The sequence below is a fragment of the Callithrix jacchus genome, chromosome 13, assembly GCF_049354715.1.
Source record: "Callithrix jacchus isolate 240 chromosome 13, calJac240_pri, whole genome shotgun sequence".
NCBI classification, from domain to species: domain Eukaryota; kingdom Metazoa; phylum Chordata; class Mammalia; order Primates; family Cebidae; genus Callithrix; species Callithrix jacchus.
The window spans coordinates 23,339,223-23,461,118 of record NC_133514.1 but is presented as its reverse complement, the minus strand read 5'-3'; the positions used below and the strand labels follow the sequence as shown (position 1 = coordinate 23,461,118).

General features: G+C 40.3%; 1 protein-coding gene and 3 pseudogenes across 2 annotated transcripts; 2 read left to right on the top strand and 2 right to left on the bottom strand.

The window, feature by feature from the left end:
• Positions 1-1,051: 1,051 nt before the first annotated feature.
• ASAH1 (N-acylsphingosine amidohydrolase 1) lies at positions 1,052-32,186 on the bottom strand. The gene is made up of 14 exons (XM_017963727.5): positions 32,058-32,186; positions 21,804-21,850; positions 17,095-17,185; positions 15,797-15,883; positions 13,231-13,309; positions 9,453-9,527; positions 7,959-8,004; positions 7,366-7,510; positions 6,774-6,828; positions 6,287-6,368; positions 4,481-4,612; positions 4,253-4,376; positions 3,753-3,809; positions 1,052-2,509 (listed from the first exon to the last, which is right to left on the bottom strand). Exons 1-14 carry the CDS (start codon positions 32,133-32,135, stop codon positions 2,420-2,422), a joined length of 1,188 nt encoding a protein of 395 aa, XP_017819216.2. The 5' UTR covers positions 32,136-32,186; the 3' UTR covers positions 1,052-2,419.
• LOC100409547 (ribosomal protein S8 pseudogene) lies at positions 23,450-24,120 on the top strand (annotated as a pseudogene).
• Positions 32,187-34,876: 2,690 nt separating the features above from the next.
• LOC100411226 (leucine-rich repeat-containing protein 37A pseudogene) lies at positions 34,877-107,850 on the bottom strand (annotated as a pseudogene). Its single transcript, XR_013525263.1, has 5 exons — positions 107,814-107,850; positions 104,338-106,982; positions 63,411-63,573; positions 62,773-62,854; positions 34,877-34,998 (listed from the first exon to the last, which is right to left on the bottom strand). The product of XR_013525263.1 is annotated as a leucine-rich repeat-containing protein 37A pseudogene (transcript).
• Positions 107,851-110,846: 2,996 nt separating this feature from the next.
• On the top strand, positions 110,847-111,391 carry LOC144578947 (small integral membrane protein 15-like; annotated as a pseudogene).
• Positions 111,392-121,896: the final 10,505 nt, after the last annotated feature.

Here is a 121,896-nt window from a genome sequence, read left to right as displayed (position 1 = left end):
AATCCTGGGTCTAAGCCCTTCTGGTAACACAACCTTCAACAGTTGTCCTTTCTTCCATTGTTGGCAGGTGAAACAGCGGTTGACTGAGGAGGTAATCTAGGTCAAGCACATTAACTATTATGAGGCCAGGTACATAAATTGATAAGTAGTAGCTATAATTAAGATGAGTGATTGTGGAGCTAATGTGTGAAGGAATACAGATATGATTCAGACTTCCATTTTAAATCAAACTCCCTAACACTAGGCAGCAAAATCAGATACAGCCCATGATTTGGATCCAACCTGGACCTTATTTTTTTATAGTATTTGTAAAAACAGGGTCTCTTTAATGTCCCACAGGTACTAAGTTTTGTCCTCTCAAAATTAAAACGGCCTTGCCATTATCCAGTGGGAACTATATTCAGCGTTTTGGTTAATATTCTCCCAATCATCATATTCTAGATATATATCTGGTTATGCGTCAGTACATGTATAAAGTGTAATATAAATAGGCTTGTCATGTACATCCTATTTTAAAACTGCTTTACCACTAAACAATGCTTCCTAAAATCTTAATACCTGCTATTTCTTCTAAACTTTGATTTATTCCCGAGATCTCAGTCTGAAACAATTAGCATCTCACCTCCTTATTATCAGGCATATCAAAGGTTACAACATCAACAAAAAATACACCCAGTTTACCTCTCTTTTTTATAAGAGGTACAAAATCTGAGTAAAGTTTCTTTTTGCATTAATGGAGCCCTATTTTAATGTAAATGCTCTGGCTTCACTAAAGTAACCTTGGGATCACTAAAGTTTTGTGGAAGCACCTCCTCTCTGGGGGAAAAACTGCCTTTGAACAGCTGAAAATTGGGTTGATCCCATCTGGTTAAGAGGTGGTATTAGTCATGTCAGATTGTGACCATTTAGTCATATTTAATAACCCACTTACATAACCCTTATTTAATTCAGATACGAGGTTCAGCTTGTATTTCTCGATAATGATCCCCCACCTTCAAACCAGCACAGATGTACACACCCAATCAGCGTGCATGACTGTTGACTGACACTCTTTCCAGTGACTGTTTATTGCGTGCTATGAACACAAATGTGATTATACAAAATGAAGTGGACACAGTCTTGTACAAATACCGATGGCGTACATTTCACAGTTAATCGTGAAGGTTACACAGGTTAACAAGTTCTATTAGTACTTTTCATAAGTAGTTTGATTTCTGAAAAACATTTTTAGTAACTACTAAAAATTCCTTAAAAATACATGTTGATTTGAAGAACTAAAAACTTGTTTATTACATGAATGCTACTTATGAGAATTTAAAATAATGGATTCACTTCCTATTTTCCACAAGTCTTTGACTTGTTTATTTACTAAATTCACAGAACTTGGGATGTGGTTTTTTAAGTTAGCAACTTCCTCAGGGTTAGTGGGAGGTAGACTAATTATGAAAAAGGGAACACTTCCATTATTGTATAAAAGACTTCCTTGCGTACTGATTACTTCTTGAACCCCCAAAAATGCTATTAAGAGTCAAAGACCCATTTTTTGCCCTTTAAAGAAATACAAGGTGAATGAATGTCTGTTTCACTGCCCTAATCACATTAAATAAAATTATATTGCTGTCACTAACAGCAAAGACAATGGTATATTAATTTTTTTTAGAGACAGAGTCTCACTCTGTTGCCCAGGCTGGAGTGCAGTGGTGTGATCTCGGTTCACTGTAACCTCTGCCGCCTGGGTTCAAGCCATTCTCCTGCCTCAACCTCCCAAGTAACTGGGATTATAGGCACCTGCCAGTGTACTCTGCTACTTTTTATAGATTTTAGTAGAGATGGGGTTTCACTCTCTTAGCCAGGCTGGTGTTTCACTCCTGACCCTGTGATCCGTCCACCTTGGCCTCCCAAAGTGCGGGGATTACAGGCGTTAGCCACCGCACCTGGCTGGTATATTAGTTTGAATAATAGTTAGAACCAGAAGGAAAAGGCTGCTATATAGAAAAACATACAAATATGTAGATAAAAGTAAAAAACTGAAGAATATGGACTGTTTACTGTTATGTTACTCACACAGATGTGCTGCATTAAACACTCACGCTGACTCATTTATTCCAGGGAGGTGGAGCTCACCATGGTTCCACTGCCCACCGGATCCCCAAATGTCAAAGTGAAACAAAAGTCAATGAATTCTAGATGATTGTTTTACTTCACCTAAAGAATTATCTGCCAATAATAAAAATCAACTGATAGGGCAAAAAGAATAGTCTGTGAATTGTAAACATATGCGGGAAGGCAAGCTCCTGACTCAAAGACAACCTGCCCCAAGTCTTAGTCTGCGGAAGGTCAGAAGGCTGCAGTATTGGGCCACGTGGAGATGTTGTCTTCACGTCTCAGAGGCTGCATTCCGTAGGCCAGACGTGTGTGCTTACCAACCTATGCAAGGGTCAGGGCAGTCCCGCAGGTACGTCTCATATCGACCTTTGGTAATATCTATCAACGTTGTGAATACGGTTAGCTGAAAGAAAAGTTGTTTTTACTTTAAGGATGTCTTCAATTCCGAGATGTTCTGATATATATGAGCATTTCTATACCTGTAGAACTTGCTTTATCAAGTTATTTAATATTAAATAATATAGTTATGTTAATATATGGAAAGCATGTTATAAAATGTATATACTTAATACAGTATAATCATTTTATATAGTATTAGCTAATCATTATATAGTATCATCAAATAACTAAAGCAACCAGCTTCAATAGGACCATGTTTCAGGTCATGAACATAAACAGGCTCAGCAAAGAATCTCCAGCTTTTACAAGAGCTTATTCCTAACAGCACATTGCTTCACCACCAATGCTTTAAGACTGCCTTAACCCTCCTCGACGCACAGCTGACCGTCCTGCAGGGCCTCACGGTGTACTATGGAGGAAAAAACATGGAACTTGGGCTCTCCCTGTCCTTAAAGCATTTCTAACACAGTGGGGGAAACTGCAGGCACCCAGCTCACAAGGTGCACACCCAAACTCATGGATCACACACACCACAGTCATGGGACTGTGACGTGCTCATAGATGGTGTAAGCGAAATGAAAGTTGGCAGGGTCCAGGAACTGAAGGGAGGCTTCCTGGGAGAGCCAGGATGACCTGAATGCTACAGGCTAGGAGCCGTTTGTCCTGGCAGGGGTAAAGGAGGCATGTTCACTTTAGGGAGAGTTGGGGAAAAGGACCAGGAAGAGAAGGAACAATGGGATAGTTAGAGCGGCATATTCAGAATGTTCCAGCAATGACTGGGAGCAAATGGTGGGATGATTAGGAAACTTTTTGCATTTTTAAAATCTATAGTGGCGGGGAAAAGAGAAAAAGATGCAGTGAAGTTTAAGGGAAACCCTAACCTACCAAGACACAGAGCTCTGTCTGAAAATGGACTTCAGACTTCGTTCCGTTGACTTTTAGGTGTTAGTTGTATAGTGAGATTTTTAATAGACACGGATAAAAGTAAAATGCTAGACTTAATTCAAATGCCATGTAAATAAAGCTATAAACAATACTCTGACCTATCAAGACTCAATGATCAATTTCCTTGTTGTATTCCAAAAGTAACAGTTTTAGCCACACAAAAACATTAAAAAAAAAAAAAAATCAGCCCTAAGGTGAACATAACTTCTGTGCTCAAACTGATCGAAGATAACAGAGAAAGAGAAAACATAGGGCCAGATTCTTTCCCTAAAAGGCAAGTATACACATCATATTGAAAATACCTTGTTGAGGACAGGTTTTGTTGACAGGATATCATACATACTTTCCAGCGAGATACTCTAAAACACACAAAAATAGTTTTGTTCAGTAAGTTAAATACAGAAGCCGACAGCTTATCTACACAAATAGGTCCTTAGAAACCAAGATACTCTTTAATCAACCTCCCTGCAGTCCTCCCGCGGATGTTCCGTGGCAGTCACTGTTAGCAACACAGGTAACAGTTTTCACGGATTACTTTCCTCTCTCTCCTTCCCCCTTTTAAATTCTTGCCTGTTTGTTATTCAATTTCAGAGTGGCATCCAGCATTAGAACAACAAAGGGAAAAGTACAGCACAATTTTGCCTTTGAGTTAAAAAAACAAACCAAAAACTCAATGGAGATTGGCTAGAGATACTGAATAATAGGAGGTTTATAAATTATTTGAAGGCTGAAGAAAAATGCCAGAACTAAGAGAATCTTTCATGGCAACAGTTTCTTTCTAAATAAGACACCGCAAAGGTACCTCCTGGGTGGTGCGGTTCAGGCACATCTTAGCAGGCATTCTGCGATCATCAAGGAAGAAGGGATTTTTCCAACGGTCATAATTTGTTTGTACCACATACCATCTACCCTGCTTGGAATCGAGTCTAGATACAAAAAGAGAGATTCCCTCTTAGGCTACATGCCTTAAAACTCGAAGTACATCAGTGTATGCATCCGTTTCTACTTCTGCTTGAACACACATACTTACTCATATACATCCAACGATTCCTTTCTGTCTCGTGTAATCACACAGCCCTCCCCAGACTGGTTGCCTCCCAGGATAAAGTACGCTGGGGCCAGTACCTTGGTTTTGATCAGTATATTCTTGGCTTCTTCATAACTACATAGAAACATTTAAAAAGAAAAGGAAAACTTTTTAATTTCATTTTAGTAAATAATTTTACTTATTTTAAAATTTTACTTTAAGTTGTGGGATACAAGTGCTGAACGTGCAGGTCTGTTACACAGGTATACATATGCCACGGTGGTTAGCTGCACCCATTAACCCGTCATCTAGATTTTAAGCCCCACATGCATTAGGTATTATCCTAATGTCCTCCCCTTCCCCTTTCCCCCATCCCCTTGACAGGCCCTGCATGATGTTCCCCTCCCTGTGTCCATGTGTTCTCACTGTTCAACTTCCACTTATGATTGAAAACATGCAGTGTTTGGTTTTCTGTTCCTGTGTTAGTTTGCTGAGGATGGTGATGGGAAACATTTTTAGTTGACTTAGAATGGAAATGTTTAGCTCTCTGGAAACTAAAGGAAAACAAGTATCTGAGGACTGTGTTCTTTATTTATTTTTATTTTTAGAGATGGAGGTCTCACTATGTTTCCCAGGCTGGTCTCAAACTCCTGGGTGTGAGCGATATGCCTGCCTTGGCCTCCCAAAGGGCTGGGATTATAGGCATGAGCCACCATGCCCAGACACAATGTGAGTTTTAAAAAGGGATGGTGAGCAATGACTCTGGGAGAAGCAATCCCTGCCTCTGTGTGGTGAACACTGAGACGGGAAGTGGGAATTTTAGGAGGTCCCTGTTATCTGAAAGAGAAACAAAATGGCCTCAAGTGATCATCTTCCACCCTTACTGTCCAGCTTTTCACTCAGCAAGTGAACAAAGGGAAATGATATTCATTACAGTACATAGGACTTAGGGAATACAAAGTAAACCGTCTTGAAAATTAGGACTATTAAAAATTGAAGTGGGTTATCAAAAAACACTACTAACATTCACTCTTATTCTCTGGGAAGTATTAAAAATAGGATTGATGCCCGTTTATTTCGACGCAGTGGAGGCTGAATGAAGGAAAGATAGTTTTGCTATTGTAAGATTTCTAAACCAAAGCAGAATATAACTTATAGGTTAATATGTGCTATATTTTATATCTATTTATTTTGTGTTTTTTTTGAGAGAGAGTCTCACTGTTACCCAGGGTGAACTGCAATGGATAGATTCTCAGCTTATGGCAGCCTCGACCTCCCTGGGCTCAGATGGTCCTCCCACCTCAGACTTCTGAGTAGCTAGGACTACAGGCAGGTGTCACCATGCCTGGCTAATTTTTGTATTTTCTGAAGAGACAGGGTTTCACCATGTTGCTCAGACTGGTCTCAAACCCCTGGGTTCAGGTGATCTGTCTGCCTCAGGCTCCCAAAGTGTTAGGATTACAGGCATGAGCCACTGTGCCTGGTCTGCACCACCACTTAAATGAAGACTTTACTGTAAAATTGTTCTTTTGTATGTGGGTAATTTTTTTTGGTATACCAAAAATGTTCATAGGTTCCTTTCAGAATGTCAGTATCTCTAGTGCTTTATAAGTAATTCATTTATTTGCTATAAAACACACAATATGCACAAAGAAAACATAAATAATTCCACATGAGTGTCAGAGGTTCACCTAAGAAATTCTGCAACAGTTCTTCAAAGGATTAAGCTGGAGCTGGAGAAATATTTTTATATTTTAATATGAGTAATTTAAAATAAATATTTGATAATACAGCAACAAAACTCTTTACCTTGTGCTATTTTCCAGAACTGTTCTAGTGATAAACCCTATCCACATGGCATCTTTCTTTCCCAAAATCCATTCTAGAACACCTGGAAGAAGAGATTGAACAAACTTCAGGAACAGGAAGAGGTTAGATGATGTAACCAGAAGGCACAGTTCAGTCTTCCTCATGAAAAAGCTCTGAGGATGGGTGCGGTGGCTCATGCCTGTAATCCCAGCACTTTGGAAGGATCACAAGGTCAGGAGATTGAGACCATCCTGGCCAATATGGTAAAATTCCATCTCTACTAAAATACAAAAAATTAGGTGGGCATGGAGGCAAACGCTTGTAATCCCAGCAGGATGAGGCAGCAGAATTGCGTGAGCCCCAGAGGCAGAGGGTGCAATGAGCCGAGATTGCACCACTACACTCCAGCCTGGCGACAGAGCAAGATTCCATCTGAAAAAAAAAAAAGCTCTGCAATTCCCATTTCACTTGAGAAGGCGCTACTTACCCAGATAACCGCCATTTATACTGAAACGTTCATTTAGTGTAAGACTAAACAGTCCCTGAGAAAAAGACAAAGCAACAAAGTCAGACACATCAAACATTCTCTTTAAGGCCCTGTCACTCACTCTACTTTAGGGTGGGATATAAATGCCTAGGTTGGGTAATGGAGAAGGCAAAAATAAATCAAAACCATGCAGGGCTTTTAAAATAGTTCAAAGCATTTTTGAATCTAGCATGTGAGGTAAGTAAGTGGGATATTACTGGCTACACTTTTTGAACAGGAAACTGAGAGCAGAGAATGAATGCCTGACCTGCCTAAGTGAGTGGCAGACCCAGGAGCAGATGCCAGGTGTGGACTCCCAGCCTTTGACACCTGGCCACATGCTCTTTATCCCAGAACAGGCTCAGAAACCTCCATTTCCTTTCTACTCTTCTCTACCACGGGATCTCATACCTATGAAGTGACAAGAAGTACAAGGGGATGAAATGGGGCTTCATATTCTTTTTAGGTCACCATATTCTTAGATTTCACCCTTTACATAACAGTAAAAGGACAAAAAGCTACCTGTAAAATCATGTAACAATAGACTCCTTACTGGTTTGAATCCTGTTAACATGCCCACATAGCCAGCAAAGCTTGAAGCCTTGAAGACAGTTTTGTTGTTTCTTTGGAAGTCCAAATTCACCGTTAAAGGTTTTAGTTCCTCGGTTATGACCCAGGTATTATTTTCTATGTTCCACCTACAAAAGACAAGTTTCAGTGACATTTAAGAAACACAGTGAAATAATGATGACTATGATGATGAGATCCAAGCGTTACACTAGGAGCTTCATCTAGCTAGTCGCTATGATCAATCCTAACAAGACCTTTACAATATGGTATCTTTATTCTGTTTCCCAAATAATAAAACTGAGGTTCAGAGAAGCTGAGTAATTCTCTCCATATCACAAAGCGTATAAGAAAATGAGCCTCAGAGTCAAACTTAGGATGCTAATTACAACACTCTTATTTTTTCAGAAAGGTCAAGATGGACACATAGAATAGCAGTGTGCCCATCCTGTCTCAACACTCAGGAATCCATTTATCTTCACTTATGATCCTATTTTGGCCGTGACTTGGGACTTACTTTTCATCACTGTAATACAACCTACTCTTCTTATAGAAAACAGATCTGTGTTCTTTACTTACCCAAGAAATATTCCAAAATCCATATTTCTCCCATGTACTAGATGACCTATTTGAAGGTACACAGAAGAGACATGTAATAGCAGTTCAGATTCTAAATCAAAGCTGGACAATTACTTTTGATTAATTGATTTTTGAGACAGAGTCTCGTTCTGTTGCCCAGATTGGAGTGCAGTGGTGCGATCTCAGCTCACTGCAACCTCTGCCTCCCAGGTTCAAGCAATTCTCACCTCTCAGCCTTCCACATAGCTGGGGTTATAGGCACGTGCCACCACACCTGGCTAGTTTCTTTCTTTTTTTTTTGTATTTTTTTTTTAGTAGAGATGGGATTTCACCATGTTAGCAAAGCTAGTCTCAAACTCCTGACCTCAGATGATTGGCCCACCTCAGCCTCCCAAAGTGCTGGGATTACAGGTGTAAGCCACTGCACCAGGCATCTAACTCTGATTAATTTATATTCACAATTGTTTCTTCAAACAGTAAGAAAGAAGAAACATCCTAATGTCCTAAGCCTTCACCAGATGGGACTGTTGTCACTGTCAATCTGCCACATAACCCCACAAAATCTGAGAGCACAGGTTTCCAGGTTAAGATGAGAATATGGGAAAAGGAATCAATGGTCATTTTTTGGCACTGTTACATGGTTCTATCAGAACACAAATATCTGAGACTCAACTAATGTGATTCATCAAATGTTTCCCTTCAGGCATTGTGTCCTAGAGCAGGACACCTCAAGGGTAAGTTGCAGGCAGATTTATATGCAGAGTATATAGGCTGAAGATCAGGGTGAGTCAGCAAAGTCGTTCTGTGCTTTGTACTCTGGGAACCAGTCAGGAAATATGGGAAAGTGAGGCTGGTATACACAGGGCCGCCTGGCTGGGAAAGGATGGGAGAATGTGTGTTCTGGGTCTTTAGAAAAGGACAGAAGATATATATCATGACATATATGAAGACAAGGAAGTACCTCCTGCGAGTGCTTCCATCAAATCATGTGGATGGGTATAAGTAGAATATGAGGAAGAGGAGAATGTTTCTACTCCTGAAACGTTTCTTCTGGGTTTTTTGCATGTTTGAATTCAACTTTAATAGGCAGTACAGTAGTCTTAAATAAGGAGAGTTTTCAGTGCACTCATAAAAATTTACGAAGATATAGAAAGCTCTATGCAACATACACAGAATTTACATAGCAAGCCTGGATTTTAAAAGTTCTAATTCCAGACCAGCCTGGCCAAGACTGTGAAACCCTGTCTCTACTAAAAATACAAAAATTAGCTGGGCATGGTGGTGGGCAACTGTAATCCCAGCTACTCGGAAGGCTGAGGCAGAGAACTGCTGGAACCTGGGAGGCAGAGGTTGCAGTGAGCCAAGATTACGACACTGCACTCCAGACTGGGCGATAGAGTGACACTCCATTAAAAAAAAAAGTTCTAATCCCTTTATTTAGAAGATTTTTCTTTATGTCATACTTCGTACCACCCTCCCTCAATGTACATTTACCTTCTTTGTTTTCTGCTACTATTGAAGTACACATGGTAAAAAATTCATAAAAAATATTGAATGAAATGATCTCGCCTATGAGAAAAGAAAGGAAAATTTTGTGTTAATATACAGAACCATGACAATGGGAGAAACATTTGTTTTAAGAAGATATTTAAGTGTTTTCATTGTGTGAGGGTATGCTTTGGCCAGTGGGGCAGTGCCGGAGCGGCTGGCTGGATGATGGTTTCTTCCCCAGCCTGGATGCCATAGACCCAAGATGAAACAAGTCACCGAGGAAGCCACCTTTGGGCAGCTGAACCTCTGGGCAAGTTGCAATTGTTCTGCAACATCACGTCCAAAATGTTTCTCAACATGCTTCACTTTACATTTTCTTTTGGGAGTGTAAATATGATCATTTAATACATCTGGCTCTTGGCCGTTTGCTGGAAATGTATTTTGCCCAGATTCTTAAAGTTTGACTAAAATTTCTAACGTAAAAGAAACTTCAATAACTATTAATAAAATTAGTACAGAGCTGCCAAGAAACTCCATTCGATGGCATTTCAGTTTTTGAATATTTTCCCAAAATGTGTAATACTGCTATTTAGCATTGAATTCAAAGGTAGGCAGTATACTTTATTTCTGTCCCATTTAACATTAACATGTTAAACTCAACATGTTTTTTTTCACCCCAATCCAATGTTTATTTTATTTTCATTAAAATTTTAATTTGGTGAACTTCTACTCTTTTTTAATAATTTAGAATAATACATTTATACTACTTACACATCATGTTATTTTTCTTAATCAATAAATATTTATATTTGGTATTGATTTGCTAGAGTTATTATACAATAAAGGAATTAGACTTGCTTTTCATAAAGGCAGCGAGTATATATGTCCAATATGTTGACTATCTTTTAAATCTTTTTTTTTAAAGCGGCAGCACACAAAACTAGTCACTTTTGTTGATATATACTACTGATGTTCACAAATTCTCAAACATCTCTCTTAGAAAACAAAGGTACTATTGGCTATTTAAAATAATGACACTACTGCTTTGGTAGCCAAAAGATAAAACTTTTGGGGTCATGGGGAAAATCTTTTTCATTAAATGCCATAAAGCTTAAATTGAAATGTTAAAAATAGCTTCTCAAAACATCAATATCTAAGAAAAATTTTAATGAATGACATGCAAGGCCTTCTCCCTGAAAAGAAAAGATACAGCTCAGAGAAATCGATAACCTAAATAAACGCTGAGATGTGTATTCACGGATTGGAAAACTCAGTATTACAATCCCTTCAAAATACCATTATGCTGTTTTTTCAAAGTTGACAGGCTGATTCTAAGATTTATATGAGAATGCAGACACCCTTAAATAGCCAAAAGACTTCTGAAGAAAAACAAAGTTGGAAGAATTACACTACCTAATTTTTAAGACTTACTATAAAGCTTTAGTAACTGAGGTAGAATAGTATTGATACAAAGAAAAATAGCTACATGAAACAACAGAAATTCTCCAAACAAAACCACATATACATAATCACCTGATTTTGTGTGCGTGTGTGTGTGTATATATATATGTATGTATATATATGTGTATGTATATATATATATACACACACACACAAACATACACACTGTATATATAGAGAGTATATATGTATTGTATATTTATATCAAAGGCACCACCGAAATTTGCTGAGGAAAGGATAGCCTTTTGAATAAATGGTTTTAAACTAACTGGATATACCATGTGAGAAAAACCTGAACCTTGACCCATAACTCATAGCATATACAAAAATAATTCAAAATAGATCACAGGTCTAAATGTAAAAAGTAAATATTAACATCTAGAAGAAAATATATAAGCATAGCCGAGTGTGGTGGCTCACGCCTGTAATCTCAGCACTTTCGGAGGCTGACGTGGGCGGATCATGATGTCAGGAATTCAACACCAACCTGGCCAACATGATGAAACCTTGTCTCTACTAAAAATACAAAAATTAGCTGGGCATGGTGGCTTGTGCCTATAGTCCCAGCTACTCAGGAGGCTGAGGCAGGAGAATCGCTTGAACTCAGGAGGTGGAGGTTGCACTGAGCAGAGATCACAACACTGCACTCCAGCCTGGGTGCCAGAGCGAGACTCCATCTCAAAAAAAAAAAAAAAGAAAAGATATAAGCACATATATGGCTTTGGGGTAGGCCAAGATTTTTTAAATGGATACAAAATGCACACTATTCAAAGAGAAGACTGAGATATTAGACTTCACTAAAATTAAAAATTTCTGTTCATCCAAAGACATCAGAAAGAAAATAAAAATGAAAGTCATAGACTGGGAGCAGATACTCAGAATCCAGGTATCCGACAAAGGACTTATACTCAAAGTATGCAAAGAATTCCTTCAATCCAATTTTTAAAAGGGCAAAAGACCTTAACAAGCCCTTCTCCAAAACAAACCAAAAAAAGATGAATCAACTTTCAATCTCATTAGTCATCAGGGAAATGCAAATTAAAACTAAAATGGGATACTTTGACACTCAATACAAATGCTCAAATAAAGACTGACACTATAAAAAAACAAAAAAAGAAAAAGAAAACACTGAACTATCAAGTGGAGAAAACCAAAACTCTCATACTATGCTGTCTACTGCTGTAATCACTTTGAAAAACTGTTGGCTGGGCGCGGTGGCTCACGCCTGTAATCCTAGCACTTTGGGAGGCCGAGGAAGGCGGATCACCTAGACCGGCCTGACCAATATGGAGAAACCCCATCTCTACTAACAATACAAAAAATTAGCTAGGCATGGTTGTGCATGCCTACAATCCCAGCTACTAGGGATGCTGAGGCAGGAGAATCGCATGAACCAGGGAGGCGGAGGTTGCAGTGAGCTGAGATTGCACCATTGCACTATAGCCTGAGCAACAAGAGTGCAACTCCATCTCCAAAAAAAAAAAAGAAAAAAACTGTTTGGCAGAATCTGTAAGACTAAACACACAATCACTCTAAAACCCAATGGTTAATTTCCTAGGCATATATCCAGAAAAATGAGTACATAGGCCCCCTTCAATGTGCTAGAATATTTATAACTCCTTTATTCTTTTTTTTTTTGAGATGGAGCTTTGCTCTTGTTACCCAGGCTGGAGTGCAATGGCGCAATCTCAGCTCACTGCAACCTCCGCCTCCTGGGTTCAAGCAATTCTCCCGCCTCAGCCTCCTGAGTAGCTGGGATTACAGGCATGCGCCACCATGCCCAGCTAATTTTTTGTATTTTTAGTAGAGACAGGGTTTCACCATGTTGACCAGGATGGTCTTGATCTCTTGACCTCGTGATCCACCCGCCTCAGCCTCCCAAAGTGCTGGGATTACAGGCTTGAGCCGCCATGCCCGGCCAACTCCTTTATTCTTAATATCGCAAATCTGAAAACAACCCAAATACCCTGTTCAAACAATAGCACACTACCTATAATTAAAGTACAAGAAATCACACACAACAGTTCATATTGTTCAGTTCTATTTACAGAAAGTTAAGGAAGAGGTAAAACTAATCTATAGTGACATCAAAATAGTGGTTACTTGAGGAGGCAGTATTTTCTGCAAAGGGGTATGATGGAGCATTCTGGAGAGCTGGACTCTTGATCTGAGTCATGGCTATATGCAGGTATGCATTTCGCAAGCTTCACTGAGCTGAATACCTAAGACCTGTGCACTTTGCTGTATGTATATCACACCTCAATGGAAATATGTAAAAGTGCTTCGTTACATTTTTTAAAAGCCTCCAAGTGAACTTTACCTAAAGGTATATCAGTAACAGCGGCAATACCCTTCATTTCCTCTTCAAAAGGGCCAGGAAAGTTGCCAAGTAGGCCAGGCTGGAAAACAAATAAATTAATAAGCATTTAACCTAAAAAGCAAGCTTTCAAATCTCATTCTTTGACATATAATTTGTTCTAGATGTTGCTATCACAGTAAGTGACAGGAGTTATTTTTAAAAGCATTTTTACATCATGTATTTATAAAAAGATTCTATGAAATACTTATTACTGGGCCCCTATAAGGAGACCTGATTCTCAGATTGTTTTTCCTGCCTTCTTTTTCCACCATTCTCAAGAGAAGGCAGGAACTATTGTAGTTTCACCTGGATGACCTAACATGACCCACAACACAAAAACATCATTACAAGCACTCCTTATCTCTGTGCGAATCCACCCTCTAGCCATTGGCATATACCCTTGTTACCATTTTCTTCCCACACGCACGGAGATAAACCTGAACTATTCACAACCTTGTGTCATGGTTAATGGCCGATCTTGGGCTAAGATGAATTAACTGCATTCTGTTAGCAAACCACAGACACTGAGCAAATTCAATGGTGGACATGCATTTATTCTCAATGGCAACTACTAATGTCTAGATACAACTTATTTAAGTTCATGGCCTTTTGCTGAGATAATGTGCTTAAAATTCATGAGTCTCATTTTTTTAACCAATTATTATTTTTCCCCCTAGGAACTCAAAGCATTGCCCAAGTGGATTGTTCCAGTCATTTAACAAACAAATACGACTTAATGGGTGTTTATTAAACACTCATTACATTCAGGCACTATGTTTAATAGATGGTGTGTCACCTAATCCTTACAACCACCATATGAAATATATATTAGTATTATTCTCTCTGATGAGAAAACTGAGGTTTCATAGGCTAAGAAACTTGTCCCAAGACACACAGCTAGTATATGACTGATCCAGCCTTAAACCCCAATATTGTCTGATTCCAAGGCGTGGCACAAAAACACTTTGCAATGCTGCCTTCCCTGATAACATTCAGAGTAGAGGGGAGACTAGGGCATGTGGGGTACATAGAGACCTCAACCTCTTTTGCTCCTGCCAGCATGTTTTTGTTTTGAGGAAGTCCAGTAAGTATGAACATCAAGGACAGCCTTAAACAATAGCTCCGAGAGCATAAACATGATGGATAATGGGTTTGGTTGCTGACAGGTACAAGTGCCATACAGACGATGTCCCCAGAGCACTCGGTTGCTAGGGCAATGATTCTCTCTACCAGGGGCAGTTTTTCCCCTCAGGGGAGATTTGGCAATGTCTAAGGACATTTTTGGTTGTCACAACTGAGGGGATGTTACCAGCATCCAGTGGGTAGGGGCCAGGGAGGCTGCTAACCATCCTGCAATGTAAAAGACAGCCCTGAGACAAAGAGATAACTGCCCCAGGCCAGGCATCCCACAATGTACAGGACAGCCCTGAGACAAAGAGATATCCATCCCACACCAGCCATCCTACAATGTACAGGATAGCCCCGAGACAAAGAGATACCCGCCCCAGGCCAGCAATCCTGCAATATACAGGACAGCCCTGAGACAAAGAGATATCTATCCCAGGCCGGGCATCCTGCAATGTACAGGACAGCCCTGAGACAAAGAGATATCCATTCCAGGCCAGGCATCCTACAATGTACAGGACAGCCCCTTTATAAAGAAATACCTACCCAGGCTGGGCATGGTGGTTCACAGCTATGATCCCAAGACTTTGGGAGGTAGAGTTAGGAGGACTGCTTGAGCCCAGGAGTTGGGAGAACAACCTGGGTGACGTAGTAAGCCTCCATCTCTACTAAAAATTCAAAAAATTAGCTGGGAGTGGTGGCACATGCCTGTAGTCCCAGCTCTAATCAGCGTGGCCTACAGAATGAGACAATGTCTCAAAAAAAAAAAAAAAAAAAAAAAGGCAGCCCAACCCCAAATGTCATTAGTGCCCAAAATCTGCCATAAAGAGTGATGAGGATCCCTTTAGCAGTTCTAGGGGCCAGGCCCTAGGTGTTTCATTAATTCTGCAAAAACAAAAACGGGCTGAGAAATGGAGTCTTCCTACATGGCCAGGATGAAAATCAAATGGTTTGGTGACTGCACAGAAACATTCAACCCAAATGAGTTTTGGGGTCAGAGCTACTGAGGAACTCTACAGAATATGGGGACAGGGTGAGTATGTCATGATAAAATCTCTGGATGACCCTGAGATACTTAAGAAAAAAACCAAGTCTTCAGTAGTGAACTCACTACTTAAAGGGAAGGAAATACCATACTCCCAGATGAAATGTGTTTATTTGCCTGTTATAGTGTAGTCCATCCTTTAACAAAACCATAATTTATTATGCTGTTATCCTAATACTACTGATCCCCAAATTTAAGTCCCTCTGAAGTTCTGACAGTGAGCCAGATTAATGCAAATTTGTCTAAGTCCCTGAGAAGAGGCTGTTGAATTATGCCTTAAATATCAGATCATTTTCTGATTTTTGCGTGTAATGTGTATGTGCTTAAAATTTATTGTGAGGAAATAATATTTCTTACCAATTTTTCATCCACCATCTGCATAAGTTTTCCACTTGGCACAAATGTATTTATCATATTTTTCAGAGAACCAGTTATAACCTTTAGCTGAAAAATAAATAAATAAAACACTTACTAAAAGATATAACGAAATGCTGACATTTAATATTACCTTTTGGCTTACCCATATGCAGCTAAAAGAGATTGCTATTTGACAATATTATATATATATATGTATATTTGACAATATTTCAAATATATTATGAGTGTATATATATGTGTATGTGTGAGTATGTATATATATATGTATATATGTGTGTGTGTGTGTGTATATATATATATATATTTTTTTTTTTTTTAGGCAGAGTCTTGCTCTGTCACCCAGCCTGGAGTGGGGTGCTGCAATCTTGGCTCCCTGTAACCTCCACCTCCCAGGTTCAAGTGATTCTTCTGCCTCAGCCTCCCAAGTAGCTGGGATTACAAGCATGTACCACCATGCCCAGCTAATTTTGTATTTCTAATAGAGGCGGAATTTCACCATGTTGGTCAGGCTGGTTTCAAACTCCTGACCTCAGGTGATCTGCGTGCCTCAGCCTTCCAAAGTGCTGGGATTATAGGAATAAGCTCCCATGCCTGGCCTCAATTAATATATTAACACAGTAAATCTAATTTTATCTTTAAAGTGAAACTGATTCTTAATTACTTACCTGAAGGAAAATGACACAAAGGGAAAGAAACAAAGGTAAAGTTTACAAAAAAGAACAAAGGCTACAGAGAAATGACCTCTTTTCCTCTATTATCATTTATTGTATATGGCAGAAAGGCATCAAAAGCACAATTTTAAACTATTTTATGGGTAATTTCATGAAGTGATCATTTAAAAATACAGTAACATTCAATAAAGTTAGAAATAAAAATTTAATATGGAGTCTTCATGGTCCTTGTGGGGGTAATAAATAAATAAAACAAAAAATATGGCCGGGCACAGTGGCTCATGCCTGTAATCCCAGCACTTTGGGAGGCTGAGGCAGGCGGATCACTTGAGGTCAGGAGTTCTAGATCAGCCTGGACAACGTGGCAAAACCTCGTCTCTACTGAACATATAAAAATTAGCCAGTGTGGTGGCAGGTGCCTATAATCCCAGCTACTTGGGAGGCTGAAGCAAGGGAATCGCTTGAACCCAGGAGGCGGAGGTTGTGGAGAGCTGAAATCATGCCACTGCACTCCAGCCTGGGTGACAGAGTAAAACTCTGTCTCAAAATAAATAAATAAATAAAATAAAAAATAAAGAAATAAAAGATTTAACCTTCACAGCATACCATTGGTGCCTTGTCAACCATCAATTCATGCCATCTTTTGTAGGGTGGTAAATCAAGATTTATGGTGTACCACGGAACTGGACCTCTGTACCTGTAATGAGAGGGGAATCATCCTGAAAGGTCAAAAGGGTTTTTTGTGAGAGTTAGCTAGATATATCATATAAGGATATATGAGAGGCATATTCTTAACAGTGTAGAATTTGGTTACCCAAACCAAAATTTGCAAAGAAAGTTCATTGTCTACCTAGTACTTCTAGGTTGAGAATACAATCATCAGTGATCACAGAATCTTGGCATAGAATGACATAGTAGGGAAAGTTCATGTGAATTGGTTTTATGTGAAAAAATCAATTACGGCTTAAGAGCTCTAACCTGATTATCAATGATGGGAAATATCTGCCATTTTTTCCCCGCTAAATGTCTGCAAAAATTTGGTCTAGGCTCTAGATACTTCTTCAATTGGTTTCCAGTTTCAGAATTCTCTCTCAGAGAGTCTGATACTATTGCCAAATCATTGTCTCTAGTGTTGGCTTCAGGAAGTTCAAGAAGATCCTGTTTTTTTTTTTTTTTTTTGGAGACAGAGTTTCACTCTTGTTGCCCAGGCTGGAGTGTGATGGCATGATCTCAGGTCACTGTAACCTCTGCCTCCCGGGTGCAAGTAAGTCTCCTGCCTCAGCCTTCCGAATAGCTGGGATTACAGGCAGATGCCACCATGCCTGGCTAATTATGTATTTTTAGTAGAGATGCGGTTTCTCCATGTTGGTCAGTCTGGTCTTGAACTCACAACCTCAGGTGATCCACTCACCTCAGCCTCCCAAAGGGCTGGGATTATAGGTGTGAGCCACGGTGCTCAGCCAGGAAGATCACCTTTTAAGCCCCAGAGTGGCAACATTTATTAGCTTCCCATGATCAGCTTCGAGATCCTGCATGATTCTTTCTGTCAGCCATCCTAATCTTCCCTACTATATACCTCCTCTCTTTTCATTTTTCTGTACAAAGTCGAAGCCCAAGCCCTATTCTGTCATATCCATCCTCCAACTGCCTACTCTTTAACTTACATGCAGCAGTTTCTGAGGACACAGCAACATTCACTCACTTATCAATGGAGCTGGGCCATATTTCTGGTGGATGAATTCTACAACTACCTTTGTTGCTATAGGAACATTATTTTCTGGCTCTTGTTACTAAACTGAAATAGCTTCTAAGGGTGTGCCATTTAGTGGTTTAACAGTATAAACAAACCTATGCCTAAAAATAACCATCATCTGTTCCTCTGATCTGCTCCTGAGACTGGTAGGGTGACTCTGGTGTGTGCCACAATGGGACCAGTCTCCTAAATTGAAATGTTATCTAGACTTACGTCTATAGCTGGGGATGGGTTATTACCTGAAGTCATGAACTGTGGTTCTATTTATACTTTCACTGCCATAAATAATTACTTGGCTCTCTAAATAATGCTGCGGAACTTGGGGCCCTGGTATATGTATGAAGTTTTATGAAACTGTTAACTAGCAGCCATTCAGGTTGTGATTTAGACAGAAAAGAAAAGCATACTCAATTTTGGAAACGTACATTTAAGCAAAATCATAGTGAATGAATTTTGTTCAAGTTCCGCATTTTCTTAGGAGCTGATATCTACATGAAATACTATAATACTTACATTCTAGAAAAAAGCTTTTAATCACAACAAATTAATTCTATTTCTGATGGACCACAATTTCACATGTAAAATTTTGTCTCACAATTCAATAAGCAATTATCATTCCCCATGTTATGGGCAGGTGTACTAGCCTCCCCTCTCCCTTCAAGGGTGCATTTAGATTTCTATGTCTAGCAGCAAAGATCACTTAGTGGCCTGCTGGAGCTACACGTGTCGTGCCCATGAACTCCTATCAGCTGCTTCTCACCTCATAACAGCCAACCAATCCCAAATCATGCCCCTATATCTGTCATAAATTCCTGATTCTTTTTCTAGAGTCTTGGGTAGGCTCATGGATCTCAGAGAGGTGACGGAGAGGGGATGAACTCAACACAATCAACAGACAACGAAGGGATTACAGTGAAGTGACGAGAACCTAGAAACGTCTCAAACATCAAATCTGCACTAATCAGAATTTGAGAGAACTGGTTAATCTAATAAACAAAAATATTTTAATAACTAAAGCTTAGCCATAGTAACACATTTTATGTCTCATTAAACAGTTTTGTTTTGTTTGAGATGGAGTCTCACTCTGTTGCCAGGCTGGAATGCAGTGGCACAGTCTCGGCTCACTGCAACTTCCACCTCCCAGGTTCAAGAGATTCTCCTGCCTCAGCCTCCTGAGTAGCTGGGACTACAGGCACATGCAACCAGGCCCGGCTAATTTTCTGTATTTTAGTAGAGACAGGGTTTCACCATGTTGACCAGGATGATCTCGATTTCCTAACCTCGTGATCCACCTGCCTTGGCCTCCCAAAGTGCTGGGATTACAGGTGTGAGCCATTGTGTCTGGCCTTAAAGAGTTTTCTAAAACACTTCAATACTTAACTTCTGCACCTCAATTTACCATAAGAATAAAAGAGTATCTACCTTATGAGAACAGTGAAGACACTACATGAAAATGCAAAGATTAAAAAAACACTTAGCAGCACCAGTATTCAATCAATGGTAGTCATCACAGCATATTTTCCTACTTTACTGCACACAAAATATATCTTTTAATCCTTTTTGAGACTTAGTGTTTGCTATGTCCATGCTATTTATAGTATCAGTCACATGGGCTGAACCCACGTGGCTACCCAGGTGGCATGGAAACGAGGTCAAGTGAAAGAACACATATGCAAGTAAGAGCGCAGGTGCGAGGCACCCAGGGACCAGTGGGAAAGAAATGCTGAATGGACTCAGATGGATTCAGGGGTGATCAAGCTCTCAGTTCCTTTAACTCCAGCACTGATTTGACTAGTCATGCTGGCTAAACAGGTTATCTCTTTTTTCCTCACATTTACCCATGCATGCTGCCCAAGCGTATACACTTAATTGAAAGGCATGGTCTCACAGGTCCAGGACGACTGTTTGTCATTCAAAGGTACATAAATATCCACACTTATCTCCCAGATCTCAAGATCCATTGTTAGAGGTCAGAGAGGAGAAAGATGAGAGTGCAGGGAAGTGAGGCAAAAAGAAACTTAGCAGAAAAATGAAGGCTAGGAAAGAAACGTACATGTCATGTCTACGTAAAAATGTGTACGTGTTTAGGGGTATATGTATATGTATGTATACATGCATGTACATAACATGTAGACATATACTCATGTGCACATGGCAATAAGGAATCAGTAAAATGCCCAATCAGGAAAGGTTTACCGTTTGCAGGGCATTCGATTTATAGACATGTGTAAAGTGCACTTAAAAGGGAGTAGGAAAGGCCTTAAACATGGAAGGCACCTCATGAAACATTCAGTGAACTGGGGCAGTAAGACCAGCTGAGAGACATAATCAGCAAGGCAGACATGTCACCGAAGGCCAGGATGATGCCAGTGATGACAGAAAGGAAGATTTCAGAGGGCAGGCCATTGAGGAAAGAGCCGGAATGAACACTGGATCAGAATAGCATCAAAACTGGTTTACAGACACCCGCCACCACACCTGGCTAATTTTTCTATTTTTAGTAGAGATGGGGTTTCCTCGGGAGGCTGAGGCAGGAGAATCACTTGAACCTGGGAGGGGAAGATTGTTGCAGTGAGCAGAGAGTCGCGCCATTGCACTCCAGCCTGGGCAACAAGAGTGAAACTCCATCTCAAACAACAACAAAACAAAAAAACAACAAAAAACCTGGTTACCTCAAAATTACTTCCTGCCAAATACTGGCCTCTTTCTACATAAAGGTGAGTAAGTCACAAGAATTTAGTTTATTATGGTTTCATGCAATCTGGGACAGAGGCTATTTAGAATACATAGTTTAGACAACAGCAGTACAATGTATATAATTTGGAACGTTGCAGAAACTGAAAACGTCATCTTGATATGACTTGATAGAGTTGTACTGTTTTCGCCTACAACCAGCAGGCTACTTTCAGAGACAGGGCAGAGTAGGAGAAAAAGATCACCGTCCCCTATACCTGTTCCTTCTTTCTTCTGTTCTGTACCCTGAGTCTGTGAGCTATAATTGTGTCTTTCTCATAGGCCCATTTAAACACTAAGGATTTGGAAGGACCAAAATCTAGACTAAAAATATTAATGTTAACATGATTCTGGTCCTCCTCTTAGGTGTTACAATCCTGTTTTGCTCTTGATAGCTTTGTCATGCCAAGGTTTATTCCGAGAACGTTTCACAAATGACGTTCTATGCTTTTTGTTCCAATATGATTTGGTGGTTTAGATCCAGGCACCACAGAGAATCACAGGCCTTTCCAACACAGCCCTTACATTTGTCAGAGGTGAGAAAAACACTTAGTGGTAGAGAGAAGAATGTAGTGGAGAATGAAAAGCCTTTTCTTTCCTATGATTTTGACAGGCTAGCATTGGGCATCTGAATTGAAAGATATTTTCATATTTGCCTAAGATCTCAGCCAAATGTATAATACACAAATCTCAGAAACAAACCTCTGACACAGGGCAGAAAACATGACTTAAGTTTTTATTCACCATCATTAGTTTATGAGAGATTATTACATAGAGGAAAACACTCTGCATAGGTCAAAGGGAGTTTGGATATCTGATGTTTACTCACGTTGGTCCTGAAGGAGGATAGGTAGATTTTCTGCAGTCTTCTGTCCACTAAAAAGCAAAGAAAATTAAGTTTCATAAAATAACAAATGCTTGCTAATGGAATAAGCAATTTGCAAAAGTAGTTAACAATCTGTGAAGATAAAATCAAATCTGATTTTGCTCTTTTATACCATTTCAATGTCTGTTAAAATAAGTCTTTTCCTCCAGAGAAAACTTCTAAAATCCTAAATCATTAAGTGGATTTTTGGTTTCAATTCAATCTGCAAATGTGCTAGGTGTTATAATTTGGCTCTCATATTGCAAATATATTGAGTAACAAACAAATGTAAGAAAGCAGATGGAAAATGTTTATGCTAGAGAGGCTGACTTAGCACTAAAAGTAAATAACCTGATGAGATGTATTATCTGAACTTATCAGCCATGTGTATTGCAACCTGTCCCAGGCTTTGCCTCCCAAACCAGATTTTCAGGGTACACAGCACAGGGCCCTTCATCATCTTTCCGTAACTTACCATCCCAGCTTCATCTCCTGACACTCCCCTTAGTATTTATAGCCACACGCAAGCACTTCCCATAATCTCTCACCCTTGCATGCCTGCACATGCAGTATTCTCTCTTGTGAGAATGCCTTTTCCCTACCTGGTGAACTTCTGGTTCTAACGTCTAAGATTCAGTTCAAATATTTCCTTTCTCACGAAGTCTTCATCTGTCTTCCATATGAAAACAGTCATACCCTCATTTATACTCCCACAGCATTTGTACACATGCTTGTCACCGTGTTTATGACACTGCATTATATTCATTTGTTTGTGTCCCTTGTTAATACCAGACTCTGTGCTCCCTGAGGTGAGGACAGCCCCCAACACTGAGGTCACTGCCTGAGACAATGAAGGAATGAGATAGTTTTAGGGAGAGTTGTCCAAGCTTAGTAGCAAAAGGAGAATCTTCTAAACTTACCAAAAAAAGTCCATACAGATTTATGATTCTTTTATTACTCATTCAACATAGCAAGTGTATTTATCTCCTTTCCTCTAGAGAACCAATACAATGAAAGTAAAATAATTATTTTTAAAAAGTATAAATCCACAATAAGAGGAAGTGGAGTAGGGAAGGAAACTCTCAGAACTATAGCTTGAACTCAGAAAATGTATCTGTTGCAAAGATGTGTAGGAATGGAGGTCTCACATTTTGTTTTAGCTTTTGATAACATAGGGAATATATAAAGTAGGTTGACATTACCTGTGATTCAAACATTAGCTGTCAAATTTGCCTTACTGCAGTGTAAGTTTCTTATATATGTGTGGCTTTGTCTTGTAATTTTGGGTTGAATTCATTAAGAAACAATATCAAGGCCGAGCACAGTGGCTCACACTTATAATCCCAGCATTTTGGGAGGCCAAGGTGGGCGGATCACAAGGTCAGGAGATCAAGACCATCCTGGCTAACATGGTGAAACCCCATCTCTACTAAAAATACAAAAAAATAGCCAGGTGTGGTGGCTCACGCCTGTAGTCACAGCTACTAGGAAGCTGAGGCAGGAGAATCCCTTGAACTTGGGAGGAGGAGGTTGCGGTGAGCCAAAATCAAGCCACTGCACTCCAGGCTGGGTGACAGGGTGAGATTCCATCTCAAAAAACACAAATAACAGCTCTTTCCAGCCAGCGCCGAGCGATGGGCATCTCTCGGGACAACTGGCACAAGCGCCGCAAGACCGGGGGCAAGAGAAAGCCTTACCACAAGAAGCGGAAGTATGAGTTGGGGCGCCTGGCTGCCAACACCAAGATTGGCCCCCGCCGCATCCACACAATCCCTGTGCGGGGCGGTAACAAGAAATACCGTGCCCTGAGGCTGGACGTGGGAAATTTCTCCTGGGGCTCAGAGTGTTGTACTCGAAAAACAAGGATCATTGATGTTGTCTATAATGCATCTAATAACGAGCTGGTCCGTACCAAGACCCTGGTGAAGAATTGCATTGTGCTCATCGACAGCACGCCATACCGACAGTGGTACGAGTCCCACTATGTGCTGCCCCTGGGCCGCAAGAAGGGAGCCAAGCTGACTCCTGAGGAAGAAGAGATTTTAAACAAAAAACGATCTAAAAAAAATCAGAAGAAATATGACGAAAGGAAAAAGAATGCCAAAATCAGCAGTCTACTGGAGGAGCAGTTCCAGCAGGGCAAGCTTCTTGCATGCATCGCTTCAAGGCCGGGACAGTGTGGCCGAGCAGATGGCTATGTGCTAGAGGGCAAAGAGTTGGAGTTCTATCTTAGGAAAATCAAGGCCTGGAAAGGCAAATAAATCCTTGTTTTCTCTCTTCACCCATGTAATAAAGGTGTTTATTGTTCTGTTCAAAAAAAAAACACAAATAACAAAAAAAAAATTAAGTCTGTAGCAAAGCGGATTTCCAAAGTAATTCATGTTTAATAATAGTGAATGGGGGCAGTTCTTGTTTAGAAAAATTTCACTGTCAACTGTGAACTCAAAGAGTGTAAAACTGTACAGCTACTAAGTTATCTAACAGCTCTGTCACAAGAGACATCAGGATATCCAGCCTCTATTTCTGATAAAAATTCACAAAAATGATGATGGTTACATCCGCAAGAACAAATGAAGCTCATGGTTTACATTGCTGGTTCAATAACACCCGTGAGATTCCAACATTTTCCAAAAAGTATCTAAAAAGGAATACCATAATAAATAACCATAAGCCTTCAACCCGTTGGATATTCATAAGTTTTGTGAATTTGCTCAACTCAGCCTTTTTCTTCTCACAAATATTTTTACCACTGTCAGTTTTTATGCATCTTAGCAGATTCCATTTCAGGTTATACTGAATCATTATTTTCTCAACTTCTCTGAAAACATCCTCGCCTACAGTTGTTTTACACGGATGATTCATAGAGGGTAATCCTTCAGTCACTTCAAACTTGGCATTGATCATTAATAAATATCGACAGCTGATATGTATTGGTAATGTTGCGAATCAGAAAAATCACTCAAAATCACATGCTTTGTTCTTTGATAGTGATGTCGCTCCCCAAATCCAGGACAACGGTTCTCATTTAAAGACACGGAAAAGAATTTCATTTGCCCACAATACTTCTGCTGCTGCAATCGAGTACAACGTAGTTAACCCGCCACGGGTAAATGGTTCTCCTTATTTTCCTAATAAATGAGCTACTTAGAGACTTATTTTGGTTGCAGCTTCATTTTATTTTTGAAAATTTGTAAATAATTCTGCTGTGATGAGATACTCTGCTTTATATTTTCTTGTTTATCTGACCATTATTTTCTTGTGAGATGGGAATACTGTGATGAGGACTTAACCTGAGTGCTTAATTTTATGATCAAGTTGTGGACCTATGACCCTGCTCCATTAGTGACTTGCAGAAAGTTACACAGCTGGTCACAAAATCAGAGTCTATGGCTTCCCCTGCTCTATCAAACAGCTTCCCACAGAGATAATAAAACCAATGCCTCGATTTAATTCCAAACAATAATCTGCATATAGTTCGGGGAGTCTGATGATCACTACAATCAACTCCGCAAATCAGTTGAAATGTAATGACTCCTATCCCTTTTAAATAATTATATTTGCATGCCCTGGGTCCCAAAGCTAAAATAAACATCAAATTACAGGCACAGTTCTTACTAAACAACTGTGAGGAAAGTTGAAAATGCTCTGTCTAGTATTAGGAGTGAATTTGACCTGCCCCAGAGGTAAGAGGTAAAGAGTAGGCTGGCAACAATGCATGTGGGAGTCTGAGGTTTATAACCACTCTCCGTTGCAATAAACAAACACGAATCCGCCATAGGATCTGGCCGAAAGAAAACAGAATAAAGGTGAGAGAAAATAAGAAAGGCAGCAGCTATGAGGCCACAGTATTTAGGGGCTCACATGGCATTAACGCCTGAGTCATTTACGCAAAAAGGTTCATTTGAGGGATAGGGTAAAAAAAAGAACTACTTCGTCACCCTCAAAAAAGAATTCTACAGGGAGACACAGCTTCGAAACCCATAAATAGCCCTAAAACAGAATTATAATCAACTTATTCAATGTTACTCAAAGTTTCTTTTTTTTTTTTGAGACAGAGTCTAATAGCCCTAAAACAGAATTATAATCAACTTATTCAATGTTACTCAAAGTTTCTTTTTTTTTTTTGAGACAGAGTCTTGCTCTGTCACCTAGGCTGGAGTGCAGTGGTATGATTTTGGCTCACTGAAACCTCTGCCTCCCGGGTTCAAGTGATTCTCCTGCTTCAACCTCCTGAGGAGCTGGGATTATAGGCGTATGCCACGACGCTCAGCTATTTTTTGTATTTTTAGTAGAGATGCGTTTTCACCATGTTGGCCAAAATGGTCTCAATCTCTTGACCTTGTCATCTGCCTGCCTCGGCATCCCAAAGTGCTGGGATTACAGGTGTGAGCCACCATACCTGGTCAAGTATAAATAGTTTTAATAACAGATAACTCTATTGAGGTAAGTAAAAATTTAAATAGATGACAGGTAAAGATTAGAAACATGACGGGAAGAGATAGTATGTAGTCTGGATGGTATACTGTGTTACACCCTCCCACAGGAAACAAATTTCAACTTAGAATCAACTCTCTCTAACCCTTTCTGCCCAGTTCCTCTCTTTATCTTTCCCTCTCTCGCTCCCCTTCTCTACCTTTCTCGCTGTCCCCCAGCTGTCTCCTAAGAGTGGAGAGAAGTGGTAAAAATCTGATGTTTCTCAATGCATTTGAAACTCTCTGGGGTGGGCACAGTGGCTCATACCTGTAATTCCAGCACTTTGGGAGGCCAAGGCGGGTGGATCACCTAAGGTCAGGAGTTCAAGGCCAGACTGGCCAACAAGGTGAAACCCCATCACTACTAAAAATATAAAAATTAGCTTGGTGTGGTAGCGCATGTCTGTAATCCTACCTACTTGGGAGGCTGAGATAGGAGAACTGCTTGAACCTGGGAGGTGGAGGTTGCAGTGAGCTGAGATCGCTCCACTGCACTCCAGCCTAGGGATTTCACCACTACACTCCAGCCTGGGATACAAAGCGAGGCTGCATCTCAAAAAAACAAAAAACAAAATACAAAGGCTGTGCCTGATGGCTCACGTCTAATTCCAGCACTCTGGGAGGCCAAGGCGGTTGGATAACCTGAGGTTGGGAGTTCGAGATCAATGTGACCAACATGGAGAAACCCTATCTCTACTAAAAAATACAAAATTAGCTGGACAGGGTGGCGCATGCCTGTAATCCCAACTACTCAGGAGGCTGATGCAGGAGAATTGCGTGAACCTGGGCAGTGAGCCACGGTTGTGCCATTGAACTCCACCCTGGGCCACAAATGTGGAAACTCAATCTCAAAAAGAAAAGAAAAAAAAAAAATACCAAAAACCTCTCTGGAAAATGTTTTTAAAAGAATGCCTGGGTCAGCAAGTTCTCTAATTTTTCTGGTTATTTGACAGAAACTTAAGCCTCTTTGTCCTCCCCATTCATTAAGAGAAACTAATTACAGAGCTACTGAACATAACATTCTAAAGAAAACAAAAATATAAAGAGAAAATTATTTCATTAAGCTCTCAAGGATGTTCCATACCCCTAAAAAATGACATTATTTGTACAGCTCATTAAAATATTTGAGCCTTGCAGAATTAGGAGACCCTCAATGAAATGTATGCTTCTAATAATGTATTAAAAAGTCCAGAAAGCCATTGTGTGCTTGTCATATTCAAATACTCAGAGACAATGAAAGATAATCTAAAGTATAGCTCATGTCAGTTTTCATACCCATCAGAAGCCGAACAACTCTAGCAAGACATTCAATTCAATTTTTGAATTCAACAACAACAATTTTCCAGATAAGATGTCACCTATAATGTCCTTGTATTTATAACTCAGCAGAAACACTGAATATGAAGAGGCATGCTTCTTATGTGTATAACAATTCACATGAGCATGTGAATGTCTTCCCTTGTCTTCTGGGCTCTGATGGGATGGCCTCCTATTATACTACTGATATTTAGGTCAAAGGAATGTGAATAAACCCTCCACGAGAGGAAGGACCTCATCTGTCTCATTGGCTGACGCATTCCCAGCCTTTAGAAGAGTCCAGCATATAGCAGGCATGCAGTATTTGTTGAATAAATAAACAGATTATACCTGTGTATTCCTTCTTTGGAAGTAGGAGGGAAAAGCAGATGCAGTGCAATAAATTCCTAGGCCAGATAGGGACTATGAGATTTCCGGCAACTGTGTGAAAATCATTGCTAAAGCTGATTCAATAGCTAACGTCAACAATGTTATAACTCATATGAGAAGCTGATGCATAAAAACAACTTTACTTTGGCAAGTAATAACTATGCCATTATATTTCATCTTCACACATTTTGTGAAGTGGCTCAGATCTGTTGCTCAGAGCAGCCATCTCTCTTTTGTAGTTCCTTTCCTGCCGATCACCCTTGGCCTACTGCAAGCTATTTTTTGCCCCCAACACTGCTCTGGCCGAGGTGGCCAATGCCCTCCAGGTACCTAACATCATAACACTATTAACATCTCAATAATATTCAACATAGTTAATCTGTTCCAGTCTCTTCCCTGAGCTTCCTGTATACACTTGTTCTCCTGGGTTTTTTTTTTTTTTTTTTTTTTGGAGACAAAGTTTCACTCGTTGCCCAGGCTGCAGTAAAGTGGCACGATCTCAGCTCACTGCAACCTCTGTCTCCCAGGTTCAAGTGATGCTCCCGTCTCAGCCACCCGAGTAGCTGGGACTACAGGCATGCACCACTATGCCCAGCTAATTTTTCTATTTTTGGTAGAGACGGGGTTCCCCCATATTGGCCAGGCTAGTCTCAAACTCCTGACCTCAGGTGATCTTCCCGTCTCGGCCTCCCAAAGTGCGGGGATTACAGGCGTGAGCCACCATGCCCAGCCTCTCCTGTTTTAACTTTTGCAGTTTCTCCTCTTCCTGACATATACATGTGCAAGTTACTTAGCCTTTGCATAGTTCTCTTTCTCTATCCTCTTTCTAGGTAATTTCGTCTGCTCCAAGGGTTTCAAATAATATCATAATGGCAATGACTCCCAATGTCTCTGAGTGACAGTCCAAGTTGTCTGCTGGATGCCTCTCTGCCATGTGAAATTTAACACATACCCCAAATGTAAACAATCCTCATTCTTTAGCCCCCAAGTTTTCCCCTCCCCATGTTCCCTGACAGTGATGCCACTATTTGCCCAGCGAAGCAGTTCGGAAATGTGCGACACACACACCTCACTCCCTCATCTTCACCCAATCCTTCCTTCTGCTCATTCACCCTCTGGACTTTTTTCTAGAACATCTACTTCTCTCCCTCATCCCTGTGCCACCATCCTTCAATGCACCCTGTTTTCTTTCCTGGACTAGGTCTTCTCAGATCTACCCCTGCTGCCCTCCAATCCAGACTCATCTTTTTAAAGTGAAAATGTTATCCTGTCTAAAACCATCTAATGACCTCCCAGCGATGGTTACAGATCGTCCCGTCTTAATAAGAATTCAGAGATTTTTTTACATTAAATCTCTGAATCCTTATAAGAGTCTATAGAACCCTTGATGATGTCATCTGGAGTTATCTCTCCAGACGTTTCTTGTGCCATTGCCTCATCATCATCTCCTTTTCTTTTGAGAGGGAGTCTTGCTCTGTCACCAGGTTGGAGTGCAGTGGTGCGATTTTGGCTCAGTGCAACCTCTGCCTCCCAGGTTCAAGTGCTTCTCCTGCCTCAGCCTCTTGAGTAGCTGGGATTACAGACGCGAGCCAACATGCCTGGCTAATTTTTGTATTTTTAGTAGGGACAGGGTTTCACCATGTTTGCTCTTGAACTCTTGACCTCATGATCTGCCTGTCTTGGCTTCCCAAAGTGTTAGGATTACAGGCATGAGCCACTGCACCTGACCACCATCATCTCTTAAGAGGCTCCTAAAAAATTCAATAATGAAGAATAACTCAGGAGGACCTTAACATATAAATATCGTGAAAAAACCTCAAAAACAAACAAAAAAAATCCTTACAGATATTCCAAATCAAATGACCTTTGTTTGCAATTTAAGCCAGTTCTCATTATTCATATTTATCAGAAGTAGTTTTGAAATATCTTTTGTTACCATGAGGGTATAGTTTATTATATAATGATTCCAATTGAAAAACTGCTTATTCTTCTCAGACAATGAAGTCATTGAACTTTTGTAAGGTTCTAAAGGTCCTTCAGCCCATGGATCCCAGGATTTTCCAGGCCAGTAAAAAAAATTAATGAGGCTTTGTCACAGGAGGGTCCAAACTTTTATTCGGCCAAACAAAGATGTTAAAACAAAACAAATCCCATGCACATAACGCATCTACCTCTGCCATTACTTTAAGAACATGTTAGCAACAATGAAAACTGTAAGTCCATACAATCAGAATAAAGATTAATATTCTAAATCAATAATTTTAGTTTTACTCAGTTCATTGAAAATTTGTGAAAACAGCTTCCCAAACTGACACCAGTGACCACACTAGACTTCGATAACTGCTGTTCTAGACAAGAACTATTATTTCCATTGAAAGGATTATTGATTCTTCTGAAAATAGCTATTAAAATACTTTTGCTAGAATACATAAAGCTACTGAGAAAAAACAGCCTTCAACAACCAAAACTGCTCTCAATTCCACAGCTACACCTCAATATTATTACAAGCTGATCTGACATTCACGGCCAGGTAAGCTCTGTTTTCCTCCTGGACTGATACTGAACCCAGATAAGATTATTCTGAGATGTGATGCAATGAGACAATTAATGCCACTTGAGGATTCTGTCCAAGCACAGACAAAAACAAGGACACTGCAACTCACAACGCACCAAACATCCCCTTCTTTTGCTAAACAGAATGATTGTTATTTCTTTACTTAATCATAGAATTCCCCCCACTTTCTAAAAGCATTCTATCTACAGCAAAGCCTGGTTCCTTAGTCTTAACCCCAAATCATGCAACTGAAGTTCAAATTTTGTAATGGGTTTTTTTCCTACAACCTACAGTTGCTCATGGTGTGTGTTTTCCTTTGCCTCAAAGAACACTAAACCCAATTTGTTCAACTCATGGTGTGTTCCTGGTGGTCTTTGAATAAAGGGCCCTGATAGTATTAAAATATCAAATTCTTTCAAAATTCCCATAATACCAACTACCCTGAAGCAAGTTAATTCCCTACCCACAGTAAAGCAATTTTATTTGATGGTCTTTCAATCATGTCCACATGTATGTACTGTGTATTTTCCTGTTACAGGAAAAACTGTATATACTATTCTGGATTCTACTTTTATTTACTGAACACTTTATCAGTTTTAATGGCTGAGTCATATCCCACCATGATGTGAAAGAATTTCTCCTTACAGGTATAAAAGAAGAGAATGCACATCTTGCTTCCACTTTCTACAGCCTACCCAAGGTATTCAACACCATCTTCATCTAGCCTCAGGCCAGTTGCGCTGGGTTCCTACTTATCCGATCTATTGGCAAAGACAAACGCAGTCTGATTGCTTTATAAAGAAATGAATTATGAAAGAGCACTCGGGCACGCTTCAGTAAACAACGATGTGACCTCTGGCTAAAGATTTTCTCACTCTAGGTCTACTTCCTCTTCTATAAAACGAAAGAGTCACGCTCTTCCCTCACTGTCTCTTACAGTTAGGAAGTCCGTGGCCCTGTGACCAGCTTGTGGGAAAGAGCCACAGGACAGACGATCCCAGGACTTGGGTGCAAGAGGCCACCGGGGGGGCCTCAGGGGCCTGCTCTCGCTGCTTGCACCGCCCATACTTGGGACCAATCAGCTTCTCCCAGGGCCTTGAAGGATCCCGTGTTGAGCTCCTGAACTCCTTCGGGAGAAAGCACCTGGCCATCAAGCAGTCTGTCGCTGGACTGAGTAATGCACACAGGTCGACCGGAACATTTTATTTAAGCAGTTCAAAATGCAAGGGCCTGGAACTGGTTGTTCAAGTACACTCACTCAAATTTGAAGATGTGCGAATCACACCCAGGTATCCTGCAGAGATTAGGATTTCTTTTAAAGAAATTCTAGTTCCAGGTAGCACGGAATCAACTGACGACGGGGTTCACCAGCCCGCTTTGTACCCACACCCCTGTGCACAAACCAGAGACCCCCGTAAAGACGCTGCCCGGGACCAGGTGTTCCGCGTCCACGCCCGCCCAGCCACACCTGCGCCCGCCTCCGTGCCCCGGCTCAAGCTCACTCACCGGCGGCGCGTGCTGCGCCACGGCACAGCTGACTGCGGCAGCCAGAAGGAGGAAGGCGACGAGACTCCGGCCCAGCATCGCTCCAGCAGCCAACGCCGCTCTCCAGATACCGGCAGAGGCAACAAGAAGAATCTCCTGGGCCGGGCGCAGGCCACACCCATCCCGCCGCGTGACCCGCGACCGCACCATTCCAGGCGGCGGCGTGGGCGGTGGGGGGGGGGGACGCTCGAAGGAGGCGGGACTGGGAGGAAGGACGGGGCTTTTCAATGCAGAGAAAAGGGCGGCGGAGAGAAAGCGAGCCTTCCAGGCTGGGGAGGGACCCGCAGAAGGAGAGTCGCGCTCGCCTCTGGCGCGCGGCGTGATCTATCCCCTTCCCCTCGACCACCGCGGGCAACGGTCGGACCCAGCCGGAGCCCCGCCCCGTGAATGGGGCCGGAAGCTTCACCCGGACAGCGTCGCGGGGACGCCTCCTGCAGGCGGGTGCCTCCCGTCCCGGTTCCCCAGGCACTCTCAGTACCCACGAAAGGGACCCAAAGAGTCTCGACACCAATGTAACATCCTACCCTGACCCATCTTTGCCCTCTGAGGAAAGCGGACCCGAAATGAGTTGAGTTATTCATCCCCACCGCGGGGTCAGGGACAAGGAGCAGTGGAGTGGCGGGGGAGGGAGAGAGAATCGAATCCAGTCGGGTCCTCCAGGCTGTGGGTTACTCACTTGGGCTTTCAGAGCAGAGCTCCCAAGTATCAGAACTGGGGTATCGGTGACGCGCATAGACTCGGGTGGGAAGGCCGGTGGGACCCGCGAGCCTACTCTGCGTGCCAGACGCTGCCATTCATTCAGTGGCTGTGTTTCCTCCTAACTCGCGAAGGACTTAGGTTAGCGGAGCTGAGCTCAGCCTGAGTGGAGGCGGACGCCAGTAGCTCGGCAGGGGGACTCACTTGGCTTTCGTGCCATCCGTGGGCGCAATCGCGCGGGTAGGTGACCGGGCTGGGTTTCAGAGTCCACCAGGAAATCCTGCCCTCTGGGTTGCACTTCCTCGTTGAGCCTCTTGACATCCCAGCAATGTTTTAATGCTTCTATGAAGCTCAGCACGCTGCTGAAATCTCCATGTATTTTTTTTCTTTTTCATTTTTTGAATGTGTGAGAGAGGACAACACATTGCAGTTTTATCTATTTGTATTATTTCTTTAGAAAACTCAACAATCTTTTTGTTGGAGGTGGGGAAATGAGGAAGGGGAAGATGATATGTTTTGCTTTTATTTCCTATTTTTTTTTTAAGAGGGAGATGACAGTGTTGTTCTCCTTAAGGAGGACAACTTTTGAAACATACCATATGCTTAAAGCGCATGTGAGTTCCTGCATAAACAGTAAGCCTTCAGATGGTAGAAATATTCGTTATTAATATAAAAATATTTACGGCGGACCTACAATGTGCCAAGCATATCTCCCGACACTGGGGACAAGCAGTGAACAACAAGACAAAGTTCTTCCACCAGGAAGCTTATGTTCTAGGTGAGAAATGGGCAATAAACAATATATAAGAAAATTACATGGGATGTTAGTGATAAATGCTATGGAGAAAAAACAGGTCCAGGGGCATCAAGTGTGGAGCTCAGAAGTGGGAGAGTAACAATTTTAAATAAGAGGGACAGACAGACATGATTAAGGAGGTGAAGTTTGAGCAGACATTTGAGGGAGGCCAGGAGGCTAGTTTGTGTGTGCCCAAGAAAGAGTATTCTAAGCAGAGACAGCAGCTGTTAAAAGGCTTAAAAGGGAGAATGTGCCTGGCACGTTCAGCTACGGCAGAAGTCTGGCACAGAAGGAACAAGGGGAAAGGAAGAAGGACGTATTAATAGATAAAGTAAGAGGGTTAAGGAGAGCAGGGCAAATTCTGTAAGGCATTCAGAGTCATTTCACTCCAGAAAAAAAATGTGTAATGTTGATATGCGTGTTAAGTGTTGGATATATTGAAGTGCCTTGGAGCTTAAAATAAGTGTGCCAGGAAGAAGAGGATTCCCATCTTTTAGTTGTTATTACTAAATCATATAGCTATTTGATTTGAAGATCATTCATCTTCAGTACTCTTGAGAGCGATTTAAACATGTCACCAAGCATAATTTTTCCCCTAAGAAAGGATGTTAATTGGTGATTAGGTAGCCTAGCAAAATCAGATTCTTTATGGAAAAAAGTTGTCAATTGACATAGTATTCTTAGGCACCACTGTCAGAGAATTAGGCATCTAACTTCCAAAGGCCTATTATATATTGTTGATTATATTTTCAGATAAAATGTAAATCTATTTCCTTAAAATTAAACCATTTTATGCATGTCTTTTTTTTTCTTACACATACATCTTTTTCTACTCCTTCTCCTTCTTCTTTTTTGCCTAAGCCTATACTAGAAATGTACAGAAAGTCAAGGCAAGGTGTGTGCAGGAGACTTGGCAGTGGTTTTTGGCATACTGACCTATTCATAGAAAATGGAATTTAAATGTACAAATGCATGATTATGACCATGGAAAGGGTGGTTCAATACTGTACAGAAGCATCAGGTTTAAGACTAGGATAACCTGTTTAGTGTGCAAGAATCAGCATATGTAATCAGATTGTTTATGGAATAGCTGAAGTTCTTGGCAAGCTGTGGACTTCCTAATCTCCTACCCAACATTCCTAGCTTTCTGAGGCGGAGTCTTGATTTAAAAGCACTGCAACCTAGCCACCCCACCCTAAATGAAATCTGTCACCTAGAACACCACATTACCTGGAACAGGCTTGACTTGAGTTAGTAAAACTGAACATACAAAAATGTGTACTAAAAGGTCAAGTTAAAGTTTCAGTTTGAGAAATAAACAGAAGTATTAAACAATGGGTTACTTACTTTTTTTCAAGGCTTAGTGTATTTAAAATGCATTCTGAGTTTCAAACAGGTTTTTGTTCAGCTCTTCAGGAAGGGATCGAGATAAGAAAAGATGTTTAAAAATGGAAAATCAGAGATCATACAAAACTACTGTTTTTCTCTAGTAGGTTTATCACACTAAAAATGATTACTGTATGTTTTATTTTTATTTCTTTTTTATCTTTTTGAGAGAGGGTCTCTCTGACTCAGTCAACCAGGCTAGTGTGCAGTGGTGCAGGAGGATAGTTTGAGCCTCAACCTCCTGGGGTCAAGCTACACTCCCACCTCAGCCTCCTGAGTAGCTGAGACTACAGGCACATGCCACTGTGCCCAGGTAATTTTTTTTATTTGCAGAGACAGGGTCTCCCTATGGTGCCCAGGCTGGTCTCAAACTCCTAGGCTCCAGTGATCCTCCCACCTTGGCCTCCCAAAATGCTGGGATTACAGGCTTGAGCCACTGCACCCAGCTTGTTTTATTTTTAGATTAAAAAAAAAAGTTAAATCGTCACTTTCAGCCAGAGGTGTATTGGTACTGTACTTTATTCCATTAAAGAACTACAAATTTAGTGCTCATGTTTAATGTAATTGTCACTCTATATAATATCAAAATAAAATAGTTATATTATTTTTTAAAATGTTTAAGTTCTGGGATACATGTGCAGAACATGCAGGTGTGTTACATAGGTATACATGTGCCATGGTGGTTTGCTACATCTGTCAATCCATCATCTAGGGTTTAAGCCCCACATACATTAGGTATTTGTCCTAATGCTCTTCCTCCCTTTGTTCCCCCCCATATCAATTATTCTCTACTTTGCACTTACCTTTCTGTTTCTATTGAAACATTTTTGATGTCTCATTGAACCCCTGACACCCCAAACATGTTGGAATTTGAGGAGCCAATTAAAAAAAAGTCCCTTGTTCTATTTTCACTTTTCTTAATGAGACCTATAGTTCTGATCCCAAAATTATTTTCAATTTAACTCAAATGTGATTATCTCTCAACGTTTTTGCCATTCTGACTTCATATTTCTGCATAGTTCCATTTTTCATAGTGCCATTTTATATAAGTAATTATAGTTACCTATTTAATCTCCAAGGAGTTATTTCTAATTGGTTTGTGCTAAATTCATTTATTCTCTCATACATATTGAGCACTTAATGTAGATGCTGGGTAAATAATGAACACGATTCCTGCCCTCATGGGCTTTCAGTCTAGTGGTAGAGAAAAATAAAGATGGAGGAGACTGTAAATCCAACAAATATCTTGAACTTTAATACATTTCAGTCATTATTCCAGACTCTACCATCTGGTTTAATATTGTACACTGGGAATGTTTCACCAGCCTTGATTCCACTTCTTCATTATGTGGCAGCTATGTGACTTAGATGAGACACATTCTTACCCTTATCTTTGGGGGCGAGCCCCAATTGGCTTATGACATTTAAAGTCTTCCTGTCCCTCTTGCCACAGTGCTTGGCTTAGGCCTTAGTCACTCAGATGCTTAAACCAAACAGGTCATGGTTTGAAGCTCGGGACCTTTGCTCTATAATGGAAGCAATTGTCCTCTTTCTTCTTTTCTTTCTTTCTTTTTTTTTTTTTTTTGGAGATGGAGTTTCACTCTTGTTGCCCAGGCTGGAGTGCAATGGCACGATCTCAGCTCTCTGCAACTTCCAGCTCCCAGGTTCAAGCGATTCCCCTGCCTCAGCCTCCTGAGTAGCTTTGAATACAAGTGGCTGCCACCACTCCAGCTAATTTGTTGTGTTTTTAGTAGAGACAGGGTTTCACCATGTTGGCCAGGATGATCTCAAACGCCTGACCTCAGGTGATCAACCTGTCTTGGCCTCCCAAAGTGATGGGATTACAGGTGTGAGCCACCATGCTGGGCCTTGTTCTCTCTCTTCTAATAGGAAAGAGGAAGCTAGGAATCCCCATTGCTGCTGGCATGCATGCTATAAACCTGAAGGGAGCCGCCTAAGATGAAATTGATACTGTGGACGGCACAGTGGAAAGATGGAAAGAAACTGGGTCATGGGTGACATTGTCAAGATGCTAGCTCAACCAACTACAAAGCCTGTCCAACAACTGGACTCTTCATTTACATCACCGACCACTCTGTTACTGAAGCTAGGTCAAGTTGGTTTGCTTGCAAGTTAAATTATTGTATCTGAGAGCCTGCTAACTGATATACACATAAAAATAGACATTTCTCCCTTTTTAAGAGGAGAGGAGGATGTACAGTAAATCTATGAAGCTGAAGTTTTATTACCTTCACTTGCTCATGCCCCTTCCCAGCTTTTTACCAAATTTTACACTTGTAATTTTGTATTCTTGTCTTAAAGAGGACCACTCAAATTGCATAAGATTCAGGTATCACAAAACCTGGATCTAGCATCAGAAGTTTCTGGAAGAAAACTTCTACCTTTCTCTGCAATCTCCTCTATTCATGTCTCTCAAGGGAAGGATAGATGTATCTAGTTGGTAAATAGGTGAAAAGGTCACAGAACATGAATGACCTGGCGCTCTCATTCAGATCTGCCTACCCATAGTGGTAATCCCACTGCAGCAAGCGTTGGATGACAGGAGCGGACATGAAAGTAGCTGCTGCCTTTGACCACATCTTCTCAAAGTGGCACATCACCAACAAACTTTAAAATCACAATGTTATAACATGATCGTTGTGAAGATTCTGAAGAAAGCACTCTCAGAGACCTCTGGGAGATGTGGAGAGAAGGTAGTAGTCAAGGAATGGAGCCTATAAGCACCTCCTGCCACCAAGGTGCACATCCTGTCTCTATGCCTCCATCCTCATCCTGCCCTCAGCTCACTCCCCTCATGTTAGAAATTGGCTGTGTCCCTGAGAAGTCATTTGCATTTGTCAAATGACTGAGTACTCAAGTTCATTCCAAAGTAGAAGGTGTTGGAATTCCACTTTGGCCTCAGGTCAAAACTGTTTTCTCTGTTTCGACCTAACGAGCAAGAAAACAGAATCTAATCTGTGTATATTTCTAATGCCTGTGTATATTTCTCAACAGTTTCCAGCTCAGAAAGGTGAGGAGTATGACAATCACCCTGACATGACAACAGAAGCCAACAATAACAAATACTGTCATGATGTGTGTATAAAAAGTACTAAATGACCATTAAATGAAGAGCAGATTACTAGGTGCTATGGAACATACACAAGCAGTGAAATACAAATTCCAGATCTCAGGGATTTTACAACTGAAAAAGAATAGAATACTAATATATATATCCAGGGGGACTTCAAAAAGTTCATCAAAAATGAAATTAAAAGATAAAAACTATAAACTTTACTTCTTAACATAAGTACCATCAAACTCCAGACACTTTTGTAAGTGATAATACCAGTCATTTAGTCCATCCTTAAAAAAAATGAGCATCCTGGGAATTTAACCACGTCAATGCAGTCTTTATTAACTGAAGAAAAATGGGTGTCCTTTACAGATTTTTTAGGATTAGGAAACAAAAGTCAGAAAGATTTCCCATGGAAGCTCTTGCAAAATTGCCCTTGTTGCTTGAGAGGAATGGGAGGAGCATTGTCATGGTGAAGAAGGACTCTCTGGTGAATCTCCTGAGCGTTTTCTGCTAAAGATTTTTGGCTTTCTTAAAAGACTCTAATAATCAGGAGATGTGTCATTTTTTGGCCTTCCAGAAAATCAACAAGCAAAATGCCTTGAGCATCCCAAAGAACTGTTGATAAGACTTTTGCTCGTGACTGCTTTGTTTTGTTTTTGGAGACAGAGTCTTGCTCTGTTGCCCAGGCTGGAGTGCAGTGGCGCGATCTTGGCTAACTGCATCCTCTGCCTCCCGGGTTCAAGCAGTTCTTCTTCCTCAGCCTCCTGAGTAGCTAGGATTACAGACATGCACCACCACTCCTACTTTTGTATTTTTATTTTTATATGATTATTATTTGGAGATGGAGTCTCGCTCTGTCACCCAGGCTGAAGTGCAATGGTGCTATCCCAGCTCACTGCAACCTTTGTCTCCCAGGCTCAAGCAATTCTCATGCCTCACCCTTTGGAGTAGCTGGGATTACAGGTGCATGGCACCATGCCCAGCTTATTTTTGTATTTTTAGTAGAGACACGCTGGCACTGTGTTGACCAGGAGGGTCTCAAACTTCTGACCTCAAATGATCTATCCGCCTTGGCCTCCCAAAGTGCTGAGATTACAGGCGTGTGAGGCACTGTGCCTGGCCTAATTTTTATATTTTTAATAGAGATGAGGTTTTGCCATGTTGGCCAGGCTGGTCTTGAACTCCTGGCCTGAAGTCATCCACCTGACTTGGCCTCCCATGGTGTTGGGATTACAGGTGCAAGCCGCCATGCCTGGCCCAGTCTGCTGCTGCTTTGACTGGACCATTTCCAACTCTTGGTAGCCGTGGCTTTGATTGTGCCTTGTCTTCAGAATCCTACTGATGAAGTCATCCTGTTACATTTCTTCAAATAAATCCTCCAGCATCTTGATCTGACTTGTTTAAAATGTCCATTTAAAAGCTCTCCTCCTGACTGCAGCTAATCTAGGTGTAATGGTTTTGGCATCCATTGAGTAGAAGGATTGCTCACCTTTAATTTTTCATTTGTAATTGTGTAATCCGAACCAGGTGAGATGTCTATGCTGTTCGCTGTTATTTGTGCTGTTAATTGTTAGTCCTCTTCAATTAGGGCATGAAGATGATGCATTTTTTTTTTCTCACAAGTTGACGTAATGATCTGGCACTGTGGGTTTCATCTCCAACAATGTCTCATCCCTTTTTAAATTGAGTTGTTTGTAAACTGCTGATTTCTTTGGGGCATTGTCCCCATAAATTTTTTGTAAAGCATCAGTGATTTCACTGTTCTTCCACCCAAGCTTTACCATAAATTTAATATTCTTGCATCAATTTTGCAGACTTTGTCTTGCTCAGATAGGGACTTTTTTCTATCTGATGACTTATCCTTCTTAGTATCTCCAGCTTTGAGACATGTTACAGTAAGATAGTATGAGTTTATTTTGGTGCAAACACATTTTGAAATCATACATGGTTTTTTTAAAGCATGTATTTTCCATGGACTTTTGAAGTCCCTTATATATATAGACTTATAAAGGCAGCTTCAACTGAAACGTATTTTACACATGTTCTAGTTGGTTGAATATATGAAATTACCATTTTATAGATAAAATATGTTTGAATATTAACACTTTTATACAGCCAACCTAATTGTTACCAACATCCAAAACATTCACAATTACTCAACTTGAAAACTTCAACATTCCAGAACATTCACAATTACTTGACTTGGAAATTTCAACATTCACAATTATTCGACTTGGAAACTTCAACATTCCAGAACATTCACAATTACTTGACTTGCCATCACACTGTAGTTATCTGTAGACCTCTGGGGGGCCCCTGCTTCTCCTCACTCCCTGAAGGTTTTGACACCTAACTCACTGCCACTCTTTTAAATATGACTCTTGGCAACATTCTTGGTGGTTTCAATATCCACAGAGATAATCTTTCCAATATTCTGGTTTCTTGACTTCTGAAAATGTTCTTGGATGCCATTTTACCTCAAATACCCAGTTCCATGGTCATATCTCAGACACTGGAATATTCACGTCATTTTGCTTCTGGGGTAACACTCTCTTGATTCTTCCCATACTCATTGGCCACGTGTTGAATAGCCCCTGTTGGTTTCTCCTCATCAACTGAATTCCGTATTTTGGAGTGCCCTAGGGCCTGGTCATCAGACATCGTTTCTTTGTCTATGCTCACCACTTAATGTGACCTCTTTCACTCTCATGACTTTAATCCCATCTGAATATTGATGACAACTATAGTTTAAAGTGTCAGCTCCGAAATGTAAATGTTGCCAGTATGCTGGTAATAAGGGTTGGCTTCTTGAAGAGGTGATTAAGTCATGAGGGTTCCTCCCTTGTGAATAAAATTAAGGCCTTTATTAAAAAGGCTTCACTGTCATCATTCTCAGCAAACTAACACAGGAACAGAAAACCAAACACTGTATACTCTCACTCATGAGTGGGAGCGAACAATGAGAACACAGAGGCCCAGGGAGGGGAACAACACACACTGGCACCTGTCAGGGTGGGGCGAGAGGAGGGAGGGCATCAGGACAAATAGATAATGCATGTGGGGCTTAATACCTAGGTGATTGGTTGATGGCTGCAGCAAGTCACTATGGCACATGTTTACCTATGTAACCTGCTCATTCTGCACATGTATCCTGGAACACAAAGTAAAATAAAAAGAGGAAACATAAATGGTTAATTAACAGATAAAATTGTGTTTCACCCCCGAAAAGAAAAAGGAAAAAGGCTTCATCAAGCATTTGGCATCTTTTGCTCACCATCCTTTGACCAGATGAAAACACAGTTAAGAAGGTCGCACCAGAGGCTGTTGTCTTGGTCGTGGACTTAGCATCCAAAATTGAGAAAATAAGTATCTGTTCTTTACAAATTACCCAATCTCAGGTACTCTGTTATAGCAGCACAAATGGACTAAGATGGTGATTCCCAAATTTATGTCACTAGCTCAGACGTGTCCCCTGAACTCAGATTCTTACATGTAGCTGCTTCTCAGCCTCATCTACTTTGGATATCTAATAGGCATCTTAAATGTGTCATGTCTAAAAAGGAACTTATTTTCTGTCTGTCCCAATACACACTGTCCCTTCACCAAATCTTTCCCATCTCAGTAAATGGCAATTCCATCTTTCTGGTTTGCTTAGGCCAAAAAAATCTTACAGTCACTTTCAATTTTCTCTTTCTTACCATGTACTCAACGCACCAGTAAATCCTATTAGCTTTACCTTCGAAACGTATGATACCGCGAATGCGACCACTTCTCACCATTTTCCACTTCTGCTTTCTTCCAGGTTGCTCTCATCTGGTTATTGCAGCCAACTTGTCACTGGTATCCCAGCTTTCTCCCACCCCCCATCTAATCTCCACAAAAATCAAAGCATGACACTCCTGGCCCCAAAGTCCCCCAATGACTCCACCCCACCCAACTCAGAATTAAAGTCAATTATTATTTTTTTTAAAGATGGAGTCTTGCTCTGTCGCCGAGGATTGAGTGCCTCACTGAAACCTCTGCCTCCCAGATTCGAGCAATTCTCCTGCCTTAGTCTCCTGAGTAGCTGGGATTACAGGTGTGTGCCACGCCAGGCTAATTTTTGTATTTCTAGTAGAGTTGGGGTTTCACCATGTTGGCCAGGCTGGTCTCGAACTCCTGACCTCAGGTGATCTGCCCTCCTCTGCCTCCCAAAGTGCTGGGATTACAGGCATGAGCCACCATGCCTGGCCTAAAGTCAATGATCTTACCATGGCCCGCAAGGCTACTTTGATCCAACCAGCCTATCTTACATTCTACCACTTTCCCCTTTTCTCACAGTGCTCCAATCATGCTGGCCTTCTTTCTGGATGGCAAACATGCCAAATACATTCTACTTGAGGAATACAGCACCTACTGCTGCCTTTGTTTGGAATGTTCTTTCCCAGATACCCATGTGGCACAGCCAAATGCTCAGATGGCCCCTTATTAGTGAGGCCTTCCTATAGCATTATATGTAAGTATAAAGTAGGACTCAGTGCATACTCCCTATCCTCGTTACTCTCCTTCACCTGACTCCAAACATTATCAACACCTGACATAGTTCATATTTTATTTTTCATTGGTTTAGCACCTGTCTCCCTCTGACCAGAATGCAAGCTCCATGAGAACAGAGATTTCTGTTTTGTTTACTGCCATGCTGTCAGCAGCAAGAGTAATGTCTGGCATGTAGTAGCACTCAATGAATATTCATTGAATAATGAACCAACTAAAATAACTATGTTGACATCATAACCCATAACCATTTTAGACAAAAGGAGTGTCTAAAATAAGAAATTACCAGAATGCAAATGAATTATTTTCCAGATGTTTTTAAGTTGTGTGTTGGAAAATCAATATGCATTTTTATCAAGTAAGTGCTGTTATTATCCCCATATTATGGATGAGAAATCTGAGACTTAGCTCATGCAACCTTGCCTATGTTTTTTGATTTTGAGGCATGTATGCCTCACCAATTATACTAAATTTCCAGGTCAGACAATAAAACCTTACATAAGCCATAAAATTCAGATATAAAGTAGTCAATGTAAAGGAAGGACTAGAATGGAAGATACCCATCTTACACACAAACAGCTGTATCTAGAGTATAGAATTCTTAGATTTCTAGATGTTTCACCCAATTATATCTGTTCTTGGATAGAGTTACAGTGATAGAGGCAGAAGGCAGAGAAAGTCTAGGCAGAAGGGCAGATCTCTGGCAAGAAGTTCTACCTTCAAGCTGAAAAGCTTGAAACCACTGCCTAAAGTGAGAACTTATATCCCTGTTTTCCTGCTCAAATGTTGTCTTTTCCTAAACTACCCATGGCCTGCCCCACCCCATCCTGTGCTTATAAAGACCCCAGACTCAGCCAGCAGAGGAGAGAAATAGCTGGACATTGGAGAGAAGCAGCTTGACTTCAGAGGGACAGCTTGATGACATAACTTTGAAGAAGAATCCAGCCAGAGATGGGTGGACTCCTGGGAAAGATTACCTACTGCCCCATCCTCTTTTTAGTTCCCCTTCCTGCCGAGAGCCACTTTTATCGGCAATAAAATCCACTGCCTTTACCATCCTTCAATTTGTTTGTGTGACCTCATTTCTCCTGGGTGCCAGACAAGAGCTCGGAACCATGAGTGCAGATACAAAAGGCTGTCACACTGGCCCTTTGCCTTCACTGGAGGAGGGCAGCCACCTCATGCAAAAGGGCAGAGGGCCCACTGAGCTTTTAACGCTCAAGTTGTCCATGGATGGCAGAGCTAAATGAGCACTGTAACACACCCTCAGGGCTTTGGGAGTTGCAGGCACCCTGCCAGGACATCACTGTGAGGTCTGCAGAGTTTGCTCCTGCTGGTGCCTGAAAGCACTTGCTCCAGCTCCTGTAACTATTCACCTGTGTGTTCCCTCCTGAGGGTAGAACACAGTGGATCTGAATGAGTGGAGTTTGATCCCACCAGTGCCTAAGTGGCTAGCCAGTTCCAGTGCTTGTCCACTCCAGTTCCTGCCTTGTTTGCTTGTGCACTCCCGTGAGGGGTTGAGAATGGCAGGCAGAGTAAATGAGGCTCCCCTGTCACGAGTCCTGTGAAGGGGTCAGGGAAATATTCTCCAGTAGGTTTTTCTGTTTTCATCAACCTATTTGCTTTCTTTCTGGCCTCTCCTCTGCAGCTTGGGTTCCATGGACCACCGTTTTAACCAGTCACTTGCCAATATATTAAACTTTCTCCTTTTATCCTTTCATTGCCCATTCTGTAAAACCCCAACCTGGGTGAATACAACTAGTTATATCTCCTATATACCTGCACCTGGACTACTGACTTCTACTCAGCAGATGAGGTGTCATTATAAATTTAAGGCAGACAATCTACTGGGCCCTCAATACTATGCAGCAAATCTGTGTTTCTCAGGCATGTTATCTCTCTTAACTCTTCGAAAGCTTCTCAAAACTTTGTCTATTATATCTTCTTCTTTATAGAGAAAATATAAACTTCAAAAATAAAAAATAAATTGCCTCAATTTTCTGCCACACATCATAGATGTGTTGTCTACATCAATCTCTATCCCTTTCTACTTCTCTCCTTCTACAATGGAGAGGTTGCCTCCTCTATTTAAGCCCGAGCTCTCCTTCCTTTTCTGGAATACCATACCATAAATTATGACTTCTCTCTCTTGTATATTCAACCTCTTCTTTTCTACTGACTTCTAGATATTGACATTTACATATACTCAAGTTTCTCCTATGTTAAGAAAAATGTCTCCCTTGGATCCTGTTACTAAGCTCACTCTCCCCCATTCATAGTCAAAGTCTTCAAAAGAAAACTACACTGGAAATTCCCAAATACTGATTCATGGACCATAAGACCATCAGGAGATTTTTTTTAGGTGTCTGTGGCAAAATAAGAAAAAAATAAGATAGTCTTGTCCATATTTACCTGTATAGCAAGTTACAGATATGAGTCAGATTAAGGTTACCGTTTTCTCCTGAAAACTGTTCATTATTCCTTTATATCCTTCCTATTTTCTGAAATTTAATGCTTCTTAATAAAATAATGGCGCGAGTAGGTAGAATTAAAAAAAAATTCCGCTTGGCAAAATAAAAACTTACTGTGTCTACATAATATGAAAATATTTTGCATTTATTACTGTTGCCTTAAGTTTAAAAGTATTGAACTGACTTTATTATATTCATTCCTCACCTCTCACTGACCCACCATTACTTCTCCATCTGGATATTGCACCGACCACTCTGCCACAAATGCTCTTACTGAGGTACCCAGTGAGTTCTTCAAGGCAAAAGATAATTTTCATTTTATTGGATCTTTCAGTACATTAGATAAAATTGACCACTTCCCTTTCCTTAAAAAGCCTCCCTGTGAGGGCTTCCATTATACTCCACCTGCTGGTTTTCTGCATCCTTTCTTGACTTCATTTCCGGTCCTCAGGACCTCCTCCTCCATGAAATCACACTACTGTTGGAAATCCTTGGTCTCTGTCCTATCTAACTTGTATTAGTCTACAATGTTTTCCAGGGTGATTTCATTTCCTCCCAAGGTTTCTGTGTCCAGATTCTTTGTCTGATATCTTCATGTGGCATTTGATAGGTGCCTTAAGACAAGTCAGAAACTGAGTTCATCAATTTTCCCTCCTCCTTTCAAATCTGCTCATCCTCCATCTCAGTAGATAGCATTACCATCTATGTTCATGCTCAAGCCAGAAATGTAGAAGTTGCCTTGACTTCCCTCTTTTCCTTATCACCTATATTTAATTCTAATCATTAAGACAGTTAATCGTTTTAAACAATTCTCAAACCTGTCATCTTCTTTCCACCCTCCCTGCCAACAGCCTAGTCTAGGCTACCATCATTTCATTCTTCTACCACTGCAGTGAATTCCTACACAGACTCTCTCACTCTTCAAAACATCCTGTAAACGGCAACCAGAATGATCTTCTAGAAATGCAGATCTGATAATATCGCTTCCCTGCTTAATGCCTTTTAATGATTTCCCATTGCTCTGATGGCCACGCTCAGAATTCTCAATATGGCTCCCAAGGCTGTGCTCAAAAGATTGGGTCCAACTTCCTCTCTGGATTTTTCACCACTCTTCATCATTCATTCCCTTCCAGCCAAAAACTAGTTCCCCCAAGACACCCTGCTGTCTCCTATCTCAGTGTTCCTGCACACAGGATTCCAATGCATGGAATATTTTCTCCCATGCAAATCTTAGCACTTACAACACCTACTCACCCGTCAGAGTCCAGCTTAACTCCTGTCCTCCTTAGGGAAGACTTCCCTGACCTACATTTCTCCAAACTAAGTTTGTTTACCCTATTAATCAATTCTCAAATATCCTGTAAATTTCCTTGTCAGTACTTGGCACACTTACAATTATTTGATTGATATTTATGAATTATTTGTTTCATGTCTGACTTCCTTAGTAATCTGTAAACTTTATCAAGACAGAGATCAGGTTTATGTCATTGAACACCATATTTGCAATGTCTAGCACCATGCCTGACATAGTTTAGGTGCATAATAAATACATTGATGATGGATTTTTGGACATTTCTAGAGCTGAGGAACTAACCTCTCTAAATAGCAGTGTTTTGTGGGAAAATGCATTCATGTGGTAACATGACTTTTCTTTTCTTTCCTCAACTACACTTCTTTCGTTTTTTTCTTTCACTGTCTCGCTCTCTTCTTATGCATAGAAATGGTACCCACACTCTGCAGCCTCTATGTAAAAAGTCTCTAATGTGATGGGCATTGGAAAAAGTATGGGTTCTGGAAGAAGGATTGGGTCAAAGACCTAAGGGTGTGGTAACTCGGGGATGAGGTTTTTATCCCAGACTATGTCTGAGGTAGGTTTTCTTTCCATTCTCCAGGCTCTAAAGGTTCTGGATTTCTGTTTTTGTTTTCGTAAAAATACAGGAAGCACAGCTAAGCCAACCACAGCCCTTTACTTTCTTTTATCAGGATCATGTAGGAAAGATAAAATCTACTCTTGGATGTCAACATTCAGTCCATAACTTAAATGCAAAGATTCAAAAAAGTGGAATCTATGAGTTGTGGAATATACAGATAATCAACCAAAGTGATGAATCCCACTTACTACCACAAACAATGGATGAGAGTCCCCATTGCCTCCTATTCTTGCCAACTTTGGTATTAACTCACTTTAAAATTTTGCAGTTTGGTGACTGCAAATGCTATCTAATTGTAGCTTTATTTTGTAGTTCCCTAGTTATTAAAGCATTGAGTGTTGAAGTTGGCTCTTAACACCGGAAACTTGAATAGTCTATGACATTTACAACACAGAAATAAGCAAATACTACAAGTCAGGGTTTTCCTGACACTGAAGGGCCAGCTGTTAAATATTACCACAGCTGTTGATAAGGCTGAATATTTACTCACAGCTTTACGGGCTTTCACATTTTCTCTTGTTGAAATACCTGTTTGTTTTGGCATATTTTTTAAAATTAAGCTATTTTTTCCTTATAACTTATGCCCAGTTGCTCTTTATTTATCATAAATACTAACCCTTTACTCGTTAAATGTATTGTCAATATCTTCTCCCAGAATGCAACTTGAATTTTCATTCTCTCCTTATGTTGTTTAAAAAATAATCCTTAAAAATTATTTTGAACATGTGAAAATCTTTACATTATTAATATATATAACTTGGTGAGTTCAGAGATTAGCATATACCCATGGCACAATCACTATAATCCATGCCATAAGCCTATCCGTCACCTCCAAAAGCTTCCTCCTGACCTCTTATTTAGTACTATTATTTCTGTGATAAGATTTCATATAAGAGCTACCATTTAAGCAAAATTTTAAGCATACAATATAGTATTGTTTCTATAGGCACTATGCTGTACAATAGATCTCTAGGACTTATTTATCTTGTATGGACAACACTTTGTACCTGTATTAGTCTGTTTTCATGCTGCTAATAGAGACATATACCTTTATTATTTCCTAATAAAGTAAAGAGTTTTATTTGCCTTACAGTTCCACATGGCTGGGGAGGCCTCACAATCATGGCGGAAGGCAAAGAGGAGCAGGTCACATCCTACATGATGGCAGGTAAGAGTGTGTGCAGGGCAACTCCTCTTTATAAAACCATCAAATCTCGTGAAACTTACTCAATATCATGAGAAGAGCATGGAAAAGAACTGTCCCTGTGATTCTGTTACTTCCCACTGGGCCCTCCCATGACACATGGGAAACACGGGAGCTATCATTCAAGATGAGATTTGTGTGGGGACAAAGCCAAACCATAACAGTACCCTTGGACTGACACTTTTCCATTTCTCCTTCTCCCAGCCTTTGGCAACCATCATTCTACTCAGCTTCCATAAATTTGATTATTTTAGATTCATCATATAAATGTCATCTGATTTGGATGTCCTGCCCAAATCTCATGCTGAACTGTAATCCCCAGTGCTGGAGGTGGGACCTCTGAGAGGTGTTTAGATGGGAAGGGCAGATCCCTGATGACATGGTGCTGTTTTCGTGACAGTGAGTTCTCATGAGATCTGGTCATATCAAACTGTGTTGCACACCCACCTCGCTTTCTTTCTCTCTTGCTATTGCTTTTGCCATATGAGATCCCTACTCCCCTTTTGCTTTCTGCCATGACTGTAAGCTTCTGAGGCCTCCCCAGAAGCTGCTACAGGTGATATGCTTCCTCCACAGCCTGCAGAACCATGAGCCAACTAAACCTCTTTTCTTATAAATTACCTGGTCTCAGGTATTTCTTTATAGCAATGCAAAAATGGCCGAAGACATAAAATTGGTATCAAGGAGTGAGGCATTGCTATAAAGATATCTGAGAGTATGGAAGTGACTTTGGAATTGGGTAACAAGCAGAGGCTGGAAGAGTTTGGGGGTTCAGAAAAAAGACAGGAAGATGAGAGAAAGTTTGGAACTTCTTAAAACTGGTTAAATGGTTGTGACCAAAATGCTGATAGTCATAGGGGGATAGTCCAATCCATACGGATAAGGTCTCAGATAGAAATAAGGAATTTATTGGGACGTGGAGCAAAGATCATGCATGTTGTGCCTTAGCAAAGAAATGTGCTATATGCTATTCATGCCCTAGGGATCTGTGGAAGTTTGAACTAAAGCATGATGATTTAGTATATCTGGTGGAAGAAATTTCTAAGCAGCAGTGTATTCAAAATGTGGTCTGGCTGCTTCTTACAGCCTATTCTCAGATGCAGGAGCATAGACATAATTTAAAGTTGGAATTTATATCAAAAGGAAAGCACAGTGTGAAAGTTTGGAAAATTTGCAGCCTGGACCCGTGGCACAGAAAGGAAAAGCTTTTTCTCTGGAGAGAAATTCAGGCAGGCTGTGGAGAAATTTGCTAGAGAAAGGGAGCCAAGTGCTAATGGCCAAGATAATGAAGAAAAGGCCTTGAAGGGGTTTCAGAGACTTTCACGGCAGTTCCTCCTGTCACTGACCTAGAAGCCTCGGAGCAAATAATAGTTTCACAGGCCAGGCCCAGGGCCCCACTACACTGATCAGTCTCAAGACAATGTTCTCCACATTCCCACTGTTCTGGTTCCAGCTTTGGCTCAAAGGAGCACAAATATAGCTCAAGCCATAGCTCCAGGGAGTGCAAGTGTTAAGCCTTGGCAGCTTCCACATGTTGCTAAGCTTGTAGGTGCACAGAATGCAAGAGTAAAGGAGATATGGCAGCCTCTGCCTAGATTTCAGAAGATGTATGCAAAAGCCAGGGTGCCCAGGCCGCAGGCTGCTACACGGCAGAGCCCTCACAGAGAGCTTCCTACTAGGGCAGTGCCAAGGGTAAAACATGAGGCTAAAGCCCTCAGAGTTCCCAGTGGCACTTCCTAGTGGGCCTGTTAGAAAGGAGTTATTTTCTTCCAGACCCCAGAGCTGTAGAGCCACGGGAAGTTTATACCTTGCACCTGGAAAAGCCACAAGCACTCAACAAACCATGAGAGCAGCTGTGGAGAGTGAAAACCATAAGAGCAGAGCTTCCCAAGGCCTTAGGAGCCACCCCTTTCATCAGCATGCCCTGGATGTAGGATATGGAGTCAAAATAGAAAACTGTGGAGCTTTAAGATTTAGTGACTGTCCTGCTGGGTTTAGAACTTGCAAGGGGGTGTACTCCCTTTCTTTTGATCAGTTTCTCCCTTTTGGAATGGGAATGTTGACCTCGTGCTTATATTCCCATTGTATCTTGGAAGTAAATAACTTGTCTTTGATTTTACAGGCTCATAGGTGTAATGGACTTGCTTTGTCTCAGATAAGACTGGACTTTTGAGTTAATGCTGAAATGAGTTAAGACTTTGGGGGACTATTGGGATGGCATGATTGTATGAAGGACATTTGGGAGGGGCCAAAGAAGAAATAATATAGTTTGGATGCTCTGCCTACATCTCATGTTGAATTGTAATCTCCAATGCTGGAGGTGGGACCTGCTGGGAGGTGCTTACGTCACAAGGTAGGATCCCTCATGGCTTGAAGCTGTCTTCACAATAGTGTGTTCTTGTGAGATATGGTCATTTAACAGTGTGTGGTACTTCCCTCAATTTCTTTCTCTCTTTTTTGCTGCTGCTTTCACCATAGGAGATGCCTGTTCTCCCTTTGCCTTCTGCCATGATTGTAGGCTTCCTGAGGCCTCCCTAGAAGCCAAGCAGAGGCCAGCACCATGCTTCCTGTATAGCCTGTGGAACTGAGTCAATTAAACTTCTTTTTTAATGAATTACCCAGTCTCAGATACTTATTTATAGCAATGCAAAAACAGTCTAATACAAATGGCATCATGTAGCATTTGTCCCTCTGCATCTGGCTTATTTCACTTAGCATAATGTCTTCCAGGTTCATCCATAGTGTAGAAAATATGTACTATTTCATCATTTTTTAAGGCTGAATAATATTCCATTGTATTAAATTTATTCATTTGTCATTCATTTGAACATTTAGGTCATTGTCATCTCTTGGCTATTGTGAAAAATGCTGCAATGAACATGAGAATGAAGATAACTCTTTGAGATCCTGATTTCAATTCCTCTAGGTATATAACTGGAAATGGGATTGCTGGATCATATGTAGTTCTGTTTTTGTTTTTTTTAAAGAATTTCTTCACTATTTTTTATAGCCGTTGAATCAATAATATATTTCCACCAGCAGTGTACTAGGATTCCCTTTTCTCTACAACATCATCACTTATCTTTTTTTCAAGATTTCAATGTACTTTTTGAGACAGGATCTTGCTCTATCATCCAAGCTGGAGTGCAGTGGCGTGATCATGGCTCACTGTAGCCTTGACCTCCTGGGCTCAAGCAATCCTCCTGCCTCAGCCTCCCAAGTAGTTGGGAGTACAGGTGCATGCCATCACATCCACCTGATTTTTGTATTTTTTTTTAGAGATGGGGTTTGGCCATGTTGCCCAGGCTGGTCTCAAATTCCTGGGCTCAAGCAGTCCACCGCCTCAGCTTCCCAAAGTGCTGGGATTATAGACAAGAGCCACTGCACCCAGCCATCTTTTCATTTTTTGATAAAAGCCATCCTAATAGGTTCAAGGTGATATCTCATTGTGATTTTATTTTATTTTATTATTTCTTGAGATGGAGTCTTGCTGTGTCATCCAGGCTGGAGTGCAGTGGTGCAATCTTGGGTTACTGCAGCCTCTGTGGCTGGGTTTAAGCAATTCTTATCTTCAGCTTCCTGAGCAGTTGGGATTACAGGCACCCACCACCATGCCTGGCTAATTGTTTTTGTATTTTTAGTAGAAACAGGGTTTCACCATTTTTGCCAGGCTGGTCTCGAACTCCTGAACTCAGGTGATCCACCTGCCTTGACCTCCCAAAATGCTAAGATCACAGGCACAAGCCACTGCACCTGGCTCATTGTGATTTTAATTTGCATTTTTTGATTACTGATATTAAGCACCTTTTCATATACCTGTTGGCCATTTGTATGACTTCTTTAAATAAATGTCTAGTCAGAACTTTTGGCCATTTTTAATTCGATTATTTGGGGTTATTTTTGTTTGCAATTGAGTTGTAGAATTTTCTAATATATTTTAGATATTAGCTGTTTATCCAAGATACGGTTTGCAAAAAGGTTCTCCCATTGTTACGCTGACTCTTTCTGTTTTGATGTTTCCTTTGCTGTGCAGAAGCTTTTTAAATTTTGATATCCCAGCTTCTTTAAAGGAACATGTGCTTTTTTCTCTCAGTGAATGCAATTGTTTTTTAGAGGGAGAAAACTGCAATCAGGTGTTTAGAACATGCTTTTGAAGGATGTTTCTTACTTTTGTTTTTAAGACCTCAGTTTGATGGGTTTCCATATGTACGTTTAAAAGCTACATCTAAAAATGCTTCTTTGGAGACGCATTACGTACTGTTTTCTTTCAATGAATAGATCTATTTCCCAAGGATAACTCTCTAAGCAAGTGTTTAAAATATGCATTTGAGGAATGTTTCTCACCATTGCTCTGTCATCCAGGCTGGAGTCCAATGGCATGATCATGGCTCACTGTAGCCTCAGTCTAGGGCTCAAGTGATCTTCCTACCTCAGGTTTGTAGGTCTCAGTCTTAACTTCCAGTTTAATGGAATCTTTGTTGTGTCTCCTGGTGGCCGCATTCCTTCCTCTGGCATTAAGACCTCTAGGCCAGCAGCATGTAATGTGTTGGGAACAGGAAGCAAAAATTTTGCTAGTGGATCACTAGGGGTGATGGTGAATGGTGCTACTTTCATTTCCACCCCTTGATTCTTGCACCTGTGAATCTTGGCTATGGAAGAAACTGTATCATATATTGGACGCTGAGTCAGAGCACACATGGCCTTCAGGAGAACTTTGCTACAGACCTGCAAAGTACTGTCACCTAGTTGGTATAGTAATTGTGACTTCAAAAGGCCATTCCACTGTTCTATCCTATCTGCTTCAGGATAATGGGAAGCATAGTAAAACCAGTGAATTTTATGAGCATGAGCCCAGTGCCACAATTCTTTAGCCATAAAGTGAGTGCCTTGGTCAGGGGCAATGCTGTGTGTAGTACCATGACAGTGGACAAGGCATTCCATGAGTCCACAGATGGCAATCTTAAGGCTAAGCAAACCCATATCCAAAGTGAGTGTCTATTCCAGGGCAGACAAACCTCTGCCCTTTCGATGATGGAAGAGTTTCAATATAATCAACATGCCACCAGGTAGCTGGCTGATTATCCTGAGGAATGGTGCCATATCTAGGGCTCAGTGTTGGTTTCTGCTGCTGGCATGCAGCAGTGGCTGTAGCCAGGTCATCCTTGGTGAGTGGAAGTCCATGTTGCTGAACCCATTCATAACCTCCATCCCTGCAACTGTGGCCTCTTTGTTCATGGGCCCATTGGATAATCACAGGGGTGGCTGGGAAAGAGGCTGAGTGGTGTCCACAGAACAGGTCATCCTTTCCACGTGATTATTAAAATTCTCCTCTGCTGAGGTCACCCATTGGCAAGCACCCACATGAGATACAAATATCTTCACAGTTTTTGACCACTCAGAGAGGTCCATTCACATACCTCTTCCCCAAACTTCTTTGAAACCAATTTTCCAATCATGCTTCTCCCAAGTCCCTGACCATCCAGCCAAGCCATTGGCTACAGCCCAGGAATCGGTATATAATCGCACATTTGGCCATTGCTCCTTCGATGCAAAGTGCACAACCAAGTGCACTGCTCAAAATTCAGCCCACTGGGAAGATTTCCTTTCACTGTCATCCTTCAGGGATATCCTAGAAAGTGGCTGTTAGTGCTACAGCTGCCCACTTTCTGGTGGTGCCTACGTATCGTGCAGAACCATCTGTGAACCAGGCTCTAGTCTTCTCTTCCTCTGTGAGCTGATCACAGGGAACTCCTCATGAGGCCATTGGTGCAGGCTGGGGGAGAGAAGGCAGGGTGGCAGGAGTGGAGAAGATGGACATTTGAGCCAGTTCCTCATGGAATTTACTTATGCCTTCAGGACGTGCTTGAGTCTGATCATGTATATGCCACTTCCATTTGATGATGAAATGCTGCTGTGAGCAACCCACTCTATGGCCAAATGGGTCAGAAAGTACACACTTGATGATAGGCAGTTCAGGTTGCATGGTGACTTGATGACTCATAGTATAGTCAAACGTTCAGTTTCCACCAAAGCCCAGTAAGGAGCCAAGAGCCATCTCTCAAAAGGAGAGTAGTTATCTGCAGAACATGGCAGGGCCTTGCTCCTAAATCCGAGAGGCCGCTGCTGTGATTCACCTGTGTAGGCCTGCCAAAGGCTCCAAATAGCATCCCTATCTGCCACTTACACCTCAATCACCATTGGATCTGCTGGATCATATGGACCAAGTGACAGTGCAGCTTGCACAGCAGCCTAGACCTGTTGCAGAGACCCTATTCAAAACTGGCACCCTTTCGGGTCACTCGATAAGTGGGCCAGAGTAACACACCCAAATGAGGATTGTGTTGCCTCCAACCCGCTAGGCATTGTGCCTCTTTCTTGGTTGTAGGAGGGGCCAAATGCAGCAACTTATCCTTCACCTTTAGAAGGAATATCTCAATGGACCCCACACAACTAGACCCCTAGAAATTATACTGAGGTAGAAGGTCCCTGAATTTTAGTTTGATCTATTTCCCATCCTCCGGCACACAAATATCTCACCGATAAGTCCAGTATGTTTGCTGCTTCTTGCTCACTGGATCCAATCAGCATAATGGCATCAATGTAATGGACCAGTGTAATATCTTGTGGAAGCAAAAAGTGATCAAGTTCTCCCTGAATAAGATTATGACACAAAGCCGGAAAGTTGATATACCCCTGAGGTAGGACAGTAAAGGTATATTGCTGGCCTTGTCAGCTGAAGGTAAATTGTATAAGTGGATTGCATACCACTGTAACACGATTACAGTGTTGTATAGTATCCTCAGTTTGTCTGTGTGCTTATCCTTTTTCTTTTTAAAATATTTAAAAATGTTAAATGTTTTAAAATATTGACACATAATTGTTCATATTTATGGGGTATGAAGTAGTGTTGTCATACCTGTAATGTATAATGATCAGAATATTCATCATCTCACATATGTATCACTTCTTTGTGTTTGGAAATTCAATATCCTCTTTCCAGCTATTTGAAATCATATATTATTGTTAACTAACTATAGTCACCCTACAGTGTCACAGAACATTAGAACTTACTCCTCCTATCTAGCTGTAATTTGTGTCCTTTAATAAATTTCTCTGTATCACCCCCTTCCCTCTACCCTTCTGCCTCTAGTATCCTGTTCTACTTTTTACTTCTGAGATCTTTCTTTTTTAGTTTCTACATATGAGTAAGAACATTCAGTGTTTAACTTTCTGTTTCTAGTTTACCTCACTTCACATAGTACCCTCCAGTTTCATCCATGTTGCCATGAATGTCAGAATTTTATTCTTTTTTATGGCTGAATGGTATTCCATTGTGTATATATAACACATTTTCTTTATCCATTCATCTGCTGGACACCTAGGTTGGTTCCATATCTTGGCTATTGTGAATAGTTCTGTGAAAAACATGGGGTGCAGATGTGTTTTTCATATACTGATTTCCTTCTTCTTGGATAAATGCCCAGTAGAGAGCTGGATCATATAGAATTCAATTTGTATTTTTTTCTTCTTGAGACAGTATTTTGCTGTGTCACCCAGGCTGGAGTGCAGTGGTGTGATCTTGGCTTACAGCAACTTCCACCTCCCAGATTCAAGTGATTCTTGAACGCAGCCTCCCAAGTAGTTGGGATTCCAGGCACTCACCACCATGCCTGGGTAATTTTTTTTTTTTGAGACGGAGTTTCACTCTTTTTACCCAGCTGCTGGAGTGCAATGGCACGATCTCGGCTCCCTGCCACCTCCGCCTTCTGGGTTTAAGCAATTCTCCTGCCTCAGCCTCCCGAGTAGCTGGGACTACAGTCGTGCACCACCATGCCCAGCTAATTTTTGTATTTTTAGTAGAGACGGGGTTTCACCATGTTGACCAGGATGGTCTCGATCGCTTGACCTTGTGATCCACCTGTCTCGGCCTCCTAAAGTGCTGGGATTCCAGGCACTCACCACCAGGCCTGGGTAAGTTTTTGTATTTTTGATAGAGATAGGGTTTCTCTAAGTTGGCCAGGCTGGTCTCAAATTCTTGACCTCAAGTGATCCACCCGCCTCAGTCTCCAAAAGTGCTGGGATTACAGGAGTGAGCCTCCATGCATGGCCCTTACTTGTAGCTTTTTAAGTAACCTTTGTACTGTTTCCATAGTGGCTGTACTAATTTACATTTCTACCAAGAGTGTAAAAGAATTCACTTTTCTCTACACCCTTGCCAGCGTTTGTTATTTTTTGTATTTTTGATAATAGCCATCCTAACCAGGGTGAGATGATAGCTGATTGTGGTTTTGATTCGCATTTCATTGATGATTAGTGATGATGCTGAGCATTTAAAAATATATTTCTTGGCCATATGTAGGTCTTATTTTGAGAAATGTCTGTTCAGGTCATTTGCTGATTTTAAAATCAGATTATTTATTTGCTGTTGAAACGCTTGGGTTCCTTGTATATACTGGATATTAATCTCCTGTCAGATGAGTAGTTTGCAAATATTTTCTCCCATCCTGTGTGTTGTCTTTTCACTTTGTTGACTATTTCCTTTGCTGTGCAGAGAGCCTTCTTAGTTTGCTATAATCCCTATGTTTATTTTTGCTTTGTTCCCTGTGCTTTTGAGATCTTATAAAATCTTGTTTCCAGACCAATGTCCTGAAGCATTTATCCTATGTTTTCTTCTGGTAGTTTTATCATTTTGAGTCTTATATTTACACATACGTATGTATATACATCAATCAGACAAGAGGAAGAAATAAAGGGCATTCAAATCGGTAAAGAGGAAGTCATGCTGTCTGCTGATGGCATGACTGTATATCTAGAAAACCCTAAATATACGTGCATACAATAGAATATTATTGTATCTTCTTGGCTCCTTTGTTGAAAATCACTTGGCTATAAATGTACAGATATATTTCTGAGCTCTCTAATCTGTTCCATTGGTGTACGTGTCTGTTTTTAAGCCAGGACCATGATTTTTGGTTACTATGGCTTCATAGCATATTATTTTGAAGTCAGGCAGAAGAATGTTAGTGGTATTTTGATGGGAATTGCATTGAATTTGTAAATTGCTTTTGTCAGTATTGTCATTTTCACAATATTGATTCTACCCATCTATGAGCATCAGATTTGTTTCCATTCGTTTGCGTCATTTGATTTCTTGCAGTGGTGTTTTGTAGGTTTCCTTGTAGATGTCTTTCACCTCCTTGGCTAAGTATGTTCCTAAGTATTTTATTTTATATTTGCAGGTATTGTAAAAGCAGCTAAGTTCTTAATTTGATTCTCAGCTTGGTCACTTGTAGTGTATAGCAGAGCTACTGATTTTTATACATTAATTTTGTATCCTGAAACTTCACTGAATTCATTTACCAGTTCTAGGAGCTTTCTGGATTAGTCTTTAGGGTTTACCCATTAACCATCCCTACCTTCCCTCTCACTGCTCACTACCTTTCCCAGCTGCTGGTAACCATTCTTCTATTCTCTAACTCTGTGAGTTAAATTATTTTGATTTTTAGGTCCTACAAATTGATGAGAACATATGATGTTTGTCTTTCTATTTAACAGAATTTTAAAAACATATACAAATCATATTTCATCTTTTATTGTTTGAGATGGGGCAGTCTTGTTCTGCTGCCCAGGCTGGAGTGCAGTGGTATGATCATAGCTGACTGCAGCCTCCACTTCCTGGGCTCAAGTAATTCTCCCACCTCAGCCTCTCAGGCGGCTGAGACTACAGGCGTGTGCCACCACACCTGGCTAATTTTTTTAGAGATGAGGTTTTGCTATGTTGCCCAGGGTGGATATTTCATCTTTAATTCATGAGGCTTTTGTTATTTTAAAAGCAGATCAAATATTTATTTGAAGAGCCCTCCTACAGGCACATTAAGTTGCCTAAAAATTGGGCTGGGTCGCCCATGAGAAGATCTCAGTCACATTCTTCATTAGTAATTGGTTTTTTGGCCTCTAACAGAGAAATGTAGGAGGAATGAGTTCCTAAATTGAGTGTCAAAGGTCTTAGGTACCCCCTATACACCTAATTCCCAAAAATGGCCTCCTGACAGCTGATGCATCAGAAGAGTCACAGTATTTATTTTGTTTTCTTTCTTCCTTGTTTTCCCTTGAATGTAGCTGCCTAATGGTTCAGATGATACTTGGTCCCCCATATTGTACAACACACATGAATCTGGTTCATGTTGTTTCATTAAAACACATGCTCAAAACTCTGTGCTGTATATTACACACTCACCAAAGAGATACGTAAAAGATGTTTCTTACAGTAGCAGTTGCAAATAGTAATCATGGTAGTGTTATTTTGTTGGAATGCTGTGTTCACCTTTCTGTTCTGTATGTTATAAACTCTCTTAAGGCAAATGTATAAAATACATTTCTAAGCATGTTACTTGTGGGTATGAATGAAGATAGTGTATTTTCAATAAAATACTGTATCACCACTCTCTTACCTATTATACACTGTCTAAATACACATGTATAAAAGATATTTCTAAGAATGCTAATTGGAGGAATAAACTTTTTAGACATGAATATTTTATACAGCCCTTCCCATTGATTTTTGCACCTCCCCACCAAACCATCCATCCCAACCAGACGGAACATTGCCCCTGACAGTGGCAAAAGAAGACAGCACCTGTTGGGGAGGCTCTGATAGACAGGATATCTCCTCTACCAAAAGGGTGGTGATGGTAGGTTTGGCAGGAGAAGAAGGAACTGCCATGGTTTGGCAGTCACCTGAAGAAGGGGTCCTAAGAACTGCAAAAGTATCTTCTTGAGGCATTACCTGCCCTTATCCCTGGCTGGCCCATCAGAGGACCCATTGACCCCTGGCACTTGTGTGTTGCATCCATATGCATTTTTTCTTTCTTTCTTTTTTTTGTGATGAACTCTTACTCTGTTGCCCAGGCTGGAGTGCAGTGGTGCAATCTCGGCTCACTGCAACCTCCATCTTCCAGGTTCAAACAATTCCCCTGCCTCAGCCTCCTGATTAGCTGGGATTACAGGCATGTGCCACTATGCCCAACTAATTCTTGTATTTTTTAGTAGAGACCTGGTTTTGCCACGTTGGCCAGGTTGGTCTCAAACTGACCTCGTGTGATCCACATGCTTCGGCCTCCCAAAGTGCTGGGATTGCAGGTGTGAGCCACCACGCCTGGCCTGCATTTTTGTTTCACCTCTTTGTAAGTGGTGAAACTGTACTTTGTGCAGGTGCTGTAGGTCTCCACCTGAGCCTGGCAATACAGAGGCCTGCACTGATCACCAGGGCCAATGCTGGCCATGGCCCTGGGCCCTAGGTTTTCTGAGCATCACTGCCAGTCTGCAGGAGATTCATGCATGTTCAGTTCACTTCTGCCAGACACATCTGCACCTGCACCTAAAGTGTTCCATCAGCTTAGCCAGATCCCAGATCCCCAGCTTATCAAATTATCCACCCCTTCCCTAAAGATGTTTGTATCAGGATATTCCTAACAGTGCCTGGTGTAAAAAGATCAGGTTTTGGTTGTTGCTTTATGACACTGTTTTCATAGATCTGTGCTTCATTGTATGTGCTCTGGCAACATAGATGTATAAAAGAAGAGTCTTAGAATGCGATTTGCAAGGATGAATCAAGATCAGGTTATTTCTGGGAAAACTGTATTTGGCACTCTGTGCTGCATGCTCTACATGCTAATATGCTATGTGTGAAAGTTGTTAATACTAATGCTTGATGTGAATATAAATCAGGAGGCTCTGAAACACTGTGCCTCAGGTTCTAGACACTCAAATGATATAATAACATGCAGAAACACATCTTGAAGAGTACTCTAAGTGAGGTTTCTAAATGTACTTATGTGACTGAACAAAGATAGTAGTGTTTTTTTGTTTGTTTTGTTTTGTTTTTTGAGATGGAGTCTCACTCTGTCCCCCAACCTGGAGTGCAGTGGCACGACCTTGGCTTACTGCAACCTCCATCTCCCAGGTTCAAGCAATTCTTCTGCCTCAGCCTCTTGAGTAAGTGGGATTATAGGCATGCACCATCATGCCTGGCTATTTTTTTGTATTTTTAGTATAGAGATGAGGTTTCGCTATGTTGGCCAGGCTGGTTTTGAACTCCTGTCCTCAAGTGATCTGCCCACCGTGGCCTCCCAAAATGCTGGGATAATAGGTGTGAGCCACTGCGCCTGGCCCATTAGTGTTATTTTGTGAAACACTATGTTTATCACACGGTGCTGCATGTTATATATTTTCTAAAAAGGATATCTGTCAAAGATATGTCTAATGTCCTAGTTGTGTGTAATATATTAGACACATCTATTTTTGTGAAACCCTATATTCACCAATAAAAAGATGTGTCTAATATGCTAACTAATCAGTATATATTTTGTCTGAAATATTTGCGTTCATCAATCTGTACTGGATGTACACACTCTCCATAGAAGTACAAGAGATGATTCTAAGGTTTCCATTTTTGAGACAGGGTCTTGCTCTGCCGCCTAGGCTGGAGTGCAGTGGCACAATCTTGGCTCACTGCAACCTCTGCCTCCCTAGTTTAAGCCATTCACCCTGCCTTAACCTCCCAAGTAGCTGGAATTACAGGCATCCACCAAAATCCCCACCACTACGCCCAGCTAATTTTTTGTATTTTTAGTAAAAATGGGGTTCTGCCATGTTGGCCAGGCTGGTCTTGAACTCCTGAACTCAGGTGATCCTCGGCCTCCCAAAGTGCTGGGATTACAGGTGTGAGCCACTGCACCCGGCCATAAGGATTCCTTTTACAAGAATGAATCAAGACACCGTTCTTTCTGCATAAGACTGGGCTCATCACTCTGCTGCATGATATACACACTCTAAGGAGACACGAGCCAAAGATTTCTATAAGAATGTTCTCTCCAGACTGAGTCAAGGTAGTGTCACTTGTGTGAATCACTCTGTTTAGCATTCTGAGGTGCACATTATATGTTCTGTAAACAGAGGTGTTTAAAAGATGTTTCCAACAGCATTTAGTAACTACTCTAAAAATCAGGATAGTGTTATTTCTGTTACTTGTATAAATGAATCAGATAAATCAAGATAGTGTTATTTGTGTGAAACAAATTTACCACCTGTGGTGCATTGTTATACATGGACACATTAAAAATACATGTTTTTTTGTAAATAAACATGTATAACATATGTTTCTAAGAATTTTTTCCTTAATGAATCAGGATACTGTTCTGTGTACTACTGAGAACATTCTGCACTTTGAGATATATATACATAAAATTTGTTTCTAAGATTGATAGTTATGTGAACGAATCAGGATAGTGCTATTTTCATGAAACTCTACATTCACCAATTTGTATTTCACATGTAAAAGATGATTGTAAGAAGGCTACTGGCCTGAATGAATCAGATTAGTGTCAACTCCTAGAATTGCTAAGTTCAACACCGTGAGTTGCATGTTATTCTCTAAAAAGAGAAGTATAAAAGATATTTATAAGAATGCTTAATCTGTGGATGAATGAGGATAGGGCTATTTCAGTGAAACTGTGTTCAACAATCAGTGTTGCATGTTACACACTCTCTAAAGACAGTGTATAAAGATGCCTCTCAGGGCTTCTGCATGAAAAAGTCGTGTTATTTCTGTTCAATACTTTTAAGCCTTAAGTCCATTCTTGCACTGCTCTAAAGAAATACCTGAGACTGGGTAATTTAAAAGAAAAGATGTTTAATTCACTCATGGTTCTGCAGGCTGTACAGGAAGCATCATGGCTTCTGTTTCTGGGAAGGCCTCAGGAAACTTACAATCATGGCAGAAGTCAAAAAGGGAGCTGGCATCCTGTTACATGGCAGAAACAGGACCAAGAGAGAATGAAAAGTGCTACACACTTTTAAATGACCAGATCTCACAATAACTCACTCACTCAATATCATGAGAACAGCACCAAGGGGATGGTGCTAACCCATTCATGAGAACTTTACCCCCATAATCCAATCACCTTCCACCAGACCCACCTCCAACACTGGGGATTATAATTTGACATGAGATTTGGTGGAGATATGGTTTGGCTCTGTGTCCCCACTCAAATCTCATCTCAAATTATAATCCCCATATATCAAGGGAGGAACCTGGTCGGAGGTGATTCAATCATGAAGGCTGTTTCCACCATGCTGTTCTTGTGACAGACTTTTCATGAGACAGGGTTGTTTGGTACTGCCACTTCCCCCTTCTCACCCTCTCTGCCACCACGTAAGACATGCCTTGCTTTTCCTTCACCTTCAACTATGGTTGTAAGTTTCCTGAGACCTCTCCAGCCAGAGAACTGTGAATCCATTAAACCTCCTTTCTTAAGAAATTACTCAGTCTCAGGTAGTATCTTTACAGCAGTGTTAGAATGGACTAATACAGACACAGATCCAAAGCAAATTCAGCACTCTGTGCTGTATAAGTTCTAAACATCATGTATAAAAGCTATTTCTAAGAGTGCTACTGGCATGAATGAATCAAGATAGTGTTACTACAGTATTTCTGTGAAACACATTGATCACCACTCTGCCCTACATGTTATAGTCTCTCTGTATAGATAGTGTGAATATGATTTTAAAAGCTCTTCTTACCTGGATAAATTAGGATGTTTTTTCTATCCTTGGGTTCAATAGTCTATGCAGCATGTTACATGCTCTCCAAAGAGACATGCACCTACAAAATGTAAGAATACCTGTGTGAATGAATCAAAATCGTGTTTTTAGTGAAATGCTTTGTTCAGCAGTCTGTACCATAGGTTATCCAATATCTATGAAGACATTTAAAATATTTCAAAGTGTTCTATTTGCATTAATGAATCAGGACAATCTGTGAAGCACTTTGTTCAGCAGTCTGTGCTGCACATTATATTCTCTCAATAGACATAAGTGTGAACGACAATTCTAAGAGTTCTTTTTCCCTGAGTGAATCAGAATCCTGTTTTTTTTTCTGCCCAACACTGGATTTCCTAGTCTGTGCTGCATTTATACATTCTTGTAAAAAAAGGTTTCTGAAGGTGCTGACTGCATGAAAGAATCAAGATAGTTACATATGTGAAACACTGTGTTCAGCACTCTGCCACATGTCACACACACTTTAAAGACATATGTATAAGCATGTTTCTAAAAACGATGTTTGCTTAAACTATTGAGGATAATATTATTTCTGCAAAACACCATGGATTAGTTTTCTAGGGCTGACAGAATAAAATATAATTTACTGGGAGACTTACACAAGAGAAATTAATATCCTCACAGGTCAGGAGGCTGGAGGTTCAAGTGTTGGCAGGTCTGATTTCTCCTGAGTCTTCTCTTATGGGGTTGCAGATGGCTGTCTTTTCACTGTGTCCTCATGTTGCCCTTCCTCTATGCAGGTGCCACCAGGTATCTCTTCTTCTATAAAGACACCAATTGGATTAGGCTTCCACTGTATGGCATCATTTTAACTTATTCACCTCTTTAAAGACCTTATCTTTGAATTCAGTTACACCCTGAGGTACTGGGGTTTGGGATCTCAACATACACATTTTATTCCATAACATTCTACCCACTGGGTCCCCAAATTTATGGCCTTATCACATGCAAAGTAAATTTACCTCATTTCAAAACCCAAAGTATCAGCCCATTTCAATATCAATTCTAAGTCCAAAATCTTTTCAGAATATCTAAATCTAGTATGGGTGAGACTCATTCAGAATATCTAAATCTAGTGTGGATGATGTCTCCTGAGGAGAAATTCCCTTCCAGGTTTAAACCTATGAAATCAAGCAAGTTATCTGCTTCCAAAATACAGTGCTGGGACAGGGACTTCCTGTAATGGAATAGACATTCCCATTACAAGAGGCAGAAATTGGAAGGAAGAGAGAGGTAATGAGTCTCAAGCAACTCCAACACATATCAGAAAAATGTCATTAGGTTTTAAGGCTCAAGAATAATTATCTTTGGTTTGATCTCATGTCTTCTTCTGAGCACACTGTGGTTGCAGTATCACCTTTCTAGCCCAATGGGGAAAAAGCTTTGCCTCTGTGACACTGGGCAGCAACCCTGCTCCCATTGCCCTGTGATGAGCCCACCACCTCCAGAGGTCTGGCCTGCAGGCCTTGACAAAAAGACGAATGACTAAGTGCACTCTCACATCATTAAAGTGATTCAAGTGGGCTAGGGATGGTCATTGGCTGCTTTCAGAGGGTAACTGCAGCCTATCATCTGAGACTCCCTATACATCCACACATTCATTCATAACAGAAGTTTTAAATCAACAGGTTTGTGTATAACTAACATGATTAAAAGAGTGGTTTTATGAATGATAAAAGCTTTAGGTTGCAGTCCAGAGTAAACACTATTAATGGGTAATTCCCCTTTGATCTCCCCTGAGAGGACCATCCAGCACAACGTTTACATGAGTAAACAGAGTAGAGACAAAGGAACGTGGGGTAAGGGAAAGCCTTTTATCATCCTTATCTCGTCCCTAATATAATGGACCAACTACTCTCAACCTGTCCCAATAAAACCTTTCAGCCTTCCAAAAAAATTGAGACTAGAATCTATAGCTTTCCCTAATAGTTTCCATAATACTTTGCCAGCCACACCGAGTGAATCTCAACAGCCCTGGGTGGCAACACTCCCAGGAGAGCCCAAGGCAACACCCCCAACCCCAAAGACTGAGTGACAGCCCTGACCTAAGGACCTAGATGGTGGTGACCTAAGCTGCTAAACTCAAGGAGGTGACTGTGCTCTTTTTGCTTGTGGTGTTAGTTGAAGCCCTGCCAATCTCTGAGACACTTTCAGAGTAATTTCTTTCTTTAATTGAAGGATGACACATGTTCACAACTCTAGTGTTCCCTCCTGTACAATCCCAGAAGTCTGACATTCTTCTTTCATTGTGTACCATCTCTGTCCTCTTTGGTCCAAGCTGTCAGTGTATTTACTGGTATAGTCCCATCCCTCTTCTTGGCTTCTGCTGCGATCTCTAAGTAGATCTATGAGTCACACTCATAATCTCATTATTGGGGGATTTTCCAGCCACATTCTTGGTGTTTTTTCCAGAAATCACTTTATTTTTTAAAAAATATGAATAGTCTGATAATATTCCAAGTCTTCAAGTTCTAGTTCCTTTTTGTTTAACAATATCTTCAATTAATCTATTTTTTCATTTTATTATAAGCCAATAAGGAGAAACCAAGCCACACTTTTAATACTTTGCTCAGATATCTCCTAAGTCAGCTAAATATCCAACTTTATCACAAATTCTACTTTCCACAAAATGCTAGAACACAATTCAACCAAGCCTTTACCACTTGATATAACAAGGATGGCCTTTATTCTCCAGCAAGATACTAATGTTTTCCACTTGAGATCTCATCAGAATGGTTTTTACCATCTGTATTTCTACCAACAATCTCTTCAAGATAATCTATGTTTTGTACCTCAAAACTCTTCTAACCGCTACCCATTACCCAGTTTCAAATCTACTTCCACATTTTTAGAACCTTGTTACAGACACACTCTGCCTCCAGTAACAAAATCAGCACTAGTTTTCTGGGGTCACTTCAATGAAACACCATACACTGGGAGACTTAAACAGCTGAAGTTCATTTTTCACAGTTCTGGAGCCTGGAAGTCTAAGATCAAGGTGTTGGCATATTTGGTTTCTGAGTCCTCTTTTCTCTGCTTGCAGATGGCCACTTTATCAATCTGTCCCCACGTGACTCCTTTTCTGTACATGTTCACTCCTGGGGTCTTTTTTTTTTTTGAGATGAAGTTCCACTCTTGTTGCCCAGGCTGGAGTGCAATGGTGCGATCTCTGTTCATTGCAACCTCTGCCTCCCATGTTCAAGTGATTCTCCTGTCTCAGCCTCCCAAGTAGGTGGAATTATAGGTGTGTACCATCACACCCAGCTAATTTTTGTATTTTTAGTAGAGATGGGGTTTTTCCATGTAGACCAGGCTGGTCTCAAATTCCTTACCTCCCACCTCAGCCTCCCAAAGTGCTGAAATTACAGGTGTGAGCCACTGTGCCCAGCCTCTTTCTGTTCTCATAAGGATACCTGTCCTGTTGGATTAGAGCTCCATCCTAATGACCTCCTTTTTTTTTTTTTTTTTTTAATAAGGTCCTGCTCTGCCACCCAAGATAGAGTGCACTGGTGAGATCATGGCTCACAGTGCCTCAACCTCATGGGCTCCAGCAACCTTCCTACCTCAATGGCCCAAGTAGCTGGGACCACAAGCATGTGCCTGGCTGCCTCTTTTTCACTTAATCATCTGTTTACAAACTTATTTCTAAATATGGTTATATCATTTTCTTTTTTGTTTTATCTTTGAGTCAGAGTCTTACTCTGTTGCCTAGGCTGGAGTGCAGTGGCACCATCTTGGCTCACTGCAACCTCTGCCTCCTGGGTTCATGCAATTCTCCTGCCTCAGCCTCTTGAGTATCTAGGATTACAGGCATGTGCCACCCATCTCTACTAAAAATACAAAAATCAGCTGATTTCTGTATTTTTAGTAGAGGCGGGGTTTCACCATGTTGGTCGCGCTGGTCTCGCACTCCTGACCTCAGGTGATCCTTTGACCTTGGTCTCCCAAAGTGCTGGGATTACAGGCATAAGCCACCACACCTGGCCATAGGGTTATATGTAAATATGGTCATGTCCTGACCTTCTGGGGTTTGGGACTTCATATGAATTTTGTGGGGTGTACAATTGAGCACATAAAACCTTATCTTTCCCATCTGTTGTGCCTGTTATGCACTGTAAAGAGACACATGTAAGTCATGTTTATGAGAATGCTTGCTGTCTGGACGAAACATGAATCAAGTGTTTTGATGTGACATACTCTGTTCTGTAGTCTGGGCTAAATAGTGTGTAAAGACACATGTTCATACCTGTAATCTCAGCACTTTGGGAGACTGAGGTTGGTGGATGAGTCCAGGAGTTTGAGACCAGCCTGGCAACATGGTGAAACTGTCTCTACAAAAAAATACAAAATTTAGCCAGATATGGTGGTACACACCTACAGTCCCCGCAATTCAGGAGGCTGAGGTGGGAGGATGGTCTGACCCCGGGAGGTGGAGGCTGCAGTGAGCTGAGATCATACCACTGTACTCCAGCCTGGATGACAGAGCGAAGCTTGTTTTTAAAAGAACAAAAGACACAAGTATGATGGTATTTCTGAGTGCTAGTTGTATGAATTTATCGTTACCGTGAAATGTCTGGGAAACTCTGTGCTACATGTTATACATTCTCTAAACAAATGTGTTTAAAAGATGTTTCTAAGATTTCTACTTACCTGAATGAATCAGATACTATAATTTGTTTACATACTTTAAAGAATTATGTGTTAAGTTATTTTCTAAAGTACTCATTTTAAGAAAATCAGAGCCATTTTACATCTGAAATACTATGTTTAATAATCTGTGCTTCAGCTGGGTGCAGTGGCTCACATCTATAATCTCAGCACTTTGGGAGGCTGAGGTGAACCGATTACGAGGTCAGGAGTTCAAGACCAGCCTGGCCAAGATGGTGAAACTTTGTCTCTACTAGAAATACAAAAATTAGCCAAGTCCAGGAGTGGGCACCTGTAATTCCAGCTACTTGAGAGACTGAGGCAGAGAATTGCTTGAACTCCAGAGGTGGAGGTTACAGTGAGCCAAGACCATGCCACTGCACTCCAGCCTGGGTGACAGAGTAAGACTGTCTCAAAAAAAAAAAAAAGTCTGTGCTTTATGTTATATATTCTAGGGCACATGTATGAAAGATACTTAGAGTGGCAGTGGTAGGAATGACTTAGTATAGTGGTATTTATTACTGTGAAGCACTGTGTTCAGTACTCTGCTGCATGCTATACATTCTCAACAGATACATGTGTAAAAGTATTTTGAAGAGTACTATGCTAGGCCATTTTGGCAATATTATAAAAAAAATACCTGAGGTGGGGTAATTTATAAAGCAAAGAGGGTTTGTTGTTGTTTTTGAGTTGGAGTCTTGTTCTGTCGCCCAGGCTGGAGTTCAGTGGCTCTGCTCACTGCAAACTCTGCCTCCTGAGTTCCAGCGATTCTCCTGCCTCAGCCTCCTAAGCAGTTGGGATTATAGGCATGTGCCACCATGCCCAGCCAATTTTTGTATTTTTTAGTGGAGATGGGGTTTCATCATGTTGGCCAGGCAAAGAGGTTTAATTGGGTTGTGGTTCTGCAGACTATACAAGCATGGTGCTAACACCTATTCAGCTTCTCGTGACGGGCCTCAGGAAGCTTACAGTCATCACCAGAGGTGAGGGGGTAGCAGCACATCCCACGGTGAGGGCGTGAGCAGGAGAGAGAGGGAAAAGGGGCCAGGCACTTTTAAATAACCAGATCCCATGTGAACTCAACACAAGAACTTACTCATTTATCATGAGGATAGCACCAACCCATCCTTAAGGGATTTGTCCACATGACCCAGACACCCCCCCATCAGGCCCCACCTCTAACACTGGGGATCACATTTCAACATGAGATTTGGAGGGGACAAATATCCAAACCATATGAAATATAGTTATGTAACTGAATCAGTAGCATTTTATTTCATTGAATTATTTATCCAGCACTCTTCTGCCCATTACACACCTTTTTTTTTTGAGATTGAGTCCAGCTCTGTGGCCCAGGCTGGAGTGCAGTGGTGAGATTTTTTTGGCTCACTGCAACTTCTGCCTCCCAGATTCAAGTGATTTTCCTGCCTCAGTCTCCCGAGTAGCTTAGATTATAGGCACCCGCTTCCATGCCTGGCTAATATATTTAATTATTTTTATTGTTTTAGTTGAGACAGGGTTTCACCATGTTGGCCAGGCTGGTCTCGAACTCCTGATCTCAGGTGATCCACCTGCCTCGGCCTCCCAAAGTGCTGGGATTAAAGGTATGAGCCATCATGCCCGGCCCCATCATACACTTTTTGAGGAGATGTGTAAATGTGTTTCTAAAAGTGCCAATTGAATAAATAAATCAGTTCCATGTTATTTAATGAAGCACTTTGTTCTGCTCTCTGTGCTGGATGTTTTATACTCTCTAAAGACACATGTATAAAGGAATTTCTAACAGGTCAACTTGTGTGGATAAATCAGTTTTATTTCTATGAAGCACTGAGTTCAGCACTCGATGCTGCATGGTATGCAGTCTTTAAGATACACGTGTAAAAGATGTTTTACTAGGACTGCTATTTGTATGCATTAATGAGCATAATGTCTTTTCTGTAAAACTCATTGTACTGGTGAATCTTATACACTTCATAAAATTTTATGGGTAAAAGATGTTTCTTTCTTTTTTTTTTTTGAGACGGAGTTTCGTTCTTATTGCCCAGGCTGGAGTGCAATGGCACGATCTCGGCTCACCACAACCTCCGCCTCCTGAGTTCAGGCAATTCTCCTGCCTCAGCCTCCCAAGTAGCTGGGATTACAGGCACACACCACCATGCCCAGCTAAGTTTTTGTATTTTTTTTAGTAGAGACGGGGTTTCACCATGTTGAACAGGATGGTCTTGATCTCTTCACCTCGTGATCCACCTGCCTTGGCCTAAGAGTGCTAGTTGTGTGAATGAATCAATATACTGTCATATCTATGAAACAATTTTTGCAGCATTCTGAACAATATTGTGTAATCTCTGTAAAGAGACACACGGAAATTGTGCTTTATTAAGAGATGATTGTATAATGAATCAATGTTATTTTCATGAAACCACATGTACTGCTCTCTCTGCGCCATATTATACACAAGAAATACAAACACATAAATGACATTTGTAACATTCTTATGTGGCTCAATAAATCAGTATAGTGTAATTTCTGTGGTCTACATTGTACATAAATGTACTTGTAGTAGTGCTGGTTGGGTGACTGAATAAGAATAGTGTTACTTCGATCAAACATTGTTCAGAACTTGTTTATTGTACACTCTAAACATGAATATATGAAATATATTGAATGTGGGCCTAAACTGCACGGGCACACTTACACGTGGATGTTCTTCTGCCTCTGCCACCCCTAGACAGCAAGACCCATCTCTGTTCTTTCTCTTCCTACCCAGCCTACTCAATATGAAGATGGCAAGGATGAAGACCTTTATAACAGTCCACTTCACTTAATGAACAGTTGATATATTTTCTCTTTTTCATGGTGTTTGAAATAATATTTTCTTTTCTCTAGCTTATTTTATTGTAAAAATACAGTATACAATACATACGTAAAATATATGTTAATCAACTGTTTATGTTATTGGTAAGGCTTATGACTAACAGTAACCTATTAATAGCTACATTGTTGTAGAGTCAAAAGTTATATACAGAGTCTCGATTGCTTGGGGGTTTGGTGCCCCTAATCTCTGCATTGTGCAAGGGACAACCACAGTGATATTACTTTTGTTAGACATGTGACAGCATCCTATGCTATTACTGTGACTTACTTTTTTTTAAATCTCCCTTATAACTGTAGGATAACACTCTGCATAACTCTAAATATAGTGAATCCCCATTAAATGCAAATTAAAATAGTGATCTGTATCTTTAAAGAAAATTAAATCTTTATACATGCATATGACATCTTGTGTTTTTCATAAACCATTATGTATGTCAGAAGATTAGGTACATACCTGATGGTTTATGTATTAAATCTCTCAATTAGTAACCAGCAGAACAGATCCTAGTCCTCACTCTGCCACCAACTAGCTATTTCACCATAAGTGAGTCACTCTGCTTGTTTGGATCTTAGTTTATAAAGTTGGGGGTGTGAGGCAATAGAGCACTGCCGTGCCTTTCAGTCCCAACTTTCTCCAACTCATTATGCATCTAGATTCCCTACTACATCAGTATGTAGATTTTATTTCTGTTCTGGAAACTACAGCCACTCTCTCTGTATTTACACCAACTGCTTAGGTTACAAATTAATCAGAGCCACCACTGAATGAATGTGGTCTATATATTTGCCTAGTAGACAGTTTGTGCTTTCATTTACTTTTTGCCTGGAGCCCAGCTTATATTTGACTGCATAAAAAATTATGGCTGTTAAATGGAGGCCTCTCTGTGAGGAGTAAAGAAATGCAAAGGAAGAGATGAGACCAGAAAGCAACTCATGGAATTCACAAAGCATTTTATGTTGTGCATCAGGACAGAGGCTTGCCAATAGACATTGGCCAAGTTAAAAAAAAAACCCTAAAATGATGTGTGTTTTCCTGTGTGTGGGGGTGTTTATGTATGCATATATAAGCAGGCACTTTCAAGAGCATATGTGCATGTGTAATTACTTTTCAAAGTGATTTGTAATCCAGAAAACGTCCAGAGCCACTGACATGATGGAATATACCATTGTTTTTCTCTCAGTCCATTAGTTAACAGTCACAAATATGCTCTTCAGAGAGAGGTAGAGCAAAATGGTCTAATGGAACCCTTGAGCAATTACCCTCCCTACCCCCACTCCCACAGGAACATCAAATTAAACAACTACCCATATAATAATACACCTTCATAAGGTTTTTGCATCATAGCAAGAAAAGAAACATTAAAGAGTGTAGAATGGACAGTTTCATATTGCCTGCATTACCCTCCTCCTGAGCCAGGCAGTGCAGCCTGGAGAGGGAATCTGTATGTTCGGGGGTGGAGGGGGAGGGGAAGAGAGAGAGAGAGAGAGAGAGAGAGAAGTGCCACAGAGTGCTACGCCATCACAGTGGAAAACAGAATTGGGTAGCATTTTACCAGTGCCCACAAAGTAAGAAATTAGACCAGTCCTGGGCCAAAGAGTAATCCATTGCTCCAACAGATGGTACTCAAGTTCCAACTTCCTTTACCACCAGCTAGCTGAAGTGGCCTCAAGGCCTGAATAAATATCAGTAGCAGCAAGGCCATAGCACTGTTGTCCTTGGGCAAACTCTGACACCGGTCTCAAAGGCTGTAGGCTTGGGGTGTGACCCAGCATCACACTGGGTATGGGAGCCACGGGATTGCCTGTGTACTTACTTTTACCAATGCATTTTATACCTTCAATTGTTTTCTTATTGCACATTGCTGGTATTTTTTTCTTTCAGATTGACAAACTCCCTTCAGTATTTCTTGTAAAATATGTCTGGTGGTGATGAATTCCTTCTCCTGACTAGGCAGAGCAGCGTGGAAAGAGATTCCTTCTACTTGGGAAATGAGAGAAAAGAGTACAGGGAATATTGTCTTGCAACTGGGTACTAGCTCAGTCATCGTAAAACAAAGCACTGGGCAGAATCGCACAGCTCCTGATTCCAGGCCATTGCTTCTGGATGCTGCTTCTAGACCCAGAAGGGAATCTGCAGTCTTAGTGTTCCAAAACCAAGTCCTGGAAAGCATCACCACCTTCTGCGTAAAGTGACCTTGGGTGTTGAATAAACATCAGTGGGAGTCAGGCAGTAGCAGCTGTAGACCTTGGGTATGCCCAGGTACCGCACTGGTCTGGGAGGCTGTGCACTTCAAGTCTGACCTAGCACAGTGTCAGCTATGGTAGCCATGAGTGTTTGCATCACCCCTTCCCCAACTCCAAATAGTCCAACCCCGTTCCATGTGGAAAACAAAAGGGAAGAGAGTGAGAATATTTACTTGGGAACACAGGGAATTCTTTTTGTTTTCGAGATTAAGTCTCACTCTGTTGCCCAGCCTGGAGTACAGTGGCACAATCTTGGCTCACCACAACCTCCATCTCCCAGGTTCAAGGTATTCTCCTGCTTCAGCCTCTGGAGTGGCTGGGACTACAGGTATGTGCCACCAAACATATGAAAAAATGCTCATCATCACTGGTCATTAGAGAAATGCAAATCCAAAACACATTGAGATACCATCTCATGCCAGTTAGAATGGCGATCATTAAAAAATCTGGAGACAACAGATGCTGGAGAGGATGTGGAGAAATAGGGACACTTTATACTGTTGGTGGGAGTGTAAATTAGTTCAACCATTGTGGAAGACAGTGTGCTGATTCCTCAAGGACCTAGAAATAGAAATTCCATTTGACCCAGCAATCCCATTACTGGGTATATACCCAAAGGATTATAAATCATGCTATTACAAAGACACATGCACACGTATGTTCATTGCGGCACTGTTTACAATAGCAAAGAATGGAACCAACCCAAATGCCCATCAACGATAGACTGGACAAGGAAAATGAGGCACATATACACCATGGAATACTATGCAGCCATAAAAAACAATGAGTTCATGTCCTTTGTAGGGACATGGATGAATCTGGAAACCATTATTCTCAGCAAACTGACCCAAGAACAGAAAATCAAACACCACATGTTCTTACTCATAGATGGGTGTTGAACAATGAGAACACATGGACACAGGGAGGGGAGCATCAAACACTAGGGTCTGCTGGTGGGGGAGACTAGAGGAGGGACAGCAGCAGATAGGGAGTTGGGGAGGGATAACATGGGGGAGAAATGCCAGATATACGTGATGGGGATGGAGGCAGTAAACCACATTGCTATGTGGGTACCGATGCAACAATCCTGCATGTTCTGCACATGTACCCCAGAACCTAAAGCGCAATAAAATGTATTAAAAAAAAAAGCAGCAAGAGAAACAGGACTCCAATTCATCTGGAAACAGACTTTTCAACAGGAACCATAGAGGTCAGGAGGGAGTGAGATAATATATTCAAAATGATGAAGGGAGTGAGGGAATACCTGTCAACTGAGATATCATTTAAATATCAAGGAGAGATAAGTCTTGCACAGATAAACCAAAACTAAGGAATTCATCACCACCAGACATGTTTTACAAGAAATACTGAAGGGAGTTTGTCAATCTGAAAGAAAAAAGTACCAGTAATGTGTAATAAGAAAACAATTGAAGGTATAAAATGCATTGGTAAAAGTAAGTACACAGACAAATGGAATGCTCTAATACTGTAATTGTGGCATATAATTCAAGAATTACTGTATTCTGATGACTAGAAGACAAATCTGTCAAAAACTAAATAGCTACAGTGACCTATTACAAGATAGTCAATATAAAAATACGCATATTGACACACAAAAAGGCAAAATGTGTGTGTATGGGTTCAGTCAGAGTTCTTTTTTTAAGTTTTTCTTTTGCTTCTATTCATTGCTTTATGATAAATTATCATCTGTTTAAAATAACTTATTGGCTGGGCATGGTAGCTTATACCTGTAACCCCAGCACTTTGGGAGGCTGAGGTGGGTGGATCACCTGAAGTCAGGAGTTCCAGACCAGCCTGGCCAACATGGTGAACCCTTCTCTCTACTAAAAATTCAAAAGTTAGCCATGTGAGGTGACAGGTGCCTATAACCCCAGCTACTTGGGATGCTAAGGCAGGAGAATCACCTGAATCCCAGGTGGCAGAGGTTGCAGTGACCTGAGATTGTGCCACTAAACTCCAGCCTCAGTGACAGAGTAAGACTCCATCTCAAAAAGCTACAAAACAGAATACTCTAATACTGTAATTGTGGCATATAATTCAAGAATTACTGTATTCTGATGACTAAAAGACAAATCTGTTAAAAACTAAATAGCTACAGTGAACTATTACAAGATAGTCAATATAAAAATACGCATATTGACACACAAAAAGGCAAAATGTGTGTGTATGGGTTAAGTCAGAGTTCTTTTTTTTAGTTTTTCTTTTGTTTCTATTCATTGCTTTATGATAAATTATCATCTGTTTAAAATAACTTATATAAAAAAAACTTGTTATAGCTCATGGTAACTACAAAGTAAGAACATATGATAGATACACTAAAAATAAAAAGCAAAGAATTGAAACATATCACCATAGAATATCATTTAACCACAAGGAAGAAGGGAAGAATAGAAGAGAGGAATTATAAAACAACTAGAAAACAAACAACAAAATGTCAGCAGTAGGTTTTTATCCATCGATAATAATAAAAGGTAATTAAACTAGAAAGCTTCTGCACAGCAAAAGGAATAATCAGCAGAGTTAACAGACAACCCACAGAGTGGGAGAAAATCCTCACAATCTATGCATCTGACCAAGAACTAATATCCAGAATCAACAAGAACTCAAACAAATCAGCAAGAAAATAACAAAAAGTGGGCTAAGGACATGGATAGACAATTCTCACAAGAAATTATACAAATGACCAACAAAAGCATATGAAAGAATGTTCAACATCACTAATGATCAGGAAAATGCAAATCAAAACCACAATCCAATACCACCTCACTCTTGCAAGAATGGCCATAATAAGAAAATAAAAAAATAATAGATCCTGGCATGGATGTGGTGAAAAGGTAATACTTTTACACTGTTTTTTAAATTTACATTGTGGGAATGTAAAGTAGTACAACCACTATGGAAAACAGTGTGAGGATTTTTAAAGAACTAGAAATAGATTTACCATTTGATCCAGCAATCCAAGTGCTAGGAATCTACCCAGAGGAAAAAAAATCATTATATGAAAACAGTATGTGCACACACATGGTTATAGCAACACAATTTGCAATTGCAAAAATATGGAAACAGCCCATGTCCACCAATGAACAAGTGAATTAAAAAAATATGGTTTATATATACCATGGAATACTGCTATGCCATAAAAAGGAACCAAATAATGGCATTCGCAGTAGACTATTATTCTAAATGAAGAAACTCAGGAATGGAAAACCATCATATGTTCTCATTCATATGTGGGAGCTAAACTATGAGGACACAAAGGCATACGAATGATATATTGGACTTTGGGGTCTCAGAGGGAAAGGGTGTGGGGTAGTGAGGGATAAAAGACTACACATCGGGTACAGCGTACACTGCTTGGATAACAGATGCACCAAAATATCAGAAATCACCACTAGAGAACATATTCATGTAACCAAATATCATCTGTTCCTCAAAAACCTATTGAAATGCAAAATAAACACAGAATGACTGACTGGATGAAAAAACATGACCCAACTATATTCTGCCTAAAGGAAAACCACTTCACCGATGACATAAACAGACTGAAAGGGAAAATCGGAAAAACATATTCCATGCAAAGAGAAACCAAATAAAAAGCAGGAGTAGCTAAAGTTATATCAAATAAAACACTGCAAGTCACAGACTGTGGAAAAAACACAAAACCACAAAGAAGGTCACTATCTAATGTTAAACAGGTCAATTCAGCAAGAGGATATAACAATTCTAAATACCTATACACTCAACGCTGGAATACCAATGCTCCTCTCATCAGCACATGGGACATTCTTCAGAATAGACCACATATAGGGCCACAAAACAAGTCTCAACACATTTTAAAAAATCGAATAAAACCAGAAATCCATAAAAAGAAGAATCTTGTAAACTACACAAATACATGGAAATTAAACATCTCCTGAATGATGAATGAATCCATGAAGAAATCAAGAAGAAAATGGAAAATTTCTATATAGAAATAAAAATGGAAGCACTGCATACCGAAATTTATGGGCTATTGCAAAAACAGCGCTAAGAGAGGCGTTTATAGCAATAAACTCCTACACTGAAAAGTAGAAAGATTTCAAATAAACAACTGAACAATACACCTAAAGTAGCTAGAAATGCAAGCTAAAACCAAACCCAAAATTAGTAGAAAGAAATAATAAAGATCAGAGCAGAAACAACTGAAATTGAGACAAAAATATTTAAAAATCTGAAAAAAAGAAAACGGAAAAGTTGGCTTTTTAAAAAGATAAATAAAATAGATGAATCTTGACCTAGACTAAGAAAAACAGAGAAGGACTCAGATAAGTAAAATCATAAACAAATAAGGAGACAGAACAACTGAGACCACAGAAATACAGATTCATTAGAGACTATCATGCTTCTCTTCTCTCTGCTGGCTGGGCCTGGGTTTTTATGGGCAGGGCAGGCCATGCTTGGTGCTGGAAAAGGTACCATTCAAGCAGGAAACTGGGGATGTAAGTTCTCACTTTGTGCTTCAGTTTCAGGCTTGAGGGTGAGGCTCTCACCCAGATCTGCCCTCCCAGAATTTCTATCCTCCTGTCCCCATCATTTAGAGAACTCCTAAAAGCAACACTACAAAATAACCTAATTCAAAAATGAGCAATGGATTTCAACAGTTATTTCTGCAGATGATATACAGATTGTCAACAAGCACATGAAAATATGCTAAGCATCACTAATCATCAGGGAAATGCAAATCAAAACCACAAAAAGATAAAACCTCATACTCATTAGGATAGCTACTATACTATCAAAAATAGGAAATAGGCTGGGCATGGTGGCTCATGCCTGTAATCCCAGCACTTTGGGAGGTTGAGGTGGGCTGATCGCCTGAGGTCAGGAGTTTGAGACCAGCCTGGCCAACACAGTGATACCCTGTCTCTACTAAAAATACAAAAATTATCCAGATATGGTGGCAGGAGTGCCTGTAATCCCAGCTTCTTGGGAGGCTGAGGCAGGAGACTCGCTTGAACCCAGGAGATAAAGGTTGCAGTGAGCCAAGATAGTGCCATTGCATTCCAACCTGGGCCACAGAGCGAGACTCCATCTCAAAAAACAAAACAAAACAAACCCCAGAAAATAACAGATGTTCACGTGGACTCAGAGAAGTGGAACCCTGTGCAGTATTGGTGGGGATAGAAAATGGTGAAGTCACTGTGGAAAACAGTATTGCAGTTCCTAAAACATAGATATCTTTATAGAATTACCATATGATTCAGCAATTCCCTTTCTGTGTATAAATAAAAAAGACTTGAAAGCAAAATTTTTGAAGTGATACTGTCACACCTATGTTTATAACAGCACTATTCACAACAACCAAGAGGTGGAAACAACAAGTGTCCTCAGATGAGTGAATGGATAAACAAAATGTGGTAGACAGATAAAACGAAAGGAAATTCTGACATGGATCAACTTTGAAACTCTGACATGGATAAAGCAAACAGTGACTCCTGGCAGCCTTTAAGATATGGTGCATAGTGAAGACATTATGCTAAGTGAAATACACCCAGCACAAAACGAAGAATATTTTATGATTCCGCTTGTATAAGTACCTAGAGTAGCCAGGTTTATAGAGGCAGACAATAGAATAGTAGTTGCCAGAGGCTGGGGGCTGGGAATAATGGGAGGAGCTGTTATTCAATGGGTACAGAGTTTCATTTTGTGAAGATGAGAAAGTTCTGGAGATGGAAAGTGTTGATGGTTGCATAACAATGCGAATGTTCTTAGTGCCACTGAACTGTAGACCTAAAAACGGTTAAAATGGTAAATTGTATGTAATGTATAATTTACCACAAGAAAAAAGTGTATATGAGATACCATTAAGGGAATCTAGTTTTCTTCAGGTGAAAAAGGAGGTGTAGAGAGGTGGAGGGGTGTGCATGTGACTGTTGAAACATTAAAAGTATTCTTTAAGAGAGACAGTAAACCAGCTGTGCCAGTTATCAGTTATCTGACTTTTTCCAAGTAGGTAAACCTCTCCATGCTTTACTTTGTTAAACAATACAAATAAAAAGGGTCATTTTTTTTTTCTATCATTGTTACTCTCTTTTTTTTTCTTATTCCCTCAACTAATTGCACAGTTAGTGGTTTGGGGTGATGGTGATATGGTGCGACTGTGTCCCTACCCAAATCTCATCTTGAAATTTAGTTCGCATAATCCCCAAGTGTTGTGGGAGGAACCCAGTGGGAGGTAATTTAATCATGGGTTGGTTACCCTGATGCTGTTCTCGTGATAGTGAGTGAGTTCTCATGAGATCTGAAAGTTTTCTAAGGGGCTTTCCCCATTGTGTTCGGCACTGCTTCTTGCTGCCGCCATGTGAAGGACATGTTTGCTTCCTCTTCTGCCATTAGTATAAGTTTTCTCAGGCCACCCTAGTCATCCTCATCTTTGAGTCAATTAAACCTCTTTCCTTTATAAATTTCCGAGTCTTGGGCATGTCTTTATTAGCAGGATGAGAACGGACTAATACAGATGGTTAACACTACTCTTCTCTAAAGCAGGAATCCTCCTGTTATACCTGCCTATTTCCATTCATTCCACAACACAATGAATAAACAAATAAATTCATCCTGTAGACCGTTGTGTTTCTATCTCATGCTTTCCATCTACCCAATCCATGTGCACACAGGCACACAGAAAGGCACACACACACACACACACACACACACAGAAACATACAACATGCAAATTTTGTAAATCTGCTTTCCTCCTACTCTAAGAATCACCAGATTTATTTTATTGACTCTCTTTTATGGCCAATTTTCTTCCTAGCATTTATATCTTTTTTGGCAGTTCCCTGAAGGAGAAGGAAGTATGCATTTTGTTGCCAGGCAACGAGTGTCTCCAGAATGCACATTACTTTTTTTAGATGGAAAAGGGAGTTTTTAATTTCTCTAACTGGGGTTTCATTTCAGTTCTTGAAAGGTCACTTGAATAAGTCAGAGTTATGAAGAGTTGCTCAGCACGAATGTAAGCCTAGTCCTTCCCCTAGTCCCCAGAGATAGGACCAGAAACTCTCAGCCAAGTTGTCCCTGGTCAAGGCCTCCCACCCTACCATGAGATATTTCTGTCTACAAATGCCAACAGGCCCAACAGGTCTTTACAAAATGGCAGACTTTACCTAGCCTGAGAGATAGGAGTAAAGAGTTAAAAAGAGGTAATTTAGGTAGATATACATAAAAGAAAATTCATGGTAATAAAAACAATATAAATATGCATCTTTTATGGGGAGAGGGAGTTTTGGGGTGAGTGCAAGTGGGAGAACATTGTTTCAAGATAAGAATGGAGCAGTGAGGTCTGGGTGTGGTGGCTTATGCCTGTAATCTCAGCACTTTGAAAGGCCAAGGTGGGTGGATCACCTAAGGTCAGGAGTTCAAGACCAGCCTGGCCAACATGGTGAAATCCCATCTCTACTAAAAATACAAAAATGAGCCGGGCGTGGTGGCAGGCCCCTGTAATCCTAGCTACTCCGGAGGCTGAGGCAGGAGAATCGCTTCAACCTGGAAGGCAGAGGTTACAGTGAGCCGAGATCATGCCATTGCCCTCCAGCCTGGGCAACAAGAGTGAAACTCTGTCTCAAAAAAAAAAAAAACAAAAAAAAACCAAAACCTCCCCCCCGCAAAAAAAAAAAAAAAAAAAAAAAAAGAAATGGCCATTTCAGCACCATATTTCATTTATTTATAATTCCCATAAGCCCACATGCAAACAGCCAAAGCACCATTTTGATTTTTCATTTTTAGAAAATATTTTAATTAATTAAAATGATAAAACATAAGGTCTGAAGTCCTTAAAAATGACATATCTGTTTCCTTCCCTTAAGATCTATGATCCAGTGAGAACAGAGAGTATTTTCAACTTTCTATCTTATTGTTTTAGAAATTTATTTATAATTTCCCTTATCTATATGCCCCAGTGCTCTGTTGTCCAGTCACATCTTAGGATACCACTACCACTATTTATATCATTTTTTTTTGAGACAGAGTTTCACTCTTGTTGCCCAGGCTGGAGTTCGGTGGCACAATCTTGGCTCACTGCAACCTCTGCCTCCTGAATTCAAATGATTCTCCTGCCTCAGCCTCCTGAGTAGCTGGGATTACAGGCGTGTGCCACCATGCTGAGCTAATTTTTGTATTTTTAGTAAAGACGGGTCTCACCTTGTTGGCCAGGCTGGTCTTGATCTCCCGACTTCAGGTGATCTACCTGCCTCAGCCTCCCTAAGTGCTGGGATTATAGGCATGAGCCACCCTGAAATCATTCTTAAACAGACATGATCTTACATGCCATCCTCCAAGATGTCCTCCAGTTCCCAATTATTATTTTTCCCCCTGTAGTCTGTGTGCCTTGTTCCTTTATGTTTGACTCACTATAACCGACAGAAAAGTGAGCTGGTTAAAAGGTGAGACTGCCCAAATAGTTTATAAATAACTAAGTAAAAAGGTTTGATTCATTTCTATTTGCTCCTAATGTTTAACATATAAATGCATACTCACAGCTTACATAAATGAGCCATAACATAGGAAGTATATCAATAGAGACTCACAGTATTCTTAAAGTATAGCACAATCTCTTTCTCTCATGTGAAAGTTCAGAGTCATCATTCAAAAACATATGGCAAGATCTTCAAGAATCTCCTAAAAGAGAAAATATATCCAACAGTTTTACTGATTAACGAATCTCCTAATCCTTTGAAAATGAGTAACCTCTACAGAGTTAAAAAAGCAAATAACCAGTCAATAAAAATGTTAAAATAATCAGAGCATCTGAAAATAAAGTTGTACTGAGCCACAGATGATAGGAAAAGGAATAGTAGATACATTATAATAACACTGACAAGCAGCTTCGCTTTTGTCCTTGCCCATCAAGTGCTAGGTACTATAATGCCAACAATCCATTTTCTAAACTAGAAACCATTCACTCTGGTTCTTTAAATAGTAAAGAGTAGCTGCCATCTAGTGACTTGTTGCTTAGTGATACTGCTGTATACCTTCCCTTCTCCCTGAGCCAGCGAACCCTTCCCATCCTCTGCTAGGATTGAAATCTTTTTATTTTTCTGGAAAAACCATTTCCCTAGCCTTCTGTTTTTAAAGCTGTTACCAGATCAAGTGGAGTGATTAATGAATTCTGAGTTTTCAAGCCCAGGGAAATGAAAGGGCAAAGTGAGAGCTCACAGCTATAGAGAGGCTTCCATGTATAAACCAGAAACAGAGGAGGTGAGAGAACCTTTTTTTTTTTTTCCAAAGCAAGCAGTGACTCTTGGCAGCCTTCCATATCTGGTACAAAAGACAAGAAAAAACAAAAATATTCAGGAAGACAGTAGTGTAGTGTCAGCCTTTTTTTGTTTCATTTTTTCTTTCTTTTCTTTTTAGTTGAAGTAAAATTACTACATGTAACTCATAAAAGTTAGTGGAAAAGGCTTATGAGAGATAATTGACCAAAGTTTTTTCTTGATAACATTTAAAAGCTTGCTAGAGGGGAGAAGGATATTATAATTAACCGGAAGCCACCTGAGGATATGAAAACCCAGGAGCATAAAATATTATACAGGTTTTAGCATGTCACAACTTGCCCATTCCAATGTCCTCCTATGTCTTATCTTCAGAATTAAGAAAGGTGATTGTTGCCACTCTTGTGTTCTCGGGTGGCGAAGGAGGCACTGTGGTGCAGCAGAGACAGATGTGAGCCGGGGTCTTGCTTCCAGTCTGCTGAATGGGCTGGGCTAAGACACTTATATTTTTGAAGTCTGGGTTTTCTCATCAGTCAGACTAACTGATCCAAAACTTCCTTTTTTTCTGTTTTAAATTTCTTATTCTGAGGTTGGTCTTATCAGCTATGAATACTGAGAAAGCCACACTTTTTTATTCTCTGCCTCCACCACTGCAAGAAGGATCAGGGTATAAACCACAAATAAAATCCTGTGTTCCCCCAGCTGCCTGAACAGACCCCTTCTTGGCCAAGGGAGCCTCAGAGAAACCCCCCAAAATGGAATTCCTAGCCTTGATGGGAAGGGAGGTCAGATATGCCTTGTCATACCCCTCATCTTTGGAGTTGAGGCATGAAAGACCAGCATTAAAGTTAAAATAAGATCATAATGTCACTGGAAAGGGCTCCCAATCCTGTACCCAAGAGAGGGTTCTTGGATCTCGCACAAGAAAGAATTTGAGGTGAATTCACACAATAAAGTGAAAGCAAGATTACTAGGAAAGTAAAGGAACAAAAGACTGGCTACTCCATACACAGAGCAGCCCTGGCGGCTGCTGGTTGTCCATTTTTATGGTTATTTCTTGATGATATGCTAAACAAGGGGTGGATTATTCATTCCTCCCCTTCTAGACCGTATAGGGTAATTTCCCATTGTTGCCATGGCATTTGTAAACTGTCATGGTGCTCGTGGGAGTGTAGCAGTAGGGATGACCAGAGGTGGCTCTCATCACCATCTTGGTTTTTGTGGGTTTTGGCCAGCTTCTTTCCTGCATCCTGTTTTATTAGCAAGGTCCTTATGACCAGTATCATGTGCTGACCTCCTATGTTATCCTGTGACGTAGAATGCCTTCACTTTCTGGGAATGCAACCCAGTAGGTTTCAGCCTCATTTTACCCAGCTCCTATTCAAGATGGAGTTACTCTGGTCTAAATGCTTCTAGCAATAACACTGACAAAACAGACTGTGTATGGCAATAAGATACCAAATTAAAAACAAGAACTAAGCCCATGCAAAGCCAAAATCAAGTTACACCCTACTGGCTGTAAAATTTTGTTAAATGGGTTTTTATTAACCTGATATAATATGGCTTACTTTCCAAACTGACTCTACTGTAACGTCACATGACGATGGCAAACTCTGAAGGAAATAAAAATATTTTACCCCAAAATATATTTCTTTGACATATTTTGAAATGACACTGCAAAGTTGTCTTCTACAGGGGAAATTTGCATCTATAGAGAACTGCCATTAATGCAACCAGGGCTTTCCTTTCTAGATCTTTCCATGGTCTAGGATCTAGGAGAGATTAGCTTAGAACCTGACACCTTTAAAGGTTTGAAAAGAGATGTTTCCAGTCTATGCCCTCTGGCAACTACCACCTAAGAGGCTTACATAACAAGGCCTTGCCCCTCACAACCACCTTATCTGAACCCAATCATTCCTTTCTACTAATTTCAAGTCTTTAGACAACTTTCTCAACAGGTTGTCAATCAAGAATTCCTCAAATCCACCGATGACTTTTAAGCCCCCAGTTTGAGTTGTCCTGCTGCTTCAGGCTGAATCAATATATCCCTTCTATGTACTGATTTATGTCTTTGCCTGGAACTCCTGTCTCCCAAAATGCATAGAAGTAAAATGTAACCCTACCAGTTCAGGACCACTTACACAAGGATTCTTGGGTTTGTGTTTTCCCTGGGCTGCAGTCATGCATTGGCTTAGGATAAACCTCTTTACAATATTTTTATAGAGTTTGATTTTTCCACTAATGAGAGGAACTGGACACCATGAATCTAAATTCTTTTTTTTTTGAGACGGAGTTTCATTCTTTTTGCCCAGGCTGGAGTGCAATGGCACGATCTTGGCTCACTGCAACCTCCACCTCCTGGTTCAAGAGATTCTCTTGCCTTAGCGTCCAGAGTAGCTGGGATTATAGGCATGTGCCACCATGCCTGTGTAATTTTGTATTTTTAGTAGACACAGGGTTTCTCCATGTTGGTCAAGCTGGTCTCAAATTTCCAACCTCAGGTGATCCACCCGCCTTGGCCTCCCAAAGTGCTGGGATTACAGGCATGAGCCACCGCACCCGGCCCTAAATTATTTCTAGTTCTATGTTTCAGTAATTTCTCGTTCTTTCACCAAGGAGATGATTGAATCAAATATGAGTTTGAATAAATAAGGCCACATACATCAGAGGGAGGCTGTGGGAAAAAGAAGGATAACATTCGTTACCTGAGATCATCAACACTGGAAAGTATGTAGTAAGTATGAAGTATATTCAGAAGGGAATTCTTCATCAGCAAAACGAATCAAGGCACAATATCACCCTGTTCTCGAAATCCTGTCGTCAGATGTTATTTACAAAACAGAGAAAGGCAAATAGAACAATGGTACCTCTCACCCAGTGTGGACAAGTGTGGAGAAAACTGGTTAACGAAAAGCTGATACTCCCAATGTCATTTCACGGATGAGTGTTTAAGATCCAGCTCTCCAATGCAGATTTCCTAGCTATGCCCCTGCAACCAACTAAGCATAACACTAGATGTCAGCAGATACAGTGAAAAAAGAAGCGAAGCCTCCTCCAGCAGTTTGAAAATCAGGGGAAATAATTTCCATTTACAGAATAGTTTATTCCTGCAAACTTGTTGGACCAATTTTTCTGTTTCCCAGCAGCAACACATCTTTTTTAACTCATGTATTATATGACCTTGGAAATCACGGCCTCTAAACGATGTTTGCATTATGCCTTCTGAAGTCATCGTCATGGTTTCTAGATGACAATAAGTTTATAAAGTATTTTAGTACTGAGTTGATGGGTCCTTGAAGACGCCTGTCTCACATTTTCCTGTGAGTGTTGTCTTGCTTATCTTTCTCCTTCAAATATTTGTATTTATCCATTTACACATACATAGGTATTTGTGTAAACATCTAAGTAAATATATAAAAACAACATAATGGTCCTGGCTGCTTGATATAGTGGGTAGAGCATTGGACGAAGAGTCAAGAGACTAGCTGGAAATATTCAACATTGTTCACATCATGTTACTCCTTCACTTGGGTTCTTGGTTTTTAGAAATGTTAAATCAGGGAGTGAGATTATAGGACCCTTAACTAAAGTCTCTTTTAACTCTAACTAATTTCCTAATTTTATATTTCTTCTAAGAACAATTTTAAACCACTTTAGACAAAGAAGACAATACCTCAGTGCTAGAGAGATCAGAAATATTTTGCCTGAGTGATCTATCTATCTTTCCTTCTGATAACCTCTTGGAGAGGGAGAGAAGTTAAAACTAAATTCACAGGGGACAGCATCAGATCTTTATTAGCAGTTCTAATTTTGTTATCAGAAAGGGATCTCGATCTAGATCCCCAAAGAGGGTTCTTAGATCTTGTGCCAGAAAGAATTCAGGGGAGTCCATAGGGTAAAGTGAAAGCAAGTTTATTAAGAAACTCAAGGAACAGAATGGTTACTCCATAGGCAGGGCAGCAGCTTAGGCTGCTGGACTAAGGATACTTATTTATTGATTATATGCTAAACAGGGGATGGATTATTCATGAGTTTTCCAGGAAAGGCATGGGCAATTCCCAGAACTGAGGGTTCCTCGCTCTTTTACACCACATAGAATAACTTCCTGACTTTGCCACGGCATCTGTAAACTGTCATGGCGCTGGTGGGAGTGTCTTCTAGCATGCTAATATATTATAATTATAAATGAGCAGTGAGGACCATCAGAGGTCACTCTCTTTGCCATCTTGGTTTTGGTGGGATTTGGCTGACTGCTTTACCATAGCCTGTTTTATCAGCAAGGTCTTTGTGATGTGTGTATCTCGCACCAACCTCCTGTCTCATCCTGTGACTCAGAATGCCTTGACTGACTGGGAATGCAGCCCAGGAGGTCTCACCCTTGTTTTACCCAGATACTATTCAAAACGGAGTTGCTCCGGTGCAAACACCTCTGAACATTTTGTGACTATGACCCTTGCTTACTTGTTACCAGAACTAAACTCAACAATTAGGCAAACTACCCTCACGTAACACCTGTGGGAATATGTTCATGTGGTGTCTGTGGCCATGCTGTCAGTGCCACTTACCAAGGAGTCATTGGAGAGCCAGATAATGATGAGGAACCACATGTAAAAGCCCTTCAATACTGTAACCAGCAGCTTAGCGGCTAAGCCTCAAACTGTACTTTAAACTATTTTTTTCTCTCTCTTTTTTCCTCTTCCTCTTCCCTGTCTCAAGATACAACTTTGAGACAAAATGAATGTATGTTACTGCTCATCCTAAAGCACAGCCTCGGAATGGGCTGTGAACCTCCAGCCCTTTCCTTTCCCAGTCTATATTCTTGTGCTTTATGCACATTTATTCACCTATGTGCTTGTTAAGCATATACCACCCTCTCTCTCTCTTTTTTTTTTTTCTGAGATGGAGTCTCGCTCTGTCGCCCAGGCTGGAGTGCATTGGCATGATCTTGGCTCACTGCAACCTCCACCTCCTAGGTTCAAGTGATTCTCCTGCCTCACTCTCCTGTGTAGCTGGGATTACAGGCATGTGACACCACACCCAGCTAATTTTTTATATTTTTAGTAGAGATGGGGTTTCATCATGTTGACTATGCTGGTCTTGAACTCCTGACCTTAAGTGATCCACCACCCCTCAGCCTTTCAAAGTGCTGGGATTACAGGTGTGAGACACCTCACCTAGCCCATGCTCTCTTATCTGGTCATATATTTCCTTAGATGCTCAGCAGTCGGATTCTGATAGGGACCAGGTACTTCGGGAATTCTTCTTCAACAAAAGATACTTCGAGGATGGAACCTACACCTGGCTGAAGAGTGACTAATCTATAACGTGGCAGGATCCATGATGGTGCCAGCCCCTTCACCAATTGGGACAATAAGAGGACCACAGAGCAAGTCACGCCACCTGGCACCCCCTACCCACTTTGCTTCTTCTGCATTCCAAACCCTTTAAAAACTCATGTTCCCATGTTCTCTCCACAGATTAAAAGGTGGCACTTTTTTTCTGCTTTTCCCTGCTACCATGAATAATAAAACATTCCTTCCTCCTATCACAATTCATGATTATTTTTAACTTCTTTCTGCAAGCAGTGGGCAGCCAGACCCTTCTGCCAGTTACAATATGACCTCCACAAAAAAAAGAGTAACAGTTTAAAGTAATAGTCCTTTATCTCATTGGGGGACAAACAAAACACTTGAGAATGACAAATGCTCTTTCTAGTAAAAGTACCTAATGGTAGGTTGTGTGAATTTTTGGAAAGAAGAAAGGGAAGAGCACTGAGATAAACAGCACTTGAATTCTTTTGTTTAGCCATCAGGAAGTAATTACCCTTGAGTTCTCCAGACACCTGCTGGAAAAATTTATCGTAATGTTTAAATAATCCACAGAAACAGACCCAAGAGGAACCTAGACCATATAAATGAATACGGATGGACAGGTCCAAAAGGCGTAAAGAAAGCCTCCATGCCCACTCACTGCACGGACATCATTCTATCATCATCATATTGCTCTCTTATTCAAAATGTGAATACCCCCTAGAAAGGGCCACAGGAAACTGAGATCTATTAGTCCCTTAGCGTGCATTTTTCTGTGGCGTCATTTTCTCTTTAGCATCTAGCAGACTGAAGACCTTGAAAAATGGAAATTGTGAGCAATGCCAGAGTATATGGGATCAATTGCGGGCTGTAGCCTCATAGACAGAAATCTCTTCTGCAATATTCCTGCTTACTTCAGACCATCTGGGTTTGCAGACCCTCCAAAATTCCCAACAACTTCCCACAGTGATCATGTTTGCCAATGTACCTCTTAAGACATGTTTCAAAGAACTAAGTGTGAGTCAGTTGCTTGTCTGAATGGCTAGGATGTCAGGCTGCTGTGTGCAGGCTCAGGTTGCTGAAAGGGGAAGATGAGCTGAGAGGTGCATTTCACCTTGGGCTTAGTTTCTCTGCACCGGCCAGGCTTCTTAGCTGCAACCACCTCTATTAACTCTGCTTATCTTAACAGAGAAGTAATTTATCATAAGGAGATCCAAAAATGTTAAAATTGATAAGGAGGGTTGGAGGCAACCGTACAAAGAGACAAGATTTACTAAAGATCATACCACAGACAGAGCGTGTTCACGTCACGACATCCACAACCACTGCTGCTGGACCGTGCCCCTCCCCAGACTCACTGCCACATTGTAGGACCCTAGACCCACCACAGTCACCACAAGAAGGCACCCCTATTCTGTGTGTTATCTTCAGGATTCAAAGTCCCTAATGTAGCATCAGATTGGCTGAGTCTAGGTCTCATGTCCACCTTCCTAGCTGCCACATGATCGTCAAGACGGAGTATCTGCCTGGCCTTCAGGTTCTAATGCAGAATGTTGGACCAGCTTCTCCTTTTTGAAATTCATTCCAGATAGGAAAGACTGGGTGCTGAGAAGTCCAAAGCAATTGTCCAATGTTTTAGCTATAACCGAATGAAGAGACTGTAGATGAAAATATGTGTAAGATAGGTCATTATTTTGTTTTATCTAATTTCATCACATCAGACACTAAATATAGTTCTGTATTATCTCTATCCACTATAAATGAAGAGCACAAATTTTAAAAAAATTTTCTCTGAACACAAAGACTTTGAATTAGCTGGGGAAGAGTTGTTGGACTTTAACAGGGTTTTATCTTTATCCTTACTTGTCTTCTAAAGTTTAGGATCAATACTCTAACAACCTTATCCAAGGTGTCTTTATTCTTTTCACTTTGAAGAAACCAATTTTAACTAAGCCCACAGGTTATGAAGAGGAAAGGTGAGAAGCCAGAGGCAGCCTGTCATTCTGGGCTTAAATAAGGAAGAAACTTGAACCCAATCACCTTGAATCTGAATGATGAACAAACTGACTAATTTTCTGGGTCGATTGAAACTCAAAGCTGAATACTCCCACTATCTAACCTGGAGTTTTGCCTTCAGACATGCATACTGGGAATTCTGACAGGAGTAAGTGACAGCCTTAATCCCTGTCTCTGTATTTCAGTGACCTTTTGGAGGAGGCAAACTCAACGATGCTTGAGTTTGCAACCCTGTGCAGCTTGAAGAGAGCTAAGGGTAATTTGGAATTAAGAACATAAGGAAAAAAATGGCTTCACCTCAACAGACATGTTCTCTAACTATGGTAGAGTAATACATTTTGAAATGCATCCAATTTCTTCCCCTTTTGAGTCCCTTAGAGATTCTCTACCCCCTCAATTCCCAGCAATCCTTAAACCATTGAAACTAGAACATGAGATTGAGGCTTTTACCCCTGGAAAATGGCAAGAAAAAATATTTTTTAGGAAGGGGGAAACTGTAATGATAAAATAGAATCACCTAAATCTATTTGGTTGAGAGGGGATTTTAGAACAACAAAGATGGTGCTCCATTTCTCCGGAATGTGTCATTATGACCCAACACGGTACTAGATAAGCCAGAGGTGGCTGATGGAGGTCCCCATTTGTGTGGACATTAGGGTGGCATCTTAAGTCTCAAGTGGAATCAGATAAACAGTTAAGAGTTAAACTAATTGTGAGATGGAACTAGAAGTGCTGAAAAATGTAGTCAACTGGGAGATAAACCTGGGGTCAGAATGTCAAGGCTGCAAGGTGCAGGAACCTCAGAACTGGAGTTAACAGCAAAGTATGTGGTCCTCATTAGCAGACACCAGCATTATGCCTAAAAGATCAGGAAGGACCACTCATATTTTAAGAGATGCTAGCACAGGATTCCAAAGACCAGTGGCTGCTGAATTAAAGAGGCTGTGCTCAAAGATCAAACAAAGTCAGACATTAGAGCGGTATATACAGACCAGGGGTCAACAGCAGTGTATATATACAGACTAGACACACTCCCTGATCACCTGTGATGTTAAATGTAAGTTTTCCGCTGCTTCCAAATGCCATCTTATGGGAAAAGAGAAAGAGAATGATAGACCAAATAAAAAGTTAGTACTTCAAATGGATGGATTGAGTCAATCTATTGAGAATCTGGCTAAATATTGACACAAATGATACAAATTTTAAGACAAAGATGAATACAACAACTTGAAGGAGAAAAATCAGTGCCATTGGAAATAGCAGTTGCAGAAAAAATTGAGTTCAGAAATAGGCAGCTTTTTAGAAAGGTATTTCTCTGTGCCTCAGTTGAAGTGTATAAATTTTACCAATTACAAATGAAGCACAGTTTGGAATAGTTGGCAACCAGAAAACATATGTGACTTTCTGTAATTTTCTTAACTTTCTGTTGGTACCACTTGGAGGCACCAAGAATAATTTCTCTTTCCCCACCTGAATCCCTCAGCATTCTGGTCCCTGGTCTTCACTTTGGGACTTTCTCCCACAGAGATCATATTATGGCGCAAGACACATAAAACTAGCCATTTCAAGTGCACGACTTGTTTTGCTATAAATCAAAGGGCCGTGGAATTAAAAAGTAGAACTGTAAGGCTGGAAGGTCCCTGAGGGATCAATTAGTTTATCTTTGCCATCTTACACAGAAGGTGAGACTCAAAGAGGCAATACCACTTGGCCCAGATCCCACAGGTAGATATTGACAAAAGTTGACATAAAACCATGTCTAATAGTGGAAAAACTTGTAAATGGTTGTACCAAAGTGTGGTTGCTTCTATGGTAAAAATGTATACAAAGACTCTGGGAGTAAGAAGAGACAGCAACTTTATTATGAGAGTCATAGAAACAACATACAAACTGGATCTTAAGTGAGAAGACTTATAAGACTTGTAAAAGAGGAAAGAAGAAAAGATATTTCTAGCAGAAGAAAGATGCACAAAGGTGTGTGGTGGACGTATGAGCATGACATATAGATGTATGAGGAGTGATAGAATTTGAGATAGAAAAGGGACCTAATGACAGCTAATCTCATGTTCCTTCTCCAGCTCAAAGGCTCTTCTATAGACCTTTATTTCTTCCTATACTGTCCAGGAACATGCTTCTCTTATGTTCCTTGTCTGATGAACATGTTTTTAGACTGGGTTTTCATCTACTCAGGCTGTCTGTGAATAAGGATATTTATCTCCCTTCTTGTGGCACACATTTCAGCTTTGTGAGAATACCAGAATCTAGTGCAGAAGTTGCAGCAACCTAAAAGAGCACAGAACCAAGAATGGCCACATTGAATTAGGTAGGAAAGAGTAGTTTCACTTTGCCTATAATCGCCCTCCTTCAAGTTGGCATAGCTCATCACTGAGAGAGATCCTCTTGGCCCACAATTTTTTCCAAGGAGAAAGGAGAGAAAGGGGTACATCCAACATCCCCACCTTATAGGGCACTGTCCAAGAGAACTGCTACTGTCTTGACTCATTCAAAGGACCGAAGGATTCAGCATAGTTGGAATACCTATGCATAGCTAATAACAGACTTGGGATGGGTAGCTGTCAGCATTTGGCATGGCCTCCAACAGCCAGTGTGGGCTCCAACAGCCATATGGTCTCCAACAGACCTACACACCTAAGAGCAGCCATCATGGCCTCAGCACACAACTCCCAGTCCTTGGTGGGTCTCCCTGCAACTGATGAGACTTTCAGAAGCCTGCAAGCTCTGACAGTCATGCAGCCCTTGATATCCAGCATGGGTTGCAGTGCCAGCACTTATTGCACTAATTGCAGTTGTTGGTGCTGGTCACAGCTCCCAGCACAGATTGCAGCTGCCAGTGTCATCCCTCCCGGCTGGCACAACCCCCAGCAACAAGCATGGCCCCTAGCAGTGGCAAGGATCTTAGTGATGTCACAGTTCTTAGCAGATGCTATGCTTTTGTCTGTAGATGGCACAGATATGCAGATAACATGTGTCTCAGCAGCTAGCTTATTTCTGAAGGATTGGGAGAAGTCACACAATCCTGAGATTACTTCTGAAGGAGGAATAGAGAGAAGTGGAGCTTGCACTCAACATCCTGGCATCTCAATGCACTGCCCTAGGGAAAAGGAGAGGATGACTTTCAGTACCTGGCATGGCTTAATGCAATTGGGGAAATGCACACAATCTGAATTTTCTTTTCAGAATAGTGGAAGGGAAATTGAGCTTGTACCTCATGCCCTAGCATATCAATGCACTGTATTAGAGAAAAGGATAAGGCAGCATTTAGCACCCAGCAAAACTCTGCAGGACTGGGAGAAGAAGTACAATCCTGAGACTTCTCCCCAAGGCAAGAGATAGTAGCAGAACGTGCACATCCATAAAAAAGTTCTGGGAGATTCATGAAATATCTAGCCAGGCTGATTGTTAAAGGTCTTTCACTGCTAAATCCAATCTGTAAATACTAGAAAACATGGCTGCTTATTTAAATGTAGAGACACCAATGCAAAGCTACAAGGAACATGAAGTATCAGAGAAATATGTCACAAGCAAAGAAACAAAATAAATCTTCTGTAACCAATCTTACAGACATAAAGATCTATAAATTGCATGATAAATAATTGAAAATAATCATCTTAAGAAGCTTGGTGGGCTATAAGAGGACATAGATAACTAAACAAAATCAGAGAAAAATGACACATGAACAATATGAGAAAATGAACAAAGAGATAAAAAATGTAAATAATAACCAAACAGAAATTCTAGAGCTAAAGAATATAATAACTAAACTGAAAATTTAATAAGAAGCTTCAACAGCAGAATTCATCAAGCATAAAAAAAATCAATGAACTTGAAGATGGGTCATTTGAAATCATCTAATCAGAAGAAAAAAAATTAAAAAAAAAACAGTAAAGAAACCCTAAGAGACTTGTGAAATACTGCCAAACAAACCAGTATATATATTATGGGAACCTAAGGAGGAAAAAGAGAGAGAGGTGGCCAGGCACAGTGGCTGATGCCTGTAATTCCAGCACCTTGGGATGCCAAGGCAGGCGAATCACAAGGTCAAGAGACTGAGACCATCCTGTTAACATGGTGAAACCCTATATCTACTAAAAATACAAAAAATTAGCTGAGTGTGGTGGCACATACCTGTAGTCCCAGCTACTTGGGAGGCTGAGGCAGGAGAATTGCTTGAACCCAGTAGGTGGAGGTTGCAGTGAGCCCAGAATGTTCCACTGCACTCCAGCCTGGTGACACAGCGAGACTCTGTCAGAGAGACAGAGAGAGAGAGAGAGAGAGAGAGAGAGAGAGAGAGAGAGAGAGAGAGAGAGAGAGAGGTAGAAAGCTTATTTTAAAAAATAATTACAAGAAAATTTCAAAACTTGAGGATGGAAATGGATATCCAGACTCATAAAACTTAAAGGACACCAAACAGAACCCAAATAGACACCAAATAGAACCCAAAGAAGTCTGTTTTAAGGCACGCTATGATTGAATTATCACAATACAGTTAGAGAGAAGAAATAAGTTCTAGTGTTTGATAGCACAGTAAGGTGACTATAGTTAAGAATAATTTATTCTATATTTCAAAACAGCTAGGAGAGAAGATGTGGAATATTTCAAGCACAAAGGAATGATAAGTATTTGAGATTATAGATATCCCAATAACCCTTATGTGATAATTAAACATTGTATACATATCAGATGTATCCTATAAATGTCTATAATTGTATCAATAAAATTACTTAATTAATCTTTAAAAGTCAGAGACAGAGAGAAAATTTTGAAAGCAGTAAGAGAAAGCACACTTTATATGAAATGACCCATCACATAAAAGGGACCTCTAGTTGCAATGAGCTGAGATTGTGGCACTGCACTCCAGCTTGAGTAACAGAGCAAGACTCCATCTCAAAAAAAAAAAAAAATGAAAAAATGAATGAGTAAATTAATGGGATCTCTAATAAGACTATCAGTGGATATCTCAGAAGAAACCTCGTAGGCCAGAAGGGAGAAGGATGATATATTCAGAGGGCTAAGAGGGGGAAAAAATGCCAACCAATAATTCTATACCAGCAAACTGTCTTTTTAAAATAAAGACACTCCCAGATAATGCTGGATGTGGTGGCTCATGCTTGTAATCCCAGTACTTGGGAGGCTGAGGCTGGTGGATCACTTGAGCTTAAGAGTTTGAGACCAGCCTCAGCAACATGATGAAACCACATCTCTTCAAAAATTAACCAGGCATTTTGATGTGCACCTATAGTCCCAGCTACTTGGGAGATTTAAGTGGACAGTTTGAGCCCAGTAGGTGGAGACTGCAATGAGCCGAAATCATGCCACTGCACTCTGACCTGGGTGACAGAGGAAATCTTGTCTCAAAACAAAATAAAATAAAGATGTTCCCAGGTAAATAAAACCTGAGGGAATTCATCACCATCACATCTGCCTCAAAAGAAATGCTAAAGAGAAATTCTCATGTTGAAACAAAAGAATGCTAAATGACAACATAAAAGTATATGACAGTTGAAACAAAAGGATGCTAAATGATAAAAGAATATGAAAGTACAAACTCACTTTATCATGGTAAATGTAAAAACAAATACTTGACACTGCATTACTGTACTGGTACTGTTAAAATCATTCTTTTTTTTTTTTTTTTTTTTTGAGACAGGGTCTCACTCTGTCACCCAGGCTGCAGTGCAGTGGTGTGATCACAATTCATTTCAGCCTTGACTTCCTGGGCTTGGGCCATTCTCTTACCTCAGTCTCCCAAGTAGCTGGTACTACAGGTGTGTGCCAATATGCCTAGCTAATGTTTGTATTCTTTGTAGAGACAAAATTTTGCCATATTGTCCAGGCTGGTCTCAAATTCCTGGGCTCAAGTGATCCACCAGCCTCAGCTTCCCCAAGTACTGAGATTACAGGTGAGAGCCATACTGCCTGGCCAAAATCATTCTTAATTTTTTTTTTTTTTGAGATGGAGTTTTGCTCTTTTTACCCAGGCTGGAGTGCAATGGCACCATCTCGGCTCACCACAACCTCTGCCTCCTGGGTTCAGGCAATTCTCCTGCCTCAGCCTCCTGAGTAGCTGGGATTACAGGCACGCACCACCATGCCCAGCTAATTTTTTGTATTTTTAGTAGAGATGGGGTTTCACCATGTTGACCAGGATGGTCGGGCGTGGTGGCTCAAGCCTGTAATCCCAGCACTTTGGGAGGCCGATTGAGGGTGGATCACGAGGTCAAGATCTAGACCATCCTGGTCAACATAGGAGTGTATGTTTCCATTGTTTAAAATAAAATTAAGAATGATTGGGCTGGACGCGGTGGCTCACATGGGCGTCCAGCCCAATCATTCTTAATTTTATTTTAAACAATGGAAAATAGTATGAAGCTTCCTAAAAAAAATGCAATTACTATATGATCCAGCAATCCTACTCCAGGGTATATATTCCAAAAAATTGAAATCTGGATCTCAAACAGATGTATACACTCCTATGTTTATCACAGCATTATACACAATAGCCATTTTGATAGTTAATACTGACTCAACTTGATTGGATTGAAGGATGCAAAGTATTGATCCTCAGTATATCTGTGAGAGTGTTGCCAAAGGAGATTAATATTTGAGTCAACGGCCTGGGAAAGGCAGATCCACCCCTTAATCTGGGTGGGTACCATCTAATCAGCTGCCAGCAAAAAAAGCAGGCAGAAAAATGTGAAAAGGCTAGATTGGCTTAGCCTCCCAGCTTACATCTTTCTCCCATGCTGAATGCTTCCTGCCCTCAAACATTGGACTCCAAGTTCTTTAGCTTTGGGACCTGGACTGGCTTCCTTGCTCCTCAGCCTGCAGACAGCCTGTTGTGGGACTTTGTGATCATGTGAGTTAATACTACTTAATAAATTCCCATATATATCTCTTATTAGTTTGGTCCCTCTAAAGAACCCTGACTAATACAGCCATAATATGGTAACAACCTAAATAACCATCAAGAGATGGATGGATAGGAGATTGTGGTGTATACATACAGTGGACTGGTATCTAGCCTGAAAAAAGGATAGTCTATTATTTGCAAAAACACAGATAGACAGAAGTGAAATAAGTCAGTTACAGAAGGACAATGCTGCACAATTTTACTTATATGAGGTATCTGAAATAGTCAAACTTATAGAAGCAGAAAATAAGTTGTACCAGGAAAACTAGATATCCACATGCAGAAGAATGAAACTAGACCTGCATCTTTCACCGTATAAAAAAATCAACTCAAAATTGAGTAAAGACTTAAATGTAAGTCCTGAAGTCGTAAAACTACAAGGCAAAAACACAGGAAAAAGCATCAGGACATCGATCTACCTAAAGATTTTATAACTAAGACTTCAAAAGCACAGTCAATAAAATAAAACATAAAAAAATGATTATATCAAACTAAAAAGCTTCTCCACAGCAAAGGAAACAATCACAGTGAAGAGAAAATCTGTAGAACGGGAGAAAATATTTGTAAACTATTCATGTAACCAGGGGCAAATACGCAAAATATATAAGAAACTCAAACAACTTGAGAGCAACAGCCAAATGATTTGCTTTAAAAGTGGGCAAAGGATCTGAATAGACATTTTTCAAAAAATGCAAATAAAAATAAAAGACATACAAATAGCCAAAAAATATGAAAAAAATGTTCAACATCAAAAGTCATCAGGGAAATGGAAATGAAAACCATAAGATATTATCTCACCCCAGTTAAAATGTCTATTCTAAAAAAGGCAAAAATAACAGATGCTGGTATGATATGGATAAGGTGGAACACTTGTACATTCTTGATGGGAATGTAAAGTTGTGCGGATCTTATGCGATACAGACAGGAGGTGTCTTAATCTAGAGTAGAACAACTACAGGATCCAGCAATCCCACCACTGGAAATCTATTCAAAGAAAAGAAAATCAGAATAGCAAAGGACTACCTGCACCCTCCCCACACCCCAGCTCCATGTTTATTGAAGCACTATTCACAGTTGCTAAAATAAGGAATCAACTTAAATAATCATCAACAGATGGACAAAAAAGTATGGTATATAATATATACCTAATGGAATACTATTCAACCACAGAATGAAATTCTGTCATTCACAGCAACATGGATGAGCCTGAACTAAGCAAAATGAGTCAGGCACAGAAAAATAAATACCACATCATCTCATATGTAGAGCTAAAAATTTAAACTCATGGAAGTAGAGAGTAGAACTGTGGTTATTAGAGACTAGGAAGTGTCAGGGCAGGGAAGGATGGCAAGAGGTTTGTTAAGAGACACAAAATTATATCTAGATAGGAGGAAGGAGTTATGTTGCTACATACTATTACAGGGTATATATGGTTAACTATAATTAATTGTATGTTATTTAAAAATGCTACAAGAGAGAATTCTGAATGTTGAAACACAAAGAGATGATAAATATTTGAGGTGATGGATATATGCTAATTTTCCTGATTTGATCATTACACATTGCATACACATATCCAAATAACACTCTGTATCTTATAAATATGTACAATTATTATATGAAAACTAAAAATAAAAGGACAAAAATCTCAGGCTCTGATAGTGGCACTAATGAATTCTACTAAATATGTAAAGACTGATACCAGTCTTTCTCAAACTCTTCCAAATGTCTAGTAGAAAGAAATACTTTCACACTCATTTTATGAGGTCTGCAGTACCCTGATATAAAAGCCAGACAAGGAAATAAAATTACAGGCATATGTCCCTGATGAGCATAGAAGTAAAATTCCATAATGAAATAATAGGAATCCCAAATCAATAGCACATTAAAAGGATCATTTGCTATCATCAAATCTGATTTGTTTCTGGGATACAGGATGGTTAAACATAGACAAATTAATAAATGTGATATACCACATTAATATAATAGAGGAAAAACATATCATCTTATCTGATACAAAAAGAGCATTTGGCAAAAATCAGCATCCCTTCATGTTAAAAACTCTCAAATTAGGTATAGAAGGACTGTACTTCAACACAACAAAGGTCATATACAAAAAGCCCACAGCTAACGTCATACTCAACAATGAAAAAGTGAAAGCTTTTTTAAGATCAAAGTCAGGTAGCATGATGCCTCCAGCTTTGTTCTTTTTACTTAGGATTATATTGGGTATATGGGCTCTTTTTTGGTTCCATATGAAATTTAAAGTACTTTTTCCTAATTCTGTTAAGACAGTCAATGGTAGTTTGATGGAGATAGCATTGAATCCATAAATTACTTTGGGCAGTATGGCCATTTTCATGATATCGATTCATCCTATCCATGAGCACAAATGTTTTTCCATTTGTTTGTGTCCTCTCTTATTTCCTTGAGCAGTGGTTTGTAGCTCTCCTTGAAGAGGTCCTTCACATCCCTTGCAAGCTGTATTCCTTGGTAGTTTATTGTTTTTGTAGCAAGGCAACAGTAACCAAAACAGCAAGGTACTGGTCCCAAAACAGATACATAGACCAATGGAACTGAACAGAGGCCTCAGAAATACCACCACACAACTACAACCATCTGATCTTTGACAAACCTGTCAAAAACAAGAAATGGGGAAAGGATTCCCTATTTAATAAATGGTATTGAGAAAACTGACTAGTCATATGCAGAACACTAAAGCTGGACCCCTTCCTTACACCTTATACAAAAATTAACTCAAAATGTGGCTGATTTTTATTAAAAGCTTTTGGAATGTCATTAGCTGGGAGGAATGCCAACTCAGGCAAATGATGCATTTTTAAACTGAAGTTTACATTGTTGCCCTATTACATGGCCAATTCACTTACCTGAATTTTTCACCAAGTGCATTGTGCTGAATTGAAAAACAAACTTTATTGATTACACATTGAAATTCGCTTTTAGAAGTTTTGGTTGCACCTAATTTCAAATCTGTCATTATGGTTTGGGAATTTAATTGAAACCTGTTTTTTCTTCAAAAGGACAAGAGCAAAGTAGTATTTCTGCCTGACAAGTATCCTGTGGTTGTGATTTTCAGGACTTTAGATGTTAAGAATTTTAGACTTAGGAGATTTTGATCTTTAAGGATTTCAGCATTAGAGATTATAAGGTTTGGATTGTGTCTATTGGGATTATGACCCAAACCCATGTAAAGGACATCTAAATCAGGAAGGAAGAAGTTAAATTGTCTCTGTTTGCAGATGACAATGTCTCTTATGGACAAACACTTTAGACTTCACCATAAAACTGCTAAAACTAAAAATAAATTCGGTAAAGTTTTAGAAAAATAAACAAACATACAAAAATCAGTAGTGTTTCCATACACTAACAACAAAAAAATTTAAATCTCATTTATAATTTGCACAAAAATAAAATACTTAGAAATAAATTTAGCCAAGTAGGTGAAAGATTTTTACATTGAAATCTATAAAACACTGATAAAAAATGAAGAAAAATAAATGGGAAGAATTCTCATGTTTATGGATTGGAAGAAAAGACATTACACAATATTCTACACTATTCAAAGCAATCTACAAATTCAATGCTGTCCCTACCAAAATTCCAATGAAATTTTTCACAAAAATAGAAAAGACAATTCTAAAATTAACATAGAAGCACAAAGTTTCTGGATTGACAAAGCAGTGTTGAACAGAAAGAACAAAGCTAGAGAAATCACTCTACTTGATTTCAAAATCTACTACAAAGCTTTTGTAATCAAAATACTATCAGGTTGGGTGCAGTGGCTCATGCCTGTAATTCCAGCACTTTCAGGGGCCAAGGCAGGAAGATCGCTGGAGGTCAGCAGTTTGAGACCACCCTGGGTAACATGGTGAAACCCCATCTCTACTAAAAATACAAAAACTAGCCGGGCATGGTGGTGTGCAACTGTAGTCCCAGTTACTTGGGAGGCTAAGGAAGGAGGATCACTTGAACCTTCCAAGAGGTGGAGGCTGTGGTGTGCTGACATCGCACCACTGTACTCCAGCCTGGGCAACAGAGCAATACTCCATCTCAAGAAATGAAACACAAAGCAAAACATCAAAAGAAGATAAAAATGGACACAGCGGGCAACAGAACATAGTAAGGAGCTCATAAACAAATCCACACGTTTACACCCAAAATGACTTTTGACAAAGATGCCAAGAATACAATGAGGGAAAGAGCTACCTCTTTAATAAATGGTGTGGAGAAAAGTGGATATCCACATGTCAAAGAGTGAATTAGACCTTCATCTTCCATCGTATACCAAAATCAACTCAAAATGAATCAGAGCCTTAAATATAAGACCTGAAACTGTACAACTTCTAGATGAAAACAGAGGAAATGCTTCATGATATTGATGTGGACAATGATTTGCATATATAATTGTGACTAAATGAAAACAAAACCCCAATTTATCATCAAAATTTGTAGGATGCAGTGAAAGTAGTGCTTAGAGGGAAATTTATAGAATCAAATGCCTATATGAAAAAAGAAGAAAGATGTAAAAATCAATCTGCTAAGTTTTCATCTTAGGAAATGAGAAGAAGAGCAAATTAAAGCAAAGGAAGCAGAAGAAAATAAATAACAACATGAGCAGAAATACATGAGACTGAAAACAGGAAATCAGTAAAGAAAATCAATGAAAACAAAAGCTGGTTCTTTGAAAAGAAAAGTAAAATTGACAAGGCCCTTGCCAAGGTAACTGAGAAAAAAAGAGGAAAGACACAAATGAATAATATCAGCAATGAAGTAGGGGACATCACTACAAATCTTATGGACAGGAAAATAATAAAGGAATACCATGAATAAATCTATGCCCACTAACTTCATAACCTAGATGAAATGTACCAATTCCTTGAAAGGTGCAATCTGCCAAAACTCACACAAAAAGAAATAAACGTTCTGAAGAAACCTAAATATATATATTAAAAGAATTGAATCAGTAATTACTTTTCAAAGCTGAAGGTATCAGGCATAGATACAGTCACTTTTAAATTCTATCAAACATTTAAGAAAGAAATTATGCCAATTCTCTACAGTCTCTCTCAGAAGATAGAAGCAGAAGTAATACTTATTGCCCATTATTAACCTAATACCAAAATCAGACAAAGGTACTAAAAGCAAAGAAAACTGCAAGCCAACATTTTCTATGAATATAGATGCAAAAATCCTCAACAAAACGTTAGCAAATAGAATCCAACAATGCAAAAAGAATTATACACCATGACCAGGAAAGATTTATCCCTGTTATGCAAGACAGGTTTAATATTAGAAAATCCATTACTGTAATCCATCACATCAACAAGATAGAGGAGAAAAATTAAGAGTTTATCAGTAGAGGCACAAAAAGTATTTGTAAAAATCCAACACTCAGGCATCATAAAAACTCTCAGTAAACTAGGAATAGTAGAGAACATCCTCAACTTGGTAAAGAATACCTACAAAAAGTCCTACAGTTTACATTATGCTTAATGGTGAGAAACTGAAAGCTTTCCCACTAAGATCAAGAAAAAGGCATGAATACTCCCTTTCACTATTTATTACACTGGAAGTCCTAGCTAATGCAATGAGAAAATGAATGAAAAGAAAAGGTACACAGATTAAGAAAAAATAAAATGATCTTCCTTTGCAGATAACATGTTTATGTGGAAAGTCCAAAATAATTGATCCAAAAACCTCCTGGAACTAATAAGTAATTATAGCAGGATGCAAAGTTCAAGGTTGATACAAAAGGCTATCACCTTTCTATATACCAGCAATGAACAACTGAATCTATAATTTAAAAATCACCCTACTTATATTAGCATACAAAAATAAAATACTTGGGTATAAATTTAACAAAATATAAGATCTATATGAGGAAAACTATGGAACTGTGATAAATAATGTCAAGGAAGAACTCAACAAATAGATATTTCACATTTCTGGAGAGTAAGACTCAATGATTTCAGTGCTTCCCAACTTGATCTATAAATTTATTATATTCTCCACCAAAATATCAGCTAGTTATTTCATAGATAATAACAAACAACAATTTTAATTTCTATGAAGAAATTAAAAACTGGTGCTGTGCTACTTTAAGACACCGGAAAGCTACAGAGTTCAAGAAAATGTGGTTTGGCAAAAGTATTGGAAGGTAGATCAATTGAAGAGAACAGTGTCCAGAAATAGATCCACATTAATATGAGTCAACTGATCTTTGACAAGGGAGTAAAGGGAATTCAACTGAGAAATAACATTTTCAACAAATGGTGCTCAATCAGGCATCCACATTAAAAAAATATGAATCTAGACACAGAACTTACACTCTTTGCAAAACTGACTCAAAATAGATCACAGATATAAATGTAAAATAAAAAACTATAAAACCCTAGAAGGTAACACTGAAGAAAATCTAGATGGCGTTGGCTTTGGTGATGATTTCTTAGATGCGACCCCAGAGGCATGATGCATGGAGGAGAGAACTGATAAGCTGAACTTCATTAAAATAAAAACTTCTGCTCTGCAAAAGACATTGCCAAGAGAACAAAAGGACAAGCTACAGATTGGGAGAAAATATTTGCAAAAGATCTGTCAGACAAAAAATTGTCATTCAAAACACACAAAGAACTCATAAACCCAAAAATAAGAACATGAACAATCTGATTTTTAAAATGGTCCAAAGGCTTTAATATACATCTCACCAAAGAAGATATACAGATGACAAATAAGTATATGAATAATAGGAAAGCATGAATTAAAGCCACAGGGTGATACCACAGCACACCCACTGGAATGGCCAAAACCCAGAACACTGACAACAACATATGTTGGCAGAAATGTGGAGCAAAAGAAACTCTCACTCAGTGCTAATAGAAATGCAAAATGCCATTTCCACTATTGAAGACAGCTTGGTGGTTTCTTACAAAATTAAACATGGTCTTTTTTTTTTCAATAAACATATAAAGGTATTTAATTAAATGCATGAGTAATCAGAAAAATTCAAATTTAGATGGAATCCCTTTTATTCACCCATAACATCAACAAAAAGTTGGAGAATACCAAGTGGTGAAAAAGTGTGGATAAATGAATGCTGTCATATTCTACTGACAACAGAGTAAGTTGACACAACATTTTTGAGGGTAATTACAATTTTTCGTCTACATAGTCATAAATACCACATATCCCAACAATTCCATTTCTAGATATTTATTCTACAGGAATAATTTCCCATGTTCACAAAGAAGCATGTGCAGGGATTTCATTGCAGCAATGCACATAACAAGAAAACTAAATGTAATCTAAACATTCATCAATGGGGGAATTATTAAATAAACTATGATGCATCCATACTATGGATTATGCAGAAGTTTAAACGAATAGGGTAACCCTCTAAGTACTGGGAAGGAAAGAAATCTAAGGCATATCATGAAGTGAAAGAATCAAGTTACAAGATGTTACCACTTAGGTAAAGAAAAAAGATTTTAAAAACCATACAACAAATCTTTTTGCTTCATGTAAATATGTATGTAGGCAATGGGAAAAAGTCTTGAGAAATACACACTAAATGCAGGGTAGCGTTACCTCAGGGATGAGGGAGTAGGGCACAAGGAGGGTTTTTGTTATATCTGTTACTTCATTTTTATACATTAAAAATAAAATCATGGGCTGGGGGTGGTGGTTCATGCCTGTAATACCAGCACTTTGGAAGGCCAAGGTGGGAGGCTCACTTGAGCCCAGGAGTTCGAGACCAGCCTAAGCAGCATAGGGAGACCCTGTCTCTACAAAAAATACAAAATTAGATGGGCATGCTGTGATGCACCTGTGGTTCCAGATGCTTTGGAGGCTGAGGTGGGGGATCTCTTGAGCCTGGGAGGTGGAGGCTGCAGTGAGCCGTGATTGTGCCACTGCATTGCAGCCTGAGGACCAAAGTAAGACCCTGTCTCTGGAAAAAAAAAAACAAAGAGAGGAAAAAAAGGGAATATAATTATGTATTATTTGTATGACAAAAAATAAATTTAAATTGCCTCTTACTTTAAAGAGAGCTCACCAAATTTAATTCTGAAATAACCATAGGATTGCAATCAACACAGGTTGATTTGGGGTATGGAGGGGAAATACGTTTTCTCAGAAGTACAGACTTCAAAATTCTGGACCAAGAAGGATCTTACAATGCAGTTAGTTTTTTTGTTATATTTGGCAAGAATATACTCACAGTTTCTCGGTCCAACAGTATGCCTTCCATACCTTTCCATCAATGTAAGAAATATAGTTTCCTTGGAAATTTAAGATTGTGAAGGTGCCATTGTAGGTGTTCGGCTCTGGCACAGGCACGTGGCGGAGCCTCTGCTTTGGGCTGAGATCAGTACATGACAGCGTCTCACCTCTGCAGGTACAGAGGTCACATATGTTGGTGCTTGTGGAGGCCTGTTCTTTTCGTGCAGTTAAAACCCTATTTTGGGCATAAGTTTCAGGCTGCACCAGTGAATCCTGAGGAGGTTCTAGTTCAGTAGGTGGACCTGTGACTTCAGTCAGGTTTTGATGCTGAGTCTGAACCTCATCTGAATGAGGAACTGTAGTCTTCTCCAGGGCTGTAGAATGTCCAGTCTCTGTAGTGGGTTCTGGAGTTATGGCAAGCCCCAGATCTGGAGGCAGAGTTGAGGTCTCCTCCGTGGTTGGAGACAGTTTTACCTCTGTAGTAGGTTCTGTCGTGATGGTAAACTCCAGTCAGAGGCTGAACTATGACTTGAGTCAGGTTTGAATGCTGAGTCTGACCCCTGTCTGAAGGTGGGAGTGTCCCCTTAGGGTATTTTGGAGGAGAAGCTGTAGTCATCAGGGCTGTGGAAGGTTCAACCTCTGTAGTAGATTCAGAAGTGAAGGTAAGCCCCAGATCCAAAGGTTGAACTGTGGGTTGAGTCAGGTTTGAATGCTGAGCTTGACTCTTGGGTGAAGGTGAAAGTGTCACCTCAGGGTATTTTGGAGGAGAAGCTGTAGTCATCAGGGCTGTGGAAGGTTCAACCTCTGTAGTGGATTCAGGAGTGATGGTAAGCCCCAGATCCAAAGGTTGAACTGTGGGTTGAGTCATGTTTGAATGCTGAGTCTGAATACTGTCTGGATGTGGCAGTGTCACCTTAGGTGCTTTGAAGGAACTATAGTCTTCCTCAGGGGTATAGAATGTTCAACCTCTGTGTTGGGTTCTGGAGTTAGGGTAAGTCCCAGGTCCAATAGTTGAACTGTAACACTGGATGACATTGAATGCTGAGCTTGATCCTGACCTGGTGTTGGAAATGTTACCTCTTAATATAATAGAAGCTGGGTTACAACTTTCTTAGGAGGCTTAGTTGCAGTCTGCTGCATGGCTGGAAAAAGTTCAACCTCTGTCGTGGATTCTGGAGTGATGGTAAGCCCCAGGTCCAAAGGTTGAACTGTGACACTAGGCGATGTTGAATGCTGACCTTGATCCTGACCTGGTGTTGGAAATGTCACCTCATAATGAGCTGGAGGTTGAGCTGCAACCTCCTTAGATGGCTCTGGAACCTGAGCTGGGACCATCTGCTGGCTTGAAGGTTCTACCTCCTTAGGGGGCTCTAGAGCCTGAACTGTGGCTTCCTGCTGGGCTGGAGAAGATTCAAGCTCCCCAGAAGACTCAGAAGGCTGAACTGGCTGCTCCTGCTTACTGGGGGAAAGTTCAGGCTCCATAGGAGGACCTGGAGGCTCAGTTGGGGTCTCCTCTTGGATTGCAGAAGGTTCCATCTCTTCTGGAGGCTGAGCTAGGGTCTCCTCCTCAGTGTGAGAAGGTTCAAGCTCCCCAGAAGATTCAGAAGGCTGAGCTGGCTGCTCCTGCTCACTGAGGGAAAGTTCAGGCTCCATAGGAGGACCTGGAGGCTCAGTTGGGGCCTCCTGTTAGGTTGTAGAAGGTTCTACCTCCTCTAGAGGCTGGGTTAGGGGCTCCTGCTGGGTAGAAGAAGGTTCTACCTCCTCAGGGAGCTGTGGAAGCCGCACTGGGGCTTCTTGCTGACGTGAAGAGGACTGGATCTCTTCAAGGGTCTCTGGATTTTGAGTTTCAGGCTGTAGATTGAATTGAGACAGTCCAACTTGCTCACGGGGCCCTGGAGGCTCATCTGAGTTCACCTGGAGTTCACCTGGAGGCAGGCTGCCGGGATACAGCATATCCATACTTGAATCTAAATACTCATCCTGCAAAGTTTGTTTCTGATGCTGAGGTTTTGATACCAATTGATGTGGAATTCCCACAGCCTTAGCAAGGCTCCAATGCTGAGCTAAATCTTTCTTCAGGTTCTTGGGAGAAACTATAAACTCCGTTGCTTTTGAATCCTTACTTTCTAGAGGTGGAACAAATTATTTCATCTGCCTGATGATCTGCAGCCTGATCTAGATCTGCAGTTTGAACCTTGCTTTTGAGGCGAGGAGGCTGAACGAGGGTCTGGTTCTGATCCCAGTCCGGCATTGGACCCACCTCTGGGAGCCTTTCTTGCCAAGTCAGCTTATCATTCAGATCCGGGTGTGCAGATGAGAAGTGCTCGGGCCCCGGGGGCAGCTCTCCAGCTGAATCTGTGTCCAGAAATTCAACTAAATTCTCAATCGATTCCTGGGACGGGGCTGACCTCTGGGAGGAAGCAGAGGACCCCAGGTAATCAAAGCTCCCTGAGTCTGCCGGGAAAGTAGGCCCATGGAGAGATTCCCATCAGAGGAGCTGGAAGATCAGGGCTCAGTCGGCCCCACCAGGGGGTAAGAGGTCAGCTGGAGCAGGTCCTTGACCCACTCCAGAGGCTGAGCCTACTGGACTAGTAGCCACAATAGTTGCCACATAAGGAGGGGCCATAGGGCTCAGAGACTTAGCTCAGACATGACAAGCGCTGGCACCACGCATTGAGCAGGAACCATTCTGGCAGCCCCTAGAGGCTGGTGTCCCTGACAAGCATGCGCCCTGCCTGGTCCTTTATGACACCTTTATTTACACTACCTTTATTAGGATTGGGTCCAGTTCTGCTCCATGTCACCAGGGTGATCTTATGTCACAATCCTGCCCAAGCCCCCCTCCCTCCCCGCTGGAGGGGGAACACCCCTCCCTCCCCGCTTAGCTAGGAAGGATTTGGGCCACAGACCCGGGTGGGTCCCAGGACTCCAGCAGCCTGGTGGGGTAGGGTGGAGTGGTGTGGGGGCACGGCAGAGCTTCCCAGGGAAGTCACAGGACCTTGTCTCAGGATATTCAGAAGCGCTATCCCAGTTCTGGCAGCCTGAACTCTTCCTCCTCCAAGGTGAAATCTGAGAATACTCCTCCTTCGAGGGAAAGCAAATGACCCTGATGATCCTTTCTGACCATCCATTGAAACCAAAGTAGCAATTCACCAGTTCTTGGCTCCAGGAGTTGTTTAGGGCAAGGAGGGCCTGATGTTGAACTGCCTTATGTCTGGTGCCAAGACAAACTGTGGAGCGGTGCCTCTCTGGACTCTAAAATCTATAGCGGGTAGCTGTCAGCTGAAGTCCCCTCTAGAATTCAGTCTTTCAGCGGAGGCTGAGGCAGGTGAGGTGCTGAGGCAGGACTCTGAAGCTCCCAGTCAGTGGGAAGGCGGCTTTCTCCATCCCTCCCTCCACCCTGGCCCCGGCTCACATGCAAAGCCTTGATTGTGGGTCCGGAGCTCAGCTCTCACACTAGCAAGGTTCTGTTACCCTCTGTGGGAACCGCAAAACGTACCAGCTCCGCCATCCTGCTTCACTGCCCGCGCCTCAACATGGTCTTACAATATGAACTAGCAATTGTGCTCACTGGTATTTAACCAAAGAAGCTGAAAACTTATGTCCACATAAAAACATATGAACAAATATTTATAGTAACTTTATTCATAACTACCAAAACATTATGCAAGTGCGATGACTTTTAGTAGGTGAATGGATAAATTGTGGTACATGCAGATAATGGAATATCATTCAGCACTATAAAGAAAATGGAAGATGGGCAAATAGAACCCTCCAGCGAGTCTCCCCACCAACCCTGAGAAGGAAGATTAAATTGAGCAACTATCTACACAAGAAAGTACCTTCGCAAACCAAAAAATCAGGTGAGAGATTATAGTACTTGGTTTTTTGCATAAAGAGAAAAGATATATTGAAGAAGATATGAAGGATAGTCTTACATTGCCTATACCACTCTATCCCAGCCCCAGGCAGTGCCTTGCAGTGACAGAATCTATGTACTTAAGGAACACAGAAGGAAGTGAGTGGGAGACTGCATTGGAACTCGGTGTCTTTCTCGCCACAGTGGTACACAGCACTCAGCAGAATTCCCCTGCTACTGGCCAGGCACAGTGGCTCACATCTATAATCCCAGTACTTTAGTAGGCCAAGATAGGTGAATCCCCTGAGGTCAGGAGTTCGAGACCAGCCTAGCCAACATGGCAAAACCCCGTGTCTGCCAAAAATTAGCTGGATGTGGTTGCAGCCGCCTGTACTCCCAGCTACTCAGGAGGCTAAGGAAGAAGAATTGCTTGAATCCAAGAGGTGGAGGTTGCAGTGAGCCGAGATCGCACCACTACACTCCAGCCTGGGTGACAAAGCAAGCCTCCATCTCAAAAAAAAAAAAAAAAAAGAAAAGAATTCCACTGCTACTGATTCTAGGTCAGTACCTACCGGAGGAAGAATTCAGACCTGTTCCAGGCCAGATGAAAATCTGCTACCCCATCAGGAGTACTAGCCCCCTTTAACAACAGCTGACTGAAGTGGCGTTGGGCCCTGAATAAATTTCAGTGGTAGCCAGGCTATAGTAATCATGGTCCTTCGGTAAACCCCAGTGATGCACAGTTCTGGGAGGCTGTAGGCTCGTGCTATGACCCAGAGTGATACCAGCTGTGGTGGTCATGGGAGTGTTCTTATCGTCCCTCCCCCAACTCCAGGCAGTGCAGCATGGAGAGAGAATCCTTCTGCTTTGAATAAGGAAAGGAAGAAGTAGAATGGACTTTTCCTTGGAAAGCAGGACCAGCCCTGCCATAGCACAATGCAGCAGTAGGCAGAACCTCAAAATTCCTGAATTCATGCCATTGCTCCAATATGGTGCTTCTAGACCTACCCTTGGCCAGAAGGGAATCTGCCACTCAAGAAGGACAGACCCAAATCTTGGCAGGTTTCACCACCAGTTTACTAAAGTGGCGTTGGGCCTTGAACCTCAGTGGCAGTCAGGCAGTAGCGACTGCAGGCCTTTGGTCAGTGCAGTACTGGCTGGAAGGCCATGGGCTTCAAGTGCAACCTAGCTTTGGACCAGCTCTAGTGGCTACAGAAGTGTCTTTGTCGCCATTCCCCAACTACAGGCAGCACAGCACAGAGAATCTCCTTCTGCTTGGGGTAAAGAAAGGAAAGTGAGCAGGTAAGTTTGCCTGAGAACTCAGGGAATTCTTTCTGTTCTTTTCCACGTCTAACAGAACTGAATATCTAGGAGTCTGCACTAGAATCACAGCATATATGGGCTTAGGGTACTCTCCAGTGCTGTAATGACTGCAGTGACCACAGGTTTGGGACACTCAGCCAGCCTACGTTGAATTTCTGGAAGGCACTCTGAAGACAGATGGGTATACACAAGGATAGACTATGAAGACTAAAATAAACACCTAAATCTTTAATGCCCAGACACCAACGTATGTTCACAAGCATCAAGGACATTTGGGGAACTATGACCTCATCAAAAGATATCAGTGGTACCATAAGGTACCAGTGACCAAACATGGAGAGGTGCAGATGTGTGGCCTTTCAGGGAGAATTCAAAATAGTTGTTTTGAGGAAGCTTAATAAACTTCAATAAGACATGGAGAAGCAATTTGGAAACAGAATTGTTTCTGAATTCTCTGTTGAGAAATTCAACGGAGATTGAAATAATTTTGAAAAATCAAATAGAAATCCTAGAGCTGAAAATACAGTTGACATAGTGAAAATGCCTTTGAGTCTCTCAACAGTAGAATTAATCAAGCAGAGAGAAGGATTCATGAGCTCAAAGACAGCCTATTTGAAAATATGTAGTCAGAGGAGAAAAAAAGAAAAAAAGAATGAGGAACATTTATGAGATAGAGAAAACACTCTCAAAAGGGTGATATTAAGGCATTAACCTTAAAAAGAGAGTAGAGAATAAGACAGGAATAGAAAGTTTATTCAAAAAAGTAATAATAGAAAACTTTCCAAACCTAGGGAAAGATATAAACAACCAGGTATAAGATAGTTGAAGTCCCCAAGCAGATTCAACCCGAGGAAGACTACTCCAAGTCATGTAATTATCAAACTCTCAATGATCAAGGACTAAGAAAGTGCCCTAAAATCAGTAAGAGAAAACAGGAACATACATATAAAGGAATTTTAATACATCTGATAGTAGACTTCTCAGTGGAAACCTTATGGGGTCAGGAGGGAGTGAGATGACATATTCAAAATGCTGAAGAACAAAAGCAACCAACCAGAAATAGTGTACTGAGCAAAGCTAACCTTCAAACACAAAAGAGACACATAGAATTTCCCAGACAAGGGTGAGTGTGGAGTGGGATCCGAACTCCTGGGGCGATGTAGGGGAGGCTAGTGGCCACCACTACTGTGGTTTTCTACAAGGGTCCAGCAAAAATAGGGGTGGCACAAGGTGTGGTGGGGCAACCCAGGATCCCCCAGGACCCTTGGCTCTGTGCAACAAGGGGCCTGCGATTGCCAAGGCCGAGGGGCAGAGGTGAACGTGGCCCCCATGGATCTGCGGCCCCGATAGGAATTTAAACTGTTTCTCAGATGTGTACAGCAGAACTCAAGAAGACAGACTACCAAGGGTCATCGGAAATCATGATTGGGTCACTAATACTAGGACAAAGTTAGAGGTCACTATTCAAGCACAAGCCCCAGTTTTCATAAGACAGTTTATGAAGATGTCTGATATAAAGGCTTGGGCTGAGCATGTTGTGCAATGGGCTGCAAAGGATCCATATGGCTTCCTTACAACCTATTTTGGTCCTTACTCCACTGTTCTTAGCATGTACTGTACTGTCTTGGAAATTGGCCAAAATGATTGAGGTCAGGAAAATGGAGCAAAAGAAGAAACAAAAACACCACAAAAACATTGCAAAAGCTAAATGAATAAAAAAGGACTGAAGGACTGAACAGACTCTGCAACAGGAGAAAATCATTTGGAAAATCATGCAGCTTGGGAAAAACCCAATAAAGTTTCTTCTTTGGATTTCTGGACACTATTATTTAGTAAATGAAATCTGACCAAATGGAAGAATCATATTAGTTCTGACCCCAATACTGTAGTAGCTTTTTGACTTGGGTAGAAGTTTATAGTTTCTATTGACAGTTATTGCAAATTAGCATTTATTTTGGAACAAATTCTTTATAATTGACTTAGTCATTTGTTGCTTAGCAGTTTATGTACTAAAATGAAAACATCCTGTAGGGAAAAATGACTTTAGATTATGAATTCAATTCAAATGAACTCTATTTAAAATGGGGTCCTGTTTTGGACAAAGGGAATTAAGGATGTAAAAGTCAGAACTGTCCTATCTGAGGTGAAAAGTGTGCTTTGACTTGAAAAAGATACAGCATATTAATTACATCTTTTATTATTATTGCTTATTTCTTAGAATCATTTCTGGTTTTCTCAAAATAAAGTAATACTAATCAATGAGTACTCCTATTTGCTGCATTTTCTTATTTTATCCTTTGAGACAGCTGGTAATTATCAAGACATTTTGCATTTTTAAAAACGTAAGTTTATAAAGAATTCTGTTATCTTGACTGTAGAAAACCACCTACTGGATAGAACAATTCTGTACTTGAAACACTGCCATTTTCTTAGAGATGGTTTGCTGAGAGGAGTAACATTATGGTTTAGAGCTTGCAGTAAAAATGCCAACCACTGTAGTACCTTGGAATCAGGTTATTCTCGTGCTAAGCAGAACTGTAAAATAGTTAAAATGTCTTATCAAGTATCTTATCAAGTGATTTGTTGATTACATAGACATGACTTTTGTTTTATATTTCATTTTTTAAGTCATGTGGTAGTGATATTTAATACTCTCTGATCAAACAGGTTCAAAGTGAAACTTTAAATTTCAAATTTCTTTTAAAGAACTTCTTAAGAGTAACAGTGAAGTCATACTTCATAACTGGTAAAGGAAGGTAAAAGATTTGGAAACATTTTGTTGGCATAGCAGTAACTGGGTGAAAAGGATAAATTACATCAAAATGAGAATGAGCTATAATTGGAAGTAAGGAGCTAAAGGATGTTTCTTTCAGTTAAGTAGTATAACTAGAAGGTTTTACTATGAAACATGGCTTTTATAAATACATGGCCCAGTAATTTTATTCAGTTATTATTTAATTCACTGTCAGTTTATTATTGTTTTCTGTACCCTTGATAATGAATTTTAAATCACAAAAAATTGTCCTGCAGCTAGAGTTTGAAGAAAAACTAGATATTAAAATAAATTTGATAATTTTTATAAAGAGAGAGAGGAAAAAAGAATTTCCCAGATAAGCAAAAACTGGGAGAATTCATTACCACCACCTGTTTTAAAAAAATGCTAAAGAAACTTCTTCAACCTGGAAGAGAGAATGCTAACATGCAACAAGAAAACATCTAGAGGAATAAAACTCACCAGTAAAGTAAGTACACAGAGAAATTCAGAATACTCAAATATACTTGTAGTATGTAAAGCCCTTATAGCTTCAGTCTGAAGACTAACAGACAAATCTATCAGAATAATGACTACAATTTTCAAGAGATAGAAAAGATAAGAAATACAATAACAAAAAGTCAAAATGTGGGATGGAGGAATAAAGTGAAAGTGTAAACCTTAGTTTTTTCTTTGCTTATTTCTTTACTTTGTGATCAAGGGTAGGTTGTCACGAATTTAAAACAACTTATTATAACTATAAGATTTTTTTCTGTAAGCCTTATGGCAACCACTAAGCAAAAACCTATAATAGATACACTATTAATAAAAAGTAGGGAGTTAAGACATACTATGAGAGGAAATCACATATCCACAAAAGAGAACAGTAAGAAATGAGGACAAGAAAAGAGAACTACTAAGGCAACCAGAAAGAAAATAATGTGATGGCAGTAGTAACTCCTTGCCTATCAATAATATCATTGAATATAAATGGAATTCTCCAAATAAAAGAAATATAGTAGCTGAATAGATTTTTTAAAAAGATCTGACTATATGCTGCCTACAAGAGACTAACTTCATATATAGAAACACACATAGATTGAGAGTGAAAAAAATGAAAAATGATATTCCATGCAAATGAAAACCATAAAAGAAGAATAGTAGCTATCATATAAAATAGACTTCAAACAAAAAGCTGTAAAAAGAGGCAAAGAAGGTCATCATACAATGATAAAAAGATAAACTCAGCAAGAGGATATAACAATTGTAAATGTATATGCACTCAACATTGGAACATCAAAATATATAAAGCAAATATTATAGATAGAAAGGTGGAGATAGACTGCAATGCAGTAACAGTAGGGAACTTCAATATTCCACCCTCAGCAATAGACAGATTGTTCAGACAAAAAATTAAAAAGCATTAGAATTAACCTACATTCTTACCATGTGGACCTAAATGACATTTACAGAGTATTTCATCCAACTGATACCAAACATATGTTCTTCTCATCAGCACAAGAAACATACTTCAGGATATAACTGATTTTAGGCCACAAAACAAGCCTCAACAAAGTAAAAAAGTCAGCCATATAAAGTATCTTCTCAGATCACAATGGAACAAAAGTAAAAATCAGTAAAAAGAGGTACTTTTGAAACTGTACAAATACGGAGAAATTTAAAAAACATGCTCCTAACAATCAAGGGGTCAATGAAGAATTAAGAAGAAAATTAAAATTTTCTAAAAGCAAGTTAAAAGGGAAATACGATAAACCAAATCCACTGTATGCAGCAAAAGAAGTAGTATGAGGGATGTTCATAACAATAACCGCCTACATCAACAAACTGCAAGACTTCAAGTAAATAACCTATCAATGTACTTCAAGGAAACTAGAAAAGCAAGAACAAACCAAACCCAAAATTAGCAGAAGGAAATGAAATGATAAAGATCAGAGCAGAAATAAATAAAATTGAAAGTAAGGAAAAATACACAGATAAATGAAAAGTTAGCTTTTTGAAAAGATAAAAAAGTCAACAAATTTTAGCTAGACTAAATTTTTTAAAAGCTCTAAATAAATAAAGTCAGAGACAAAACGGGAGACGTCACAACTGATACCACAGAAATACAAAGGATAATTAGAGAATATTATGAACAACCATATGACAACACATTGGAAAGCCTAGGAGAAATGGATAAATTCCTGGATACATACAACCTACCCATATTAAACTATGAAGCAATACAAAACATGAACAAATAATGAGTAATAAAATCAAAGCGGTAATAAAGTCTCCCATCAAAGAAAAGCCAGGACCTGATGGCTTCACTGCTGAATTTCAGAATTTAAATTAACTAAACCTGTTTAAAAAGAACTAATACTAATCCTTCACGAACTGTTCAAAAAGTCAAAATGGAGAAAATCCTTCTAAATTCTTTTCACAAGGCAAGTGCTACACTGAATACCAATGCCAGATGAGGACATCGAAAGGGAAAGAAAAAAACCTACAGACTAATATCCTTGATAAACACAGATGCAAAAATCTTGAATGAAATACTAGTAAACTAAATTCCACAGAACATTAAAAGGATCATTTACCATGATGAAGTGGAATTTATCCCTGAGATGCAAGGATGGTTCAGTGTATGCACATCAATAAATGTAATATACCACACTAACAGAATAGAGCACAAAAACCATATGACCATCTCATTAGACAAAGAGCATTAAAAAATTTATTATCCTTTTGTAATAAAAACTCTCAATAAATTAGGTAGAGAAAGGCATGTGCCTCAACACAATAAAGGCAATATATTATAGGCCCACAGCTAACTTTATACTCAGTGGCAAAACACTGAAACTTTCCCCTAAGATCTTGGAGCAAGAGAATAATGCCCACTCTCACCACTTCTATTTAACATAGTTATGGAAATCCTAGCCAGAGTAATCAGAATAGAAAATGAAATAAAATGAATTCAAAGAAGAAGAGAAGTGAAGTGGTTTCTGTTTGAAGCTACATTCTCTTATACATACAAAACTCTAAAGATGTCATAAAAATATTAGATCTAATAAACAAATCCAGTAAAGTGGCAGGATACAAAAGCAACACACCAAAATCACTAGCATTCTTAAACAGTAACAATGAATTTTCTGAAAAAGAAATCACAAGAACAATCATATTTACGATAGATATAAAAACTGCATAGGAATAAATTTAACCAAGGAGATAAAAACCTGTACACTGAGAATCATAAAATTTTAATGAAAGAAATTCAAGAAGACACAAATAAATGAAAAGATATTTTGTGTTCATGGATTGGAAGAATTATATTGTTCTAATGTCCATACCACCCAAAGTAATCTACAGATTCAATTCATCATTACCAAAAGTCCAATGTTATTAAAAAAAAATCCCAATGTTTTTAAGAGATGGGGTCTTACTCTATTGCCCAGGCTGGAGCACAGTGGCATGATCATAGTTCACCATAACCTTGAACTTCTGGACTTGAGTGATCCTCCTGCCTCAGACTCCTGAGTAGCTGGGACTACAGGCATGGGCCACCACATCTGGCTAATTTTTGTTGTTGTTGTTTGTAGTGATAGGGTTTTATTTTGCTGCTGGGCTGGTCTTGAACTCCTGGCATCAAGCAATTCTCCTGTCTTGGCCTCCCAAACTGCTGGGGTTACAGGTGTGAGTCAATGTGCTGGGTTTAACTGTTCTCAAATATATATGGAACCATAAAAAGCCTTCAATAGCCAAGGCAGTCATGAGCAAAAGAAACAAAGCTGTAGGTATCACACTACCTGAGTTAAAACCATTCTACAAAACAATGGTAATTAAAACAGCATGGCACTGGCATAAAAATAGACTTATTGAATGGAATAGAAGGAAAAACCCAGAAGTGAACCCTCAAATATACTGTTAACTGATTTTCAACAAATGTGCCAAGAATATACAATGTGTTGGCTGGGTGTGGTGGCTCATGCCTTTAATTTCACTGCTTTGGGAGGCTGAGATGAGCAGACTGCTTGAGCTCAGGAGTTTGAGTCCAGCCTACATAACATGGTAAAACTCTGTCTCTACTAAAAATATAAAATTTATCCAGGCATGGTGGTGCATGCCTGTAATACCAGCTATTTGGGTGGCTGAGGCAGGAGAATCACTTGAATCTGGAAGGCAGAGGCTGCAGTGAGCCAAGATTGTACCACTGCACTCCAGCTTGGGCAAGAGAGTGAGATCCTGTCTCTCTCTCTCTGTCTGTCTCTACACACACACACACACACACACACACACACACACACACACACACACACATGCACACAGTGGGTAAAGGACAATCTCTTCAATCAACAGTGTTGGGAAAACTGGATATGCATATACAGAAGAATGAAATTGGGCCCTTATCTCATGCCATATATAAAAATAAACTCAAAATAGATTCAACACTGAAATATAAGACTAACTCTATAAAACCTCAAGAAGAAAACATAGGGGAAAAATTACATGACATTGGTCCAAGCAATGATTTTCTAGTTTTGACACTAAAAGTACAGGTACAACAAAGGAAGCACAGGGTGAAGCAACAAGTTATGAATTGGTAGAAAATATTTGTAAGCCCAACATCTGATAAGAAGTTAATATCCAAATATACATAGAACTAAAGCAACTCAATAGAAATAAAACAAATAATCCATTTAAAAATGAGCAAAAGACCTGAATAGACATTTCTCAAAAGAAGATATAAAATGGCCAACAAATATACAAAATAATGCTCAACACCACTAATTATTAAGACAATGCAAATTAAAGCCACAATGAGATAGCACCTCACACCTGTCAGAATTGCTATTAAAAAAAAGAGGAAAGCTAAGTGTTGGTGAGGAAGTGGAGAGAAGGGAACCTTTTTATACTGTTGGGGGAAATGTAAATTAATACAGCCATTATGGAAAGTTATATGGAGATTCCTCAAAAAAAAAAAAAAAAAAAAAAAAACCCACACAACTAAAAATAGAACTAGTATCTGATCCACTAATCCCACAGCAGGGTATTTATCCAAGAGATTAAAATCAGTTTATCAAAGAGGTATCTACCACTGCCAAGTTCACTGGAGCACTATTCACATTCACCAAGTTATGTCATCAACCTAAATGTCCATCAGCAGAAAAAAGTTGTTAAAGAAAATGTGGTATGGGGAAGCTGCCAAGATGGCTGAATAGGAACAGCTCTGGTCTGCAGTTCCCAGCAAGAGGGAGCCAGAAGGCAAGCGATCTCCACATTTCCAACTGAGGTACCAGGTTCATCTCATTGGGACTGGTTAGACAGCGAGTATAGCCTAAGGAGAGCAAACCAAAGCAGGGTGGGGTGTCACCCCAACCAGGAAGTGCAAGGGGCCAAAGAACTCCCTCTCCTAGCCAAGGGAAGCCATTAGGGACTTTTCAGGACACTCTGGCACTCTGGCTCAGATACTGTGCTTTTCCCACGTTCTTCATAACCTGCACACCAGGAGATTCCCTCCGGTGCTTACAGCACCAGTGCCCCGGGTTTCCAGCACAAAACTGGGTGGCCATTTTAGCTGCAGCAGCTTTTTTTCCCCCCTCATACCCCTGTGGCACCTGGAACACCAGTGAAACAGAACTGCTCATTCTCCTGAAAAAAAGGAGGCTGAAGCCAGGGAGCCAAGTGATCTGGCTGGGTGGGTCCGGGTGGGTCCGGGTGGGTCCGGGTGGGTCCCACCCCCATGAAGACCAGCAAGCTAAGATCCACTGGCTTGAAATTCTTGCAGCCAGCACAACTGTCTGAGCTCAACCTGGGACATTCCAGCTTGGTGGGGGGAGGGATGTCACCATTGCTGAGGCTTGGGTAGGTGATTCTAACCTTACCTGTGTAAACAAAGATGCTGGGAAGTTTACACAGCAAATGAGTGGAGCCCATGGCAGCTCAGCAAGGCCTCTGCAGGGAGCCAATGACTTGACTCCCTTCTTGCTGGGCAGGGCATCTCTGAAAACAGGCAGCAGCCTATCAGGGACTTATAAATAAAGCCCCCATATTCCTGGGACAGAACATCTAGGAAAAGGGCAGTTGTGGGTTCCATTTCAGCAGACTTAAATGTCCCTGCCCAGCAGCTCTGAAGGGAGCAACAGATCTCCCAGAACAACACTGAGCTCTGAAAAGGGACAGACTGCCTCCTCAAGTGACTCCCTGACAACAGTTTATCCTGACTAAGGGACACCTCATACAGGAGAGCTCTGGCTGACATCTGGCAGGTACCCTTCTGGTACAAAGCTACCAGAGGAAGAAACAGGCAACAATCTTTGCTGTTCTGCAGCCCCTGCTGGAGATTCCCAGGCAAGCAGGGTCTGGCTGGAGTGGATGTCCAGCAAAATATAGCAGACCTGCAGCAGAGAGGCCTGACTGTTAGAAGGAAAACTAAAAGACAGAAAGAAATAGTTTCAACATCAAAAGAAAGGATGCCCACTCAGAGACCCCATCAAAAAGTCACCAACTTCAAAGCCAAAAGGTAGATAAATCCATGAAGATGTGGAGAAACCAGTGCAAAAAGGCTGAAATCGCCAAAATCCAGAACGCCTCTTCTCCAAGGGATCACGACTCCTCACCAGCAAGGGAACAAAACTGGATGGAGAATGAGTTTGATGAATTGACAGAAGGAGGCTTCACAAGGTGGGTAATAACAAACTTCTCTGAACTAAAGGAGCATGTTCTACCCCAATGCAAGGAAACTATGCACATTGAAAAAAGATTAGATAAAATGATAACTAGAATAACCAGTGTAGAGAAAAACATACACAACTTGATGAAGCTGAAAAACACAGCATGAGAACTTCACAAAGCATACACAAGTTTCAATAGCTAAATCCATCAAGCGGAAGAAAGGATATCAGAGATTAAGATCAACTCCATGAAATAAAGTGAGAAGGCAAGATTGGAGAAAAAAGAGTGAAAAGAAATGAACAAAGCCTCCAAGAAATATGGGATTATATAAAAAGACCAAATCTACGTTTGACTGGTGTACCTGAATGTGACAGAGAGAATGAAACCAAGTTGGAAAACACTCTTCAGGATATTATCCAGGAGAACTTCCTCAACCTAGCAAGGCAGGCCAACATTCAAATTCACAACATTACAGAGAACACCACAAAGATACTGCTCAAGAAGAGCAACCTCAAGGCACATAATCATCAGATTCACCAGGGTTGAAATAAAGGAAAAAATGCTAAAGGCAGCCATAGAGAAAGGTTGGGTAACCCACAAAGGGAAGCCCATCAGACTCACGGTGGATCTCTTGGCAGAAACTCTACAAGTCAGAAGAAAGTGCGGCCAATATTCAACATTCTTAAAGAAAATAACTTACAACCCAGAATTTCATATCCAGTCAAACTAAACTTCAAAGGAGAAATAAAATCCTTTACAGACAAGAAACTGCTGAGAGATTTTGTCACCACCAGGCCAGCCTTATAAGAGTTCTTGAAGGAAGAACTAAACATGGAAAGGAACAACAGATACTAGCTACTGCAAAAAACAAACCAAATTGTAAAGATCATTGACACTATGAAGAAACTGCATCAACTGTGGGGCAAAATGACCAGCTAGCATCAAAATGGCAGGATCAAATTAACACATAACAATATTAACCTTAAATGTAAATGGGCTAAATGCCCCAATCAAAAGACACAGACTAGCAAATTGGATAAAGAGTCAAGACCCATTGGTGTGCTGTATTCAGGAGACCCATCTCACATGCAAAAACACACACAGGATTAAAACAAAGGGATGGAGGCAGATTTACCAAGCAAATGGAGAGGAAAAAAAAAGCAGGGGTTACAATACTACTCTCTGATAAAGCAGACTTTAAACCAACAAAGATCAAAAGAGACAAGGATATTACATAATGGTACAGGGATCAATGCAACGAGAAGATCTAACTATCCTAAATATATATGAACCCAATACAGGAGCACCCAGATACATAAGGCAAGTTCTTAATGACCTACAAAGAGACTTAGACTTCCAGACAGTAATAGTGGGAGACTTTAACACTTCACAATCAATATTAGACTGATCAGAGAACAGAAAATTAATAAGGATATCCAGGACTTGAACTCAGATCTGGACCAAGTGGACTTAATACACATCTACAGAACTCTCTACCTCAAATCCACAGAATATATATTCTTCGCAGCACCACATAGAACTTACTCTAAAATCAACCATATAAATGCAGGTAAACCACTCCTCAGAAAATGCAGAAGAAACGACATCATAACAAACAGTCTCTCGGACCACAGTGCAATCAAATTAGAACTAGGACTAAGAAACTCACTCAAAAACTGCACAACTACATGGAAACTGAACAAGCTGCTCCTGAATGACTACTGGATAAATAATGAAATGAAGGCAGAAATAATGATGTTCTTTGAAACCAATGAGAATGAAGACATAACATACCAGAATCTCTGGGACATATTTAAAGCAGTGTCTAGAGGGAAATTTATAGCACTAACTGCCCAGATGAGAAGCAAGGAAAGATCTAAATCAATACCCTAATGTCACAATTAAAAGAACTAGAGGAACAAGATCAAGCAAATTCAAAAGCTAGCAGAAGACAAGAAATAACTAAGATCAGAGCAGAACTGAGGGAGATAGAGACACAAAAAAACCTTAAAAAAAATCAGTACATCTAGGAGCTGGTTTTTTGAAAAGATCAACAAGATATACTGCTAGCCAAACTAATAAAAAAGAAAAGAGAGAAGAATCAAATAGATGCAATAAAAAATGATAAAGGGGATGTCTCCATTGATCCCACAGAAATACAAACTACCGTCAGAGATTACTACAAACACCTCTGTGCACATAAACCAGTAAATCTAGAAGAAATCGTTAAGTTCCTGGACACTTACACCTTCCCAAGACTACAACAGGAAGAAACTGAATCCCTGAATAGACCAATAATAAGGTCTGAAATTGAGGCATCAATTAATAGCCTAACAACCAAAAAAAGTTCAGAACCAGATGGGTTCACAGCCAAATTCTATGAGAATTTCTACCTCTACCAGAGGTACAAAGAGGAGATGGTACCATTCCTTCTGAAACTATTCCAAACAACAGAAATATGGGGAATCCTCCCTGACCCATTTGATAAAATCAACATCATCTTGATACCAAAACTTGGCAGAGACACAACCAAATAAAAAATTCAGACCAATATCCATGATGAACATGAATGCAAAAATCATCAATAAAACAGAGGCAAACCAAATCCAACAGCACATCAGAAAACTTATCCATCACAATCAACTCAGCTTTATCCCTGAGATGCAAGGCTGGTTCAACATACACAAATGTATAAACATAATTAATCACATAAATGGTGCCAAAGACAAAAACTACATGATTATCTCAATAGACGCAGAGAAGGCCTTCAACAAAATTAAACAGCGCTTTATGCTAAAAACTCTCAATAAATTAGATACTGATGGAACATATCTCAAAATAATAAGAGCTATTTATAGAAACTCATAGCCAATATCATAGTGAATGGGCAAAAACTGGAAGCATTCCCTTTGAAAACAGGCGCTAGACAAGGATGCCCTCTCTCATCACTTCTG

Coding starts and splice junctions, on each gene's coding strand:
- ASAH1 (XM_017963727.5), bottom strand. CDS start 32,135: ATGCTGGGCCGGAGTCTCGTCGCCTTCCTCCTTCTGGCTGCCGCAGTC. Junction 15,884..17,094: donor TGGTTGACAAGGCACCAATG/GTATGCTGTGAA, acceptor TTTATTTTTCAG/CTAAAGGTTATAACTGGTTC. Junction 9,528..13,230: donor TGTTACTGATATACCTTTAG/GTAAAGTTCACT, acceptor CTTTTCTCATAG/GCGAGATCATTTCATTCAAT.